Source organism: Onychostruthus taczanowskii, unplaced genomic scaffold (genome assembly GCF_017590055.1).
Source record: "Onychostruthus taczanowskii isolate IOZ18803 unplaced genomic scaffold, ASM1759005v1 scaffold13, whole genome shotgun sequence".
Lineage (NCBI taxonomy): Eukaryota > Metazoa > Chordata > Aves > Passeriformes > Passeridae > Onychostruthus > Onychostruthus taczanowskii.
This window is the reverse complement of record NW_024498462.1, coordinates 7,930,333-8,074,511: the sequence shown is the minus strand read 5'-3', so window position 1 is coordinate 8,074,511 and position 144,179 is coordinate 7,930,333. Positions and strand designations below refer to the sequence as shown.

The 144,179-nt window shown below is 41.4% G+C and overlaps 1 protein-coding gene across 4 annotated transcripts; it reads right to left on the bottom strand.

Annotated features, from left to right (window-relative positions):
• Nucleotides 1-76,828: 76,828 nt before the first annotated feature.
• KLHL13 (kelch like family member 13) lies at nt 76,829-142,231 on the bottom strand. Of its 4 annotated transcripts, XM_041396535.1 has the most exons (10): nt 142,165-142,231; nt 140,560-140,636; nt 138,988-139,615; nt 134,850-134,908; nt 95,104-95,245; nt 93,773-93,905; nt 93,313-93,509; nt 86,535-87,330; nt 79,943-80,056; nt 76,829-78,377 (listed from the first exon to the last, which is right to left on the bottom strand). In XM_041396535.1, the coding sequence occupies exons 4-10, from the start codon at nt 134,867-134,869 to the stop codon at nt 77,890-77,892; spliced, it is 1,890 nt and encodes a 629-aa protein (XP_041252469.1). In that variant the 5' UTR covers nt 134,870-134,908; nt 138,988-139,615; nt 140,560-140,636; nt 142,165-142,231; the 3' UTR covers nt 76,829-77,889. The 4 variants fall into 4 exon arrangements, with proteins under 4 accessions (XP_041252469.1, XP_041252470.1, XP_041252471.1 ...); XM_041396536.1 differs by lacking the exon at nt 138,988-139,615 and having other exon boundaries at nt 142,165-142,218; XM_041396537.1 differs by lacking the exons at nt 138,988-139,615; nt 140,560-140,636.
• Between the last annotated feature and the right edge of the window lie 1,948 nt (nt 142,232-144,179).

Below are 144,179 nucleotides of genomic sequence, written 5' to 3'. Positions count from 1 at the left end.
AATCCTTGTGGTCAGCAGTGGGATCTCCTCACAGATTTTTTGCTGCAGGGTTTTTGCTGCAGTGCCCTTCCCTGCAGGAGGTGCAGTGTCCAGTGTGTAGTTGTCCCACTGCAGACCAAAATTACCAGGAAGGAGTGAATTACTGTGCCAACACTTTCAGAGCTGAGAAAATAGATGACTGCAAAGCAGATTTTTTTTTTCTCTTGCAACATTTTGGCAGAGTTTTTAGCACAGAAAAGGCATCATTCCCAAAAGTGATCAGAAGGAGCAACTGCTATCCATCATTTATCCTTCATGGTTAGCACAATATTTTGGGCTTCATCACAGAGTGGCAACCTCTCTTGGCATTGCAGTTGTTGTTTAGATCTTCTCCCTGGGGCATGTAACACATGGAACTGGAGAACCAGCGCTTCAAATTTGTTCACATATTAGAGATGTAATTAGAGGAACAGCAAATGTTAATGTGAGGGACCCCTAAGTGGATCCCCCGTTCCTCTGGGGGAGTTTCCAAAGCCTTTCTGTGCCCTTCAGTGTTTTACCCTGCTGGGTGATGGTGTCTCAGTGAGGTGCCTTGTGCTGTTCTCTAGAGGAAGGAAGCAGCCACTGGTATCAGACAAAGCAGGGAACAGGTTTGCAGCTTCATCTGCTTTAGCAGCTACAAATATCACCAGGAGAAAACATGAAGGGAGAAGTATGCAAGCCTATAAATGGCCAAACAGAGCAGGAAGATTTGTAAGCATTTGTAAGAATTTTTTGCTGCAAGTAGAAAAACCTTGTTAATAACTGAACATACCCATCTGATCACTATTTATAGTTTCAAGACACCATCCTGGTTGTACCCTGCACAATCTGCTCAGCAGCCATCTCAAAGCAGCCAGGAGAAACTGGAACTTGCCAATTCATTTACCAGTGTGCTACAACCTTTGCTGCGTCCAAATTGCATCTACCCATCAGAGCTGCTGGAGTTACAGGAAGCACAAGATAGTGTCAGGGAAGAAATTATGTCCCTAGGAAAAAGTTACAGAAGTGATCTTGCTGGAAACAGCTGAGCAGCATGGATAATAAGAGTTCTAGCCCATGAAATGTCAGCAGGTTTAGCAGTGACTCTTGGATGAATGCTGGGACAGTAAAGCCCCCTCTTGCCATTTGAATGTTATAGCAACAATTCCTGTAAGTTTCTAAATTGAAAAAAAAATAATTAGCAATGCATAGAAATTAATCATAGGCTTGTACTGGGAAAGCAACTAGCCAAAATAAAAAGGACCTTTAAGGTGTCACATTTTTGAGATAGTACTGACTAGTAGGAAGTATTTATGTTTGTCTGCTCTGCCTCCAGCCTAATCAGACTAGCACCACTTATAAAGTGTATTTATCCTAGCTGGCTTCGAGCTGGTAAATGTGTGTGCACCTCAAGTCAGAGCAAAAACAAGAAAACAATTGCTCTCACTCTGATCTTCACAGATTTCTGGACAGGGATGGTACCAAATTTTAGGAGATCTCAGTTCCAATCCTGACTGAGACCCACAGAGCCCTATAAGAGTGGGTGAGCCCATGTTGAGCCCTGTTTCCCCCAGTTTTGCTAAGCTGTGCCTGTGCAGAGAGCAGCTGCTGCAGGGCCCTGCCCAGCTGTGCTTGGGCAGAGTGGCTCTAACCTTGGCATGGTCTTGGAGGAGTGGAGTGTTTGTGTGACCCACCCCTCCTTCCTCACCTGTGCATGAAATTCCCAGCAGAGCTGATCATTTTATATTATTTTATTTTATTTTTATTTTAATTTCTTATAACCACTGCTAAGGCTGGTTTTATCAAATATCTTCTAGTGCAATAAGATGCTGTTGTCACTCATGAAGGAAAGGCAGATGTGCAGCAGATGAAGCTGTCCAGGGAGCTCTGGTCACAGCACTGTGGATGCACTTAGATGCCATCAATTCATGATAACAGTGCTGAGCAAGGCAGCAGATGTGCCACTGCCCCAGCTGAGGTTTGGATACTGTGTCTCCTGAGACCTTTAATCCTCATATTCTCTGCCACTGTTAGCTCTGAGTTTAGCCTGTCACCAGGTTGAGCTATCCAGAACAGCCACAGCCCCAGCTTCCCCACCAAGGACCGGGGAGGGTGAAGAGCAGACAAGTTCCTGCCATGCTCCAACAGTGGAAATATTCCAGTTTTCCTGTTGGCAGCCAGTTTGTATGACTAAAAGGACCAGCTTACTGCAGAAAAAAAAAACAGGTATTGTGATGATTTTATTTAAGTGTTCCTAAGTGGCATTTCATACAAAATATAAATTACCTTGCCCCCTGCTTCCCTGACAAATACCTTTTCTAGCTCTTTTATTGAACAGCATAAATATATCACTTGGTATTGTATGTGTTAAGTGTGCCTAGAGATCTTTCTTCCAGCAGTATTTCATCTTGCAAAAAGCAGAGTACTGACAAAATACATAGTCTTTGAGGTAGAATGTGGTGGCCAGCTGGGTTGAAGTCATCACTTATAAGAGCAGCAGTCCCATAGAAATGTAGGTGTTTCAGAATGATCATGCTGCCTTGGCTCAGTTTTCAAGAATACCTGACTGCCCATGGTGTTCATTGTGCCTGAAGTTTGTAGTGTGATGGACACCAAGGTTATTTGATAGACTGTTTTATGGCAGTGTGTCATGGTGCAACCCTGGCTCACTGCCTTCACTGGAACAGAGGGGAAGATTGGGAAAGGTAAAACTCAGAAAGCTTGTGGATCGAGATAAAGGCAATTTAACAGGCAGAGCAAAAGTTGCACATGCAGGAAAAGGAAGCCAAGGAATTCATCTTTCCCCAGGGCAGGCTGATGGGTGTGCAGCCATCCCCAGAACAGCAGGGCTCTGGCACATGTAACAGTGACCTGGGCAGGCAAACACCATCCCCCTGGACATCCCCACTTCCTTCTTCCTTCCCAGCTTTATGCCAGGAGCACAGTGCCACATAGCCTGGGAATCCCTCGGGTCACTTGGGGTCAGCTCTGTCCTCTCCCAGCTCCTTGTGGCTGCTGGGGGGGGCTGAGGAGCAGAAAAGGCCTTGACTTCACCCAGCCGTACCAAAAATCTGAATTATAAGCACTGTTTCCAGCACGAATCCAAACCACAGCTCTGTACCAGCTGCTGTAGAGAAAGTTAACTCCACACCAGCCAAAAAACAGCACACAGTGACAAAATTTAAACACAATAAATACTGTGCTGGTGAGCTACGGCATGTAGACTCATTGGAGTAAGATCTGTGAAAGGATCTCAGCAGTCACACCACGCCTTTGGAGTTTTGCCTGGTGAGGATTTCTAGCCCCAGGAGCTGCCCCTGCACCCTCCCTGACAGGGCCACCCTCGCTCACTTCTCAGCCATCAGACAGTGCCCCTAAATACCTGAAAAGGATTTTCTCCCAGACAAACTTAACCAGCAATTTAGGCTGTGCTCAGAGGAGTCCCAGGATGCAGGGCACTTGCTGGGATCAAAGCACCAGCAGGATACTGACTCCATCTCCCTTCAGATTTGGTCACTGCTCTGTCACTTGGGATGTCCCAAACAGAGCCCTGGGATGTGGCTCCTCTGCATGTCCCACCTCTTTGTGCACTTGCTGGCCTGGAAAAGCCCTCTGATACAGATTCATTGATCTAAACCACCAGACAGCAACTTAAGCATTCTCCTGAATACAGGGAATCATGAATGCCATGAGGGGATTTCATGTCCTTCATCATCACTTCTCAAGATGAGGGTGAGTTGCCTATTTAGATGAATAACATTATGGGGTGGCACATAGTGTATAAGCCCATGGTAGCCACCCCCTGAAAATGTCACATGCATGAAATCAAAGATTATTTTGCCTTCTGTGTTATCTTACACTAGTCCTAAGAACAGGAAGAAGAAGAATCCTGCTTTGCACATCACTGGCTGTTAGGCTGTGTCTGGTTACATCACATCAGCTGACATAATGTTAACCAATGCAAGCAGATCAAATGTGACACAAGTGTCATGTTGAATCAGATTTTTATGGAGTTGGCAGCTTTTACATCACGGATGAAAATACCAAGTTCAACCATCATACCTGTAGGTATGATGGTTGGATAAAGCAGGTAGGATAAAGCAATGCTAGTCACCAACTCCAAGCCACATTTTCATATTTAACTTATAACATGGCCATTTTTACTCTCTGTTATGTTTCTATTCCCTCCCAGAAGTCATAAAAAACCATGATGAGGACTAACCAGGACAAAGCACGCATCAGCAGGGAATTCATCTACTGAAAAATGGATAAAACTTAGAGCCTGTCTTCAAAAAACCCACCAAAATCAATAACAACCTTTCTATTGATTCAGACAGGAAATGGATCAAGGTGTCCATGTCTCAATAAATATTTTTACTGTACAACTAATTTCCCATGATAAGGAAATTACAGGAGGTTTTTGTAGGCAGGGGGGAAAAAAGAAGAGCAAATTTTGTGTAACAAAGCAGAAGGATTACAAAGGGGAGGCAGCACCTAGGTGGTATATCAGGTGACAACAACATGTTGGGTTTTTCAATGTTTTCTTCATTTTCCACTCATACAGAAATTTCACACTGAGGAAAGAGCAACACTGATGTTTTCACCATGTGTCCATGCCCCTCCAAGTTACAGCTGGCAGAGAAAACATGGCTTTGGGATATCAGAGAGCCTACTGGGCCCTTGTTCCTTCCTTACCCAGCTTCTGGAGCAGAAAACAGCCCCAGGACCTTTGGAGCTCCTTTACCAGTCTTTCCTGGGCAGGAGATGCAGAGAATTGTGCAGGAGATGCAGAGAATCCTGACAGTCCTCTGCAGGGATCCTCCTCAGCCACAGCTGCAGCTCATATCAATTACTCTCAGCATCCTGAGGGTGTTTGTCATGCAGTGCCTCAGTGGGATTCTGCCTTTACAGCAGATTATTGTCAGGAGACTGGAAACTCTTGTGCCACGCTAATAAGGTAATGCTCTGATAACACAGTTGGTTAATAACTTCTATTGCAAACAGAAGACAAGTCAAAACTACAGAATTGCAGCCTGAAGGGAAGAAAAGAGAAAATGTCCAGCATCATCTCTGCCTGCAGCCCTCACACATCACCTGCTCAGCAGCACACTGCCTGCACACTGCAGCAATGATCTGCAGCAGCGTGGGGAGGGCGTGAGCTGGCAGAGGGATTCTGCTCCCCAAAATACATCACCTAGATAGTTTTCTCACATGCTGCTTTTCCTTCTCTCACCATATCATCTACCCATCAGACAAATTTCCCTTCTCTACTCTGCATGTCTTCCAGTGAAAGGAAAAGGACAGATATCCCTGCAGGGACTGGGATGTTGAGCAGCGAGCTGAAAGTGTCTGTCGGGGTAGCAGGAATTAAAAGGACACTGTCCAGACCATGGATATAAACTTTCATAACCTCCTCCTTGGTTTTGTATCCGTCACATAACCATGTGTCAGAAGAGGAATTGTGTTTAGCACCCTTTGCATACCAGATCCTGCTGTGCTCTGCTGCTCCTTTTGCTGTGAACCTTCCCTTTCTACTTGAGGAGAGCAGAGGCTCCTCTCCTGCTTCTTTTTTCTCTAAAAGCTCTAACAGCTCCACTCCTCAGCCCAGTTCTGGGGGAAGCGAGCCTGTGCAGGGAGATGCTGGGGGCAGATGTACCAGCTGGTAATTGTAGAAGAAATGCTCCATTAAGATTTTCAGTATATTAGACAGGTACCTGCACTCTTCCCCAGGCTGCCCACAGTAGCTGCTGTCAAGGCCAGGTGCCACTGAACAGAGACCCCATTGTGTAGGCCAGAGCTGCCCACTGAGGGTTTGCCTTTCATATGGGAACTCTGATAAAGGGCATTTGAACAAATCAGACATTTTCTCTGAAGTGAAAACATTTCCAGCTTACCCACTTGATCCTTCAGATTGCTATTCATCGTGTGCACTGGAAGAGTGCCTGCAGATGGACCCAAGAAAACTATTAATTCAACGAATCCTGCAGTTTACCAGTAGACTAAGACTCAAATTGCAGAACAATTCATCTTCAATCTCGTTCATAAGTGAGAAACAGGTATCTCGAGGCTGGTAACCTTTTAGAAACACCACGGTGACAGATTCTGCCTGGAAGGTCTGATATGAATTTTGCCTGAGCATAAATATTGATGGCCTTAATGCTCAGCATTGCAGACTTAATCTTCTTAGCAGGTACCTTTCCAGATTTGGAGCTGTGCTGGCTGCAGGGTCCCCCTCCTTCCCCAGCACGGCAGAGCTGAGCTCAAGGTGCTATTTAGAGCCATTAGCCCTTGAAAGGGAAAGTTAATTGACAAGCTTTCAGGAAGGAATGGTGTGCACTTGACCGTCTCAGAGGAATGGCTCTCAGCCAAGTGGATCCAAGATCCTGAAGAGCCTCTGACACGTCGAAGAAGGGATGGGGAAGGCACACAAGGGAACAAGGAGGGCGAGGAGCCTGTGGTGGAACTGCTCTTGCCGTGGTGGGGGAAACAAGCCAGGCTGGCACTGCCACTTCACTCATTTCCTGCAGGAAAATTTCCCACAGGAAATCTCTGTGACTGAGATGAGAAGGAAGCAGAGATAAACAGGATTTCAATGTGAGTGTTTGTTTTCAGACCCTGATCTTCCAACGAGCTCTCGAGCAGGTCTGTGTCCATGAGGGCTCAGAGCCCATCTCCAGCAGCCAGGTGTGTCATTTATAACTCACTTTCTTCAATGTCAAAGCCAACGACATAAAGGACATACAATATTGAGAAAGACCTAACTTTACTGACACTATGAAATATTAAGGAAGCAAGATAGGAAAAGAATATTTAAAAAATGCATCAGTTTGCTGGGTTTTGTCTTCTGCACACCTCCCATTTTTTTATTCCAGCTGTATATCTCAGTCCAACTTTAGGTAACTTGGCTGCTGAAAGTTTATTCTCACTTTTAAAATAAAGAAAGTTTTAACCTAATTGTTTAAATTAATGAGCTGCTCTGCAAATTTTCTATTTTCAACTGGAGCCACTCTGTCGGCCCTGCCAAACCAAATTCTTTGACCCAATTTCTAAGAATAAATTTCCTCCTGAAAGCTGAAAACAGCCACACCAATCTGTATTGTCCAGCCTGCTGAAACTGGGACTTTATAATGGAAATATGCAGAGCCCTCAGCAACAGTGATGCAAATTACTGTGGTTTTTATTTTTTTGGAAAGGCTATTCTGAGATTCTGAGGTCAGTACTTACATGGCTTGATGACAAGGGAATTAACTGCACAAAGATCAGGTGATATTAGAATTTAAAAAAAAACCTCACTGGGAAAAAATAGAAACATCCAATATTGTATGAAGCATAGATGTGCCATTGGTTAAAGAGCTGGAATGATTTTTTTTTTTTTTTTTACTTTTACACTGACAGATACAAAGGAAAGGAAAGGATTTTGTGCTATTAACCAATATTTTTTTTTAAATCATAATCAAATCTCTATGATCAAACCTTTAAATAAGTATTCTATAGAATGGAATGGAATATCTGGGTATCATAAATTAACTGCCAGTTACCTGCAGCCATGCAGATCATTTCCCCTTGCCTCTCCTTTCTCTTTAGGCTGCACACCCATGCCAGGGATTGTATCTCACTGTCACCTCTTGCCTGCACCATAAATCAGAGGAAGTTTTGTTGCTGAGCTGCTGTGCTTAAATCAAGCTCTGTGTGTATTAATAAATATAAATTGCATAGCAGCTGAGTGCTGTAATCCTGATGGGGGTCTGAGGAGGCTGCCATCAGTAACCTGGCAGCAATTATACCCTGGCACCCAGGATTTGTATTTCTGCTCCTGCACTGGCTAGAGCAAGACTCCTGTTTGCTTCAGCTAATGTAGATCATGCCCCTTTGATCTCTCCTGGTGGTGTTATCAGACACTGTTTTCCAGGGGGGGTCATGATGGAGGGAGAATACACAGCCAGGAGTTCTGCAAGGGCTTGGTCTGCAAACTCCTCACTCAGTGAGACCCTGGGGCAGAGCAAGCCTGGCTGCACTGAGCCAGCAACAGCAGGAGCATCTCAGGGAAGAGCTTTTGGTGCCACATCCCCAAATCCCTCTGAGCAGAGTGGGAGGTGACAGCAGCACCAGCCCAGGCTGTCAAAGAGCAGCAATCTCTGCTCTCCCAGCCCAGCACTTGCTTAGACACAGCAATAAATGAAATGCCCAAGTCTGGAAGGATGCTGGAGTAATGAGGAATTTTAACAACAGGGGATTTGACCCATAGAGAGAGGAATAGCAGCAGCATCTAAAATATTTGTTGCAGACTCCAGGTTTTCCTGAGAGCCATTTGCCTCTTTCTGAAGTGTGTAAAAACACAAAGCAAATTTTGTTAATGTGAACATCTCATGAGCACAGACAAAGCACCCTCTGCAGCACATCTTCCCACCCACACATGCTGGAATGTGGCAGGATGAGGTGCAGGCAGTGCTCCAGTTACCCTGAGAACTGCCAAGGAGCCCAGCACAGTCACCCAAAAATACCACCCAGAATAATTTACGATGCACTTGTGTTCTGCCTTGTTTCTTAGAGGTGTTTTATTTCTGCTGGAAGCACACAAATTTATTTTGTAAAACTGATGTATCTTAAGACTAGAAATTCTGCCACTCCATCATTTCTGTTTGTTCCAGAGAGAGGACCTATCTCTGAATCAGGGCAGAGCAGGGATTTTATTCCCTTTGATTCAGAAACAGAGATCTGTACATTTCAAAGAGAAATATTTAACCATAGTCAGATGGGCTAAAATGGTGTTAGAAGGTCTTGTTTAGATTTAGCATTATTAGCAAAAATAGTTAAAAGCTCTTCCTTAATAAATCCAACAAAGTAAGACAAATTTGAAGGAAAAATAGAACTATGATTCTATATAGACAGCAGCAAGGATATACTCATAATTTGAAAGAAAGAGAATATCTAATTTATTTGCAGCCTTCCTTTTAAGGGAGAAAAACTTTTTTTTTCTCCAGCTGTAGAGAACAGGGCTATTTCCAGTCCATCAAAGAGAGAAATACAGTGCAGACCTCATCAGCCATGCCATCAATAGCAGCACCAGTGCTTGATGGAAGACTCCAGCAGCAGTCCTGAGGACCTGCATTTCCTTCAGCCACCATTTCCCAGTCAGGATAAAGCTCTCCTGGGACACGTGGGACTGGCATGATGCTACAGCTGAAGCACTGCAGGTGCAGCAGAAGGTCCTGTCAAATCAATATTTGGCTTTCATACAAAGTCTGAGGACACAGTCTGACCACTGCCATCTCCACGGCTTCTCCTTCCTCTTTTGGGAAGAGCAGAACTGGTTTACAACCCTGTGTCATCCCAACCTGAGGAAATATAAATGTGTTTGTGCAGAATGGGCCTGTTAGCTAAACCTCTGCTGCAGGGCATGGCTCAGGTGATCCACTGAATTTTATCTGCATCCCCTCAAAAGCCTCTGGGAAGCCTCAGGAAGCTTAAATAATGTAAGGGCACCAAGCACTGAACCCAGTCCCCTGATGCTTTGAGTTGAACCACTTTGTTTTTAGCCTCATCACCCAGTGAAGAGCAGGGAAGTGGTGCTGGCAAAGTTTGCCTTGCAGTGGGGTGAGAGCAGGGAGAGGCAGGGGAGGGGTGCAGGGGAGCATTCCAGTGCCTGAACACTCCTCAGCCACATCCCTGTTGTTCTTCTGGCTCCTCAGGAGCCTGGAGCCCTGCCAAGTCTGGGAGTGAGGCGAGACTTGTAGAGAAACCCCAGAGAGCAAGAGCTCTGTCAGGGCAAACCACACGAGAGAGCCAGGAGAGGAGAGGATTTGGGGCACCCAGGTGATCTGGGATGTGGCTTTGCTTCCCTACCCTTGCTGGAGTAAAGATACAGTAAAGATGGAGTAACTGCGAGTATCAGTGGAGAAGAAAACCATGGCAACAGAAACTTAGCTCCTATGTTAATTTATTGCTATCAAGATATTTGCCAAGTGCCAACTCCCTGGGAAAAACACATTTTTCATCAGTACCACACAGAAATTAGCATCAGAAGAATTAATGCACTTAATAACTGACAAAGAACACTGAGAAATGTGCATGAGATATGAAGACAACTGTATTTATGTGTCCCTTCAACCTATAGCAAACAGCAGCTAACTGGATAAATGTCACTGCAAGTTTGAATCATGACTTGGTGTCATTTTAAATTCAAGTGGAGCAAGGATTTTCTTTATTTAGCTAACACTGGAAGTGACATAATGAATAAAGGGCACAAGCTCCTTGTTTGTGTTGCAAATCTTTCAGCCTTTAACGTAGAAAAAGGTGAAGGCATTTCCAAAACAGGTCAGGTCATAGGCTAATCTGCTGGTTTGTACCCAGAGGAGATGTGTAGCAGACATGAGACCCATCAGACCCTTCAGGCCCTGGGGGCTTAGGCCATCTCCTCCTCCTCACTTTTCCTGCCCCATCCAAGCCAGGAGACTCTGCAGCCCCTGGCCTTGCTGTGCAAGCACCTCCCAGCCAGGAGAGCCCCCACATTCACCAGACCCCTGCTGTTCCACAAAGCAGCAGCACAGAAAATCTGTGCCTGTCTATAGGAAATCCAGGGGTTTGTGCGCTGGGCTGAGTGCCTCCAAGCCCACTCTAACACTCTGATCCTCGGCTTATCTCCAAGGTTATCTCCTGCTACCCCACACTCCCAACAGCACAACTTCTCCACAAGACTTTGATATCTGCCCTCCTTCCATACCACAGCCTGCTGATCTGAAGTGCTAGACAACAAGCAACCAGCTTGCCAGAGCATCTCTGGGCTCTTCATCCTTCTCTCAAGAGAGTCCACTTCTTGGTTTTGGCCCACAGAAAAAGAGAAGAGCCATTTTCCCCCAGCTCTAATTCATTAAATACAAAACACACAGACTACAAGCAGCATCAGTACATTTCTATGAATATTTTTGAAGGAATATCAATCTCTGCATTGCTTTTTTTTTTTTTTTTTTTTTTTTTTTTTTTTTTTAATATACTGCTTCACCAACAGACAGGACTCTCTATTGTCAGATTTGCACTGCAAAACTAAGTCCTGGGTTTGCTTTCAGGACCTACAGAGACTTTAGGAAACTTGGGTGGTGATGGGCTTGTTTTCTACCTGAAACAACTGCTTGCTCATATGTTTCTAGAAGATGTTTTTTCCAGACCTGCCCCCAGACTTTCCCCTCCCAATGATTAAGCACTGTTTGCTTACACTGAAGGCAGTATAGCTGATATCTATTCTGTCTCTCAGCCTGTAACCTTGTAACAAACTGACCACTTTATTCTCGATTTTAACAGGGAACATTATTTAGTACCACATGCAAATTGACATCTTAACTGGGAGAAAAATAGAGACTGATTCACTGTTCAGCTGATGGGAGGAATTACCTCCATCACTGTGTGATTCATCTTGATTCATCCCACACCAGGAATCACGAAGGAATAATTTAAAGCCAACTCAATATATTGTAAGCTCTAAGTGGGAAAGCCTGTGCTGAGTACACATTGCTGATGGACAAAATCAAAGTGTGGGGCTATCCTGTTGCAGAGGAGCAGTACTGCAAAGATGGAAGCACAGTTAGAGAAATGGGTTCTTTTCCCCCACCCATGGTTCACTGTGGAAAGCTGACTCTCACAGGACAAGGTGGAAAAAGAAACAAGGTAGAGAAAAGGCATAAAAAATTTATTGTAGGCAAAGCAAGATCTGTGCAGGGAAAGAGTGACAAAAATTGAACTGTTACATTTGCTGATGAGACAAATAGGACAGGACATGGTGGAGCATCCTAAAACAGTGCAAAGCCTGGTGCTTGCCTGCTTGCACATGAGACAAACAGAGGACAGGTGACAAAAAGGGAAAGCACACAAGCTGGAAGAAAATGTGGGGGAAGAGGAGTTAGGAAAGCAGCAACACAAAGCAGATACTCCAGGACTCAGTAACACTGCAAGACAGGGATAATGAGAAACACAGCCAGGAAAATAACTCGAAGACCAGAAGGATTCAGGTTCCCTGATGGGGTGGGGTAGTAGGGGTGACCTTGTAGACAAATTGCAGAGTATTTATCTGCCACAAAACACCGTTTCTTTCAGGATCCTGCTATGGCCTAGACAAAGGGCTGCATGAGACAAAAAGACAGTGACTATTGTTCCCATGGCACAGCTTTAGCATGTCCAGAAACAGGGGGGTTTCTAACCCTGACCTAGCACAGACTAGAAAGCCCTGCTGTGGTGTTAGGGGAACACAGGCAGGGCAGCCCTGCAGAGCAGGACCAGGTTATGGATTTACTAAGTGAACACTCTGAAACACTGTAATTGCCATCTGGGCTGCATTATTGCAATATGGGGGTTTTAATGGAGAGTTAAGAGCAGTGCTGACCTTTAAATACCCTAAGTATTTTAAAGCTGTACTAGAAGATTTTACACCAATTATTTATTAGCATTATAAGTAAATGAGTTATTATCATTCATGAATTCTGTAACAGTCAATTTGTTTCTCTGCCCAGAGCCTTGAAGTGCCTATTTCACAATTTCTTAGAGATGTAACCATAGGAACTAAGTGGTTGCCAACATAAACCCTCACAATTAATGACAATAAGCTTTCACCCTATTGAGTGATAGTGAAATGTATACAGAGATGATGAAATGCACCTCAAGGGCCATGGGACCCTGAAGGCAGAGGCACATCAACTGGCTGTGCAACACTCACATGCTGCCTCAGTGAGTGCATTGGCTCAGCTGTGCATTTTTGAAACTCTCACACAGAGAATCATGCTGTGAAATGGAAGACCAAGAAGGCAGATTTTCTGCCCTGGAAAGCAGAGATCCCTCTGAGCTGTGATAGGCAGCAAAGACAGTGCCCTTGACCCACTCTCTGAGCATCACAGAGGAATGGGAAATGGCAAGAGGAGCCACAATTCCCCAGGGACACCAGGAAAGCTGCAGCACTGGAGGGCCATGCTCCTGCAATTTGGGCAGAACCCAGAGCTCCCTGCAGTGCAGCACCCACCCAGGATGAGGGTTCAGCTGTGATGCCTCCTGCACTCAAATCTCTTCTGTGGAGATCCTTCCTGTCCCTTTCACATTGGGATGAATATTTTGCCTCTGTTCCCCTCTGAAGAGGTGGGTTTGTTTTTTTCCCTGACCATCTATTGCTGGAGGATAGACAGCTCCACTGCAAATGATCATCCTTACGTGGGTGTGTGATTTCCAAGCAATAACATGGCTTTTCCCAAGAAAGGTTCACAAATACTCCATCTCTGGAGGTGATAATTTTATATGCTTAAATACCAGGCCAAGGACAAATGCTTTTGCTCTTGCTTGCCTGTGACCAGGAAGGCACAAGACCTTCTTGCAGGGAGAAATGTTCAGTAACACCTGAAAGCAAACTGGTTTCTTGCCAGGGAGAGCATATTCATCTGGAGTTTTTGACATTTATGGTAACAGGCTCAGAGGACATCTTGAAAGACCTCTCCATTTACTGCTTCAAATACCCAGAAATACCCAGATGACTTTTCCCACAGCATGTTATGGTAGAAATTAGAATATGGCAATTAGAGGTATCCTTTCAAATGGTTTTGGGTTTCATGAGGTGGATCTATCAGAAAGAAATACAAGACTTTCCTGTTTCTGAGATTCTTCCCAGAGTGATGCTGTGGAGGAAGATTGTGAGTGTGCTCCAGCTCCAGAGAAGGAAACAGTTCTTTGCCCACAAGGTGGTGGAGAACGCAAGGACAGTCGCCTGGAGCCTGAGCAAAAGGGAACAGAGCCCTTTGGCTGCCAAGGAGATGTTTAAGGAGAGGGTGCAGGGAAATGCCAGCAGCACGTGAGGGGCTGCAGGCACATCTCCAGTCTGGCAGCACGGAGGGAGTGAGAGCCAATGGGATCAACCCTGCAAAGGAACAGAACCGAGAGTTTGTCATTTAAATCTTTGTGACTGAAAACAGCTGAAAAGGGGCACAGCAATACCTTCCTTTTTTCCTTTTTTCCTTGGAGAGTGCTGCTAGAGAAAAGTGAAGTGCTTCAAGAGGGGTAGCACAGGCAGGGCACAGTTCTGCACACACGCTTCCATTTCCATCTGAGCTTTCTGCATACAAATCCTTGCATTAAGTGATGCTGCACTGATTTTTGCCATTTTTTCTTCTATATATTCTCTGTATTCTTTACATAAATGTTTGTAGCTCTGTAGACTATTATTGCATTCAGAGCTAGTTTTCTCAATACTTTTCCCTGCCCTGATAGGCAGAAAGACAAAATATATTCCAAAGCCCCTATCCTAGCTTGGTTCTCCCTGGACCCAAGACCAAAAAACAGTTCTTAGAGACACATTTTCATCAACAGGTTCAGTTTCCGTCTGAGGGGGGAGGATTTAGCAGGGGCTTGAACTGGAGGGGAATTTCATCACCACCAGTGTTCCTAATCAGTGATTTTTGTCAATTATGCTAATTTAATAACCTTATAAAACTGTATGTACCCCCATGAGGGGCGGGCTTTTGTGGACATTTTCTGTATTTGCTCCTGGAGGCCTCCAGTAAAGACCAGGTTTTATATTACCACCTGTACTAATATTATCTCAAAAGTATGTGTTGTTTCATTTCTAGGTTTCTTAAGGCATCATAAGAAGCCCCATTTGACTTCTGCAGTGCAATAATCCTACCAATAAAGAAGCCCGTTTGAATATTTGATGCCATTAAGGAAACTGTACTGAACCCTTAGACAGGTTTTTGGTTATCTCAGTCATCAGAAACACTTAGAATCCTCTGTGTTTAAATGTATCTGTCTTCAGCTCGGTACAGATACACAGTTCCTGGCAGACAACAGTGTCACACCAGATAATAAGCTCCTGCTGTAGGATAAAGCACTTGGAGGAAGATGCACATTTGAATTTCTATTCCCTTGGCTTTAATGAGATGCCATCAGCTCAAGTTTGGCCCCATATTTAAATGTCATTAAGAGAAGTTCTATGCAACCATAACAGCAATAAAAAAAAATATTAGCACTATTTCTACTGGAAATGGGATTTTCTTGCAAACCCACATTTCTTTGCAGTCTTCATGCAGAACTGAGTTGGCAGGTAGGAAATCACCCCCAGCCACGATGGGACTGAGAGATCTCTCGGGGTGACCCAGGGCTTGGTCACCCTGGAGGGGCCAGGTGTCCCCCCTGGCAGGGATGCAGCCTGTGACACGTGGCAGCCCTGTCCCCACCCAGAGCACTGCTGCCAGCATGGCACAACGCTGGGCAGTTTAATTTGACACTGACACACCGGTGTGGCCACAGCCACGCAGGCAGAAGAGCTCTGGAGACTGAGAGGTTCCATTTCCAGAGGTTTGAGCTGCTCCATGCCCCAGCACACAGTCACCATCCGTTGCCCCCCAACAGCAGTTTCTCACACTGAGGCAAAAGGCTCAGACCAGTCAGATTTGGTGTTTTTCCTCTCTTTCTCTGCTTCATATGCTGCTGACTTCCAGTGTGTCCAGTGCCACATCCCAAACCTGATGAAAATCTTGGTGACCTCTGAGGGTTTTAAGATTTCAAAAACTCATTTTCTCCTTCATATTCCAGCAGGAATAACTTGGAAAATAATAATTTGGCCATATATATATTTATATCCCATCGTATTATATTCTAAACAACTGCCTTGGGGCATGAGAAACCACATTAAAATGCATGCAAACTGAGTTAACAAATGTCAGCCAGAGGTCCCAAATACAAACTCTGCTTCTCAGACCCCAGGCTAGAAGTCTGAATAAACAGATGTTCTTTGCACTGTGCCCTGAAGGTTAAACTTAACCTTTGTTAGACAAACAAGGGACACTGATACTCTTTGTTAAATAAGAAAGGTCGATGGCATGTATAATCAATAATATTAGACCATTTGACATATTTTAGGTTAGGGGAAGAGAAGTTTTAATATTTCTAGAAGAGGAGAAGCAGACAGACTGTGCACAATAAATCAAAATATTAAGAGTTCAGAGGCACCCTCTGAGAGGCAGCAGCTCCCTGTTTCCACACCTACTTTATTTGCAGCTTAGGCTCCACCCCAGCTGGAGGGATGGTCTCCAAGCCACCTCCAAGGGATGGCTCCTCTCTGACACCCTGCTCCTGGCAGGTTTTCAGGTCCACTCACAACAAGACCCAGGTTTTACTCCTTCCTACCAGTGAGTTAGGTCTTGAGATCTGGATGTGAGTAATTCCACTGAAGATAAATTTTGTTAGAAGCACTCTTATCCACGACTCCATATCCATGCTCACAAAGAGACTTAAATGAAAAGTCCAGAAAAACCTATACAAAAACTGTGAAACATTTTCCCGTGATCATAAAAACAGAAGATAAAGTAAGGGAAAATCCTAGTCACTGTTTTGTTTTTTCCCTGGAAACACAAAAACTAAATATACTGAAAGACTCTGTTTTCTCAAGTGTTGGTCAGCAGAGTTTTTACTTATTCTTGTGCTCTTTTTTGGCTTTGCAGTTTGAAATCAAGACACGTGCTCCTCTTTGCTTTTTTTGCAATTTCCATTGATTTATATTCTTCTAGGCTGTGCTGATTTTCCTGCCTGTGCTTCTATTCTGCTCTGAGCTACCCTGCATGCCTTAATCTGTGGAATTTTTTATTATCTTCTAACTCAAGTAGATATCCATCTTTCTAGCTCAGCAAAAACTAACAGGAATATGAATGGTCTGTGCTCCAGCTGTATGTGTGGCAGGAGCTGCCTCCCACATCTGATTGCGCTGATTTACCCATCTGATGTCTCTTCACATAACCAAGTGAATCCTTTCTCTGCCCAGGCCATGCTTGCTGACCATGGAGATTATTTTTAATGTGGTTCCCATCCCACCGGAGCAAGGATTGCCAGGGTTGTTCCTCCCTGCTCTGCTGAGTTACACATCACTAACTAGTCTAGAATGACTCTCGAGGACCCGTGGTACTCAACAGAGCACAATCAACAGAATTACTTAATGTTTTCTCACGTTGTTTCAAGAATAATGGGTTCAGGTGAGGTGGCAATGCCTTGTAAACTGTCTGCAATGAGATACGTTCTATTAGGAAGGTACAGGACTACAATTGTTGATCATCTAATTAAATTCCAGGCTAAGTTTGCTGCAATTTGATTTACTCATGTGTTCTGAGTGACTCACAAACATTTTGAAATAAGGGGCTGGTATGACAACTGCGCACAATGATACAGAAAATAAAGGCCTTTTTCATGCCAATTGGAAATAAACCCACATTTATTTAAATAAAGGTATGAATTATTTATGGCACTTCTGTAACACAAAGATGCTGATGCAGACACCATCACAACAGAGAATATAAAAGCAGAAACCAAACATGTGTCTTACCTGCCAATAATCCTGCAAGACATCTAAAGAAATAGTGCCTTGTTTACTGTAGTGGGCTGTTCCTCCCAACACACAGTGGACGTGAGTTTTTCTATATTTCATCTCAAAGTCAACTAGAATACCTTATATACTCATGCTAAATACTTTCACTCCAAAGCTGAATCTTTATTATTGTTATTATACAGAGAAAATCTCTGTTGATTACATCCAGACAGATATGCCCATTTCCATCATAAACTTTACAACAGCTTTATTGCCTCTCACTGAAAAGTCAGCATTTTGCAAGATTTAAAGAAAAAAAAAAAAAAAAGAGAGAAAAAGAAGCAGTTGAAAACTATTAAACAACACAAGTTTCATAGCCATTTTCCATGGGAACAAAGTCTTCTATAGTCAGGGCAATTATTCCTTTTAAAGTATAGCTTCCAATGTTCTGTCGTGAGTTGGATTTAAATAGGGAATGAACACATCATCTCACTGGTTAACCATCTGTAAATAGTCTAAATACAGGACATTAGATCTGGATAAGGAATCTCTGCAAAAATGTTCATTGATATTTAGGGCAGATTAGAGAACTCCATTTTGTAGACGACATCAGAACTCTTTGATCCTCACTGATTATCTGGAAGAGTTGATATTTCTGCCAAATGGTGGCATTTTGGCTGCCTTGAGTGAAAGTTGATGGAGCATGGCTGAGGTAAAGAGTACTTAAATTCTGGCTAAAACAGTAGCTAGGCCTTGGCAGATTCAAACCAGAGTCCATGGGAAAGTGAGCCTCACCGCCCTGCTTCAGGGACCCACTGCTTGGGCTGTATCATTTCAATATAATCTGCCCAGCAGCCATGAATAAAAGAAATAAAATTATATCCTAGAGATGTAGCACTTGCTGCATTTATAGCATTAATGATGATTTTATCACATCTTATCCCATCTGCAGCAGGGCATAATTTCACTAATACCCTTTTAAAACACAACTAGGCTCTACTTTCAAGGGAGGGAATCAGTCCACTGGTGCCTACACGAAGACAGAGCTGTCGTTCAGGAGCACAGCAGCCCAACATCATTTCCAGATGAGCCCTTAATTGACTGCACTTGTGAAAGATGCATCAAAATGTCCCAAAATGAGCACGTTGTCACTTTTATAATTTGCTGACAATTTGCCCCCAGGTAAACCTCCAGCACACTAATAGTTTTTCTTGGCCAGCACAACCAATATAGACTTAATATCTTTCTTTTCTAAATAAGAGGAACATTTACAATAGCTGCTGGGTAGAAAATTAACCAAATGAACTCTTCAATTTGTCTGTCCCTGTCTGTCTCTCTCATTAATTTTTTATGGAAATCAAAGACTAATTCTGTCTCTCTGCTTGTAATCACATTCAAAACATGCTCATGAGTCAGTAATCTGCTTAAGAACATTGCTGTTCTCTGCAGTAACTCTGCAGACACCCACATTTAGGGCGGTCTGAATGTTCACACAGCTTGCAGTTGCCAACACAATTTTTATTCCTTGCTGTTTTTGTCATTTTAGAATCTCCCTTCCATTTTGAAAGCTATCAGGGTGAACAGGAAACTCATCAAGCCAAAGTCAGAAGTCACAAGAAGCTATTCACCACACTGCAAAACCCTGGTAAGCAATTTCTGATGGCTTTAGTAAAAAAAAAAAAAAAAAAAAAAAAAAAAAAAAATTACTGATGATGTTTTTTTTTTTTTTAAACAAGCCCAGCCTGAAAGGCCAGATGTGATATCCCACACTTACTATCCCAATACAAGGGAAGTCTGATCCAAATTTGTACTTTTGGCTTGAGCCAGCGCTATTTGCTCAGTTCCTCTGCTTACAGAACATAATGGGAGCGAGGCTTTATTTCAAATTTCAACTAGTTGCCAAGATGTTAACTTTCCTAGCTGTGTTCAGCATCCTAATTACCTGCTTCAACCAGTAATTGGTTGCCTTCATACAGCAGCAATAATCTAGTTATTATTCCTCATTCTGCCCCAGTCAAAAAGGCTCTGGGGAGGAACAGTGAGCAGGTATCCATGTCACCCTCCCAGCAGCTACTGGAATAAAAAGTGGCCAAGGAGAATTTCCATTTAATGGCAATACCATAATTTATGTGCTCCTCGATGAGGAGAGACAAAAGGCAGTGATGAAGCAAGGACCAGGAGCAGCTCTGTGAGAGCACGAGGGGCACAGCTGGGCTCATCATTGTTATCCTCTCAGCTGCATTTTGATGGCTTAGCAACACAGCTAATTTTACCTAAGAGGGAAATGGTGTAGCAAAGTGATAATACTTCTTTATTAAGCAAATGCACTCTTATTTATAGCCAGATTTTGGATCACAAAAATAAAAGAGATGAACACAGAGCTTCCTTACTATTTTTTTTTTGTGTGCGTGCATAATTAGTACAAATGTTTTTCCACATTCCAATCATGTACCAAAATCAACTATCTTCCAGCATGTAAATGTTTTTCTGACTGTATGGACAACACAAATACAATGTCAGGAGAGTTTGTAGCAAAATGGTTTGAACACTTCTACTTAAAACCCTGTTCTATACACAAAAAACGCATGCATGTATTGCAGAGATCTGGTAATGTATTCAAATGTTCTCTCATGCTTCCTGTGATCAGTCCCCAGAGCATAATATTTTGGAAGAAGCTAATTTGTTACATAATCTAAAGAAAACAATCACAGGCTTCCCAGCTCTGCTCACAGAACAAATATAAAACCAAAAAAGATTTCTTTATTCTTAAAGATTGAGCCATGAGTTGCCTAATAAGCTTTCATAAGCACATGAAAATAAACAGCACAAATATGAGTGAGAGAGAATTCTAAATGAGACATTTCTTAGAGCTGGGATGGGAAAAGAATAATGAAGTAACATGTGAAAACTAATTCTCTTTGATTTGACATGTTGATTTTTGTGTGTTTACAGCTAGGCAGGGATCTGCTGAGAGAGGTGTCCATGAGGACATGCAAGTGGGTCAGAATGACAAGTTTCTTCAAGCTGAATTGCACCATTTTTAAAAAAATTACCTTCTGGAGAAAGTCTAAGGACAAAAACACACCTTTGCTAGCTAAGCAAAACTCTCCTAAAAGTTCCTGTGCAAAATGTACTCTACTTCTGATTATTTGCCATTTCTTTGTTTTGTTTTGCCAGCTACAGTATTTCCATATCAATCTAGAGCATGCTCATTTTAGGCTTTAAAACTGGGTCAACACACCCTGGAAATTCACACCAAACTGCAGTTCCTGAGCACAGATAGGCAGAGTTGTCAAAATATTCTCATCACTGAGTAAATTTGTGCTTAGAGCAAAACCAACAGCCTGGAAAACACAAGTGCCCTGCAAGCTATCAATTAAGCCTTACATCAGGATAAACTTGTGTCAAGAGGAAATTATTTCCATTTTACCTGTAGAGATTCAGCTCTGCTGTGACATACAGAGAAGGACAGCTCAGGAAAGAGTCCCCTTGCCTAAAGAAAGGGCACATCCTTGCTGTGCTGTTTGATAAGGTGCCACAGGGAGCTCCTGCACCCTCACTGGGGTATGATTTAACCTGAGCATTTCCTGAGATTTCAAAGCATTCCCATTCCTCATCAAAATGAAAGAAAAATGCTTTCAGGACGTGCTTTTGCAAAAGCCAGAGGAACCCAACACTTCATGACTGGGGCAGAAATTTGGTGGCTGGACTTTGCACACAAAGCCCTGGAGTCAGGGAGGTGCAGTGGGGAGATAAAGCAGCTCTCCACAACAACCTGGATGTCAGAAAATTCACCTTCCTACAAATCCTCTGGGGAGCCCCCTTTCCCCCAGCTGGTCTCTCCTTGCTTACAGCTTTCTGGGCCCATGAACCCTTTTAGCTCAGAACAACAAGATGAATTTAAAATACCAAGATATAAGTAAAACTGCAGGAAGAATGCAACATATTTTAAATTTTTGAAGTTTCTTTAATTTGCAGTGGCTCAAATCGGACTTTGTGTCTTTTTTTTTAGCTCTTACTGCCTCTAATTAAAGAATTCATTTTGTTTGACTAACACATGTAGAAACATGTTTCATAAAATAGTAACTGAACCACATTTTTTCATTAATTTTATCAAAGTTAACATCTGGTAGTTTTTTTCTGGAACAGATTTAAGACAAGAAACTCTTTAGAGCACTCTTATCCCAGGTTATGCTTACCAACCACTCTTCCTAGCTCCACATCAAACACAGAGCCAGATGGGAAACTCAGGTGGGTTTTCTCTTCCTATGGATATTCACACAGGCCCAAATGGGTAGGAACTGACTCTGCTTGGAGGACAGGATTCTGAGAGTGGGTGGTTCAGAGGCCAAGATTAAACTCTTGAATTAAAGAGAAGGTAGAAATATATTAAAGACTATTTCACCACCTCTGGTTCTGGGAGGTATGTTACTATTCACTGCAAGTTGTGCTCAGATGGAGAAAAGCATCTTGCTCAAGATTCAAAACACGGCACCACCAGCTGAAAAGTGGAAATGTTGGTTCAATAGAATCCAAAAAAAAATTCCCATGAACTTGGGAGATGACAGATCTTCGTCCTGAAACATTGGTCACATCTCTGCCTTCCTGCACTGACATTTTCATGCTCTAGTACCACTGTTTCCTCTGCTTTTGCATGCCATCCTCCTAACTTAATCCTTCCTCCATTAAAGATGTATTTTATGAAGCTGATTTTCAAGGCACCACATTGCCTCACCTGCTGTGTATCTTTATCTGCTGCCCTTTCCTTTCAACTTTTGCATCTTTTTCAAAGCAACTGAAGAAAATTTAACTTTTACTGTGCAGCATCTTGCCAGCCAAATGAGGCAGGAGAAATCAAGATCTACCTCCTTTTTCCCATACAAGTACCTCGTGAATGCTTTGGTCCTAAGAGGAGTCTGAACTAACAGACATGAAATTTGCTCAAATGTATTTTTCCTAGACTGGTCCTAATTCAGTGTTCTTGTACATGGCTTCCACTCCCCAAACAGCACGGCCACACATTTCTGGTTCAAAGTCACACTGCTCTGTCTTAGATTCCAGTGGGATTTAATGAACAGGGAAACATCCCTTTTGAAACACCCCATGGCTTTCAGGCCACTGAATGGGGTAAATGTAAATTGAATCTGAAGATCATATGATTTAAAAAAAAATGGAATAGATGAGCCTAATTTCCAACCAGACACATTTTCTAATGAGACACATCTTTCCCTTCCAGTTCTGGTGCTGCCAATATCATGCTGCATCTTATAGCATGGCAGAACACAGGATGTATGGGTCAGAAGAGTTCAGTCTTAAATTTGTAGGAAAAATGATGCTGTACATATTTTCCCATTCTTGTCCGTGCTAAACTCTCCATCTTGAGACATGCAGCGTTTACCAGCTTACACATTTTACATTTCCCACTTTGAATGCCCATTCACCTTCTGCTTTGAACTGTTTCAGGATCTATTAACAAGGGAAGATAAAGCTGCTCAGAAAAATAAATTACATTTTAAAAAATATAGCAGTAGTGCAGGCATGTTTCTGAGTAACTGGGTTGAGAAAAGGGACAGCAACTGCAAAACATGAACTTGAAAGTACCTGGACAAATTGACTTTGCATTACAAATTTGGCCTGTGCTATTAAAGGCATCAATTGTATTGTGTTAGTAGTCAATTCAAGTAGTAGTTAATAATATTCCATTACAGTTAGTAATTAATTAAATAACAAAATTAGATAAATATTAAATATTATTTATCAACATTATTTTAAATTATTATTATTTAATACAAATATTAAATAATCAAATTCAAAATCAAATTAATTGTTTTGTTAATTCAATTTTTTTTTGAATTAACAAATTGGTTTTGTTAAATCAAATCACCTATTTAATGTCTAAAGGACCTATGTAAAGAGAACTTACTTTCAAGACCGCAGTATGAATGAGTATTAATGAGCTATTGTAGCACCATTTTTTAGCTGCCCAAGGGGTGATTTCAAAAGTTAAAACTAAATTTTTGACCTTACACTGTTACCCAGAGGCAGCCTTCTGTTGCCCACTGACTAACACAGCACTAATCTGATTTCCAGGAAACATTCAGCTTTAATTCCTCTTGTCATCAGTAAAGGAAATGAGCTGGTCCAGGCACTGCCTTTACAGCTGTTAGTGATGAGGCTGGCAGGATAATTCAGGCTGAGTCCTCTGTCCCCAAACCTCAGAGCAGCCTGGTGTGTCTGTGCTGCAGAAATCCCTGCCCTAACCTGCCCTGGAGTGGGGCAGGGGTGTCTCAGGTGATGGGTGACCCTTCCCCACCTCGTCTCCAAACTCCTGTTAGGTGAAACCCACCTCCACAGACTCTCCCCCTGCCCCAAGTGCTCATCAGGCTCCTGTCTCTTGTACATGGCTCTGCAACAAACAAACAGAGAGACAGAAACTGCCTCCTGCCAAAGGAGAAAATTGCAAGAAGGAAGAGATTAATGTGGAACAGCTGTGCTGTGGGTTTTTTGAATAATTTCCTGAAAATAAACTTTAATGGCAAATTAAGATCAGAGATTAGCTCTGCAGTTCTGTGTTATCAGAGGGTAACTTGCTTGCACAAAAGCAAAACCAGAGCTTGGCACCAGGGGCAGCTCAGCTGGCAGTGCCTCCCTGGAGCTGGGCAGGGACGGGAACGTGGCTGGCTGGAGCTGCTCTGCCCACCCTGCTCAGCTCCAGGTTGCTCTGCCCACCCTGCTCAGCTCCGGGCTGCTCTGCCCACCCTGCTCAGCTCCGGGCTGCTCTGCCCACCCTGCTCAGCTCCAGGTTGCTCTGCCCACCCTGCTCATGTCTAGGCTGTTCTCCACACCCTGCTCAGCTCTGGGCTGCTCTCCACACCCTGCTCAGCTCTGGCTCCTGCTTTTGGGAGCTCCACTTGCTGTGAGTTCACTCAGGAGGAAAAAGGAGGTGATGGCCCAGTGGATCAGCTTGGCTGTTCCTGTCCCCTGTACCTGGCTCCTGGGAGGTGACCTGAGAGGTTCTGGGCCATGGTTGAACACATTGCCCATGGCAGGGAAGTCACTGCCTCTGCCAGTTCAGGCTTCCCTCCTGAATGTATCTTTTTTCAGCAGTTCAGAGGCCCAGATGAACCAAAACCAGACCTTTCAGGTCTCCTCAAGTGTTGGTTCCCACCACAGGAGCTGGCAGCAAGCAGGCAGCCTGCACCCCACTGGCCTATTTGAATGTGTTTTCTGAGCTCAGCAAGAACTCAGGTCCTTCAGTTTGCATCTCCCAAATTCTCAGCCACTCTCCCCTCTGTTTTCCACTCCTAGAGCAGCTCTTACCCCCTCTCCCAGCAGCAGGGCACCAGGAAGGTGAGCTCAGTGGTGTGACAGCCCCTTCCAAGCAGTGATGGGATACAAGGCAAGGCACGCTCTGCCTGGCTCGTGGAATGTTGCTGCCTCCAGCAGTGTCTATTTCTAGGGCCATGCCTGGTTCAGCTTGCCCAGAAAACACCTTCCTTATGGAGCCCCCAGTCCTGAACACAGATCTGTCAGTGCAGAGGGTGTCAGCTCCCCCACTGCTACCCCTGAGTGCTGGAGTGGTGCCTCTGCAGGGACTGCCTGGGCTCGGGCTCCTGGCTGGAGGCAGATGGAGGCTCCTCCTGAGGGAGGGAGGGAGGTTTCCCTGCTGTGAGCACTCCTGGGATCTGTGAATTAAACACCCTGGATCCATCATCAGTTTCTCCTGTAATGACTGGGCACTGACAGAGAGGGATGAAAACACCAAGTCATTCCTCCTCCTCTGAAAGGATAAAGGTCAATAAAAGATGGATGTTGGCAGGCTGGCATGAATTACCACGCAGGCTGATGTTCTGAAAAGTCCCAGCTTTGCCAGCATGCCTGACTGCTTCATGGACATTGAATAACATGACCCCAAACATGACAGAAACTACTTGTGTCTGCAGAAATGATGTCAATTCATTTTGAAGTTAATTCATCCAGCTCTGATCACTGCTTTTCCTTCAGCTGAGAAAAGACATTAATCTGTTTAATTTCTCCCTCTGTGTTTCAGATCAGACAATCCATTTACTGAATGTGATTGATAAATGAATTAACTGTGCAACATTCATTTCTTTCACTAGTTCAGAACACACAAACTGAAAATAAGTCACTACAAACCTCTATATATGAAAGATAAACTACAGATCTTTTAGGATATTGTAGAGTTCAGTTCCAGAGGAGGATTGAAAGATTGTTTAACCTTGTCCAGTCCAATTCTTCCTCACCTTGCACCCTCAGCAGCCATAAGAGATCACCAGCACTGCATGGCCAAACACAAAAGTCTGTTTGGATGGATATATTGCATCTGGCAGAATTTTTCCTGCATGCTTTTCTGATTTGTTCTCTTACTCCAACAAGCACAATTCCTGTTTTTGAAAATATTTTTGACACAACCATATCCTACCAAAATGTAAAATGAAAGCATTTTTGGTACTAAATCTTTTCCAGTTTTAATGTTTGCTTCCTTGCTGAAAGAGCAAATGTGAAGGATTGCATGGTATGTGAGAGGAGAGGCCATGGCTTGAAAGGGGCAGTGGTGGAAGGCTCCCAGAAGAAGACCCAGGCTCACAAAAAGTGACACTTGCTCCTTTACCAAGCCACACAGACATGTGGGAAAGGTTGCAGCTGAGATACACCCTGATTAATGGAAAATTGCTTCTTAACACTGATGAACCACTCATCAGGAAACACAAAGCACATCCAGTTCCTTCCAAACGTGAAGACATTTACTGTCTGCTCTATAAGCTTTATTACAATATTTCCTACAAGTTTTATGCATGCAATCAAAGCATCTACATCAAGTTCTGCACATTTTAAACACCTCCATAAAGCAGAGTAATGACCTTCCCCCCCCAACAAAAAAGTTAATAAACTGATAATATTCAAGTTTTACATCAGTGAAGCACAAATATTAAGTATATGCAAATTGCACTGATAAATCTGGAATGAGCATGTAGAATCCAGCACTTTGCATAGTCACTGGAGACTCTGGGACAACAGACAGCATCAGGAGAGGCTGGTGGCCAGTCCTGCCAGACAAGACCTATTGAGTGAGGAAACTAAGGCAAACATGTTCATAGTCTTTGGAAATGAATGGGGTAAAGCAGTAATTCAAATGCCACCTAATATTCACTAGTTCAACAGCAAAACAATAGTCCTTTCCCAGGGTTGATTAAAACCCCTCTAATGGCACATCGTTGGGAAAGGCACTTAATGAGTGCCACCCCTGCCTGCCTTGGGCTGGCTGGCACCTCTGTGCAGGTCCCTGCCAGCTGAGAGCCACGAGGAGCCAGGGGATACAGAAAGGACACCATGGGAAGGAGAGCATGGCACACTCAGCAGGGCTGCCTCTGGCTCACTGCACACTCCCACTGCCAGCCCAAGCCATCTGCCATGGGTGGGAAAGCCACCAGAGTGCTCCTTATTTTTAACTGAGTGATCATATAAAGATGTAGAGGTAATCCCACAGCTCCCCCACAACAGAAAAGTTTGATACATGACTGATATGTGATATATTCACTGTCTGCTTGCCACTACCCAGCAAAGGACCTGTATGCTCATGTCTTCATGGATTTAATGCACTGTGCATCTAACAGCAAATGTTGGCTGCTTTTCTTTGCATTGCACTGCAAGCTCATCAACAGAGCAGCAAGGTCGACTTCTTTGTAAGTACAGAGAAAGCAAAATGGAAAAACCAGTCATTGCATTATCCCCTTGTTCATCCCTGCTCCTTCTCCTACGCTCCAAGGACACACAGCTTTAGGGGTTACCCATGCTGCCAGTTTGGCCCAATAATTACATTTCAAAATAAGGTTACCTGTCAAGATGAAGTCTGCTTTCCAGATGATGCTGATCTTCTCTTCTTTTTGTACTGCAAAATAATACAAACAGAATGAGAGCACTTTCCCCTCCCTATATTTTTTCCCTTTTAGGCTGTATAATTTTAACCTCCAAACTAGGCCAGCTCAGAGAAGGAGCATTTAATATGTTACAGTGATTAAGAAAGCTGTTATATTGTTAAAGATTACATGTGAAGTGTTTACCAAAATACCATCCACTTTGTGCAAATGCTTCCTAAATGTTGCTAAGAAAAAGCATTGCAGAATGCAGAGAAGGACTAAAGAAAAGAGCCTGACTGAAACCCACCAGTCTGAAGCTCTGACATTTTGGGCAGCCCCACTTCCTGGGATATGAAATTATGTTGTCCATCCATTAAGAAAGTCAGAACAATCCGCAGCACACATAAATCAGTAATGGGTCAGGGGTGAGGAAAGCCTTGTAGACTCCAAGATTAAATACAGCATGTCTCATATCTTCTGTTGGTAATTTGTATCTTTTCAAAATTAATCAGGAAATGTAGCATACAGCCCTTTAACATAAATAAAATGGGGAGCAAACCTCTCTTCTCCCTCCATCTTTTCCTGGCATTTGTGCTGCCTGAAGATACAACCCTCATGGCAAGTTTTGGGGGTGTTTGTGAACAAGTCCTGGTATCTTTATTTTGGCTATAGCCTCAAGCCTTCTCCATGGTTGAAGGCATTTAAGCAGGCTTGGGGTCTGGCCAGGGCAGGAGGTTTCCCACCAGAAGAGAACCACCCACCACTGTAATTTTGTTTTTGTATCCCTTCATTTTGGTTTGACAGCCCTTGCTGTGGGCTTTCATACCTTTTTTTAAAAAACATTTTTTTAGCACATTCCCTATCCCAGCTGTGGTCCTGAAGGGCCAGGCACAGCCCCAGAAGTTGGATGTCCCCCCTTCCTGCAGCTCTGCCCCCACCCATTCCCTGCAGCCCAGGGAGCTGCACTGGACCAGAGCACACACCTGCTGGCTGCCTCCTAGATTGAGCCATGCTGATGGAGTAACATTAAATTACCTGTTTATTATCTTTGTTAGGAGTCTCAGCAAGGGAAGTGAACGTTCCCATGAAAACCTCTGCTTTTGTGCCCAAGTCAGGCAAGCACTTGTTTCAGTAGAACCCCACTTGCCCTGCTGCAGTATTTTCTGCCTTGTCTCATTTGCTCTTCTGGATCTCCTCTTTGCTTCAGCACAGCTGATATGCTGGAATAAAAAATAAAAGCATCCTGGGGAGAGCCTGGAGCTCAGCCTGGCTTCCTGTGAAACACACAACGCCATGGGAAAAGGAGTTGACCTTTAAATCTTGTGTTGCACAGGGTTTGGAATAACTCAGAGCCCTTTCTGCATGAAGATTTTCACGAATATTAGTAATATACAACAATTCATGGAGGGTCTGTGTTAGTTCACTGCTTTCTTATTTCCCCAACCCCCCAGCAAATGACCTCTCCCACATCTGGTGGTGTCTGGAGTAGAGATGCTCTTCAGGTGCTGTGCTCATTTCTTGCCAGGGAGTCGGGATATTTTACACCTTGCAGTGAGGAATTTTGTTACCTTTGTAGAGATGTTCTGCAAAAGCTTCAGTTCCTTTTAGGACTAAAATTAAGCCTCTCTCACTGTGTGTTTAATTAACTTTTATTTGCTTGACATTTCATTTTTTATTATTTTTAAGCAGTCTGAGGTTCTTGGCATTAAAATCACATGTAAACTAGTTCAGCTGATAGATTATCTTCACAAAAGACTTTTTTTTTTTTTTTTTCTATCATCACACCACTAGGAATATTTTTCTGAGGAAAGAAAGTGGCTGCAAAAACTCCCCTTGATTACCGGAGTACAATGGTTGCTTTGCAAGGCAATAACAAGGGGAGAAAGTATCTGCTGAGAACATGTTAACACTAAATCAGGCATTTTATGCTTCTGGTTGTGCTCCTCCAGGTACCAGTAAGGGAGAGGAGGGGCTGCAGAATATTTATTTTATTGGGAAAAAAAAAGCATTTATTTCCTCAGTGGTTTAAAACCTGATTTTAACCAGACTGAAGAAGAAAATAATCCCTGCACTCCTCCACCTGGTTACTGCCAGGCTTCTCCTCCCTCCCCTTCTATTTTGGGCATATTTTGGAAAGGCTCTGGTGTCTCTGAGATGTGAAGCCTCTTCTGCCTGAGTGACCATCAGAGGCCTCATGGGAGCAGGGACAGGAGCAATGTAATCAACATGAAGAGTAAAACTAAGGGGAGTACAAAATCCTCTGCTTTGGACAATAATTTTCTGTATGCACACACACACACAAACATGCCTAAGAAGCAGATGAAGATTTTAGAAGAAATGTTGCCTATCCCCCCAAAAAAAATTGAATCAATTAATATCCTGAGCATTACCAAGACACCAGCTTGATGAAGTGCCCTCATGAGAGGCATGAAAAAAAATTCTATTTTTGCATTTACAGAACATCTCAACCCACAATGTTCCACCTATCCTTTTCAAAGCACTCATAATTCACCAAAGAAAGAAAACCTGGCACTTACTGCATACGAGATATGTTTACAGTGGCACAGTTGGTATATTGATTACATTGCTTCCTTTTAAATATTTTAGCACAGTCTTTGGCTAATGGAGTATTTAATTAAAGAGAAATAAACATTAGTTTTCAATTTATGGGTAAGGAATGCCCTTACAGTATGGGCTGCAGGATATGATCCTCCCTGTCTTTGCAGATTTATCACTTTTCCCAGACACAGAGGATATAAATAACATCAGCTTTAGACTGGTGGCTCTCAGTAACTTCAACACTTCATAATATTCTGCTGAAAAATCGGTGTTCTCTGAAATCCTAGTCCTGAATTGCCAGCAATGTCTTCTCAGCAGCAATCAAAAATTGTTGTGAGATATGCAGTGGGGGTACAGTAGTCATTCTTAGGCTTACAGACACCATAGTCTGTTTGGCTGATAATAAAGTCAGCATGTTGGTTTTGAGAATAGAAAATAATGTTAAATAAGCATCATGTTTGCAAAGACCCATTCTACTCCTTTTTTAAAATTAGTTTTTTTTGCTTCCATTTCCTACAATTCAATAGATTCAAAGTCAAAAAATTAATTTTGTTGATTCTACTCCCTTACTGAAAAAACTATTTCAACCTACATGGATGTGGAAAAGAACTATTCAGAGTTTCCTGCAGAAGAATGGGCTTTTTGGAGTTTCTTTAGGCAACATCTCCCTAATTTGTTCCTAATATCTGATCTAAACCTACCATCCTTGAGCTTGAAGCCATTGCCCCTTGTCCTGTCCCTGCATGCCCTTGTGACACCCCCTGTGGCTGTTCAGCAAATGGCAGCAGCAGCAGCCACCTCTCCCAAGGCACCCTCAAACTCTGGGCCTCCTATTTAGCAGTGCCACTGTAACATTTTGAGGGCTGTCACCTGTCCCATGATTTGCAATGTGACATTTCTACTTCTGCATTTTGTGACATGGCTTTTTGTGGTATTTTCTGAGACCCCTGTCGAAGGGAGGAAATGATGAATCTGACTCTATGTTCTTAGAAGGTTAATTTATTATTTTATGATATATTATATTATTATATTTATTATATTATGCTATACTAAAACTATACTAAATTATACTAAAGAATACAGAAAGGTTACGGACAGAAAGCTAGAAAAGATACTAATGCAAAACTTGTGACTCTCCTCAGAGAGTCCGACACAGCCTGACCACGATTGGCCAATAAGTGAAAACAATTCACATGAAACCACCTGTTGGATAAACAATCTCCAAACCACATTCCAAAGCAGCAAAACACAGGAGAAGCAAATGAGATAATATTGTTTTCCTTTTTCTCTGAGGCTTCTCAGCTTCCCAGGAGAAAAATCCTGGAGAAAAATATTCCAGAAAATATGACTGTGACAGCTTTTCATCCAGTCTGCAAGTAACCTGGAGCTCTGTGCCCGCTGCTCTCCTCCTCGTGCAGCACCTTGCAATGGTCACTACTGATTTGCAAAGCTTGCAGTGCAGCATTAACCAGGAGTTGCTCTTTCTAAGAGTTTTCTGCTGGCTGTTTTTCTTCTCCTTCCCTTGATTTTTCTCCCCTCAGACAAGTCTTTGGGAGAGAGTGCCTCAGCACAGAATTACTTTGTTTGGGTGCCAAATCCTCCTCGCAGTGGGGTGTAGTCAGGAGGCTTGCATTCCTCTGCCAGAAAAACTCTGCTTTTCAGTAGCTCTCAACCTCCAGCATCCCTCTGGCAGCCAAGGCAGAAAAGAACAACCTTATTCCCAACCCAAAGCATTTATTTTATTTTCTCCTTCCCCTGCAGGCTTCATCTCCACCAGTCACAGCCGTGCTCTGGTCCAGGTTTCTCCCCACACTGTGTTCACACAACTGACCTCCAATTTGCTGCTCTGGCTCTGAATGGAGCTTTTAAAATCAAAAGGAAAGCCAAGCATGGAGGGAGAAGGAGCAAGCCAGCTCTCAATACCAGCTAGCCCAGCCAACCTGCCCAGTCCTTGGCTCCATATCCACAGACAGGACTCCCCTACCCTGCTGGCTCACAGCCCTGCTTCAGAGCAGAGCAGGGATCCAGAAACAGAAGAGACTTTTTATTTGCTGCTTCTCTGGAGACCTCTTCATCTGCTCTCTGAGCAACTCTCATTAAGAGCTGGCATGGCAGCCATTTGATTTCTTTTTAAGCACTTGGTGGTGGAAGCAATTTTAGAAAAGGAACATAATTCTTGTAAGAGCGACTTCTGCCTGGGCAAATGCTGATGCCAGCAGTGGCACAAATTAAAATGGGAAAAGAAAATTCTGCCTCTTGAGTGGGATGGGAAGAGCAAAGGCTGCAGCACTGCTCCAGGGCTTTGATCTCCCAGGGACCACAGCACTGCTCTCAGGGCAAGTGAGCTACCCTGAGCCATGGAGGTGGCACCTCACCCAACAAACCCCACTGAACGTCCCACAAGGCTTTCCTGTCTCTTAAAGCAAACAGATTATTTGCCTTTCATTTCATCCTTCCTTTCTTGACATTTCTTCCCTGATTTTGTTCCTTCCTCAGATTCATCCCTATCCTATCACCACCTGACAGCTTCTAGTTATTACTAATTTCAGCAGGTAAAAGAGGGCAGATCTCTCCCTCCCCAGTCCAAAAGCCTGACTTTTAAAAATATGTGCAATGAGATGAATAAACCTCAACACAACACATACCTGATCTGGGCCATGGTGGAAGAGACCTCTGCCAATGGCAGCTTCTCCTAATAAACTTTTGTAATGATGCATTTTCAGGAAAAATATATCAAGCCCCAGGAAGGAACTAAAACTGCTTAAGAGTCTCAAACACCCATGTTTACAAGGTTAATAGCTGTGGGAAACAGAGCATGCTGCACCACAGAGCAGAAAAAAATGCCCCCCTCATGAAGCCCAATAACAAAAACAAGTATGCAATTTCCCTTTCCAAAGGGATTTGGAGATCACACTCTGCAGAAAGCTAGGAAAAAAAGATAATTTAAGAGGCTTTCTTTCCCCTTGGAATGCATGGCTCTGGGGAATCTGATGGCACCTGGACCCATCCAGCAACAGCAGCCTCGTGAACCCAACAAAGACACAAGCATGCAGTGATGTGCTCTGGACACTCTTTTGGCATGTTTTGCTTGTGGAGATCTTTCCTCCATCCCCAGGCCCCTGAATTTAGCAGATATACTCCTAAAACCACACTGGAGAATTGGTGTTTGCATAATATTTCCTCTTCCAGATGCCTCTGGGAACAAGGAGTCCTTTGGCAGGGAGTCTGAGAGAGGTTTTCCCTCTGCTTAGTGCCCACATTCAGCTTATCAGTGAGTCCAGGAAAGATCGGGTGTTTGCTTCAATCCCTCCCTCCATGCCTGGAGCCATGGGGTTGGCAACTCACACCAGGTTTGCACCAGGCTCTGCCAAGCTCTACCAGTGGTGGAATTAAAAAAAAATAAAAAATACACTTCTTTCTATCTGCCACATGTCTCTGCTGACAAAATACAGTAGCAGAGATACACAGTGCCAGCATGAATTCCATTTGCTAACTGAGCCTATTCTGCTCACTGAAACAGCTTTGGGACTGTGTGTTTCTGTTTTGCTACAGTGGCCAAATTGCTCAGCACAGACAAAGCTGAATTCCCAGCTCCCAGCACTGCCAGGGATGGGCTCTGCCTCTGCAGCCCCTGGAGCAGCCTGGGAGCCTCTCCTGTCTCTGGCATGATTCCTTTGTTCCCTGGCTTTCCAGAGGGGAGAACTGACCTCAGATGGGTCAATTCAAGAGACGACTTTTTACAGCAAAGACTTCATCTCTCACTTTTTATGAGCTAAGTGTTGCCTTTCTTGTAATTTTGCAAATAATTAAATTATTAATTAAAATATTATCCAGCAAAATCCAAACATGACTCTCTGGTTAATACAACCTAGATGCATTATCTTTTTAAGGAAGGCCCCAAAGTGAAGGTGTATTTTAGTTAGAGCAGCAAGGACAGGTTTAATCAGTGGTGAACAGTTGAGTTTCTCCCCTAGCCCTTGATTAATGAGCATGAAATACCATCTCCCTTATAACTACTCCCAAACACTCAAGTATGTTAAACAGACTTTTGAGTCTCTCCAGATTCTTGAGTGTGTGTGAAGCTGCAGCGGAATCCAATTTGTACCATCAGGAACTGGACTTATTCTGCATTTGTCACTGGCACCACATTTGGCATTACACTTCTCCTAGCCACAATGAGGTGACACTGAGTGATGGAGCTCTTTATGCTGTGTTAATGCTGTGACCATCCAGGTGGTTGGGATCTGTTAGGGCACTTGAGCTATACGTCTGCCAGGACAGAAAGGTAGGAGTGTTTCCAAGGAATTTTGACTGGGCAAATTGAATCAGAATTGAAGCCAGGAGTGGCTCTCCTGCCCCTCCCCTGCCTCCTTTGAGGGACTTGCTAAAACATCTCGGTTCAATCTCATCTATCAGTGGGAGCAAGACAGGCCTGTGGAAAACAGCTTTTGTCCGGAGGCCTAGCTGTCCACTAGGCCTTTCCCCCAGGCCTAGTGAAGCCATGCACCCTGAGGGGGGCTGGAGACATTTGACACCTCATTTGACACCTTCCTGTCAAATGGAGGATCCAGCGGCTTCCTGAAGGTGTGGGAGAAGCCTTGCTAAACCCCACCGATGGATGTCCTCCCCAAAACAGCAACTGCAGGACAGAGGCAGAATGAAACAGTTCACAGGCATGAACGTCTGCAGGAACCTCTGGCCACAAGCACAGCACATGTTGCCTACCAAAGGTGGAAGGGGCTATTTTAAAAATTTCTGCCACAAAGGGAATCTGTGCTGCGCTCGTACTGAGAGGAGAATGTGAATATTCACGATAAAGCCTGAACTGAAAGAACTACTAAATATTTTAACCAGCTCAGTCCTCCTATGGAAAAGAAGTCATTTTTCCCTCTCAGGGCTGCATGGATGGGTGCACACTTGCTGCCTGATGCAGCAGTGATCATTTATTTAGGCTGCTTTAGCTTAACAGCTAAAATTCAGCTCTTTGACTTCCTGTGCTTAGGAAAGAAATTGATATACATTTTTTAAACCTTGAAATAGACAGAAGCTAGTAAAAGCCAAAAAGAGGGGAGGAAAAAGGGAGCATTCAGTACAAATCAACTTAGAGTAATCCAGAACAGGTTTAAGCATGTTTCCCCTCATATTGCCTATTTCCTTCTGGATAGTTTTTACTGTCTTGTTGTGCACCTTTCACCCTGTGGACTTTTTATATGTCCAGCATTCCCCTGCCTACAGGATCAAATACCAGCCTTTTCCACAGCCTTTAACTCACAGCAACTCAGGGAATGCTGCTCCTTGCCACTGCAGGTATTTTCCCCTATAAATAAAAACACTGGAGCTGCTTCCCTAGTTTTTTACAACTCTTATCCAGCTTTCTTTAATCTGTGCATATATTTTCTAAAAATTACCATGTGCACACAGTGTCAGCTCTCCTTTAAAAGCTTTAATCTTTCTTTTAATCTAACTTGAAGTTTTTGGTTCTCATCTGCCTTTCTATTCCCCATCCATTGCCAAAATAAAGGAAAATAGCAAGCAGGAACCTGCCACCAATTAATTAATATCTTGGAAGCAGAGCACCTGAAAACAGTCAGTCCAAATACACACTACAGGACACATCATTTTCATCATCTTCCAGGAAAACCACATTTGATTCCTAATGATAAATCTTTAATATTAAATTTATAAATCTAGTTCAGCAATAAATGAATGAGGGAAAGCAGAGGTAACAGGGGAAAAGATATATTTTCAGATTATAAACATAAAAAGACATAAAATATTCCCAACTTTGGGCTGCTTTCAGAAGTTATGTGTATGGTGAAGCCATTTCAGTCCAGCTACTGCCCTGCTGCCCCACTAACTCCAATGACACCCCATAACATCAGAAATAGTTGGCACCAGTAATCCCACCACTATTCCCCAGATCAAGGGAGGATTAACTGGTTGTTCATCACTGGGAACACCAACATGGAAAATTAGCTGCTTGTCTCAGGAGAAGGGTCTCCCTTTCATCTTAAAGACCCATATCAGACTTTACATTGTACTTGGATGATAAAAAGTTTCACAGCAGAATCACAGCTGCAGACAGCTTGAAATACGCTTAGAGAGCCATGGGCAATGAGCAATGATTCATTGAATGTTCATTACCAGATTCATGATTTGTCATATGATATTTAAAAAAAAAAAAGTATCTCCTTATTAGTGAATTCAAGCACAAAGGAAAAAGAGCAATTAAAAATAAACCCAAAACACCACAAAACCCCTACAACCAACCAAATAAAAAACTCAAACACTGCAGGCTGCATTTAGAATAACCAGAAACTGGAATTTTAGTTCAATTTAGGCAAGTGCTCTGCACAAATATTTGTCTATAGAAAGTGCAGATGAACTTTCATCATCTCACTTTGCTGAGCAGAGGAAAAATGAGGATGCTATGGGATATATTCCAATTACATTCACCCAGAGCTCATATATATCATTCTATTATTACTAATTCAAACTTGTAGTATTGTAATATGGATTCCAATAATAACTTAGACTGGAAGGTGTTTCTGGAATTCTGTAGTCCATCTCCTGCTCAAAGGAGGGCCAAGGTCAGAGATGGACAAAATTCCTGGTGTTGTATGCTCAGGGAGAACATTTCCATTTGAAACCCTGGTGAGAGCTGCATTCAGGAAAGTGTTTACAAGTTCCATGTCTGGCAGATGCATTACCTGTCCCAGCAGATTTTCCACCTCACCACCATATTCTAAGCACATTTCCATACAGGTTGAATAATAAAGCAGGGACAACAACATGACTGTCACCAACCAAGGCTCTTTCCACAGAGGTAAGACTAAAATGCACCTGAAATGGGTCTGGCCTCAGAGACTGTGGGAACCAGTCCAAAGGGGACTGAGAAACCAGCAGGGACCAGTTTAATGCCCATCTCCATACAGATAAATGAACCTGAAGATGTAGATAATTAACTCCCATGCAAATGAGACACAGCAGCAGCCGATTTTGGCTCAGCCTGCCTGCTCCAGAAAACAGTTTGTGCTTTGCCATTGGCTTGGTGGGCAGCAGGACCCAGCTGCCAGCTCAGCGTGAGGCTCGTTGTCATTCCCCAAACACGCTGTGCCCTGTGGCAGCCCCTCACATCTGGACTCTGGCCCCTTGTCCTGGTTCTTACCTGGGCCATTTCTACCTGCTCTCATGAGGGCTGTGTGGGGAATTACTGAGCCTTGAATGGAGGCACTAAATCCCTGCAATCCCCTGCCCAGGAACACACTGGTTTTGGCACCTGCACGGCAAATCCCCAAATACAAATGCTCAAATCAAAACAAAGCCCTCCATTCTTATGGGAGAAAAAATCCAACAACAAAATGCATCACTTTTTGTTTATTTGTTTCTCATTTCCTTTGTATGAGTCTTCTTTGCCAAGGTCTCCAAAGTCAGTTTTCCCCCTCAGATTTTGTACTACTCCCAGTTTCCACCAAGAGCAGCCAGACTGGCAGTCCATGAGGGACTGCTCAGTCCCTGGGACTGAGCAAACTGAGCAAAAAGCTTAAGGGCTGTGTCTATAACTGGAGGTTTCCCTGGCAACATGGAGAGCTTGGTACATCTCATGATTTGCAGTGTGCACAGATTTCCTCACTGTAACTTCAGCCCAGGGAGCTGCAGGGCTGGAGGCAGGAAAGCCTCCAGCTGCCCAAGCACCCAACCACCTCCAGCCCAGCACAAGCCAGGCTCATGGCTATGCACTGAACAGATTTTGGGGGGCACAGCCTCCTGTTACAGCTTGTGTCCCAGAGAATGACCACACAAAAGCCATTAGACTCATAATATCCTCTGTCCCAGCACACAGCAATGCCGTAAAATGAAGAAAACATAGCTTGAAGTACAGCTTAAATTCATTTCTTCTTTTAAAAAAATGTATGTAGCTTTACTTCAAGGGTTTTGAAACCACCTAGCAACTTGGCATTTAGTAATGCAAAGCCTGTGAGAAACACAGACCCAAATCCTAAAACTATATAAATAGAAAACTCAGGCATACCATCACTAGGAAATTAGTCCCAATTCCCATAGCACAGCTGGAAGTGTAACAGCAACTCCTGATCCAAGGCAAATTACACAGAGGCCTTGACCTCTGATAATGAGTCCTGGCTCCCCAAGCTGCCATGTCAGGCAGTGGTGGTAAATGTGTGTTTGGAGTCAGTGCTTGTAGAGGAAAATGCACACCATGCAACCCAAGTAATCAAAAAACACAGAACTGACATGATGATAGGCAAGAAATGAACAAGAAGGAATCCAAACTCATCTCCTTTGCTGCTTCCCACTGAAGGTGTTTTAGCATATTGTTCTTCAATACAATTCAAACTATCAGCTGATAGAACAATTATCTAACTAAAAGATTTAACCGTGATTAAAGTCTAAACAAGCTGCTGAACAAACACCTACTCAGCCTCACTTGAACTTCATTTCAATTCCCTGCACGTTGAGGGCTTCAGCTACTGATTTTTCTGATGATCAGGCTGGCAGGGCTCTAGGCAGCATCTCTTACCTGCTCACATCCCATTTATAGTCTAACCCCCTACCAAGGCAGGGTCACCTGGAGGGGGTGACAGAGAAAAAATTCCAGGTGGATTTGGAAGGTCTCCATGGAGGGAGACTGCATGACCTTCCTGTTCCAGGACCTTCCACCTTTAATCTAAAGTTCTTCCTTGTGTTGAGGTGAAATTTCTTATGTTTTAGTTTATGGGCACTGCTCCTTGCCCAGTCAATGGACATCACTGTAAAGAGTCTGTCCCTATCCCTGTACCTGCCTTTGAGACATTTATGTGCATTAATGAGGTCCCCAATCAGTCTACTCTTCTCCAGATTAAATCCTGTGCTAAGGGGCTGTCAGAATGGTACTTTCCAGCAGTCTGAGGGAAATCTGGAAAACTCCTTGAAGCTCCGATTGTAAACCACACCATCTGAGCTGGATCCAGGCAGTCACTGGTACCTGGACACCAGCAGGTCCCACAGAGCCCATGTGCAGGTGTCCACATATGCCATTTCCAGCCCAATAGCTGACCTTAGAAATCACATTCCTATTTTCATTTAAAATCTCTGGAATGATAAAGCAGAACAGGACACCAGCACAGGTAAGTGCAGGGACACCCCAGGGACTTACATGGGCCAGCTGCAGCTGGGAAGAAAACCTGCATTCAGGTGAGTGCAGCACAGGAGGTTAAGGTAAGACTGGCCATGAGACAAGTCTTTCTTCAAATGCCTTTCCACAGCCATGAGAAGGAATTGAAATGGAAACCTGTTCAGACAGCAACAGAACTGGAATGTGACAGTGGCAGAACAGCTGCACTCCTCAGCAAAGCCACAATGCTGGGAGCCACTCAGTGCTGCCAGTGCCATGCGGGGCACCCAGCTCAGCAATCACAGCTGAAATGGTGAACAGATGTCCCCACAGCCAAAGTGACAATGTTCTCCCCATAGAGAGGCTGCAATGTCCCATCTGTCCCACTTAATGGACCCCATGGCAGAGCCTGTGCTCCAACACCCTTTTCCAGGAGTCCAGCAGAGCTCTGTGGATCCCTTTAGCAGACAATTTCTGCAGAAAAGGCAAGTCAAAGACTTCAGGCCAGCCTGCCCAGGCCTGAAGCAGAAGACAATTTCATAACTTGTGTAATAAACAGCACCCCAGTGAGTGCTGGCAGAAGGAGGAGAGCCAGCGCTCCCCTCACCACACCCCAGCAAGGCAGCCACACCTCCCTGACCTTTCCTTGGACAATGGGAGACCAGACCCAGCAATTTGTCTGTGACAAATGGCAGAATGCTTCAGATGAAGAGTTTTACAGAAGTGAAATGGCAAAATGCCAGCGGGCACTGGTGGGTTTCTGTGTCACCAAAGAGCATGTCCATATCCAGGAAATGTCACTGTCTTGTGCCAAGAACCAGAGGTGGTCATGTAGGGACCACAGCCACGCTCATCATTACCTGCCACCACACATGGCTCAGCCAGGAAACACACCAGCAAAGAGCAGAATCATCCTCTCCTGAAGGAAATAAGAAATACAAACACAACCTGGGCTTACTACACCTCCTGGGCTAACTCTGAGGCATTTGAGAAAATGCTCAAGTGCTCATATCAGCACAGTATTATGCCATGGGTGCATCAGCTGAGAACAGAGGAGATTAAACTGACAGTCTGTACCCTGATTTATGACATAAAAATGGCAGGATCTTTACTCATTAGGCTTGAAAAATAGTTATGCTGCTTGACTTTTTAATTAAATCGTGAAGACTATTTATTATATGACCATAAATTGTTTGTATAAATACTTATGGTTTTGAGGGATCTCTGTGCAAAGGACAAATAAAATAAAAACTAATAAAAATGTATTTTGTACCATTAAATCAATAGTAATTTAAGCATGCCAAGGGTCATAATTCTATTTGAGAAAGATTGATCATCCCACAGGAAGAATTTTTTAACTATTTGGCTGGTTCCTTGCACTTTCCTTGAATCAGCTTCTCTTGGGAAACCAACAGCAAAATGTTAAAACCTGTTGATTTTAAATGGCTGAGCTTTTGAAAATCACCCACATTTGCACGTCTCAGGCAAGTGATGAATAATAGATATCTAAACGAAACTGCCCACAAGCTTGCTAAGAAGAGTGGAACACACCACAGTGGCAATAAAAGTAATCTGTAATACCTATTTCCCCATATATGAATTCCATAACAGGCATTAAAAATGAATGCATCATAGAAGAGGATCTACAGGCACAATTACAGATCTGGATTTGTACCACTGGTATAAAAAAAATCTGTTAACCTATAATAATGTGAAGATTCTTTCAATGCCATTTGGATGACAGAAAACTGTAAGGGAAAACTACAGCTGAAATAAGTTGATTATGGAAAATCCTGTACAACTTATTGCTGAACACAGAAGTGAGTATAGCTCCCACTCTTTTCTGCATTGCAGATGTACAAATTTGTTTAGGTAAATATCCCTGAAGAGTAAAGAGAAATTTGAGCATAAAAATAATAAATTTTGGTGGAGAAAATAAGCAGCAAGCTAACACTGGTTGGGAATTCCTCCCTTTCCTTCAGTGCATCTTCACACACACACCCAGGGGCATCGTCCCCACAAGGACCATGTCTTGGCAGATACAACAGGTTCAATATCTTTGCTTATTCATGTGCACAAGTAAATAGAAAGGGTTGGAGAAAACTTCACATCTTACAAAATATTAGATATGCAAGTCTAGAGAGTGAAGCTTGCAGGGTCTCAGCTCATTTAGTCCCTAACAGGAACACAGAAATCATTGCCACACCTCATGCCTTGGAAGCTGTTATTTATGGGCACTGTGTTTGAAAGCAAACCAGCCCAGAGCACTCACCTTTCCCTGGAACCCATTCTGGGGTTTGTCTAATATTTCCTATTAGAAATTGTGCCTGTCACCTATTTTTGAGAAGGTCTCACACCTCTGCCACTTGCTGCCAAATGCTGAAATTTAGTGGGGAGAGAAGCCCCCAGCTAAATAAGCTCTTTTTCTTCAGTTCATTCTGTTTGGGGCTGCTCATGTTCCTTCTGCTCCTGGTGCCAACAGCAATAATTTTTTGCAGCGTGTCAAAACAGTGATTAAATCCAAGACTGCAATCTAAAGCCAGCCCCAGCAGCCTTAGAGAGCTGCAGCAGAGGCAGAGAGATCCTGCCTGTACCAAAGGTTTCACTGGGCACCTTGCACAGGGAGGGATGGCAGGGATGAGGGGATGGAGCCCAGAAGCACATCCCACCCTTGGGTGGATCACCCTGCAGCAGCAACAAACTCACTTGAGGGTCTCACTTTCCATAAACACTGAAGCAGCAACCCTCAGCCTCACCTCTGCTGCACACCTCTTTATGGATTCCTGCCTGATCCAGACTGCAGCAGAGGAGCCCCAGCCATGCACAAGCAGATTTCCCAGCCATGCACAAGCAGATTTCCCAGCCATGCACAAGCAGATTTCCCAGCTCACCCTCTGCAGGGGGGTGTTTGAGATGTGGAGAGGGGCGGCAGCAAAGGCAGCATCCCCAAGGGGATGAGGGAAGGAATACATCTGCCAGATAAACCTTTTTCAGAGAGAGAGAAGATGCTGTTGGTAGCATGGGGGGCCTGCACAACAAGGCAGTGCAGGAGGAGAAGTTCTCAGAGAAATGCTGATTTACCAGGGGACAGAGGCAAAACCTGCTACTGTGGAGCAATGATTACCTCTGGATGAACAGGAGGGTTTGGAGCTTGTAAATCCTAGAGCACACCTCAGCAGCCTCTCAGGATGTGCCATTCATGGCAGATTATTTGCCAAGAGTCCCAGTGCCTGTTGCAGCCCATCCCTGGGGGCTGAGCACCCCCTGATCCCTTTGAGCTTGTGCATCAGCTCTGCACTGCTGCTCTTGTGCCACGATGCATTTGAAAACAAATCACCTGAAGCAGACCCCTTTCTCAGGCTGAAACACTCCAAAAAACACAGGTCTACTCACTATCCCTCCAAGGTGCCATCACGTTAAAAATTAAGCAATAGTATGGAAAATATTAATATAAATATAATTATGTTAATGCAAATAGAAGGATAATATATAACAAACTATATTAAAACATCAGAAAACATGGACGTCTGCAAAGTTGCAAAACAGAAAAGGGTGCTGTGACTTCCTGAACTTCGCTAATGTTTGTGATTCCTCTTGCAGTACCTGCTGAGAAAGCAAAGATTTTGCATTATGCAGGTCACATTCTTTCACTAATATTTCTATTCAGAGGCAAATTGATGCACTTCTAAATATCATTAAGCTATCTCTATATTCACACTTGTTTTATCTTTCTCCTTCTTTAAAAACTTAATAACGCCAATTAAATTTAAAAAGCTGTGTAGGCTGGATTGGTGAGGCTTAAAAATGCTTTGGCTGATGAAGTTTGGAAAGATGCCTTGCTTTGAAAACATTTTCATTGTCCCTGTGCCTAGAGCCAAAGGTGACTCCACTTTGCAGCAGATTCCAGCTGAACTCCAGAGAAGTGGGCTGATAGCACAAGATACACATCCAGCCATCCTTTATCTCTCTTCCCTTCCAGCCCCCACTTTGCATTCCTTACACTTGCAAAGTCATATTTGTCTATGCACAAAGGCCCACGGGGGGAATTTTCAGCACCAAGTTCACAGAATTTGCCCTTTACCACCTCCTACAGATATCTAAAAGGAAACATGCAAGCCAGGGTTCCAAGGAAAGTGGGTGTAGAAACCCAGGACTCTCAGCATCATGACAACTGGAATAGCAATAAGGAAGTCATATGTCTTGGCCAAAGTTCTGTGAAACCTTTCATTTTCAATGAATTGGCATTTTCAAAGGGAAAAATACATCATTGCAGCATTTATCTTCTGAACTCATACAAAGATACACCACAATAATTTGCTTTGCAACAAATCCCTCTATAAAAAATGCTGAGCTTGCAGAGCTGTCTGCCTGAGAGGTTATATGGAAGACTTGTAGGGGTACAATCAAAGATGAAATGACATGTTAACTTCTGGATTATAACTAATCCCTCTGGAAATAATCATTTATTCAATCAACAAAATAAAATCAGTTATATTAACCTTGAAAGATCTACTAACAGCTACTCTCCAAGCTTCACATACACAGATTATAATGTTTAGCACTGACAGTTCTCACTATCTGATTTTTCACTCTATTTTTGTCATGAAACAGTGAAAGATATCCCCTTTCAGGACTTTTTACTGCTTTACTTATAGAGAATGAAATTATATGGAAGGTAATTTTCTTCTCACATGCCCCAGGCTCTCTAACTGGGCCAGCAGCGTGTCCATCTTCAGAACCATCAGGGATGGGCTCTGCTGGACATGGTGGAAGCTTCCAGCAGCTTCTCACAGAAACCACCTCTGTGACTTCCCCTCCTGCTACCAAAAACCAGGCTGTGCTAAACTATAGAGAATGAAATTATATGGAAGGTAATTTTCTTCTCACATGCCCCAGGCTCTCTAACTGGGCCAGCAGCGTGTCCATCTTCAGAGCCATCAGGGATGGGCTCTGCTGGACATGGTGGAAGCTTCCAGCAGCTTCTCTCAGAAACCACCTCTGTGGCTTCCCCTCCTGCTACCAAAAACCAGGGTGTGCTAAATCAGCACACCCTGTCATGCATGATTTCATTGCACCATCCAGCCTGGTGTATTTTTGTCTCAAAACCAGTTCTGGCTGGAGACAACTTCCTGTGGCAAATGTCACTCTGTGCTGTCCCTTGATTCCTGGTGTGTTGCTGCTCATGCAGATGATGCTGTGCCTTCCCACACTGCACCAAACACCTGCAAAATGAGAGGCTTTGCAGCAATCCCAAGCTCAGCATGGCCATTTCTGGAGTGCAGCCATTCCCAGCACTGGAGCACTCCATGAGGCCTGAAAGGATGAGCCCTGAGATCTTGGATCCAGCCCATCTTCACGGGAGCAGCACACACAGCTCTGTGAGCCAGACAGAGAAAAAGGCAGGAGCATTCCCCCAGGCATCTCCTGTTTCTTGGCTTTTTTCTCAGAAGGGAAATTCAGAACAAATGACACAGAAAAGGTGATTCAGATCCACTGGCAGGCAAACAAACTACAGGAACATCTGAGCTTTTTGCAAAGTCAGGTCTGTGCACTGCTAGAGCTTCACCAGTCCTCCAGAGCAATAGACTGACAACAGAAAGTGCCATGAAAAGGATGGTTCTGGAAGAATCAACAACAAGCTGGAAGGCAGCACGAGGCTGTGGTGTGCTGCAGTCAGCCTTGAGCCACACTCACAAAACTGCAGCACTGCTCAGTTCTGCTGGAAAACAGTGCCATTTAGCTACTGGCTGTGAAGACGCCCCAGGATGGCAATTTCCTGGAGTTACCTGGGGAATGGGCACCAAAGTCCAGATCCACAGCAGGATTTGGGTGGTGAGTGCAATACAAGCTGACATCTGGGGAGAGCAGGTGGCCACAGGATGGTTTCTACAACAGCTGGGTGGTTACACACAGGAGCTGCCTGCAAGAACCTGAAAGAAAAACAGACATCTCCTGTTAGCCAAGACTTGGCCACAGCATTCGCATGTCCAGGTGCAAGCTGTAAATATTGAAAAATGACACACAGCAGCCTGAGCAGGGCTGGATGTCAGCACTGAAGTCCAAGCCTAAAGGCTCAACTCCTGGATGCTCAATCCTGCTCTGACTGAAGCCAGAAGGAAAGCTGGGAGAGCTCTCTGCAATGCACTAAAAAAGCCAAGTTTACTGGTGTTTATGCTTATAAATATATAATTAATGTTTCTGAAAAATTCATTCTGGGAGCCATGGAAAACAGCAACACCAGAAGAAAGCAGACTTGAAAAAAGAAGGGAGAGGTTGAGTTAACAACAGAGCATCTTTATGATCCATATATTTAACAACTGCACCTTTCTGTGCTGTTTTTAAAAATCACCCTTATATGTTATCTGTGCATTTGTGCAACACCTTTACCCTGCAATCCTCCAGGAAAATTTATCAAATTTAATAGAATCCACCCACATTTTAAAGTTGAGATGGAAAGTACTCATATTTAATAAAAAGTACATTTTCTAAATGGTTATGGTATTTAATTTGCATTCTCTTTGCTATTTTAACTGCAGCTTTATTAGAACAGCATTGTTGGCTGCAGTGTTTCTTTTTCACCACCATTGTCATTATAAGAAAAACATGGAAAGCAGATGAAAAACAGGGAAAATATAAAAAACCACAGCATGAGCAGAGTAGGCTGAAATGTGTGTTTTTGGGAAAAATATCTCAGATCTCTGCAAAGCTCAAATCCCCAATCACCCTCCCCATGAGCTTCCAGGAAGAGAAAAGAAAATGTAGGATGTTGCTGGCTTATTTCCATAGCAATTAAACATCCTTTTACTTTGGCAGAGAGGCACAGACAGTCAGCAGGTGAAAACTCAGCCCTCCAGCCAGCTGTGCCCATTGGCACTGGTGGAGGAGGCCTCCCCCTGCCTGCCTCTTTCCTCCATCCTTAGAGGGTGGGACAGAAACTCCCTTTCCTTCCTCTGCTGTCTCCCTCTCAGGACCCACTAAGCTCTGTGGGGTGGATCTGGTGCCAGATGTCTGTGTCTGCCCAGTTCAAATCCCCAAGCAGATTAGACACGTCTGCACCGAGAGGATCATCCCCAGTTCACGTTAATGAAATCACAAAGATCAAGAGGCAAAGTTGGGACTGGCCAGAGCAACTTGCCCTGGCCCAGAGAACCACAGGACCTGGCAGAGGTGAAACATGGAAGGAAGGGAGGAAGGATGGAAGGAAGGAACTGGCAGGAAGGAGACAGGGAATGGGGCAGGTGAGCCAGGTCTGGGTGGGTGCCCAAAGCCCTCCTGAATCCACAGCCCTGCTCCAGCCCCACCAGCCTCAGCCACAGGGATCATCAGAAGAAGGTAAATTGCAGAAGGAGAAAGGTGAGTAGAAACAGCAGCTTGATCATAGGCCCCAGTAATCACTTTCTGATCTGGAATCTAGAGGATATTCACCACTGGGGAGGTAAATAATCACATGGGTGAAAATGATGCAGTGAAATGGTGCTGCAGGCTCAGCATCCACGTTTTACCACATACGTGAAAATAAGGCAGTGAAATGGTGCTGCAGGCTCAGCATCCACATTCCCCATTGTCAGCAGCTCAGTGCCACCCCACAGACCCTATTACAGCAGCCCTGCCAGCTCCCCAGCCTGTTCTCCTGCCCGAGTGCAGATGCACCTCTGCCTGCTTCTGGCAGCATGGCACCAGCCCTGTGCGATGCCCGTGGAGCTGCCAGGGGAGGAGCATGGATCAGATCCCCTTCCTAGAAACCAGCACAACTCAGTGCTGAGGAAAAGGCCATCACTGTCAGCATCCTCCTAGCCTGAGCCAGGCAGAGAGCAAGGAATGAAAGAGGGAAGATGGGAAGACTCCAGAATGCCACAGCACAAGACACTGGGAGCACTTAGCAAGAGCACCCCAATGGCATTGACAGCTCAATTATGCAGGATGATCCATGTGCATGCAGCCAAAAGACGGTCCCTGTCCCAAACCCCAGCAAAAGTGTCCAATTAAAAAAGGAGTGAGACAAGAGGAAGCATTCTGGAATTACTCAGATCTTTGAATCTCAAGGAAATGTGATAGTCCACAATGAAAAAAAAACTCATATAGGAGACTATATCTCTGCTGGTTCTGAAAAATTAGACTTTAAATTCTCCTTTGACTTTGTCCATAGATAGGTATTTGCTTGGATTCATTTAATCATCTTTGCTGAATGGAACAAGGAGCAGCAGCAACTCACCTTTCTATAGATGTCACTGAGTTTATGGCCCCATGTGCTAAAGAGGCAAGGCACACAAAGAAAGTATTATGCCTTCATTTGCTAAGAAATCAGATTCACACTAAAATGTAATAGAAGTATTATGATTTGTTTACTGGTTCTCTTTTTAATAGAAAAAAATTAGTTACTTTAGTGAACTATTTAAGCTGGTTTTGATGTATAACAGAGTTTTTGGGAGAATAGTGTGTCCACTGATTAGATTTTGAGAGAAAGGACATGGGTTTCTATGTTAACTGGTCCTTTTGCTCACTGCTGTCATGAGTTTAGACAGATCCCCACCAAAAATCAAACTTTGATCTGAAATAACACTCACCAAACATGGAGCAGAGCCAAGAATGCCTGCAATTACAGGGCAGCAATATTCATCTGTCCTGAGGTTCCTGTGCTGCAGTACACACAAAACACTTCAGATGGAGTAATTCAGATAATATTTCAGATAGAAATGGAGTAATTCAGGTAATATTTCAGATAGAATAGCTAATAACAATTGTTTTAATTAGCTCTTGTCAAACATCACAGAACAAAGCACTGTAACACCAAGACTGGTGCAGATGTAAGATGTGCTCAAACAGGTTCAATAAACAGCTTTGTCCTGGCAGGAAATTCAAAGAGGAGAGGATAACTAAAACATTTATGCAGAGACATGTGAGCTTGCTGCTATTAAATACAAACCTACCAAAGAGCTTACTCAAAGGGGCGCCACAGATTCATACCAGAGTTATTGCCAACTCAAAACAGCTCTTCAATAGTTTCTCTGTGCCTACTGAATGTCTGTCTTCAGTCCCTCTCTAAATATATTCCATGTCATCCTGGGAGAAATACTAGAAAGGCAAAAAGCTCTTCAGTACTTGTACTCTTTCTTGTGAAAGGGCTGCTACCACCTCCAGCCTCCTTTTTAGATCTGCAACAAAAAGTGGCCCTGCTAAGGGGGTTTGCATAGAAAAACTTCTTAAGATGATGATGCCAGAGCATGAGAGCAGTGGGCTCACCCCTGGCCTTTGCTTGGCAGCAAGAGAAAACAAGGTGCCTTCAGCTTTTGAAGTCTTCTTTTGAGCAGGTTGGTTCATCTGATCAGAGGCAGGCTGGCTACTCAGGAGTAGATTTTACAGGCAACTAAAATGGCAGAGAAATAAAATGTAAATACAACATTTAAGTTTAATTGATGGATTTGCAGCTATGCAGGGTAATTCATGTACAGTTCTGCCAGGATGGCGCAGAGGGTGCCTGGGCAGACCAGAGACATGTGTGACCTCAGGAGTGCCCACGCTGACCCAGTCCTGAAGAACACAAATCTTGAAATGCAGAAGGCTCCAAATCCTGAGTGTGGCTCCTTCCCATCTCAGTCTGACCACAGGCTGCTCACAAGGGCTGTGCTGGGCAGGTTGAATCCTGCAGTCAGCTCTGCTTGAAGCCATGCACCAAACCCCTGCCCTGGCACGGATGGCTGGGCCAGCTCAGGGGGTGCCACCCGTGAAGGTGAAGCCAGGCAGGTCCCTTTGATCCACGAGAGCTGCTGCAGTGCAAAAAGTCCCCATCCCACTGCACGCCCCTGCCCCAGTTCTGGGATCATGGCTGCACCTTCCTGGCTCCTTTGCTCTTTCCCAGCAGTGGCTCACTGCTTTGTGTTCCCTTCAAGGTGAGCTCTTCCTTCAGGTTTAATTGGATGTGTTGGTGTGTTTTTGTGCTCACGTTAAAGTGAAGCTAATTTTACATGGCAAAACGCCAGTTCAGGAAACCAATACGCAAACTCGTAATTATTCATGCATAATTCAGGGATTATTTGCATACAGTAAACAGGCCATCATCCTGATGAAGTGTCAAATGATATAAAGTGCTAATGAAAGAAAAGAGAATAGACAAGAAGAGAGCACGAGATCAAGAGAGACAGAAAGTGGGAGGGGAATATATCCTCTAATGAACTTTCAGAAGTCTCCCTAAGCTGTTTTCATAACAAGAGGCACTAAAACACCTTTAAGCACATCCCCATGAGCCATCTTCTCTCCCACATTTCAGTCCAAAATCTTCCACCAAGCAAAGGCACATTTTCAGTCTGGCCCAGGGTTTATCTGGGTGTAAATCAGATCATTCCAGTCAAACCAGAAATTCGTTCTCCCAAGACCCAGTAATCCAAAAGGCCCATCATTGTCAGAGGTGCAATGTTTCATTATTAAAGGGCTCCTTGGCTGTCCCAGGAGGGTACTTACACTTTCATTATGTATTATGTATGGTGAGATCATTTTAATCATTCCAACATAAGAACAAATATTTCCCAGCCCCATTCAAGTCTCTCTCTCACTCTTATCCTGGGGTCTGTGCGGGAGACAGAGTCCTCACCTCCAGCAACTGCAAAAATACTCTACATTACTAAGAATGCTTGTCAGCAACATGATATTCACTGAGTAAGAAAGGGAGAAATGGATGCACATGCTGACACTCCAGCACTGGATTAATTCCATACTTTTACAGTGAGGGTTGTGTCCACTGGAGAGACACAACTCTTACTGAAAGCATTCTCTTTGCAAGGAAAAACAATCAAAGGTGTTTGCTGAGAGTAAATTCTTTCTTTTTAAAGATGCAGACTTAATTACTATTACCTCGAGCTTTAAAAAGTAAATATTTCAGAAAAGGGTTTCTAGCTTTCAAGATTCACAACAAATGTGGGTTTTAATGAGTTATAAGTAAATAATCTTTCTACCCAACCACAGGTGTTAGTAGTTACTATACACATATTAAAAAAAAACTCTGAAAAAAATTACAAAAGGTGTTGTAAAAATATGATTTTAGAAGTTGTTTCAATATTTGATTTTAAAAACTTGACTTAACTGCTAATGAAAAACTTGAGCATGGAATAGTGCAAGCACAAATAAGAAAGGACTTCTCCTGTCCTGATGTACAGTGTACTAACCTGTTGCTTTGTGCACATTACAACTGGCATAAAATTAAATAAAGTGATGATGGTACACTCCTGGTAGTAGTTCCTGCTAGGCTGAAGCCCAGCCAGACTGGTCCAGGCTCCCTGGGGCTATTGGAGTTTCTAGTACGTTTTGTACACATGTTATTGTGTCGTTTGCCATTGATTAGGTGTCATAAAAGCCCTGACTTTGCTATCTGCTTCCACTGACGTGGAAATCAGTGGGATCTACCCAGACTTGCTATGGATTTATTACACTTTCACTGAACTGCAAACACACCTATTGTTCATGGAGGGGCAGTCACATTCTCACTAAATACAAGTACCAAAAGGTTCATTATTTTGATTATTCTGTGCTTTGCTCATTCCTGCCATCACACCAAGAGCAGCAAGGTGGCTTTCAGAGGACAAAACGAGAGACAGGATTTCTTTGTGTGCTTTCCTGTTTGTCTGCTTGCTTCTTAAGCAGATAATATTGCCTCTCCACAAAATCTATTTATAATCAAGGCTTCAGTCTTGCTTTCCTCTTGGGTTTTTTTTTGGGGGGTGGGGATTGCTGGGTTTTTTCCCCATGAATGGATTGCCAGGGGGAGCTGAGCCTGGGAGATAAATATATCAGCTGCAGTAACCCTTGAGCAGAGCTGAGCCTTGGCACAGTGCTCTCTTTCACGCTGCTGTATGCATGATAAAAAGGATTTTTTTCTGGTGAAGATGCTTTAGGAGAAAATGTTCTAAGCATGGTGCACAGTGGAGAGAAAGGGAGGGAGACAAAGTCTGGAAAAGAAGGCAGGAGCACTTTGTGCCATAAGAAAAGATTTAAGCGTGTCAGAATGAAAGACAAGCATTTTCAAAGTGCATAATATCCCCAGAATTACATGGGATGTGGGTGGCTTCAAGGCTACAGCTCCTGCTCTGCCACATATAGGTTTCAAGGTCAGAGTCTAATTTTATCCTGTGATATATCAGCCTGTGCTGGAAGCTGCTGAGACAAGTCTGAGCCCCGAGTGATTAGTGTCTTGCTTTCCTTGTTTCTCTGAAGCTGAGGACAGGGTGAGAATGGGGCAATTTGGGATCACTCCATGACTTCCACGTCTACAAGTGACACAGGGGCAGCCACAAACGCTGCTCCAAGGCACAGCACAGTTTCCACTGCCAGCTTTTAAGGTGAGCTGAAGGTGCTGGAGGGGAACAAGTGAAAGCAGAAATTCCTGCAGTGGGCACAAGCTGTGGAAGATACTGGTTTCTTTTTCCATTTAACCTACAGAAGCCTCAGCTTGAAAATTAACGACTTCAGGGCAGGAACCAGAAGGGCAAAGCAAGGAGGGAACATGGCAAGGCAAGGCAGCAGTGATGGCAAGGCAAAGCAAGCAGCTCATGAATTCAAGGGTTCATCTCAGAGAAAAGCACTGGGATGAAATCTGACTTCAAGCAAACAACCAAGAAAAGGAAAGGATGGAAAATGCAAATTAAAAGTCAGTGAGACAGACCTTGAGAAACCTGATAAGGATTAACACTTCTGATGCCTGTTCCTCACAGAGGAAAGGAGGGTTTGACAGGATCACAGGGCTAAATACTTGTGACCTCTGGAAATTGGTCCCTCAGAGCTCCTGGGATGGGCTCCTGAGATGAGGGCAGACAGAAATCTATGCCTAAGTGGTTCCTGCCTTGGAGCAAGCACAGGACAAAATGACTTTGTGCATTACCTGCCAGTCCTGCTATTCAATCATTTCACAAATTCTCCCTAATGCATCTATTGGCATCTGCAATGCATCCCAGAGAGAGAGGGAGGGAAGGAAAGCAGGAAGGAAGGAAGGATTTTTCCTTTGTTACTTTTCCTATAAACAACAGCCACCTGTTAAAAATGAACACAATTTTGTGGGTTTGGGGCTTTTCTCACCCACAAATATATGCCAACAGATCACAGAAAATGTTAGAGAGCCAAACACATCTCTACAGCCGAGGGCCACTGCTCTGCCATTATCATACAGAAAATGTCAGGTTTTGCTGTCACCACAATGTTCCAGGGCTGGCTCAAATAAATCATGGATGAAGACAAAGGCAAATTCTGGCCAGTGGTTCCCTCCCAATGAAGTGCAGCCCCTCAGGAGAGGTCTGCTGTGAGCAGCCACAGCTGCTGCTCAGTCTCGTGCTTGCAGCCCCCAGGCTCACACAGGGTTTTTCATACAGTGCAAGCCCTTTCTCTCCTGTGAGCTCACCTGTAGCACTGTTTAAGCTGTCTCCTAATGACAGTCTCAGAGACAGATTTTTCCTTGCCTAAGCAAGAGCACTGCCAATTCCACCCATTAGAAGTATTGACTGCCACAGGGTGATGTGTGGAGCAGTGAGAACACAAAGCTGCAAATTGTAAAAGACAAATTAAGTCCCCACTGACAGTTCTGAGCACCAGCACAGAAGAGAGCTATTCCTGCCAGCAGAAGGATTTTTAAGACTTTGCTCGATTGAAAACAAAAACAACACATGGTGACAGTGACCTTTGGGCTGAGGAAGAGCCAAGGATGAAGTTCTTGCATCTGTAAGGGCCAGAGGAGGTGCAGGATGATGCTGTGGGAGTACCAGTGGTGCCAGAAGCTGTTCAGCCACCTCTCACTTCTGCAGCACAGATGACAGAGAGCAATTCAGTGTTTTGGCTCTCACTGAGCAGACACCAGACCCCCAAGTTAGACACCCAGGGCCATTGCAAACACTAAAGCATCTGGTAACTGTAAATCATAAATTTTCCTCTGAAGCATTCTGTTAAAGCAACAAATTCACTATCTTTCCCACACAGCCTACATTTATTTTGCCTTGCACTTTGCTTTGTATTTAGCTGCATTAAAATCAGTTTATTCTACACCAGTCCAGGGCTGACTACAAAGCATACCGCTGATGATTATAAATTCTTCATGATGTTATTTTCAAAGTAGGAAAGATCTGCAAGGCTCAGAGAGACTCTCCTTCAATCCTTTTACCTTAATCAATCACGTTTGCTATAAACCTGTTACAAACTTGTTATGAAGTAAACAATCAGAAAATCAGTATCAAATTTGTCTGACAAGGTCATCTTGCCCTTCTTCAATACTTTACTCATTATGAAGTAGGATTTGAAATAATGATGCCCTCAAGGTACCTTCACCCCTAGCAGATGGCAGAAGTCACAAGGCAAGAGCTGTAATTAGAAAATCAATGGTGGTCTCATCATTTATTGCATTCTACATCAGTGCTGGAGGGAAAGAGAGGGGGTCTGTTTGTTGGTGCTGAGGGTACCCATTTTCCTGTCATGCTCCTTGTCCCTGGCCTCCAGAGAATGGTAACATCCCACCTGAGTTGTTTTGGAAGTCTCCAAAGTGCTCAGTTGTTTCCAGCACCAAGGACAGGGGAAGATGTGTCACTTCCCCTCCTAATAAGTCCCCAGTTGCTTTTCTTTAGTGCCTTAGGAGCTGATTCATGAAGATTGGCAGGGAAAGGGCACTAACAGTGGGATTGTGCCTTTTGCACTCCCCTGATGAGTTATCAGGCTCAGCCCAGAATTTCCCTAACACCAAGAGCAGTGTGTGCAGAGACCCTGCCCTCCAACAAATGATCTATGTGCATATGGGTCAGACCAATTTTAATTACTTTTTTTTTTTCCTCTCAGATTCCCAGACTTATGCAGGACATGCTGCAGAGCTGGTTCATGACTTACACACTTAGAAGGAGCTCTAGTCATAAATCGTAAGGATAAGGTTTATGCTCCAGGCCTACTTCCTAGATTATCCAATCTTTAATAGCAACACAGAGAGCTCAGGAATAGCAGCACCTTGCCAAGCTTTTCAGCAAGGGCTGAGACCAGCTGGCCTGGCTCAAAAAGCATGCAGAACCCCCAGAGCAGCAGCTGCACTCTGGCTGCAGCTGCCCCCGCCACAGGCTCCAGCATCTCCTCTTTTTGCCACCTGTGGGCACCTCAGTGCACTGTGGGCTGGAGGGGTAGGAAACCATCCCAGAAAAGGGGCACCAGCTAGCAAAGAGAGCATCCTGTAAGTAACAAGGCAAATGGTGCAGGGATACAGGCAGCATTCATTCAGGAGCAATTCTGGAAACATCCCACAGAGTAGATAATGCCAGGGAAGAGCATTTTCCTTTAATGGCCCCTTCATTTCTCTTTTATTGCATCTGAAGTGTGCAGTAAAAGGATAAACATTTGAAGCCATAAACAACCACAAAGAAACAGCCTGGCATCTCCTGAAATACACTGCAGGATTGAACACAGGCAATTTTAGGAAGGAGCAGGGTGGTGGCACAAAGGAAGAGTATTGATGGTCCTGTGCTGGGGGGAAATCTCATCCTCCTGTGGGATGTCTGAATGAAAAATCCCACACTGCACTCCTTATCCCTTGTTCTGCTCTGGGAGACTTCCCTGCTGGCTACATGGGCACCAGGCCCAGGGATCATGGTGTTCCCGGGGAAGCAGAGGTGGTGCATGGACACAGGGACAGTCCTCCACGTGTTGCAGGTCCTGGAGATGTGCTGAGGAGATAAGCCAGGACAAGGTTTGTGCCACTGCACTGCAGCATAAGGAATCCAACCAGCAGAATTCCACCCCCATGGACAGTAACAATGCAGTAATGTCAGAGCATCTCTAACTGAGCTGCGCCTCACTGGCAAAATTTTGGCCCTGTAACTGAAATACCAAGGAAAATTCTCTTTTTTTTAGGAACTAATAAGGCACCAAGCCCCCACAGTGTGCAGGATGATACAGAGTCCATCTAGTGAGCAGAACCTCACTCACAGTAGAAGAAGAGAGAACCCCATGGTGGTGATGGTGAATTCCCCCCACAGCCTGTCTCCCCTCCCCTCAACAGGGAGAGAGATAGGAACTGCACCCAGCCCCTTCCCCAGCCCAGTTCCTGTGGAACCTCTGCCCCACCAAGAGAAACCCCTCAGCGAGAGTAGCCAGGAACACCTCCCCCCTGAACCGTAGCAACTTTTTGGGTCTCTCTTAAGCACCAGCCATTATTGTCTCTTAGCAACAGATGCGAGAAAATTCCCTGAGAGAAAGAAGAAAGGAGCAATCCTGACCTCCAAGACAGATACACATATGCAAACAATGCTGCTTTCCTACAAAGTTTGTAGAAAGGTGTTAAACACCTAATGCTGGTTTTAATTTATCTGGATGCTGAAAAATAATGCCAAAATAGGAAAAACCCACAAAATCCCAAACAATCCAAAATACCTATTTCCAGTGCCCAAGAGTCAGCAACCAAGGACATGAAACAGGTTAATTACAACATTTAGTGTAGCATTACACCACTGATTGTCCAGCCAGCAACACCTAATTGAACTCAAATTATTCACTCTGCATATCTAATTAGAAGGCACAGTCTCAAGGCTGTGATACAATCAGTCACTCAGCATTAGGCTTTTACCTGAGACATAGCTGATGACACTCACTCGTGCAGGGCCCGGAGCAAATGCCGGTGCTGGACCTGCAGCTCTGGTTTGCAGCAGATATTACTGTTTATGATGGCCTTGATCTTTTTTTTTGTATATTTACAGACCCTACTGCTGTGCACAGACATCCCACACTAAATCTACCAGAAAACATTACCCACTATAGCTCTTGGCAACACCAACTCCGCTGTGTCAACCAGCCAAAACAGGGCTCTAAACGAGGAGAACAACTCAGATCATATGTTTTGCTAATTATGCATAAGAAGAAGATGTAAACAAGCTCCATTAAGATTATTATGCATGAGTTCATGTTTTTGCACAATTCACAAATTACCTATAACTACTTTTCTCAGATAAATAAGGTTGGAACGATACAGCTGACATTTTTTTGCCAAAGTCTATGACTTCACTGCAGCTTTCAGAGAAATTACTCTGAGATTTACAGTCTTATTAACCCATGACCCTGATATTGTCTGATGAGACTTGATTATCATCCCAGTCTGGTGGCTGAAAAGAGTCCTTTTCTTGATCCAGAAGATTCAGAGCAGAAGCAATATGTCTCTGAACTAAATCTGAGTCTGAAAGAAACTGTCCCAGCTGTGTATGAGCATGGATAGCCCTGCTCTGACTAGGAGGAAAGCTGAGTCAAGAGGCTGAACATATAGGATGTTTTTATTTTCTGATTCAAGTTATTCTTACACAAACTGGGAATGTAAAATAGACAAAATTAATAAAAGGCATTGATACATAATTCCCTGATCATGCCAAGCTCACGATGCCCCTGCAGAGAGATTAACGGAGAGTCTGGGGGATGAGGACAAAAAAAAATGGGCATCAGGACAAAAAAAATGTTTCCTGCAGGCATCATGATCTCCACATCCTGAACAAACAGAGCTCCAAATGCATAAAGCCATTACCTCTCCCTAGGTCTTCGATCACAATGAACATGTTGCTTGGCAATACCATTCCCTTTTTAAAGCTCTCCATTCCCCAGCACTTCTGGCTTCACTCCTAACTGCATGCCCACTTGAGATTTCCTGTTGAAAAATGTTGCACTGGCACACTGTCCAGCACTGGAAAGAACAGATTTGTTATGAAGATATTGCCTATTTTTCCATAGTATCTCCTGGCAGAGATAGAATGAAAATACTTCCCTGAGATGAGTAACGTGGGACAAGTCCATTGTTTCAGCCAGTGCTGCAGACAGGAAGTCTTACCCAACATTTCTTAGATTTGTAAATCCCTGAATGACCTCCGTGGATCTCTTCAAAATAGTTTTGAAGCACTGACAGATTCACTAACCTTGCATAATTTCCAAAATGATGCTGAGAGCCTTTGCTTAAGTCGGTGGTGGGGTAAGAGCACCTTGTCTCTTTCCACCTGAAGGGCTTTAAAAAGGTAATTTAGGGATTTCTGCAGAAATCTCATCCATCTTCCAAAAGTGGCCATTATGAAGGACACAACTCCTGTAACACTGAGGGTCCAGTGGACTGGAGGGCAGAGCAAAAGTCTAGAGGAACCCAACAAGACCTGGGTTTTAACCCAAAATTGACCCACATGTCCATGAGCTGCTGCTACCATTGAGTCAGAACAGGTGTGTCCTTTCCTATGGATGTATTCAGGCATTCACCTTCCAAATCCAGCTTGCTCAGGGGCTCCTGCTTGTGCAAAACTGTGCCCAGACCACAAATTAAGGTTTGTTGCCAGTGGCATCGTGTTCTCCTTGACTGTGACATTCATAGCTTTAACTACAGGTATTTAGAATTATATTAATGTCTCCTATATTATGTAAGGAAGATTAGAGCTCTGTTCCATTTAATCTTGCTCATCCATCATTTATTTAACTTTGCATATTGTCATTCAAGGCAAGTATTTTGAAATCAAAGCTCCATTAAACCTATTCAATTATCTGTTGTTCTGGGTAACTGTTATCACTGGGTGCAATAGCTTTTATTAACTGAAACAGAACATTAAGAAAATGAAAAATATGTGATTGTTAACCTTGGAGCATCCCCAGGTCCTCATTTTAAAGCAGCTCAGGCATTAATCCTACAACTTATAAATAAATGATTACTAAAAACGACTAGGAAAAGTTGTAGAAACAGACAACTAAGCAATGTCTTCCATCACTGATTCTGTTTCTTTAAGCAGGTAGATCTTTTTTTCCGTGCAGCACACAGAAAGGCTTTGATGTTTTATGTAATGCTGTTGCTCAGAAAGGCAACTTGAAGTTCAGTATAAAATTCAGACTGCACAAAGAGCCCAACTTCACAACTTCACAGCTCTTGTTCTCCTATTTGTGATATGCTTTATATTTAAGAGTATTTATACTGCTTCAAAACTATGTTCAGGAGACACATATTGTGGTGGCTCTGTCTTAATCACTTTGTAATTAGATGTACATTTAGTAACTTCAAAGTAAGAGGAAATATTGGTCTACTTCTGTACTATTCTTACTCTATGTCATGCTTGTAAAAACTTCAAAGTGTGCAAAAACCAGTCTGATTTCATGCATAATTAGGTATGGAACTGATACTTCCAACAGACAATAGCAACCCACTTTCCAGTCCTTGGCAAGAAACAAATTGAGACAGAGACAACAGCAAGAATAGCTGATACCTGAAATCACCTCCCTGCTTTCTGTGGTCTGTGTATCATCAAACTTCTCATTTGTGCCAGGCAGTTATCTAGGAAATCTTACAGACTGAAAAGTATGGATTGGTCAGAGGGAGGTGGCTACATCCGGAAACTTGCTTGAAACAGGGAGTAGCAGAAGAGTAACAGGCTCTAAGGGAAGATGCCCAGCTCTCCAGAGGCCAAAGATACCTGGCACAGGATCACATAAATAGCCAGTAACAATGCAAAACTGCACTGTGAAATTCCACTATGCTTAGATACAGTTGTTAGCTTTATCCTGGGGAAAGTTTAATCCAGGCTTCCTTGTAATCCTCCTCCTATTGCTGACCAACACCCCCTCCCCCAAATAGCCCAAACCACTCTTCATGGACAGCCTGCCATCCCCTCAGCAGTTCTCTGGTGCAGGAATCAATGCAAACTCCTATTAAAGCATAACTTTTTCTGTTGTTCCTCTGCCACAGTGCAGAGAACCAAAAAATACCCTTGAAGAGATGCACATATGAGATGAGATGAGATGACTTACAGCCAGCATGAACAACAGATGTGTGTGGGTATTGACTACCTTTCTTGCTCCAAGTAATTACTGCAGGTTACAGAGAAGCTGCAGTCTCCCAAACACCTTCAGTCACATCTCATTGGTCTCCAGCCAGATCATCCCACAAGAATCTTTTCAATCACACAATCCTATAAAAACCAATTTGGTTTCATGGTGGTGATGAATCTGCCCTCTGACTAACCTGATTATTTGCCTGCTTGCTTTGTGAAGAGCCAGATCAGACAGCTTCAGATATATCCATACATTTTCAGTGTTTTGTTAATCACCCTATTGCTTTATCGATGTTCCCATATTGGACAATCACCTTCATCTGCAGAACACTTGCTAATTGTCAGTCCTGGGGAGGCTGGACATTTGAGAGCAGTCTGGTTAGCAGAACAGAGTTTCTGCTGTTCTGTCAGAATGCAATGTTCAGTCATAAAGCAACAGGATAAAAACAAGTGGGAAACAAAATAAAATGCTATGTGTTTTTATCCATGGGAAATCATGCCTGACCAACAGCACATAAATCCTTATAAGAGAGCTTCCTTGTTGGACTGAGGAAACACACTTGTCCTCCCCTGTCCGGAGTGTGGCAGTCAGTGAAATCTCCTTAAGTGAGTTACTGCTTGAAGACAGAGAGGCTGGGAATTCAGAGCAGGAACCAGCTCCATTGGGATTACCAGCAGGCTGAAATGAGTGCTGAAATGAGACTTCTCAGAGCAAGGGCATTATTAGTGATGACAATCCAGTCCATGGTTGTCATTAAGGATCCTGGTCCATGAAGCAGCTGTGGTGCTCAAGGAACATGCCAGACTCATGTTCAAGGCAGGAGCTGCCTTACAGAGGGAGACATAACATCAAACCTGTGTAAAACTGCCCTGTATTACCAGGCTTTTCTTTTTCTAGAACCTTGAAAGGGTCAGGCTGAGAGTCAGAGGAAAGGTGACAGCAGAGGGACTGGTACAGATAAAACAGAGAATGCCTTGTAAAGAGGCACAGCTTGACTGAGCTCTGCTCTACATCGAGCAGGTGATCACTGACACAGGTCCATGTGAGGAATAAAAAATGTACTTCAGCTCCTGAAGACTCAAGATCTGAGGGAAAAAGAAAAGCAATCAACAGTGCAGTTTGTTTCTAATTCCCAAACATTTGAAGTCTGCTGCAGTGAAACAGTTCATAATGGAGCAATTTCTACCACCACACTGAAGAGGAGAGATGTACAGGCCAGGAACAAATCAACAGCCACTCTACCAGAACCATTGCTCTTGAAGAGCCATCAGAATTGCTGCTGAAGTGTCTTCAGTGCATGTGACTTAGCATTCAGTCACTGCCCAGGCTGATGCCTGGCTAAGCAGCCCTGTACAGGGCAGTGCATTGCTGCTGCTGGGGCTGAGCCTGGGGTAACTTCTGAGCTTCTCTGTGCAGGACAAGGAGTACGGGATACTCTCATTTTCCTCCCAGAAGCACTTCACCTCTAAACAATCAAGGAGTGGAGGAAAAAGGGGTTTTATAATGCCAGAGTAGGATTAGTGCCTGGCTGAGGGGAGGGGGTGGTTATGCCTCCAAAACCATCCCAATCCCTCTGCAACTTCAAGGCGAGCTGAGGGACCTCAGCAGGATCCCAAATGGCAGCAACCTGAGACACAGAGACTCCTGAGCTCTTCCAAGGGCAGCCAGAGCCCCCCAGCCCCTCTCATCTGGTAGAGAACATTTGCTCCTCAGAAACTGCAGTTTTCACAGAGAAAAACAAGAAAAATAGGCGGCATTTTTCACTCTTTCCCATTGAATTTTTAATTGAAAATGCCACCATTTTCAAAGAAGGCCAAAAAGAAGAAAAAATTACAAGACAGGGCATAAACAGAAATTAATAGAAGTATTTCCACAGGCTTTTTTAAGCATGAAAACCTTTTTATAAGTATCTGTGGAAAGATTACTGCTATTTTGGATCAGCTGTGGAGTCAGCATCGAGCAACAGATTTTGCTGAGCATCCGCTCCTCTGGAAACATTTCCCAGGATAGAAAGCAAAACACCCAGAACTTCTCAGCACACTCAATTTGCTAATTTTGTCCAAGAAAATCTACCCTCCAAACTGATCCCTTCATGTCTTAGAGCAGTCCCAAGGAGGACCAGCAGCACTGCACACACTTGGTCACCCATCAGCCCTTTGTCCAACACACTGCACACACACCCCAGAGGCTTTCCCCTGCCAAATACACATTCTTATTATCCATTTTAATGCTGATCCTCCCTGCAGGCCCTAAGCAGTAATGAGTGGCTGAAACTCAGGCAGGGAGGCAGCAACAAAGCCACTCTAAGTTTTTGGGGAGGACTGAACTTCCCTGAGGACACTGGTGGAACATGAGCTCCTCCTTGGAAGAAGAGTGGAGACAAATTCAGGGAACTTCTTCCTGCTGCCCAGATGTGTTCAGCATAGCAGGCAGCTGTGCTGAACTGGAGAGATCCTGAAAGAAAATCCATCAGACAGCATGGAGAACACGACCCTGGAGAGAGGGTGGAACAGACTGTACAGCAATGGATGCTGACTAATGAACACAGATTCATTATCATACTAATGTTCAACAGTGTTAAAGCACAGGACCTGTCCCATTCCACAAGCCAGAGGCAGCAGCATTTCCCTTCAGACCCTGCAGCACCCAGGTGCACAAGTAAAGGCTTTTCTTCAAGGGAATTACTAACAAAGCCAGCAATTTCTGCCATGCAGATAAAATAATAATTTTAAATAATAATTTAAATAGTGAAACTAATGAGATTTAACCACAGGTTTGGGTTTTTCCCCCTCTCTGGATAAAGCCCTTGTACTATAATTTATTTGTTAACATAGGCCCTTATTGCAATTGGGAACCTCCTGTTTGCACTGCTGGGAGCTGAACAGGCACAGGGGATGTGGGTCCAGCACAGGGGATCCATGCCCAAGGAATCCAGGGTTTTGTGTGAGCTGTGGGGAGTGGAAGTGTTACCAAAATGGCACTGCTGGTCACAAGGAGGAAAACAGCATCCATGGTGTCCATGGATGCAGCTGCAATTTCATCCCAGGTGGGTGCAGCAAGTTCTGGATGAAGACAAGATGCTCCCCTGAGCAGGGCATTTGTCCCAGGAACCTCCCAGGCTCACCTCCACTCACACATTCACCCACATTTTTAGCCTGTACCATGACTAAGAACAACTGCACTATTAAGACACATCATCACATTATCCACATTCAGATGTGAACACAGGGGAGAGAGCAACTTACAAAACCTTTGCAGATTTTGGACATAAAAATGTTTTTGGGGACAGAGAAAATCAGTATACAGAGAAAAATCTCCCCATCAATAATAGATTTATTTTCTGACAACATGCATATAGCAGAGCAGCACTCACTCCTAGTAATTCCAGTTAAATGAATGGAATCACCCAGAAAATAATTCAGTCTCAGGAGCTGGTTCATATTCAGCCTGACAGGATGAGTGACACTGTGGTTCCACCCTTGGTTGGTTGGTTGGATTTTAACAAATAAATTGTCTGAGTTGAGCAATCATCCACCACCTGGACTCTTAGCAGAGTATTGATGGATTTTTGGTCCAGCTCTAAATCTGCTCGGGACAGAAGTACCATTTTTACTGATTTTGGAAGGTGTTGGCCAGGGCTTATCTTCCAGAGGCTGTGCTGCCCCAGGCACAGGCCCAGGGAATGGGATTTGGAGCTGATCCATTCACCAGCCTGGGTGAAAGCACCCACCAGTCTCAGGTATCACTCTGCAGAGCCGGAACTCCACTTAAAAACCCAACTGATTAAGGCTTATAAAAGCATACTTTTATTTTTTTGTATTTTTGCCAAAATTAACTCTGTAACGTGTCAGTGCTACAGCAGAGCTCTGCAAATCAGGGTATTTGTAAGGCTGTTTAAAAGATTTTAAAAATTGGGAAAGTGAGTTAAAAAAGGGAGCTTCAGATGAAAATTTTAAAGCCAGTTTGCCAGCTAAATAGTACAAAGAGAAAAAGCATAATTAAAAATAAAGTTATCAGGCTTTTAATACTACATTTACCAGACAAGCTAAATATAGCAACATTAGACTAAAGCATAGTCTTTTGCAGGCTTAAGTTTCAACAATTCATTTGCTGATTAGCATCGACATGAAATCACTCAGCACCTTGATTTTTGGAAAAAAAGACAAATAGTGAATTTTTACCTGTTTAAAGAAACCCAAACCACAGTGGGCTAAACATAGAAGAGGAGAGTGATAACGGAGAATGATGCAAAACCTAATTAAAGACCTTTGGCTGCCGCAGAACTGAAAACCAATTAAAAACCTCTTTTTGCCTGGGAAGGTCCCAGAAGAAATTCCTAAATCTTAATTTGCTGCTGTCCTTATCTGCGCTGTGACAGGCCTCTGAAGGCTCCTGAGCCAGGCAGGAATTGGAGAGGGCAGCGAGCAGAGGCGCCCGGGCTCTGCCTGCCCTCCCCAGGCACAGCCCCGGGCCGCATCTCTAATTACCGACTGCCATCGGCTGCCCCATTAGAGAGAGGACTTTTAAAGCCCCGTTTAGGACTTGATAGCCAGCCTCAATGCCTCGCTGCCAAGCACAGCCCCTGTGGAGGATTAAGGATGATGCTCAGCCCAGGGCGTACCTTGAGCCCACGTGCCAGCACTTCTGATGCTCCCAGCTCAGGCTGCCTCCTGTCCTGCTGCAGGGGAGTGCCTTGACATTTTGCCAGACACTTGACACCATTTTGTTTTATTGCTGTAGGGAATTATCAGTGACAGGAGCGGGGAACACTCAGAAAGACTTTTTACAGGTTTATACTTAATTTAAAAATCTAATTTAAATCCCTAGTAGCCTTTCCTTTTTATAAAATTAACAATTCCTTCCTTGCTACTTGAATGAATTCATATCTGCGGTCAGCCAGAGAAGATGAAATTGGCAATTACAATTCTGGGGTGTCATACTGCATATGAGTAATTAGAACCATGGATTTTGACATTGATTTCTTTTCTTTATTACCACTTTTTGTTGCCTATGTCAATATCACTGTGACCTGTGGTATGAGATCCACAACCACGGCAAATGCAGGGACCAGAGGGAACGAGAGGGCTCAGCTCTGCTCCCCGTTCCAGCACTGGGAAGGTGCAGCCTGCTCACTGTGTGCCCACAGTGGTTGTCCTCCCCAGAGGACAGCACAACACAGATCAGCAATCCCAGGCCACTGAGACTCAGCACAGCATGGTTTGGGAACTGGTGGCTTGCCAGAGCGGGAGCATCCGAGGGCAGAGAGCACGCTGCCTGATGTGTCCATCACCTGAGACGTTCCTGGAAAGATATCAAAGAACCTTTTCTCCTGCACATCGTTCCCTTTTGCTGAATGCTCCCTTTATCCTGTTACTGCTCTCCTTTTCCCTTCGCTTTTTTAGATTCCTAACACGCTGTTTTTTCCCTCCCACCAAGGCAGACTCAGTCTTGCCTTCACTGCAGAGCTGCACGGCTGGGTCAGCTCTCCCTGCTGGAGGCAGCAGGTGACCCTGCTCACACCATCCCTCTCACGAGCTCTGGTCTTCTCACCTGAAGAAGGAGAATTAAAATTATCTTAGCAAAACCCTACACAACGATGGATGACTGATCGTGGCACTTTCCCCCCACAGATCCCACAGTCATTGCTTGTGCTGGCAGCTTGCATGAAAGCTTTTCATGATTTAATGTTTACCCATGAGCTACCTGAAGAGCATCTTGGGCAGTGCAGGCCCTTTCATCATTTTTCCTGCTGAAGTCCCAGGCTCCATTCAAGTCAGCATCTGCAGAGGAGCAGCCTATGCCTGTGCAGACACAAAAAATTATCATAGTACTGATATTTACCAATTGATTAGCAATGACAAGTGCATCCACCTTAAGCAAAAGGACCAGCGGAGCCCCAGAGCAATTACATAAAGCAAACTCTCACCTTGAGAACATGCTGACATTATGTAAAACTCATGCTCCCAGTGACTTTTCTCCCTTTGCTTGTGCCCCTCTGGATGGCAGGTGTGGTGGATTGCTGCCTTGAGTCTGCCATGCCTGGGATCTCCACATTCCACTCTCTCCCAGAGCTGGGACTCTTGCTTTCCATGGACAGGGATGGGTGCTTCCACTGCAGCCTCTGCCCCAGGACTGGGGCTCCAGAGGAACAGAGCTGTTCCTCCTAGGGACAGCTGGGATCCTGAGGCCTCACCCTCTGGAATGCCAGGCCGTGGAGCTCCAGAGCTCTGGTGGTCCTCCTGCTGTGGGCAGATGCTCTCATCGCTGCCGAGCATTTGCAGGCAGCCCTCAAGGATCGTTTCCATGGCCGAGGGCCATTGGTCATCTGATCAGCTTGCTCACCACACCAGCAAGTTCTGCTGCTGCACTCCTTACCTGGAAAAAGGCAGCTCTAATTTGGGGGAGGCAGCTTTAAGCCTGCTGGGGGGGGAAAAGCCATCAGAAGTTCATGTAGGGCAGTTTGATGGGAGCTCTGTGTGTCGGCTCTCACGCCATCAGAGACTCAGTGAGAAGCAACTCCAGTTGGGAATTAACCCATTTTGCAGTTACTGCTAAACCTCTGGGTTTAATTATTCTTAAGAAAGTATTTTAATCCCCATTCCTAGGGGTTTTTTTTTCCCCCCATTGATCTCTTGCCCTTAAAGCAGGCTAATTTCTACAATGGCAGCTTCAGAACCTTGTCTGAGACAGGTTGGATGCTGAGCTCAGGAGGCTCCAGGCCATCAGACACATCCAAGTATTCCAAAACCATCAGCCTCAAGGGATCTTCTACACACAAAAATAGCCTTTAATTTTGCTCCTCCCTCCTGCACTGGAACAGCTAAATTTTATTTTCCTTTATGCCAAGCCTTTATTCCTGAACAACAGACTGCCCAGAGAGAAGGATAAAGAGGAACTGTCTAGAGGTTTGTGTATTGTAAGGTCACAGCAGGCCTTTCCTGACGTAAGCCACTAATAGCATGGCTAGACACACTAAATGACATAAAAGTCAAGAGTGGACAATTAAATATAATTTCAAAGTGATAAGGGAAGGCCACTGGATTTACAATGTCTAATCCTTTGCAAAATGTCTGTATATTAAATAGAAATAGTTAATTCAACCATGTATCCTCTCAGTGACCTCATTAGTCTATCCCCTTGCTAAAAATACTCTTGGTTTGTCCCTGGGAATACAGTGATTCTCATTAGCAAATCATGGTTACTCTCACTTAATACAACAGCACAGACTACTATACATCAAAGAAATTAAACAATGTATTTCTGCCTTTCTGAGGGGTAAAAACAGTCAGAACAATCAGTTATTTTCTTGCGAGAATACAAAAGAACCACCAGACCACTCCATGCAAAACCCAGCAATAATCTTGTGCAAGTATAAATTAGCCCCTACCCCTCCCTGTGCTCAGACCATGCATCACACCCACAGCTACACTCTTTTATTTCCTTTATGGCACATCTTGGAGGTCCTTGACAGGAGCTGCACTGACCTGTCAAGGCTGTGCTACCTGTGTCAGCCTCAGTTCTTGTACAAGTCACAGCTTTCCAAAGTCTCTTCATCACAAGATGCTGGCCTTGAATCACAGGCAGTGTCTTGCTGAATTTTTCCATGCTGTCACATCACTCCTGCCTGTGAGATGCAGCATGAGCCTGCATTGCCCATGCACACAAAGGCTAAATTTGGTAAAAAAATGTTTACAGAAGTGTTAAAGCAAGCAACTTGAAATTCTTACAACTGTACAAAGCATTTCCTGTGAAATTCCCTGCTGGTCACAGGGCTGGTCAGGATCTCCCTTTCTCCCTCTGTCCATCACCCAAGCCAAAAGCACAGCCCAGTGAGGAGCAGCTGGTAACACCAGAGGCAACCCAAAACTGGTGAACCCAGCCCCTGTCACAGCTGGAACAGAGCCTGCAGGTGAGATGCTCTCCTGCTGGAGGGAGCTGTGCCCCAGAGGGGGATGGAGCTCTCAGGTACCAGCAGCTTTGCCAAAGGGCATTGAAAGCCCTGAGTGCTTCCCTGGCCTTCACCATCCTTAAGCAGCAAAAGCCTAAGATCCTTCCAAACAGTATTTTTTCCTAACATGTCTTTAAAAATCACTGTGGCTTTCATAAAACTCATTTTACCTGTAAATTTATCAAATTGTTTTGGTGAAAACTGTTCATTCCCTACTTGGTGATGGCCACAACCAAAACTTGTTCATATGCCTACAGTAATACTGGGAACATGCTCCAGATTTGTTTTCTAAGCCTAAAATTATTTGAAATAACTTTCCATCAAGACCTATAAATCTGATCTGTGAACCACACACAAACATTTCACCCAGCTCCACATCATTCACTGGAGCTGGAAGGAAAATGGACCTTAAATGAACATAAACCATAGCTTCTGAGCATTTACCACTGCATCTTCAGCTGAGAAAAAACAGTTCTTCTCTTACATCTTCCCTGTTCATCGCTTTTTTCAGCTGAGAACACACAATTATTGGTGATAGAAATTCTAAAAAGTAAATAAAATTAGTTCTAATTAGTAACCAAAGTACTTTTACTGAATAAGTAAACTGCAAATCTTTCCTCTGTGCCTACAGGACATATTCTCTCTTATTTTGTCTGTGAACATATTACCAGAGTCCTGCTACTGGGCAAACCTGGTAAATGAAGCACAGAAATATCAGACATTCTGCAGGGTGTGAACAGGCAAATGCTGCTGGTGTTGGTTGGTGGGATTGTACTGTTTGCAAGAAGAAGTTGCTACTAAACTGCTGCAGCCCTTTCCAGTGTCTTAATGGTGGAAAAATGGTAAAGCACCTGCTACAGGCCATGAGAAGGAGAAGGCAAGAAACTGCTTGAGATTTGCTACTGTGGTGCACATTTTACAACCAAATGTTCTGTATAAACCATCATCCATTAACTATGATAAAACACGCACTAAAAATAATTTTCAAAGGAGCAATCTGCAGCTATTTACCCATTATTTTTTTTAGCCATTCAAGATGGTTTGGTTTTTTGGTCCCTTTTTTAAAACAATTCCCACTCCACCTTGACATCTTGTTTAGAATTTGTTTCTAGGCACAGAGAGCTGACAGATGTGATGTGATTAGCAAGACAAGACAGCACAGCAGACAACACGCACGGGGCCGCGAGCTCCTCTGCACGCTCCATCATCCCCAGCAGCCCTGGAAGCTTCATCTGACAGTGGAGATGGGCATTAACCCCTGCAAGTCCACACTAGGGTTGGTTTCAAAACAGGCTGCACTCAGGAGCAAACCCAGTTTCTGCTGAATTATAGAGAAAAAGGTGTCTTTCTGCAGCCCAGCTCTTTCAGACAGGAACCTTTCCAGCTCAGTTCCACTATCGTTAGCAGAGTTACTAAACGTGTTTTTGAAGATCAGCTTGTGTGCTGTGACCTTGTCCTTGAGGCCACCTCAGCAGTACTGTGGGAACAAGAACAGAGTCCCACAGCTGCAGGAGCAGAGCTGCCTGTGGGGAAACCCTCCCCTCAGTATTCAGAGCTGTCAGACATGGAGTCATCTGTGTGTTTTCCAAGCAAAAGGGTCAGGACTGGGAGGGCAAAGAGAAACTGAGGAACTGTCTAACAAACCCAAATGAGCATTTCTGGTGTTGGCAAATTCAGATACCTGGGGTCACTTGCCAGGGTCTTTACATTACAGTGTTTTGGCTTCTCAAACCCCCCCAGCTCAAGCAATAGGTAACACATCCAGAGAAGAAGCTACTTTAGTCATTTGATGTGAGCTTTCCAAAATATTACTCCTCTGTTTTGAAAGGCACAGGAGGCCATCTAATATCCACCCCTCAGTATCACACATCTGAGGACGTGCTGCCCAGGATCTGCAGACAAGGGGGTCACAAACCTCAGCAGATGGCTTTACTTACTGCTCTGGTGAAGTGTTTTCACTGGAGGCTGTCAGATCACATGGATAAGGTCCACAGAAAGAAAGTAGAAACAAGAAGTTGAACAAAAGGCATCCCACCTTCAGCAAGAACGGCACAGGTCTGTTCAGGGGCTGGTGGTTCCCATCACAGCAGCCATGTACAGCATTTTGCAGAGGAATTAACCAAGAGAGATGAGATCAGAGCCAGGAAGGGCAGCCTGCACTAGATACTTGATCCCAGCAGACTTTCACTCAGTCTTGTGATGAACCCAGTTACTTGTGGCAATGCAAGAGCTGTTTCCATAAAATAACCAGTGGTCATGAGGTTCTCCTGTGCCTTCTGTGGGTGGCCAATAAAGACTCTTGACAGCACAGTCTTTGCTGTTGACATCAAAAATGTCACCTGACTCCCCATCATCCTTCAGGTAGGTCACAAGATATTAGAGTTTGAAAAAAACCAAAAAGTAATACCAATAAACAGTTGGAGAAAACAAGTCTTTCAAACTCTAGCTGATAACCAGCTTCAGAAGGGTGTAATAAATCTTTGTTCCCATTTTATGGGAAGGGAATACAGGCTTCCCAGGTGGCTTAGAAAAGAAACAGGAAAGAGAAAGGTCTTCCTCCAGCAAATGGAAAATAGAGATGCATCACACCCTCTGACCAAGCCCCAGCCTCTGGGCAGGCCAAGGGTGCCCCTCTCAGATTCTGGCCCTGCTCTCCCCTCATCCCCATCCAGAACAGAACAAATGGCAGTGCTGGTTACTGGGAAGCTGAGGAGCCACTCTGCAGGACACCACCTCTCCCTGGAGGTTCAGGGCATCCTCTCTCAGGGCACTGTTTTGCCCAGCAGCTACAACATTCAGGGCTTGTCCCAGCAGGTCCCTCCCTCCCTCCCTCCCTCCCTCCCTGCACTGCCAGCACTGTGCCCAGGAGATTCAGCAGTACAGAGTTTCACTTGCCTCTTCGCTTTCATATTTGCATCATACACACTGAGATTCTTCTGCTTCATCCTGACCCATTTCCAGTGCCAAAGCAGTGACAATGAACACAGGGTGCAATAGTTTGGTGCTGCAAAGTCAGCTCTACGTGGGGCGTAGGGAGAAGCCTCAGAGCAGAGGCTTCTGTAAAAAGAAACTCCAGTAATTTTTAGTTTGTTTGCTAAATGACAAGCTGATTTTAGACTGCACAAAAGACTAATTGCTATTCCTTTCAGCCAGTGAACTGTTAATGAAGCTGGAATTTGTCCTAAAGACCATATGGCACATGTCATCTCTATCAAGCTATCTAAATTCCAGAAAGTCCACATTTATAAGTGTATAAATATGGGAGAGGAAAATGAAATGTGATTCTTTAAGAAGCATAGTTTCTGCTGTAACCCTAAGTTCCAAGCTGCAGCTGTTTATTGAATGGCATTGGTCTCTCATGCCACATGATGTTAAGACAAAAAAAATTCATCTTAATTTCTAAAAGACAGCAAAAATGAAGAGTGAGATGAAGAATGTGAGACATCTTTTAAAATTCTCAATCTGATGTCTGGTCTAATGAAAATGCTGGTTTACAATGAGGATGGGTTTTCTTTGGGGAGGAAGTAAGGACAGGGAGAGCAAACCAGGTCACAGCTTTGTTCCTATCAGCATCCCTGAGTACAGGACACATGCTTGGTGACATGTAGAGGTCTCAGTCATGTCCCTAACTGCTTAACCTCTAAATGGCCCAGCCTGCCTGGAATCAGACTCACAAAATGTCTGAGAAATATTTAGGGCCTCGGCAGAAAATTGGCCGAGGGGAGACATCTCCACTCTCCAAAATCAGTGGCTGATGAGTGTTAGAGCTAGAGGAGATCACTCAGAGATGCTCTTAGTGACCTCTGTGTGCAATGACTGCAGCTCAGCTTTGTCCTATGCTTTGGAGAGCCAAGATTCAAAGTATTCTGATGCACAACCAAAGATAAAAGAGAAAATCCTTCCTCCATGCATGGATGAAGATATTTTAATGGCTCTGCTGTCCACAGTGGAGCCCTGCTGGTCCCTGCTCAGAGGGCTTTCCCAAGCCACACTCCATCCCCTCAGCCTGCCAGAGGCATGGGTTGGAGCCCAGCTGGGGCAGAGGTGGCCACAGGTGGCCCCTGGCTCTGGCCCCATCCCCTGACAGGGGAGGGATGGGATTTGAGGCCGCAGTGCCTCGGTGCAGGTGAGTACAGCCTGTCATTCCATGGGGCAACACAGAAGGCACAGAGCAGGAATAGTGCAAAGGTGTTTGTTTTTTCCTTTCCCAGCACTGTGTCACTGCAGGCCAGATGGAAACCTCCTGGGTTATTACACAAGATAAGCTTGACAGGATTGTAAATCATAACTGCCCCAAATGGCAGAGCTGCTGACAGCAGACACTACCATTCAGTTGCACCTGATATTTCCTTTTCTTTGTTTCTTCTTGTCATCCCCTCCTTAAAACTCCATAAAGTGAAAAGAAAAAGCAGAAACTCAAAAAAGACCTGAATGATGAACCAAAACCTGACATTTCATGTTTCCTGGGCTTGGCTAAATGCAGTAATGCTGAAATAACGAGATACATAAAATCTCTTTTAAAAAGGCTTAGGAAATAAAACCAGAGAAGTGTATCCTCTAATATTCCATGTAATTTAAAAACATTATTCAGAATTGACTAGATAGAAAACACTGTGACTAATGGGAACTAGGGCATCACTTATGTGATATGAGCACTTGAGACATCCCATATACACACAAAGTCAAATATTAATAGTGTGGTATATCAACAGAAGCAATCTCTCTGTTTTGGGGACAGATGTAGGGATTTATTTTACTGTCTTTATTTACAGCAACAATCCTTTCATTGCTAATATCCTCAGCTCCTGACAAAACATGCCTAAGGGACAGCAGCTCTGTCTCCCCTTTCTGGAAACTTGGGCTGTGCTTTAACTGCAGTTAGGAAGCTGCTTTGACTTTCCTTCCAAGTTCAGTGCTCCTGGCCCTGGTAGAGGTTCTTTAGTCACACAGGGCTGTTCCCCTGAAGATGGAAGAACATCACTCCCAATGAGTCTTCCTGGCCTCAGCACCCAGTGCCTCACCCACCACAAGCAGGGAACACACACTCTATAAACAGTGTACTGTAAGCACTCGATGCAATTACATATCTGAAAGAGACAAATACTCAAAACTAAAGTTAACAAGCTCAGGCCAAAACAATCTGCATTTAAATGTATTAAACAGGGCAGGCCTGTTCTTCAAAGCAATTTTTTTTCCAGAAGTGATTAAGAAAAGAGATGATCCCTCTTTACCCCAATTAACAATGCAGCACCCATCAGCAGGAATTTTATGACTTTCTGGTGGTATTTATTGACAGCTGTCAAACATTTGGGTAAAAAATATGGAAAGAATACACTGGCACTGAGTAAGAAACATGGGGAGGGGACTCAGGTGATCAGTGGTGTGTTTATTTTGGTGCATAAAACATGTAAGGAAAATTATTTCCACATTTCTAAGGAAAGGTTACAAGCAATGAAAAACAAATGGAAAAGAAACCAAGCAATTTTTTTACAGTAATGTTGAACAAGGGAGGTAAAGGCAAAGTTGTTAATTCAACAGAAGCCAAGTATTTGGGAACAATCCTGGTTATGAGGACCACAGGTTAAAACAGACTAATTTTTCCTTTATTAATGAATACTGTGCTGTGAAACAACGTTCAAAATCTGAAATGTTCCTACAGTTCTTTGTCCTGCAGTGTTGTACAGACAGAGGAGAATAAACAAACTTGCTCTCTACTGAGAGCTGGAAAGTGTGACCCAGCCCTGACCTTCCCTCCCACCATCTCCATCTGGGCACAGAAGAAAGAGCAGAACCAAAGGCCAACAAGAAGTGTGGTTACCCAAGGAGCTCCTGTGCCTGCCCCCTCCCTGAGCCCTCAGCAGCTCATGTGCACAACTCCCCTCAGAGGGGACGAGGACACTCTGGTGGTCTTTAGATGCCCAGGTTACTAAAATTTGCAGCCTGAATTTGCCTCCTGCACTCAGATTTCAGCTGGGTTTGAGAACATCTTGCAAAGCAGTGAGAGGCTGGTGGGGAATTAAATGTCAAAGCCATGGCCCTCAATCCACAGCTCCACATGGTCTTTAGCTCCACAGGTACTTTGGATGTAAGAACCAAGATTGGTTTTGGAACTCAATCATCAGGCAGCAGGGAAGACAAGAGGTGCTCTTACACAAGGAAACAGATGCCAGACAGCACAGAATGCTGTGGTCTGAGGGAGAATACAGCAACAGGCCAGCCAAGAGTGCAAGCAGGTACAAATAACTGAGCTTTGACTCACTTAAACTATAAGTTATTAAAAAAAATACATATATATATCACTCCCTATTCAGTCTGTGAGAGCTGAAAGTCCAAACTAACCTCTAAACCATGACAAAAAATCTAAAACAATATGCATTTTTTTTCCAGTCCCAAACATTTTCCTGTGAGATCTTGTCACATTGCAAAATTATTTCTCCTAAACACTTAGGAAACAGAACTCCAAATAGAAAGGGTTTAATAACTATGTGGACAGCCTGACAGCATGCAGCTCTGAAAGAGCCACCTGAACTTTTTGCTCCCACTGCAGACTCACAGAGGCATTACTCATTTAATGAATAAAAAATTAAAAACTCAAACAGCAGCAATAAATACCCCCAAAGATGGGGGAAAAAACAGCACTCGAGCCAAAGTAATACTATAGTAGGAGACCATCCCCTCAGGAATGTCAGCCACTTGTGGCTCCTGCTGTAGCACCACTCCCAGGTTCCCTGGGCTGCATTTCTATACAAATCACCAAGTCACCAAAGAGCTCTGGAGGACTCCAGTGTGTCACTGATGGTGGAATTCCTGAAGAAAACAAGCCAGGTTGTGAAAACGCATCCCACCATGTCCTTCCCAGAGTGGGAAATCAGCAAGTCCAACAGAGCTGGACACCAAATTTGGAGCCTACTGATGGAGAAAAGAGCTTCACTTCATGACCTGTGAAAGACTGGCAACAAGAACGTGTGACCTGGGGACAGGCAGGAAAGCCATCCGGATTTCCTAGCTGGCTCTCAAACTGCAATCACCTTTTCACAGCTGAACGGGTCCTGCAATACTCAGGGCACTAAAAACTTTATCAACTAAGCAATGTATAACTCTGCCCTTTAAGACTTTTTTTTCTGACCACATTTGCACACAAAGAATCATAATTCACATTTAAAATATAAAAGAAAAAATACCCCATAAGCTACATATGGTGTGCAAGTAAAGAACACTTTCACAGAGCATGGAAAGCATAAAGTGCCATGTGAGAGCCTGACTCTCCCTCCAATCTCTGGGTCACCACACCACATAAGGTGCAAGCCAGGAGGAAAGGGGACACACATTACTCCTGCAACATGCACATACCTTCCACTAGCTTAAAATAGCTTATATGTTTCCAAGAATGCACAAGCTGAATTACAAATACATTTATCAACAATGGGCAATTCTCTCTTGATGTAAGTGCCACTAAAAAGCCTCTGCTTTATCTGTTCTGATCAGGAGCAGAGGAAGTAACAGAGATGTCAGCTACCAAGGGCATCAAGTCAAACCAAAGATTAAAGAATCAGTGACCAGTAGAGTCAGACATCAGTGTAAAGGTGAGGTAATCACCAGCTGGAGGGCAAATTAAGAAGGAACAATAATTCTGGTGGGAGAATAAACTTTGCAAAGAAAAGTGCTATGATCTTTTCGGATCAGTTCATCCTCAACTCTTTGGTTAGAAACTTCTCCAGATATTTGTACTGCACTTGTTGCTGTGGCATCAAATTATTTTTTGATGTCCAACCAGCCCATCAGATTAAGACTGTAAGCCTTTAGGTAGAACTTTATTTATCTGCATGCAAACTGCTCTAATCCATGATTGCCATTATTCCACTAAAGGACCAACTACTGGTTTGAGCTTCTGGCTGTCACTAAAATGCTACTCCTTGGAGATCCCTCAGAAACAGAATAGGAAATTTAAAAATAGCACTGTTTATAAGAAAACACTGAATATTCCACCCAAGGGGCCTGTTGAGCCACAGCCAGGCTGTCAGCCACGTTCTGCTGCACCAGTGCTCATCCCTTCAGCACAGCTCCTTTATCCCAAGAAGCCACAAGACTGGCTGGATCCTTGCAGGAATTGCTTTCCCTGGACCAGGTTCTTGGACTTTGCAACTTTCTAAGGGGAGGGGTATCACAGAAAAATGGATATCTGCAGATGATGAACCCTCTGATGTTAACAAGGCAAAGGAACTTTACATAACCTGGATTTTCCCAGGTCGTCTTCCCCACTGTTCTTGTCCTATCTCAAAACACAGAACAAGGGAAATGTCACCTTGGATGTCTGGAGTCAGAGTGCCGAGTTTTGCAGGGATATCAGATGAGCCTTTGGGCACAGTGTACATGGAAGTGAGCCCTTTTGGCATTTGCTGCTAATTGGGCACCAAAAAAGCAAAGCCTGAATGAATTTTGCAGTGTGTGCCTGCATCACTGGGAGAGGGCAGACAGCTCCCGTGGCTCTCCCAGCTGGCACACCATGCAACCCTAATTTCATTCAAGTCAAATAGCTATAATTGCTTTTTACCCAGATGCTTTTCTGATTCAGGTACTACAACTGCAACATGATAGAGTCCAAGATATATGAAGAGGCAGCCTGACTGGAAATGGAGATGGGTATTTGCTGAATCCATGTGTATGCCTACAGCTGTGGGTTCAGAGATGGAAAGGGGTTCTTATGCTATGGTTAAGAAACACTCAATGAGCATCATGGCATTTTATATTACATTACAGAAGAAACCAGTTTGCAGTTTTGGGCAAGTCTTTGATGTTTGCTTTTCAATCCTGGTGAGTAAATGTTAACAAATGTAATTATAAACACTTTAATCCAGAGGGAGATTAAAAAAAAAATCACAACAAAAAACCCCAAAGATTAATTTGATTGAAGCACTACATTTAATCCACTGATGACAAAACGTTCAAAAATAAGTCTTCCATTTTACGTATAACAAATAATGAGTCAAAAAAACCAAAACAAAAACAAAAAACCAAAACAAAACACAAACAAAAAACCTCACCATTGTGGCCATATACCAGCTCCTGGCTATACAAGGCTCAGACACAAAACTGATATTCTGGCTGGCTTTAAACCACCTCAGAATGATCAGAACCCATGTGAAGCTTCTTCCAAACAGAGAACACCAGTGAAGATTCCCACTTTTAAACACTGTGTCCCTCATCCCCAGCATACAAAGAGCAGGATATATTTACATTATCCTAAAGGAATTGCAACTCCTTCAAGTACTTTTCAGTTTAATTAACAAAAGAGACACTGAATATGGATTTCAGAGGATTTAAACTCAAGAAGGGTCTAAAATCGGGTCTTTGAGCTGGAAAAAAATTAGTAGCATGTGACACTTAAATGATTGAAAAATCCTTAAGCAACAGAGCAACATTTTTCTATCCAGTGCTTTGCACAGCATAAGAATAGTATTCTTAGGGTGGTGAATCAATTTGTTTTCATTGGCCAGTTTCCAGGAGTATCCACTGGTGTCACTATTCCACCTGCAACAAACTTGGCACAGCCACATGGAATTGAGACTTCAATTTTTTAAAGAGGAAGAACTGATTTTGGTTTTAACCAAAACAATTATGAAACCTAAAGCTTACATGTAGATTTTGGTAGTGACCATTACTAGTAAACTGCACAAAGAATAAATATCAGTACTTCCAAAACTGACACCACAGTAAATCCTGCTGCTTGATTGCATCAAGCAGGGACAAAACACAAATAGCAAAATCCCAACAAAAGTCTATTAAGCTTTACTTGGTTATTATTAATAGGTAACACAATAAGCTGTTTTAAACAGTTTTCCCCAGAGGATGCCCCTGTGACTGTGTTCATTAGCAAAATGACTTGTAACATGATGGGAAGTCCAGAACAACCACAATGGCATAATCAGAGCTGCAGTTTGTCAGCAGGGCACAGTATTTTGGAGCAAGTAAAGATTCCTGTGAATTTGCAGGGCTGCACACATAAGCAGTTCTCCAAGGAAAAACATTAAGACTGGTTTTTCATCAGTCCATAACAATAAAATGAACACATCAGACCAAAATAGTTTCTTAAAAGTAGGTCAAAAACACCCATTCATGATCACTTCTGCATTGGTTTCCTAGCAGATTCACCTACCCGCGTGGATATACGTTGTGTATCCTGGAGACACTGAGGCAGAGGAAGAAAACCAAATACATTAATGAGGTAGCTTAGACTGGGTAACTGCAGTTAAAAGTTTTATTGAACAAAAAAAGGTAAAATGTGGTAGTCCAGGTTCACTGAGCAAAAGCAGCTCTCTCACTGAAGCTGCACTTTGTGCTAAATAACCTTATTAACTGAGACTATACAGAGGACACATTATGCAAGTTATCTCAACAGTAAAGGAGAAAAGGTAGATTAAATTTGATCGGATGGAACCATTTGGTCAAATTCGGTGGCTTAAGTTACTGATTCTAGCCCTTAACTACCCATATTCAGTACAGCCATAGCACAGAATACTCTGCTGCACTGAATTCCCATTTGTTAATAGTGTGTGCTCCCATGCAAGTGGAAGCCAATTCCTGAAAAGAAAACCAAATTAAAAAACACAAATATGTTTAGAATGTTTTGTTTGAAGCATCATTCAACTGACTCAGGAAAAACACTCGATATATGTTATAAAAAACTCCTGGCCTCTACAAGGTCCGCTCCTGTACAGTGCTAATATTTTAAAATTATTTTATTTCTTCCCTCTGCCTAAGAAACTTCATATGCTCTGAAAGCACCCACAAAGTCAGGTGGGTAAACAGATATGTCAAAAATACTCTGTGTAAAGAGGGAGGTAGCTCAGGCCCCTTGGCAACCTTCAGAGAGAGTTCACATTGATGTGGTCTACCTACCCTTGTGATCTGCAGTCAAAAATGAAAGGAAAACCGATTTCAACATGAAATTCAGTGACATGTTCAATACAAATTTGACTCACTGGGCTCCCAAATGTAAGCTACAAGGTACCTCACCACCCAACATACAACATGAATAACGTACCTAGCTCATACATTTTACAGACAATACCCTCTCATTTGTTAAACATTTGGCTCGGGCGAGTACATTTCTTTTGTTAACCACTTGAGAGACACTCTAGGCCAAACAAACAGCACAAATAATGTCAAAGTCTTTTTTTTTTTTTTTCCAGTAATTGTATGAAATGCTGTAGGCTAAGCCTAACAGAAACTACTGAAGAAAAATAAGAGACCCCATGGTGCAGTGCAGAGGTGTTACTACAACATCGTGAGCCAAGGGAGGGTTCTAAGGTGCTGAAAGAGGAGACTCTCTGGACGGTGACCCTGTGTTGTCCTCCGGAGGGAAAACAGTGAGAGTGCAGGCTCGAATGCCACCAAGGGATTCTGGAAGGTCAAATACTTTATGCCACTCATCTTTTTCTGGATCATACTTCTGAACTATTTCCACCATACACCGGTTATTCCAAGAATATCCTCCGACAACATAGATTTTATTTTCAAAGACAGCAACCCCAACATCGCTTTGCCCACGTAACATGGCAGCAATTGGAGTCCACTGGTCTAGAGTTGGTGAGTAATATTCACAGCTTAGAACATCATCATAATCACTTGTTCCTCTAAAGTGGTTTCCACCAATAACATACAGCTTGTCTCCTACAGTACACATGCAATGCAGACCTCTGACTGTTGTCATCGGAGCTTTCTGAGTCCATTTGTCTGTGTCAGGGTCAAAGCACATGAGTTCCTTTTGGAAAGTATCGTGGGTAATTCCCCCTAAAGAAACAAGACACATGTTAGAGGAGTGCTCACCCCAATAAGCATTAAATAACAAAACAATACATTTTACTGAAAGAATTTCATTTTCCTTAAAACTTCTTCACTCTAGCTTAGATTACTATCATAGAAGTACTCCATTTCAAATGACATTTGTTCCTTTAAATGAGAATATGGAGAGAAGCCATGCCTCACACTGCGCCTCATCACACAATTGATACTGGCAGATTAAAAGAACAAAAAACTGTTACCTATGCTTCTACTCTGCAAATTTATTTCTTTGCTTGTGTTCATTCAGTTTGCTAGTTATGTTTCTCACCATCAAGAATCCATTTCCCTTTCAAATTCTGATACTATGCCACTGTGTTTTAAATACCACATAGTAGCATTTTCATAAAAAATCTTTTTTCATCAACTTCAAGTGAATAGAGAGAGGACACACATTTCAAATATTCTTCAGTTAATAGTTACCTATGGTTCCCTCTACATTTACCTTCTCCATAGCTCCCTGCAAGAGCATTTGGAGAGGCTCCAGGACAAAAGGAAAAGAAAAATCTGTGGGATCTACATGAAAAAAACACAGCAGACAGCATATGCATGTGCCACCTGCAGCAAAACAAGCAAAATGGGCAAAACACAACTGACAGCAGCACAGCAATTAGGAGCTCAATGGACTTGCTCACAGAAAAATAAGCACCTGTACCTCACAGTAAATTCTAAAGCAAATTCCTCCTAGCCTTCTGGCACAAGAGCCCCTAAACGAAGCTGCTCCAGCACATCCCCCACCAGTTCTTGTCAGCTAAGCAACCTCCTGCCACGAATTTCAGCTTAGTTCTTAAGAAGACATCCTTTAAAATTTCAGTAGGAGAATATAGGCCCTGCAATGATCACTGACAGATAGATTGAATCTTCTTTAAAAATTAAGCTAACAGCACATTTTCAGACAACCCACTTGGAAAAAAAATGTAATGAAACTACAATCTCAGTTACACACAGGATGAGCATATTTCAAATTAAAAACCAGTGCAAGTACAGATATCACTTATATGCTATGATTAACATGAGAACTTAGCCGTTTCCATTATTTCAAGGAAGGCAAACGTTGTTTAAAGTTATAAAATTTTCAAGGCATTCCAAAGTTTATAGTTTATGTGTTTAATTGCTATATTATATCATAATACATGTTATAATTATATAATACTCATACACAATTATAATTATATATTATAACAATGTTATGTCTAATTATATTGCTATATATAATGTATAAATTATATATTATAATTTATATATATGGCTACAGAAAACTTTATTTCAATTTGTAAAGTGATAATTGCTTTGGAATCCAGAGCTAATCAATTAGTAAGCATAATATTATCTGCAGTAATTTTGTCAGAGCCAGAAGTGTATGTGCTGTTTGACTGTCTTCATATGAAACTGCATCACTACTGATACCATGGCAAGCCTACTGCAACCACAGACTGATTTGTACTGTCTGCTGCTGCGACAGAAAAAGTTAGACAAGGAATTGTTTCAAGAGATGATGACAGGCATGATTTATTTACCTGAAATATACATTAACCCCCCATAGACGGTTCCAGCGTGACCATAGTGGGGCTCGTTCATTTTTGCCACGTAGCTCCACTCGTTCATTCTGGGGTTGTAACATTCCACAGTGGCTGTTGGAGACAAATGAGAGCACAGAAGTGTTGAAAGCAGCATGGCAGCTTGGTGCTGAGCTCAGTGCAGTGGCACAAACATCCACAGAGGAAGTGCCAACAAGTAACACTGTGCAGCTGAGGGAGTCTCAAGGGAATTATTGAGCACTATCACAGAAACAGAGCAGATGGGGTTGGAAAGGGCCTCTGGAAATCATCTTCTCCACCTCATCCAACTCTGCTAAAGCAGGGTCACCAAGAACAGGCTGCATAGGATTGTGTCCAGCTGGGCTGTACCATCAGCAAACTTGCTCAGAGAACACTCTGTGTTCTAATTTCCTATTCTGTGTGTTAATTTTCTATTGTACTGCAGTGTTTTATTAAGGATTTGCACAGCAACATACAGCACAGAATGTGCAAGTCACTACATCAGTTTACAAAAGCCAAGCTTAAAAGAAAAAACAAGAAACATCCCTGAATCTGGCAAGGACATAAGCAGTGCCTGTGTTGAGGCACAACTCCATTTGTGCAGTTTTCTCTGTGAGCTGGAATGTTAAAATGATCAAGGCTTTTATCAGATCAGAGATCACAGAGGACAGTACCCAGGAGTCAGTGCAGAATGGATTCCTGAGGAGGAAACCTCTCTCCAGTGTAAGATGGGAGAGATGCAGGCTGCCAGGAAAGGGCTGCAATAATCACAGGGAATACAAATAGAAGACATTCAATAATGAAGAAAGCTCTAGTTTTGGCAGGTTAAATACTACAGTATGATCAGAGGGGCACAAGGTCCTCAAAACCCCCACAATATAGTGACTTTATGATGCACAGAGAAATTGTCAATAATTAAGTTACCTTAAAGACAAATTAGATCTCATTTTAAATAATTAAAGACTGCTTAATCACTTGGATGTTTATGAACTATACATAGAAAAATTGGATCTGTCTTTAAAAGTGGCATTTTACTTCCTCTAAAACAAGGTTTTTATTGAATCATGAGTAGAAAATCTGAGTCAGCTCTATGGAATCGGTGATGACTTAACAGTGCAGGATTACACATCAACCAAGAGAGAAAATACCCTTAGAATCTGAGAAACTTGTCATTATAAAGGCAGAATCTAGTTAGTTTTAGTTTAAGCCTAATTATAGAATTATAGAGCCAGTAAAGAACACCAGACAGTAACACATAGTGAATATAAAGCACCTCACCCTAACTCCAAAGCTGTTTTAAAAAGATCCTCTGGATCACTTTAGTAGACTATAGCTATGATCTCAAACTCCAAAAAAAACCCCAAGCCATGAAAAAATTAGGACAGAGCACATTAGAGTGACCTTCTGAATTCTCTTGTAGTTGCTGCATCACCGCTTTATTGTTGTAAAACGGGATGATAATACATAATTCCATGCAATTAGTGTCTCAAGTACATGCACTGAAAATAGAAGCTTCCAGTTCCAATGTCAGAAATACTGTTTGACATCCAGTTCAGCAGCATCTAAGGCTAGAAGTGAAAAATAAAAAATCTATTTTGCACGTAAGAATTGTTAAATTGTTACAGCACACTGGATTTGCTTCAGCTTTTCCCCACCCAGCAACTGAACTTTAAATTTATGAAATGCAGAAAAGCGCCAGTCCAGAACATTAAGTTCATTATGCAAGGCAAAACACATTAAATTTCTGGGTTTTTTCTAAACAAATTATATACGTTGATTTGCATGTATGAAATTATTAATTTCATATTCTTGAAACTGTTTCAAAATAGTAATGAAACCTTGAAATGCATCTGGTTCTGTGTGAGTGGCTCGCACAAGGACTTCCAGTTCTGCCAGCTCAGGGATGTGTAAGATGGACAAAAAAACAACAAACCAATACAAAGGAACTGAAGTCTGGTGTGTCTGCAGTACTGCTGATGTACCAAATTTTTCATTTAAAATTCTGCCCAATACATGGGCAAGTTCCCAAGTTTACTCTAAGAGATCTGCCTTGGTCATTTGAGAGATCTGCCTTGGTCATTTGGGTTTTCTTAATAAAGACAGAAATCTCCTTTTTAAAAAAAACCTATTATTTTCCATGCTGCAGTATTTCAGTAACCCATCACAGACTTAGCCACAAATCCAGGGAATGCTGGAGACACTTTCTTGCCTAAAGAAGAGTATAGGCACAAAGACCTGATTACACAAATGACAACTAAAATTAAATCTGTGAGTTGTGTTTCTGTGCAGTTCCACCTTGATATCACCTGTAGTTTTTGCCCAATCCCCAAATAAACCCATGCTTGCTCTTGTAAACACATTCATGCATTCCAATATTCTTTTTTTAAAAGGAAATCTCCTTTTCACTCTGCTCTACTTAGCAATCAGAAGCAAAGATGTGCAGAAATTTCAAAACCAGAAGGAAACAGATTTGATGTGCAAGTAATTACAGCTGTCCCAGTTCCACCCCTGGGGCAGCCCCTTCAACCCTTTGAGCTCCTCGGTGCTGAAACATCACTCTGCTGCTTCCACAAAAACTGCATCCCCTATCCAAAGTGCTCCCACTCTGCACTGAGGTGAGGAGCTTGGGTTTCTAACACACTCCAAGGACAGGGAGAGCAGAGGATGTGCAAAGGAAGAGCAGAGCCAGCAGCACACAGGTGAATATGACATTCAGTGCTGGACAGTTTTATCTCACTCTGCACTACAAACTGCATTTAAAAGAGAAGCCATAGCCAAAATGTCCCTTTAGAAAGAGAAGACAAAACGTGCAGAATTGGTACCCGTTACCACCATCACTGTCACCACGTTGTAAAGACATTATTTATCTGAGAAAGGATGGTGCTGAGTCCAAGACCCATCTCTCTGATGTGCCTTCAAAACTGTCTCTAATATTCCTAGCACAGCCAAAGTACTGTCTGACACTATTTCAGACAAACTATTCCAACCCAAATCCACTGTGTTCTAAAACAAAGCTAATCATTTTCCAGCTGAAAAACCCTACTCTTCTGTTAGATTGATCTGTGTAATTGTTTCCCTGTTACCTTGCAAGATCATTCAACTTCTGTCTTTTAGCAAGATATTCCTCTGCACTGAAAAGAAAAAATATTCAAAATTCCAGCTATTAAAGGTGCTCATAATTTAAGAGAGACAAATTCTTCTTCAGAAAATCTCCAGACAGAGCAGAGTTCACAAAACACTCTAAAACTGCTACTTTAATGCACTTAAGTGAGAGTGATGGATTTATTCTTCCAACACCATGAATGATTCAGACCAGCCTTTATTTATGTTTAACAGTAGAACTTCTGATGTGCTCATTACCATAATCCAGGGAAGACAGGCCTCATTTTAATAGAATTAAGCAATCTCAAAATGACACCAAGTTTTGACAGTCCCAAGGGATGTTCAGCCTGTACCCATTTTATAGTGCCATCTGTGATGCTATTTGAGGAGTATACAGATATTTAACACTTCTCTGTCAGTAGCTTCTAAAGCATCTTGAGGTCTGTTACAGCAGCACTTAGCAACTCTGTGATGTCCCAAAACCCAGGCTCTTAACTTTGTTTTACTATTTCTATAATACAGCTTATTCATGTACAACTCTAAGCTGACTTCATTAAATAGTCCTGACTAATTTTGTCCTAGCACAGCAAAGAGCCACTCCAAAATAAGCCTCTGCACAAGAGGTCCTCTAGTTCACACTCTGGTCTGATATTCACAATCCTACTCTGACAGTGAACAGCCCAGCTGGATACTGATGCATATCAATCAGCAACACTTAAGATATATTAACTATATATACACACGTACATATATATGTACACACACTCACAGGGGAAGCTTTTACATAAACAAGGAGTGTTCAACATCATAGAGGGCATCTGGAAAAAAAATATCTTCCAACTTGATGGGCAGAGGGTCAAAATAACAGGTAACTAGCCTGGCAGTTTTCTCTGTCTTTATTGCAGCGTGATGAATTCATGAATGAAACTGTGGTTTAGTCACAACCTCACTCCCTCTAAAGTGCTGAGGAAAAGCCCATAGATAAAAACCCCAAACTCTACTCCAGCCTATCAACAGCAGAGCTTGAACTATCTGAACAATACCTAAATGCATAAGTTTTCTAGTATTTACACACACAGCTTCTGCCATCATCAAGCACAACTGAACTCTTACAATGAGATACAAAAATCTTCTTGTCAGAAGAGAAAACAGTCTCCAGTGTTCAGCTGGAATCTGCCAGTCTGCTGTGCTTCACAACTATCTTTGTGACCCACACCTGCTTTTCCCTTTGACTCTTTTTCCAAAAAGTCTTGTTCTTTGCACACCTGTCTTCTCCAGGCTGGGCTCCTCCCGTGCCCAAGGGCTGCTCTGCCTTCTGGGAATACCTCTGGCAGGTGTCTGCCTTGACATTTAAAGGGAATTATCTACAATCCTTTCAGGAGGGGTGCTTAATTCGGCACAGCCCTAAGCTGTCACAGGGTTGAAAAATCTCAATTATCATGTCATCATTCAGGCCATTTAAAGGATACATTTACCACATTCCAACACATGTACCACATAAATGGAAATTCATTCATCCTGTCCAGTGAACCACACCTTTCTCAGTGGCATGCACTGGTAAAACAGCAGCTCATTATTACACTAATGCAAGTACCACAAATGTAGAAAGTAGCATTTACAAAGTTCTCAGAAGAAGAAACATCTGAAAACTGTTTTGAGAAGGTTTGATAGAAAGCCTCTTAAAAAAGTAAAACTTTTATTCCTGTGAATGTCAGGAAAAAAAAAAAAAAAGTTTTAGTAACTTTAATCCCTTGGTCCTTTTCCATAAGAGCCAATTTTCCAGAAAGCTCAATTCAGGTTTTGGGAATTTTTCCTCTCCAACAACAGACTGAAATTAGTTTGAACCCAAGGGCAGCTTCTTTAATATCTGTCCAACACACATTTGACCTTCTCTTCTTTGAAAAGCCTGAGAGTTTTTCTCTTCTGAACAGAATGGGAAGTTTAAGCTGGATTGCATCTTCCAGTTGTCAAGGTTTATGAAAGAAACATGAAAATGAAAAGTGACTCACCTCACAATTAACAAGGAAAGAACCTGAAGCCCCAAATCAAAGCATCAGACAGCTACAATATTTAGCATTTAGAGTGCTCTTCCCACAGAATGATCCAGTGGCATTTTTCAGGTCTGTGTGGAAATTGCTACAGCATTTTAATGATATCTTTACAAAAGAATTTTAGATAGGTGATAAATTTTGTATTTTAATTAAAGAAAGCAGAAGAGTTGAGGTCAGCAGAATGATACTGCTTGATCTAATTTAAGCTAAAACTGCACTCAAAGCCTCCTTCACACATAGGTTGCACTGGCTTAGTGACAATATTATTTCATATTGATTTTGTCAGGCTTGCAACTTTTTCAGTGACATTTTTATAACCCTCCTCTGTTCAGATTGTACAGTGCACAAGGTCAGTAATCTGATAATTTGCTATTAATTCATACTGTTAGAAAATAGCTCACTGAAGCTATATATCAGGTTTTCTGATACTCAAAGATCAATAAATGTTATTTTGTACATTTAGTCTTCCAGAGGATATTGAGATTGTTTAGGATGTATTTTCAGGTAAATAGTGATAACAGTAAAAAATTCTGAAAACTCCAGGATCTGCATCAGAAAATGACTAGGGAAAACAAGTTATTGCTAAGCATTTCCCATCTTTTTGGAACAGGAGGCATTTTTAAATATCCCATTTCATCAAACACTGGAATGGAATTAAAATTTAAACTTACCCCTGATATGGGTTTTTTCTTCTGTTTTTGTTTGTTTCTTTTCTTGGTGTTTTTGTTTTGTTGAGTTTGGTTTGTTTTGGGGTTTTTGGTCAAGCTGAATTAAATATCATTTGCAAGGGGGGAAAAGAAGAGGCACCAGGACCAAGTCATTCAGTCATTTGTACAAATAAGGTCATAGGTGAAATATAACATTTTTAATAATTAAAAAGGCCAGAACATCAGAATATCTGAATCTCACTAATCTGTGAGTGAAATAAATCACAGTCATAAGACTAAAACAAAACAAAAAAAAAACACATAAAAAACCTTGGCATTTCAAATACTATTCCAGAAAATTTTTGTCTTTTAAAATGCAATGCTCATTCAAGAGTGAGTTTCAGCTAGAGCTGTGTATCCCTTATGAATGGATTTTGTTTCTCAGCTAAAGTAATGATTAATTTTTTCTTTTTAAAACTGCCCCCACACTTACACAGGCAGACACAGATGCTTACTTCATGTTTCCTGGTAAAGGCCAAGACACTGGATAATATGCATCAATACACAAGACATAGGTACTTGGAATTTTTTTGTGGGATTCCTTCTAAAATTAACTTCTAAGAGTATCCAGAAAAAAAATCTGTATTTGCAGTATTTCCAGAAAGCAGCAGCACTCCAGTGACTTCAACTTGTTTCTCTCCACCCACTCCCTGGGCAGAGGGCACTTCCAGGCCCAGCAAAAGACAAGGGGCTGGCTGCAGGAGGACTCACCTAGCTCACCCGCTGCATTCCGACCTCCGACTGCATACAAATGTCCTTTGAGGGCACTTAGGTGGAAGAAGGTCCGTTTCTCGTTCAAAGATGCCACTTGCATCCACTTGTTGTAGCGAGGATCGAACCTGAAGACCGTGTCGACCGCCGTCTTTCCCTTGGTGTCGTAATTGCTCTGGCCTCCCACCACGTAGAGGAAGTTGCCGATGACGGCGATGCCGTGCTGGTACCGCGGCGCGTCCATGGGCGCCAGGGATTTCCACTCGTGGGCCTTCTCGTCGTACATCCGCAGCTCCTTGCTGACCACCAGCTGCTGCCTGAGCACCCCTCCCAGCGTCACCAGGTGCGTGCTGTCCGAGCGGATCGCCGTCCGCTCCGACTGCATCACCGGCTGCATGTACGGCATCATCTGGTAATTGCTGGCCTCCAGAAGCAGGTTGACACAGGTGTTGTCAGTTCTCATGAAGTCCACTGTCTGGACGTAGTTGATAAGATCCTGGGGGGTCATCAGGGGAAACCTGATGTTCTTCATGAGCTTTGCAGCGTACTCCATGCGAGGCTCCTCGTAGCGCAGCCAGCGACAGGCCGCCTTGAAGAGCTCCAGTTCAGTGCAGTGCTTAAGGCTATTACTTGAAAGCACAAAGGCAAGACGTTCAAAGGGGAGTTTCACAAATTCACCAGTACTTAATAATGCAGGGAAGTTCTTCAGGATGAAATTATTAACATATTTATCCACTTCTGTGAGATTGTATGTGTTGGCAATTCGCCCAACCTCAACACAGTTTTCCAATGAAACCTATTAAGTAAACAGAAAAAGGAATCAAAACACTTTCTTAATTTGGTGTCTAAATGATACTGTAAAATTTAATGAATACTGTAAAATCAGCAATATTTCAGCATTTTGCAGTGCTCAAGGTGATTTACACATGAGCAAATAGTGCAGTGTATATATTCATGACTGCAAAGGGAGACCCAATTTTTTCCTTATTTTGAAGAAAGAACTGAGACAAGTAGCAAGCAGATGGCATATATTATGTCAAATACCTTACACAATGATGAGGCATAACAGCTAGATAGCGCCTCATCTTTGAAAAGCTCTGAAAACATCTAAGACAGACATGTGGAAAATAAAATTAAGGGACAGGTGATCAGCCCAAGGTTACAGAGAGCAAAACAAAAGTGTCATCCTCAGATATTTTTTGACACTATGGAAATTGTGTTGGCATAATACAACCAAAGAGAATGGCACAGCTAACCCCTGAATGCCACATATTTCGGACAACTAATATTTACAGTGTTGAATCTCATGAATACATTCCTTCAAAACAAACAAAAATGGTTCTTTAATAAATCAAGGCAGTGTTCTCACAGTCCCTGTTCAAAATTAAAAACATGTCAAAAATAAGACAAAGGTAGTGATTTTAGTTTATACATAATTTTTTAAAAAGAATGAACCTAGGAGGATTTCCCCTAAAAATACCCAGCTCATTAAAGTACAGATCACACACCCAAATTTAACTCAGTACTCGACTGACTTGGTAATCATATGTTTTACACTGTAGCTGCATCTATCTTTTTATATCTTTGGCTCCTGAATTTCTAAGGTCACTTGGGATCCAAGGCACAGGAAGGAAGAAACATGCCAGGAATGGGGCAAACTTCTAGTGGGTTTTCAGTGAACCCAGCCAGTTCCTTTCAGGAAGCTCTCTGGTACATGTGCTCAGCAAGTCAATCAAATGCTTCTTGCTCAGAATTGCAGCTTTTTTGCATTCAAACCTTATTCCAGACCAAGGTTCATTTACACATGTTCTAGTCTCTGTGCATGTCAGTCCTACTCGGTGTCAACCATTTCCACAACTTTGTGATTCTCATTACATTCCTAATGCCAGAAGAACTTAAGCTTACAAATCTCACAGTTATTTTAAAAAAGATTATAAAGATTGAGGACTATGGCCCAACTGGAGCCTAAGAATTCAAAAACCTTCAAATGACTTCTGGTCATGACAGCGATTAGATGATTTTAATACTGTATAATTTAATCTGATCATTGTCCTTTAATACCAGACAATTCCAATGTCTAATGAGTACAGGAAGAGGAGATTTTTTAAATTCACTAGAAACTGATCCAACTTGCCCTAGAGTTAAGATCTACTGTCATCCAAAGTCTTCATTCATGCATCTTGAAATGCCTACTAATCCTGTAATCAGGTCCCATCTATAAAATGAATGTGCAGCAGACTGTCAGGAGTTCTAGTATGAAAATATTTGTGCTTTATATACATAGAAATAATTTTTGTATTACAAAGACAGACCACATTGTTTATATCAAAATATAATCACACCAACTAGCAACAGCCTATAAAATATTCTCTGACTGGCTTTGAGGATCAACATCAAACAGGTTGCCCAGAGAAGCTGTGGCTGCTCCATTGCTGAAGTGTCCAAGGCCAGGCTGGATGGGGTTCTGAGCAACCTGGTCGAGTGGAATTTCTTCCAAAATTTCTTCCAAGTTGTATTACAAAATAAAGCAATGGAAAAATCATCCCTTAACAAACAGCTGACTTGCAGTATACGATAAATCTTAACTCTTGCTATATAGTTACTGTATTTAAAAATCACTTTGGAATACATTGTCTGGCACCAAACTAGAGATATGCAGCACTTCCACCACATCAAAGTAAGCAGGCAGAAATTATTGCATACAGGAAAGGCATGCTTGAACTTAAAAGATCAAAGCAAAACCTGCACAGGTTCTGTACCACTGGCACATGCTCAGGATGCAGTGAAGTATTTGGAGCTATTGCTGACTGGCTGCCACTTATCAAGTGCCCAGAGTGCACTGGGTTCTGTATTGCCATAATTATGTTACACTGTAAATCCATGCAGCTGAGCATATTCCTGGACTTCTTACATTTGAGAAATTTATTGACACATTACACATTGCTAATGACTGATTAACATGATATCAGCAGCTTCCAGTCAACCCCTGATTCTCGGAAAATTCACTTTATACTGCCTTTAGTAATCCACTGGGACTGTACCGCACTCAGGGTTGGTTGGTTTTTTTTAATATATGATTGCAAGTACTTCCCATTAGGCTTATGAAATTGTGCATTATGTTTGACTCACCAACAAATTCCTCCACTCACCTCAAATCAGGGTGCCATACTAAATATTGTCTTAAAGGTTACTTTTCTCACAAAATTACTGTTACCCTCTTTACTCTGCTCTAAGACAATAACCAATGTACCAGGCTAAATTATATTGCAAAGACTTAAAAGTCATAAAAATATATATTCTAGAGATTCTTAAATCCTGAGCCTAAAAATAATCCTTCAACAGAAAGAAAGGCTATAGCTACTTCTACTTGAATATTCAAAACTGGACAGAGTTCAGTACAATGTTATTTAAATAAATACTTCAGTTACTCAAACACTGGGGTTTTTTGGTTTTTTTAAAAGTTTGACTTATGCTATGGTTCTGTGTGGAAGTCAGTCAATCAGGAGCTTTTCAACAAAGAGAAGGAACTGCTAACTCTGGAAATCCCACTGAAGTGAACAGGAGGAATGGAAATATCAGGTGAAAATACATACACTGTACAGTGTATCCAATAACAAGTAAAACTGCTCACAAGGAAAGAGCTAAAAGACAAACATTCAAGCAGCTAAGCAGCTCCACAAGGAGTTGAGAATTTCACTTAAATAAATCCCATTTTACATGGACTTGACTACTGAGCAGAGCTGCTCACTCACATTACTCATTGTAATAGCTCATTACAAAACAGAAGTTGCAGAAAATACTAAAAAGCTTTTCAAAAAAGAAAGGTCAAGCACAGCACCATGTTACAACAGCCTGAAAAACCCAGAGCAAAAGCCAAAGTACTTCTTTGAGAAAGCAGTTCACTTCATTTTTTGAAATTTTGTAGCAACCACTTCCCAAGCTCTCATAAAAACTTAACTGAAATAAAATACTACAAAACTGGACACAGCAAAATGATTGCAAGTATGAGAGCCTTGGAGAACAGCTCAGGAAAAGCAGCATGCACAAAAAAATCCAGCCCTCAAACCCAGCAGCACAAAACAATCAGGTATCTAACTTTGTTTTGTGTCAATGGCTGTCAGACACTGAAGCACTTAATGCAGTGCTCCAAGGGGCCCAAGTTTAAAAGAGCAAACACACCCCTGAAACCTTCAATTTTCTTATGGGCTCCCATTGATAGAAGCCCAGAAAAAAACTGCACAGAAATTTGACCAGCTCAGAAAACAGAATCCACTGCACCCCTACAGTAGAAAGTCAAATTTCTGGTGGCTGTCAGAACTGGTCCCAGGGTTAAATCCCACACTCCCACAAAACAGATTAACTTTGCTCCATCCTCAGATAACTAATTTTTTTTGTCAAGGCACAACTTCCAAGTACTAAGCCATAAATATTTGACTATATCCTAGTAGTTACGAAAGTGTACAGCACCAAATTATAAAAGGAACAAATTCTTTTGCAGGTACATCCAAGATATTAATTTTCAATGTTTGGGAATGTTTTCTTTAATTACAGTGTAACAACCCTTTCCCCATTACCCTGTAATTTTCCTGAGTGCTGTAATTCATTTGGGTAAGTTTCTCATCTTTCTCCATTTTATACATTGCTGCTAGTTTTGCAAAATCAGTGTTGTGTCTAGAGCTCACTACTCATGGAAAACATTTCCATGGCATTTTTATGAATTTTATTTACATTACAGCTCAGTTAGATGTGAGTATGAGAGTAATCCTAGTCTATTGTACAGGTATAATTATTGAAAACCAATAGTAACAGTAAGACTGAAAACATTTTAGGAAGTACTCCACTGTTTCTCTGAGAGTCTGTTTTGCTGCTGAGCAAAGATAATCAGAGCAATGGGGTACTTGACAGGAGGGGTGTTAATGCAGAGCAAATAAAAAAACCACTTTCAAGTCAGCTACAACAGATACTGTTCTTTGAAGGTCTCATTAGTTTTGCTACACAAATTAAGCTGTTACCTTAAGCTTTGGTTTTTCTTTGAAAATATTTCCAATACCCTCTTATGAAGTACACAATTACATTATGCCTTACATAAACTGACTTCTATAATCTCTTTAATAATGGACTCCCCAGACAATTCAAAGACAATTAAGCATTTGTCTGGGAATGGTTACCTCAGCTCTCAAGCCAGCTAACTTCAATAGAAATAAGCTCAATACTTGCTCAGAATATTTAAATTACAGAAATGATCCTTCAAAAAGAAACTCTTTTGCTCACCAACTCTTGTTTCAAAAAGTTTAGAAGTAAGGTCATCCAAAAATTCTTTATATAAGGATGCTAAGAACATAACTAGGCTAACAGAACAACTTCAGTTTTGTACTTCCTCTACAGCTATGCCATGAATGAAATTATGTCCCCTTAGATATCAGTCTAAATTAAAGTATTTCCCCCCCAAAAAACCCCAATAAAATTAAGAGAATTAAGAAAGTCTTCCCCATTCTTTGAAAATGGAGTATCAAACAAGATCATTCTAATTTGAATGAAAACAGTGACTGAATCAACATAACAAGTGAACATACTTTCAGAGAATGAGCATTTAAAACAATAACATGATTTAATATGAAAAAAGTTCTTTCCTTAACAAAGCAAAATAAACAAGGAGCTGCCCTACCCAGAAAGGGGAAAGGCCACCACAGCATCCCCAGGGCTCAGCTCCCATCAGAAGGAGCCCTTTTCAAATACCTCATTCAAAACACCACCAAGACCTTTTTCCAAGCTGGTATTTATAGTATGTCAAACCTGGAGAGGCATCATTTTGGAGGTAAAAAAAAAAACAAACTGAGCAAGATAAAATAGGTGGGATGGGATTGAAGAGTATTAAGCTTAATGAAACATTATCACAACATTATCAGATAGGTCATTTAAAAAACATCTCTAAATTAAAAGCAAAATGGCATTATCAAGCCTGAATATCTCTAACACATCATACGAAACAAATTGCTGTTATTACCAGCTTAGAGTCCTCTGGTTTGCATAAATCCTGGTACATATTTTCAGTCAGGGAGGTCAAATTTCTAAGCCTGTACTCTGCAGAACAACAGGAATACCTGCTTCTTTATTTCTCATTACAGAGCTGAAAAGCTGATTTCCAAATAATTCTGTAATTTGTGTGGAACACACCTGTTAAAGTCGGAGTTCTAGTGAGATATGGAGGCATTTAACATCAACACTAGAAAACCTCCAGTGAACATTAAAAGTAACTGCAGAGTGTCTCGCCAGGCAGAACTGCTCTTGCACCACTGCTGTTCTACAGCCCCACAGAGCAGGACAGGAAAGGTACTGAGGGATCCTGCCTGGGTATTGCTTTTATCCTGTGTTAGGGTCAGAAAACAGGTAACTGCACACCAGTGAGATGGAAGGGCTGTAAATACAGGAATGAAGTGACTGAAACTGAAGCACACCTAATGAATGCAGCAAGCAGACAAATGCTAGAGTGCAGTCATGCAGGGAGACCCTGAAGCATCTCAAATCAGCCATGTAAGGGAAGAATTTCAATGTGGTAAAACAACTGTAGCAAACTCATGCTGTACGTAATACTCAGAAGAAAACCAAATTTTTCAAGAAAACTATAAAGCAAATTTGTTCTCTGTAAATCTAAGCTGTGAATAATGGCAGGTTTTAGACATAACTTTGATTATTACATAAATCAGTGTCATTACAGAAGAAAAAACAAAACTACATACCAAGGCTTTAAACATTGTAAATGGGAAACAATTAGTCTTACCCCAGAGATAAGAAATACTTTACAGAAGTCCAAAACAGGTAAAATCTGCAAAAAACTGGCAGCTTCCAGAGTGTCCTGAAGGTTGTCCATGTTAAGGGAAAGTTTTGCAGTATAGATGAAATCAATGATCTTCTTTAGGCCTATTTTGTTCACACCATGAAGCTTAATGCACATTAAATCTTGTTCCTTCATTCCTCCTGAAACAGACATGCAGGTAACTGTAAATGATCATTTTGGTGGGGTTGAAATTATTTCATAAATTTAGAGATAATTAAAATATGATTTTAAAATTTAATTTTAAAACCCCATATGCAACAGCAGAGAGAGATGTTTAGTCCACAGCGATGTTTGCAGTCCTGGACTGATTCACACACAGCACTGAACTTGTGTCTGAGTGTTTCAATGAGAGCAATTTGGAGCAGCAATTTGGAGACAGACATGGCTTTAATGAAAACACCACCTGTGAACATGGCCTTGAAGTAATCACTTGCAGAAGCCATCATTGCTCTGTGGACAGGGAACACCTCATCACCATCTCCAGGAACGAGCGTCACATCACAGAGCAAACCTTCCACTCGCAGCTGGTCAAAGCCCTGCAGGAAAAGCACAATGCAAAGCATCCTTGGATTTGGGAGGAGAGTAGAAATCTCTTATTTCCCTTATGCTAATATGTATTTACTTTTATGTACATGTGTAGTGTAGGTCCAAAAAAGTGACAAAGAAATAATTTGTTATCTTAAAACCATTATCTGTAATATATTCAATGATTAGTATTCATTGAAAACAAGCAGAATAATCATTACTTTCTAGATATAGCTGATGAATGCCAAGTACACTAGGCCTTACAAAGTAGTTTTATTAAAATAATTAAGTTATTTTCAGGAAGGAGTTTGTTTTGTAAGCCTTCACAATAGCAGTTGTTTCAGGTAGGGACTGATTTTTTTTTGGACTGTCCCTTCTGGTCACATATGCATTCTAGATATAATTCTGTTCCACAGCAATTTAAGGGGTTTGCAACCTAACAGGCTGCAAAAGTCTGTGACCTGAAAGGAAAACTGTTACCTGGTCCTATGATTATCAAATTTGTTACCACAGCAACATGCTAAAAACCCCAAAATAAGCTCCCGTTATACATCTGATCTCTGAATTACTTATAACATCTAACTGCAATAAAAAATAAAATCATCTACAGCGGCATCCTAGAGCAAGATTTCTTCCAAAGATGTGCCTGGTTGTGTATACTGGAGGATGGACGAAATACTCTCCTCCTTCATTCTGTGGAACAGGAACTCAAACATAAAACATTTTCCTTTGAACTGGTATTTTTCTAATACTAGCAAGAATGTGAATATTGTCTCTATAGATGTTCCAGCACACAGCAGTGCCATAGTCAGACCCAGCACAGGGCATTACACCAAACCTGGCAGGGCTCTGTCATCTTAGGCACATGCCTAATGTAATTAAATAATGATATTTAAGTGAGCTTCTTTGATAGAGCTGTCACATCAGAGTTTAAATATTGTTACCTCTAAGAACTTGAGAGTGGACTGGGATATGAGCCTAGAAATGGCCAGGTTTGTTTTCGAAGCTGCTGCTAAAAGTTGAACTTCTTTCACAGGAAAGCAAATCCCAAGCAATGCTTGCTTGTGGGCATTGACAGCACAAGAACATGAGAGCTTTTGAGGCTTTATAGGAATAACTGGACTAATAAAATCGATTTAGTGGACACACTGTGCAGAGCAGCCAAAATTCTTAGCACAGCTCAATACAGGCATGAAAATATTTAATTACCTGTAATACCACAGAACTGTGAGTATTGCTGGTGAAAAATCTGGTGGTTCCTGTCTTCGAAGACTGCAGATGGGCAGAGACGCCCATATCGCTGCTCCCAAGAGACACTTTCATATGAGGATCCTCCTCTTCCACCAGGGATCTAAGGAAATTGGGACAGAGAAACATTATGACCAAAGTAATTTTCATTCACTGATCTTTTGTTTTAAACCCACAGTCTTCTGGGATGAAATGTAACAGCACAGAGGCTACAGAGGAAAAAAAAAAAAATCAGCAGGCAACAGAATCAGTCCTTAGTGGTTCCCTTCAGCTAATTCAGGTAAGTGAAGTGTTAACAGTCTCTAAAAAGGCATAACTGCTTTTTTGATTGTAAGTTTTTCTTTTTCCTTCCATATCCAGCTCCCTGATTTAGACACTTGCACACTGTTATTTCTACAGTCCAGTACTGTAGGATGTTTAGAGAGGTTTCGTCTGGTTTCCAAAATTAAGCAGCTTAGTTTTCCTTGCCAAACTGGTGAAACATTGAAACTCTAAGAGTAATATTAAAAAAAAAGTATTTTCATTCTTACAGCTTGCATTACATCATCCATGCATGACTATTCATCATAGAAAATATACATCATGGAGTTTCAAGCTGCAGTTGGAGTTTTTAACCTGCTTTTAGAAACACAATCAGAACTCCTTTAGGATATGATATTCAGTATTCTGTATTCTGCTACCATCCAGGCAAACACTTCATAATTTTATTTTAAGATTTTATCCCAAGCAATTACTGTCCAAATCTAGACAGGACAAGCTAATTTTAGGTAGAATTGTTAAAGAATTACTGCAGTATTATTAGCCTGCTATTTTAATCTTCAGATATAAATTAGGTCACATCTGAGAGCCTAACTATGCTAACCTGTAATTATTATACAATGCTAATAAAATTCTTCTACAGAAATATTAACAACTAGTTTCTGTAATTTCTGTGATCTAATGTTCTACCTATGAGCCTGTATAGAGGTCTAATGAATATGTACACAATTTTAATTAGCAAACATAAGCTATTAATCCTCAGAAGAGGGCATCTCCATTTTTAATCAAGAATTTCCATATCTCAAAGATTTATAGCTGTTTGACATAATTGCTGCAAATTTCAGATGCAGAAAGTTTTCCAGATTTTAAACGTGCAGGTTAAAACATTGGCCTTCAAACTAGTTTCAGAAATTACTTGAGGCAACAAGAATGTGCTTAAATCCCTTCCTTTTTGCCAGTTTTCATTATGATCACTATCTAAGGACAAATTTGGAATTTGTGGAAGAAAAATAATTTTCATAATTTCCTTTTTTTAAAAAAACATTTACCTCCACCTTCTTCAGGTACAAAGACCATGCAGAGCACTTTCTGAAACTCACATATTACCCCCACGGCATTGACATGCCTTGTTCAAAGCCATGAGTACAAAAGGTCAGCTACAAAAACATATTCAAAACAAATTCACCATTCAACAGTGTACATGGGCTTGAAACAGTGAGATTTTATGCACACAGACATAACATTGTAGGAACAAGGGTACATCTGAACAGCTGTGACTTCTAATGTACTCAGCTGAATAAACTAATGTGGATGAACTGCAGCATGCAAGATTTGTGCTATTTTTGAAACACAATTACCTCTATTTAATAAAACAAATCCAGAATAATTTAAACAAAGTTTACAGGGTGTACCTTAGAAAAGGGCTCTCCAGACTATCTCTGCATCCAACAAATATAACTAAGCAACAGAGCAGCAAGCAGTTGCTGCCTCACGACCCAAAATATTTTTGTTCACTCTGTTCTAGGGTGTTTTGGGTTTGGTGAGTTCTGTTTATTTCAGTTTTCATACAATAGCATGGAGGCAGGAGTCTTACATAATTTCAAAGGACATCCAGTCTCTAAATTTGTACATGTCTTCCTGAGAAGAAATACAAAATAATGTGGGGAGACTTGCAAGCGTAGGCGTGAAGAACAACAGATTCAACAAGCATGAATCTGACTCTTTGCTCTTGAAGCATCTTCCCAAAATGTCAGATCAGATAGATGTTATGTGAAGGAGTATTTATAATACTTTCTCTGAACTCAGAAGAAAATAGAAAGCAAACACAATTTAAAATCATTATGAAAAGAAACAGACAAGTAAACCAATCTCCTTGGCTGTTTGGAGTGGGCATTTTACCATGTTTGCCACATCACTCCTTGACTTTCTGACAGACAGCATAACTTATAAGTTTTACAAATGAAGGCAAAGACCTTGAGCATGATTCATTTATTCCAAGAACGGCTGGGATAATGGAAGCATTTTTCTGAACGTGACACACAACTTCCCATAGCTCTGTTCTCCACAGGTCATCCTCTATAGAACACAATGCCTCGTTAAAACTGCACAGTCAACAGAGAGGATATAATAAATATTAAAATACTTGCAATACCTAAAAGTAGACATTTGACATGCCTGGTGTGGCCATAAGCAGTTCTCTACCTGATTTTCAATATATAATGAGCAGTTCTCTATCACACACAAGCTCAGCAGCTCACCACCTGAAGCTCTTCTGCAGAAAAGATTTTCACTATTTCTCTTCCCCATTTGCTGTTATGTATGGACAGACACTTGCACATGCGAATGTGGCATTAAAAACTGAAAATTCCACACCATAAAAATTCACCAGAGTATGACCATTACAGTTCTAGTCCTAAACACTAATGTGGCTGATTCCATGTGAATAAAGACAAGCAGATCATATTAATCCTATATGGATTTTGGCTTATATCTAAACAATTATGACAAAAAAAAAATTGTGATGTGGGTTTTTTGTTTGTTTGTGGGGACCTGGGGATTTTTGTTTGATTTGTTGTTGTGAAATACACCACCTATCTAACCTACAGCTTGACAGTTCTGGAGGGCTGAGCACTCTCTCCCTTCTGCAGAAAGTGACATTCAGGAGCTGGGTTTGGCAGAAGTTCCAAAGCAAGTCAGCAATAACACCTGGCAATAAGACACTGATCCCCTGAATTCTAGACCTGTGGCATTCACCAAGAGGGAAAGAGCACTCCCAGGGCAACCACAAATTCTGCCTTTGTCACTGGCTTGGTAGCAGCTCAGCATTTATCTCCACACACCACCAAGAACCTGTGTTTGTAAGACAAAGTGAAACTGCAACGGCGCTTAAGCTCTGTGTTGACTGCAATACACAAAGAGCAAAACCCTGCAACAAAATCTTAAAGTATTCAGGACGTAGCTTCTGCTGCAGGGGCTGTAACATTAAGATTCAGAAATAACTCTGCCATTTACACCCAGAACAGATGGGAAATCCCTGAATGTCCAACTGACTTCCCAACAAAACCACAGTAAGCACATCTGCCTTGTTTGGACACTTACCAAAGGCATTATTTACATTTATTAACACAGGTCTACTAAGCACTATCATTAACTCAATAGTAATGAAGGTAAATATATTGATTATTTTTTTTTTTTTTACTTTAAGTACAGTATATCACAATTAAGCATACTACCAAAGGAGAGAGTTAATTCACTTTCTAATTAATTCTATTGTTCTGATCAATAGAAATCATTAAACAAGAAGTGCAGCAGTACCATTTTTAACCAGAATTTTAAAAAGTTAGGAAACAAAAGGTAAAAGAAGTTAAAACCACAGTAGCATGTAGTGAGAATTCACAACAAGCTGCTCTAAATGTGGATGTTAAAATCACCTTCAACACACACAGTTGCTCTGGAGAGAATTGAACATCATAGTAGTTAGCCAAGGGAATGTTGGAGTCGAATGTGAAATGAATATTAACACTGCAAGAGGAAGGCAGAGGAGCTGCCTGACTTCCTGCAACCTCTGGGAAGCAGTGGCTTGCAGCTCAGAGAAAGGTGCCAAGGTTAATTAGTTGCTATCACAGAGTAGGTTGAATCAGAATTTTCTTTCTAACCACATGTTGATTCTTTCAAGTACAGCACAGTTTTTTCCTAGAGGCTACAACCAAATGTGCTTTTCTCATGACTCCAAGTTAATCCTCCAAGTACTTCCAACTGATATTTTTATAGTGATGAAATAGAGAGTATTCATTATATGGATATTAACATGCTTTAACTATCCAGCAAATACTGACAGATTTCACTGGCTGGAGTTACAGCATGATTCACAGCAGCAAATTGCTTTCTAAACCACTTAGCAAGTATTAACCTGTTAAAACAGTTCAGAGGCATCCAGGTGATGATGATCAGCAAAGATCCTTGAAAATTGTGACAGATTTTATTCTCAACTAGAATATTCAAATGATGCAGTTGCCATTTTGTAGAACTTAGTGGCACAAATTAAATTAAATATTCTGTTATGACATTTTCTTCAGAAATAGTCGAGTTTATTCTGATGCAACAGAAACAAGGCGGCTAAGAATATTATTAAGGTGCTCATTTCCATCAGTAATCCATTCATCTATTTCTCAAACCATTGTAGAAACTCTTTGAAAACAAAGTAAGGAGATCAGCCTACAGCTACAGATATTTTAGAGTGCATGTTCTCCAATTTATGTAAAACCCAGTCTTTACATAACTCAGTAAAAGCTTTGCCAAAGCCAGATCGGCCAGAGAGTGAGTTCTTAATTTGGGGAAGCTCAATAGCTCATTTTTCAAAGGACTATAACCTTATTTTCTCTGTCAAATTACTGTTCAATGAACCATGACCACAAGTGTTCTGGTCACTGGTAAAATGGCTTCTGGTGCAATCACCCCTGGCATGTGCCAGGACTCTGGTTATTTATCAGGTAACACAGACAGATATTTCAATTTCATATTAGGTTATTCTTATTGCAGGCCAAATCTTTATGATTTTATGACCTATCAAAAAACCGCCCCTGGTACATCCCAAGGCTATCCTATGCATGCACCTATGCATGTAATTTGCTAAGGAATCTATTAATTAAAAGGCCAGTAAAATACAACAAAACTTTCATTTGCTATTAAAAATACAATAATTTTTACTTTGTATGCATAATCATGCCAAAGAGTATTTAAGTAAGCTTAGTCTCAAAAAAAAAAATTACTATATTGCTGTCTTCCCATTATGAACAGATGTTCCAACTTTCTGAGGAATGAATTTAGGACTTCCCTAACAAAGTACCTGGCCACCTTGGAGCTCAGTAAGCAGAACTGATAGAGCAGCATTGTATTAAAGAAAATCTCATAATATTTTTAAAGAAATTCAAGTATTAACATAATGTAGACCAAAAAATTATGCAATCATGGTATTTCACATTTCCATTCCATATCTTCTACTCATACAATTTCAAGAAATCCTTTATTCAGCAAAGAAGTTACTTTTATACTTGTCCTCTCCTAAAATAACATCTCTTCCTTTTATTACTACTTTTTATCAAGAATTTCTAATTTAATTCTTTTATGGTATCAGTAACCCAGTAAAACTAACCAGCTTTTATCAACTGCTAATGATTTCTTATTACAAAAAAGTTTCTATAGGAAATGCAAGTTCACATTTTAAAACAGACACATGACTCCAGCTAGGAGAGAAAAGGAAAAGGTCATTTTTGTGCCAATGGGTTGACATAGCAAGTTGACTCCTCTCCACAGACCAAGGAGCAGGTTCAAACTTCAGTTCTGGCTTTGGGGCACACAGGAACTGACACTGCTGCTGCTCAAGAGCCAAATGGAGCACGAACATGAGAACAACACTGGAAGACAGGACCTAAATTGCTTTGCATGGGTCATCTCTGTGACACACACAGTGCATGAGGAGTGAGAATCATGCCTTTTTTTCCTTTGTCACTATGACCAGTTGTCCTACATTACTGGTTTCAGATGTCACTGTTTTTACTGGATGGAGACATTTTTAGACCACATTTTTATTAGATGAACTTGAGGCTGCTGCTGAAACTGAAAACACCTTGTATTTGTCAGGCTACTGACTTTCTTTAAAATGCTATTTAATCCTGTTCATTTGAAAGGGGCCACCACAGCCAGAAGTTTACAGACCTTCTGCCTCAAGTGAATTATCATTGCTCTGTAACTACTGTGAATGCAATCTCCTAAAACAGCTAATGGCAGCTAGTGCCGAACGCTGCTGACTTTGGCAATGCTCTGATGTTTATATTTTAATATTTCACTTTTTGCCCCTGATCTTTTTCATACATTAGATGGGCAGCATAACAGCTAAACATTCAAAAATATTTGCTTAGTAACTTCATACTGAGGTCTTTTAAATTTCCACTCCAGGAGAACGGCACAAAGTAAAACTTACTTTTTCTTAAATTAAAAAGCAAATAAATGTCCCATTTTCCACCTTTCCTCTAAACTGAGGGTGTTCTGTAAAGGAGAACATAAAAACAGGCTCTATACAATAGACCAAAGCAGTGAGAAGTGGGTTTTTACTTTGATAAGGCTCTGGCCAAGGGAAGCAGGAGATGAGGATACAGGACCTGCAAACCCCCCAAAACCAGCAGAGGAGGACGAAGGTCGATTGTGGGCGCACGCTGACAGGCAGGGGCAGGCAGGGCCCCAGCTTCACCTGCTGCTCTGACACACTCACAGCACAAGATGCTCGTTGCAGTGACCAGCTGAAGAAGGTGAAGGCAAAGTCAGTACAGAAGCAATGTAGCCTGAGCAGCTCTGCCAGCAGCAGAGGCAGCAAGGCTACAAGGGGAACAACCACCACAACCTCACTCAGAGGACAGGGACAATGACATGTGCTTAACCACAGTCAGGCTCCAGGTGAAGCTATTTCTGGAAGCAAAATGGAGACTAGTACTTAAATGTCAAGCCTTAACCTTTCCTTTCTTTTTTCTCTTTATGTTTTTAGTACAGTCAAGTCTCTGGACTTCAACATACAATCACCATATTGTGTCCAAGCACACAAGCCCACATCAACAGAAATTATGACAGCTACTATAAACACTCAGGTGATTGAAGACAGTCTCACTGTTCCCAGCACCAGTGGATCTCAATGGCAAGTAGGAGAACACAGAAACAAAGATACTCCCAAAGTCACTTACTAAGGCCACACTGTGACCAAAGCCAGCAGATCAGTTGCCACAAAGTCGGCAGAAGAGGACTGAGCAACATGAACTGTTTTGGTATGATTTCCCAAGAACATGCACACAGAACATATTCTCTTCAAAACTCCTTCTTAAACAACTAAAACAATCACAGGTCTCAAGCTGTTTGCAGCATAATTACAGCCTGCTGGTTAATTCAAATTTGTTTTCCACAGAAACAAAGCAATATTTGGCTCAGTCACTGCTATAAAGCTTTTGTTCCTAACAGCATTTAATCTCTCTGGGAGCCTTAGCACCACATCCACATTTATCTGTTTGACAAAGGGTTTGCATTCATTGAGCCATTCGTAGCTTAAATCTGCGGACTTGCATTGTTTAATGATGCTAAATTAGAAACAGTTCACTAATGACCTTTTGCCAAAGTTGGAGTTTGTCTGTTGATTCCTGCTATTAGAAACAGAAAAAGCAAGGGAATACACATTTTGTGGGTTTTTTTTTTACTTAAGGAGAACTATTTTATTCCCTTAATGTTGAAAAAGGTAAAATAGAAGAGTCAGAGATTTCACAGTTTAGGCTGGACTAACACTGCACACATTTTCTGCTCTTTATATTTGGTCTTAAGTACTCAAGAGTTAAACAAGAATTTTGACTAGGTATCTTAATACTTCCTGTGTATTACAAAACACAAAAACCACTCTGCACGCACCAGCAGATTACAGTTGTACCTCATGTGTCCTTAGTTTCCACACACAGAAATTAGGAAGTTAACAGAATGGCTCCTTAGAGACAAATTTAAGTCTAAGGAGGCACCTGCACATTGAATATTTGGTCACAGAACACACATCCCACTGTATTCCTGTAACCAAATTAGGAACTACTCCTTCCAAGAGTGTTAGAGGTTTTCTCCCTAAATAGTGGTCAGAATAATTCTGATACCTTAAAAGTCAGTAAGATTCTGATTTTAGGGTTTGGGTCCTTATCTACCATTCCTCCTGCTCTGTCACTTCTCACAGATGTTTCAGCATTCTGTTATTGCAGTCTGCCAGAGAGGATGTAGAGGGGCATTAATTACTTTCAGCTGTCAAATATTTTTCCTCTATGTATTAGAGCATTTAGATCTATCCTTGCCAGATAAGAGGGGAATGTGATGTGTTCATCCCATGAAAAACCACAATTGCAATTTAGACATTGATACAATCTTTGTCAATGCCGGACAAAATATTATGGCAGTAATATAGATGCACACTTCCACTTCAGTGTGATAGCTACACATTATTACACTACAATTCCCATTATTACCATTTAGAACAAGCAGCTACTATTTTAAAACCCCAATATTCACCAAGCACTTTTTGAAAATCCATAGGTAGCCCCATCCAAATGTCAACAGAAAATACCACTTAACACTAGAAAAGTCAATGAGTAGAATGTGACTGGGGAGCAAGATTTTTTCACCTTAACAAAGAAATAATGGCAAAAATAAACTGGCAGAACTGACATGCTGGCAGAAGAGGTTAAGTAACATTCTAGATAATTCAATAAAGATGCTTTACCATTGTGTTGTGTCTCAACACAATGTCAATATTGCAACATCCTGTTGTATAAAGAGAAGTGTGTAATTTTGGGGACATGTAGGCCACATCATCCCCTATAAAGTCTCTACAGAAAAAACAGTAGCCCTGGGAGGCTTCATGACAAACAAGTTGGAGGTTTTTTCTCATTTTTATTGGTTTATTACAGCAATGAAATTTGCTGTATGGACAAAATTTCAAACTTAGAATAATCTATTGAAAAACCTATTATATAAAGAGCAGAAGGAATATCAACAGGCACAAAGGAGAACTCTATACACAAAATTTCTGGGATTAAAAGCAATCTCCTACTAATATGATGCAAACCCCTTCTACTCCTCACTCATCCAATTCATATTTTTGCATGTATTGTCAGACCTGTTTAAAACATATTTGAGGTGAGCTGCATATTGACTTTCAACATGTTGAAATTTGAAATATCTAGGAAGCAATGGCATAAAATGGAAATGTTGCCAAAGACAGGAGCGTGTGAATATCGTGTAACCTGTCAAATGCTCAGGAGCCCAACTAAAGGGTTCATTTCCAAAAAATTACCATTGAAGGCAGCAGACACACATAGGGTGGTCTCACCAAAGAGAACTAATACAGGTGGTCTGATGAATTACACACACACCTTTTCCCATTTAAATATATATCACTGTATAGGATAAATTCAAAGAGCTCATTGTAGAGCAAAGCAGATCGTTAGAAGAAGGCACAAAAGCATTAACCTGTATAACCAACATAAGCAGCTAAAACTAATGCTGCTTACTCCAGAGTATTAAGAATTTATTCTACCTTTCTGCACAGCAACTGATTTCCATTAAAGCATTTCCTATCAGACAAATTTCATAACCACATGACTCAGGATAGACTGTGTTGTAAACTCTTTGATAGCAATATATTTGGAATACCACATCTGTTTATTTCTCCTAATATTAGTCAGTTATTTATGAAAACACATGCAAAGGATAGTTTCCATTTAATATTACTCCATGAGAAAGGATAGAAGGCACTAAGACTACAAGTGGATTATTCTGAAATAAGAATTCTTTTATTTTACTTATCCTAAAAATTGGTATGTAGGTGAATAAAACTATTTAATTGAACATTTAATTTTCTAAAAACCAGCTAAGAATATTCTTGTATGACATATCCTTAACAGAACAATCCTCTGTAAAGTGTTTTTGCAAATAGTGTTTTTGCATTATTGAATTCTTTGTAGATGTTTATCATAGCACTTCAATCTCCTGAGTTTTCAAAAACATCTCTTCCATTTGTATTAATGGAAGATGTGCACAGCTAAAAAAAAAACAAACCAAACATTCCTGGTGTGAATATGGATGTGCACAGCTAAAAAAAAAAAACAAAAACCAAACATTCCTGGTGTGAATACAAAAGAATTCTCTTAGTTCTTAATGCATAAGATGCTGTGCCCCCTGAACAATTAGTGGGACTCATGTTCCTTTATGCCTCAAAGCTGTTAAATACAATTCAGAAATGTTCCTCATCCTCACTGTAGTAGTGCTTTAATTCTTAACCTCTGCTTATGTCAGTCACTTTTGCTTTTTAAACGTTTGGCAGTCATGTTAAAAAACAGCCGTGATGCCATGGGGCACCGCTTTTTCAAGTGTTATTCACTTTCTTCTTTTCTCTTATTCCCTTGCTGAAACTGTCCACCTAATATATGAAGTCATGTAGGTCTCTCCACATAGTCAACACAACCACAAATATGAATATGATTTGACTAGTGGTGCATAAACTTGCTGTAACAGCTTTCACAATGTTTGACAAACAGCATCTATATTCTAAACCCCAGCAAAGTAAGTGCCACGAAAGAAAATGCAGCCTGACAAAGGCGTGTGCATGTAGCCACAGCTGCATTCCTAACTCATGCACTCAGCCAGCTGCACTACACCTACAGATATTGGCACATGCCAGTCTTCCAAGTGTAATAGTGCCTGATTTTCCCTAAGCAATGCCACTGGATCTCTCTAGCTTGGGGGAAATTTCAAGCGACTCTGGATCAGTTTCACTGAAAGTCAGGAAATGTGTGCCTTCCTCATCCCTTTGCCCTCCGTGTAATGTGAAGAGTTTGCAGTCAGGATGTCCTGAAAATATCCCTAATAAATGACTGGTGGTATAGAAATCCACCACTCAAGAGGCAGCAAGCCCCTGCTGCTCCTTCCCATTGCCAGGACAGGGGAACCAGATCCTGCAAACCAAGCGGACCTCCCAGTGACAGAACCACATCTTCACCTACAAACTCATCACACCTCAGCTCCTGCAGGTCCTTCGTGCCAGGTACTGCTCAGCCACAAGTTCCCCATGGCACAGAACTCTGCGAGACGAGCTCCTCACACTCATCTTCCCCCATCAGCAACCACCACAAACTTCCCAAGCAGAGACTGAGCTAAGCCTGCACAGCTGCAGGACAGCCAATATTTGGCAGTGGCACTTTATATATAGGTGCTTCATCCAAGAAGCCAAACCTGCTCACAGCCACCAGTCTCAGCATTTTGAGACAGGGAAAACAAGGCAGCGTTCAGCTATCGGGTACACAGACCAAAAAAACTCTAATAAAATCTATGCATCCTGATCATTAGTTTAATCTCTACATACGTTGGTTGTAAATCATAAGCAGGATGAAGCATTTACAGATAATTTACAGATAAGGTCAACTTTATTAGAGGAACCTGAAAAACTGGAATTTCACTTCAAATACAAGGGAAAAAAACCCACAAACTACTTTTAAAACCTTCCTCCTTTGCATTCCAAACTACACTGTTTTGTAAGACTTAGATGTCAAGTATCAAAGGGATTAAAAGCTCCATCATACCTTTGCATACCCTAGATCCAAAATATTTAGTAACAAAGTGTTCATCTGTGAATTCTAGAGTTTTGTGATCATTTATTTTACATCAATACATGTTCCATTGCACACACCACTTATTCCTCAACCCTTTACTCAAAACATAAGCTCTTTGCCAGTGTGCAGAGTACTTGCAACAGAAAAGTTATAAATATGAATATGAAAAAATCCGATTATATAAAACAGTACCAAATTTACTGTTATCTCTACAATGAAGGTAATTAATCCAATCACCTATTTTACTGGCCAACCTGAATTACAAGAGACTTTTTAATTAGTTGATTTATATTGCCTAATCAAATAGGTTCCATTTTGTAATGTTTCTCATTCTTTATAATAAAATATATGAACAATTTCTGCATTAGCTATACGAGTCCTCCTAAAGCCAGGTCTGTGTGCCAATAAAGAAATGTCTCCATAAACATTGAGATACATTGACTCATTATCAAGAGATGATTTAGGCTGCTGATCACATATTTCTCATGCTCCAGATAAGCTCAGCATCATATAGTTTAAACATGATCACTAAACCTGCTCATGCTTTCACCACACTGAGATAATCAGGCACACGATCCCCATCACAAAGGCTGGAGCGTTCTCAGGGCTAAGATTAGCACTTTAAAGGCGACGCACAAAAGAAATGCTCCCTTTCAGCAGCAGAGACATCAGACTGGGCTAGTTGTGATTTTTCTTGCATTTAAGATTACTACAGTTTAAAAACAACAGCATAAGATAAAACACTAATGACACTCTTTCCCTGAAATAGGTTCAAATGTCTCACAACTCTTATCATGACACTTGCCTTATATTTAAATAATATTTTTTAACAACTCAGAATAGGTAGCAATTTATAGGAAATAGCTTCCCTTTTGGCAGCCTTAAGTATATTTGATGCTTCCCATCAAAAGACTGAAGCACATCCACATCTTGTCATAAGATGAATTAATCTTAAAAGCCAGTGTGCCCGGCTCAGGTTTTGTACAGGCAGGTTTGCTCCCCAGCCCTTCTGCCTGAGAACAATAGTGACCCTGCACACGAGAACAATAGTGACCCTGCACAAGAGAACAATAGTGACCCTGCACATGGCGCTGGATCCTCTCAGCCCCACCATAACAATGCCATGCTCAGCAACAACAAAAAAAAAGACATTTAAAAGGACCCGTGCACCTCTCTCTTACAGCATGTACCTCCTGTAGCTGAAGCAAAAGCCTATCTGTAAGCAGACAATACAAGCTTAAAAGTACTAATATTGTAGGTATTTGGCTGGAAGTCTTTTGCAAAGTAGTAGCCTTTACAGCAATTTCCAGATAGAAAAGTCACCTACACTGCTACCTGTGCATTTTAAAGCAACTCTTCCTCCTTTTGGAAGAACTGCTTCCTTAAATAAAGGCAGAAGGAATTCAGTACCCTGAGCTTAGTAGTTTAATTTCAGAGAAGGAAAAAAAAAGCCACCTGTATATGCTAACACAGAACTCACAGCAACAAAAGGTGAACAAAAGCTGCATCAGGATTTGGCAAGACAAAGGCACATTGTGAAGCTACTTTGCGCTGACAACCTGTATAGCTACGTAAGTATTCAGATATGAATGATTCAAATTTATGTTATAAGCTTGTATTATAACTTTTTATGAAGACATTCAATTTGTATTACAGCTGAGACTTTAAAGAATAAAACAATACCAAAGCAGGATGATTTCACCTTTACAAGAACTCACACAAACAAAAGTGCAATACAATACAGCAGGTGATTTCAAGCTCAATTTCCAAATGAAATAGTCAGGAGAAGGAAACGTTCACATATACACTATATAGAAAGCCTGCCAGCCTCAAAGCTTAACTTGTCATTTAAAGATCAGCTCTACAAATTAACACCACCACAAACTTTTCAAATTAACATACACAGTATCATTATGAATAGGGCTTAATCTGCACAATTTCTCTACGTTTCAACAAAAAGGGAAAGACTTGACACGACATCCATCATGAAACATCCAGGATAAAATCGGGAGGGGGGTCTACATAGCAAACAAGATAAAATTCTGAGTGCCAATGTCATTTAATATGTATCAGGGTATTTTGCCACAGGTTAGTCTCACAAATAGAATTCCCACCTTATTATCCTCATTTCTCTCACTTACATGTATGCTGGAGAAAGTGGCGATGACCTGGATGTTTTAAGCACAGGAACTGGGAATTTCCAGATAGCAGGAGAGCTCGTTTTCCATTTCAATGGCATGTTGTCACCACGGTACTACAATAACAGTAAACAGCGTTTCCATAACAGACTACCAACTAGGACTTCCATTCCACACTCTACTGACACAGCAGTGGCTGCTGCTAAGAACAAGGAAACGATTCTGCCAATGCCCTTAAACCGATGCTTCCAATCTGTAAAACAGGGCTGTAAGGCATCTCCTTTTAAATCCTGCTGTCCCCTAAAGCAATATGATGATTTTATCCTTCTAACTCAACAATAGTGCCACCTCGTTAGGGAAGCACTGACTGCAGTATATGTTAAGAAAAAAAAGAAAAGACTGCACTCTGCACACCAGCATAATGCAGCTTTATTAAATAAAAGCAGCTAATTTTTAAAGTACTGTTTCTGATGCTATTGTTCTACCTTAACAGGGACACTGCAGCACTGTACTATATACTCTTCCTATTAACCTCATTTCTGACCAATGGAAGCAGAAAAAAAAATGGGTTTCATATGAAAATGAAACAACATACCTACTCAGAATACACTTGTCATCCTCTGAACATTCTTCTTTTGAGCTGCAACAATACAAATGGGATATAAATCTCAGCATAGCCTTAGGCCACGGCTAATAGAGATCAGTGACTAAATTCAGCAGCCTGTTTTCCTCCTGTGCAAGCTCTGACCAAACAATACAAGAATGCCATTATGGAAAAAGCCCATTGCAAAAATCAGTCCTTCTAATCCATAGCTAGGAAGACAAAATAAAGCAGAAATCGCTGCAGGTTTCTGCATGCTCTTCTAATAGCTTCTGGTTCAGGATGCTCTCATTTTCCTATTCTCATTTCCAAGGAGGAAGAGCAAAATCTCATGCATTTTACAACACGATATGGGAACACAAATATCACTCTGTCTTCTGCAGCAGAGAAGCAGAGACTAGCAGGCTGTTAATAGCAGTCTTTGTAGGAACGCTATCAACAATCTAATTCTCAACGCCCCCCCAGCAGCTCCCAAATTGCCTCCAGAGCTGACGAAGCAGATGGGGCCACGCAGGTCCCCATCAGGGACCACTCTGCAGCTCAGGGCTCTGCTTGGTGACCTCCCGGGGCTGACGACAGCGCCGAGCAGGGAAGGCAAGCTATTAAAAAGAGAATGGGGAATTTAATAGCATCTTATGCAGAAGCAGAGCATGTTTCTAGGGAAAAGAAGGCAGAGATTCCGCTATACTGATTACCTTGCAGGAAAAAAATACAGCACCTCTAATGTATTGCCACAGCAGACCAAATCAACAGTAAGATATTTAGTCTACAGATTTCAGAATAGTCTCTGCACACCATGACAATTTTTCTATTCATCAGGACAGCTTAATCCTCTCATTAAAAAGCCAACACCCTGTCACGCTACTTAGCAATAAAGAATTGAACCAGGAGCTATTTCTGTAAATGTCTATAAATGTATTCATTCTAGTAACATTTAACAACACTCTGATAGGGTTCTGTAACAGTGAAACATTAAGTTTCACTGTTACAAAATGTTTTTCACAATGTACATTCAATTTTGGGATGAAATCACCAGGGAATAATTGCTGCTTGTGATCACCATTATTGAAAATGTATTGAAAATAGTTTTGGGCAAGCAGTTGCCAAATCCAAAAACAAGGAATTAAAACAACACAGGACAACCTCTCTCAAAACCAGATACACCCCTTCGACAAACAATTGAGGGCCTCTCTCCCACTTCTCTGAAGTTCTAATTTAGAATTGAGCAGCATTAAAACAGGCAACAAATTTCACAGGATGCTGCTGCTGGGATGCTGAAGAGACACCACTGTGTATGACAATAGTGTTTATATGCCGTGACTATTAAGAAACACAAGTCCTGCAAAAACATCTATGCAGTTTTAGCACAGTCATACTTTTAGCAAAAGAATTCAAGTATTTACATGCCAACAGGCAGGCTTGGCTACACACTTGGTCAACACTGTGTCCAGCCTCTCACACACACACAACACCAGACTACCACATCGTGCCAGCTCTGCACTGAAGGTCTGGAAATCAGGTTGAAAGATTTTACACAGCAGCTATTATAATCACAAAGTTAAATAAAACCAATCATTAATTTGCATTCACACACTCAGCTTTGCTTTTACATTCACCATTATACAGAAAGTGTCTTAAAATACAAAAAGCAAACACAGATTTGCTCACACTGAGTGCAGCCAGTGCAACCAACTGGTAACTGCCTGTAAAGCCTCTGTCTCACTGCTCTACCACCCCCAATAAGATCTTCACATTTTATTTATTAAGAGCAGCATGACTAAGAATGAGGTTAAAGACAATCAATGGACCCCTTTTACAGAAGTAACTCCTGAAATACCCTTTTGATCAGTAAAATAAAATCCAACTCAAGCCATAAAGTCATTCCCAAGCATTGACTGACATTGAAGTCAATCCACACAGGCACAGAAATCAGAGTTACTTCTCACTTTTGACCTCAACAAGATCATTCACCCTAGAGGGCAACATGAGTCCTCAAATACCTGCTCTCCTTTGTGCGCTCCTGGTCCTACTTACTTTTCCACTTACTCTACAAACAACATAAATAAAACCTTAGCAGAAAAAACAATAAACATTTTTTTTAAAGTACAGGAATTCAAGAATTGCCAACCAAATCCCCTCCCAAAATCCAGCACCAGCTACTCCATCAAACAGCCCATGTACAAAATCCAGAATTGAAGAAAGTAGCAGCGCCAGGTATTCTAAAAATAGGGGAATGCTTGTCACTTGCTAAAGAACAACCATGTGAGAAATGAATCACCTATCCACACATGAGAAAAAAAAATAAATCAAATCCCATTTTCTTCCTGACAGTCACAGATTGGTTGCATATTCACAAGGAAAATACTATTATGTATTTTATGCTTTGCATCAACTATTCCCAAGACAACAGAACATCTCAGTATATAATTCTGATATTTTAAGTAAGACTTCAAACTAACATTTTAGCTGCACATTTAAATATATGGGAAAAGTAATCTGATCTCCTGGAGTGTGCTGCACCACTGAATATACATTTTTCTGTTCTCATATTACATAGCTTTGCCACTCATCCTCAATTGAAGGATTCTGAGGGCAAAAAGCAGCATTACACCTCTGTGCAGAATACTCCTCGCTGAGAAAATATTTTCCCAGTGAGTGCTCTGAAAACATCGCAACTTGGCGCACAAAGTGGAGATGTGCTTTAAGTTTAAAACTCCTAAGTGCTGAAAATCCCATGATAACTGCACAGATTAAACATAATTTTGGGACCATTCGAGGGGCTTTTCTGTAATTTTCTCACAAGCACATTCACATTCAAAATTAAAAGCATCCACTATTTATAACTTGCTTGAAGTTGCATTCTACTTATTATCCAAGTCTGCCACATAGCCTTAATTCTGTGTAAAAAAGATGAGAAAGTGTTTGGGTTTTAAGCAACTATTTCCGTGTTCATGTTTCCACAGCTGCACTGAGCACAGACAAGGTAACTGACAGAGTATCACAAAATTCTGCACAAAACTCAGCCATAAAGGAAAGGAACAGGTGGCATAAGGAGAACAAAAGTAAATAAAATTAAAGGCAGGATCCCCAAGGTGCCACTTTATGGACCTGAGATGTTAAAGCCAGAAGCTACTGACTGGGGCTGAACAGCAGTGCAGCTCTGATCCCACAGAGAGAAGACTGAAAAGTGCTTGTGATTAGAGAGGAGAGCATTTCCTAACCCTCTCCCTCCATCCCTGCACCTACATCCTGCTTCACTATTGACCAACAAGCAAAATTTGGCCCCAAATGAGAAGAGCAGGCACACAGCATCACACTGAACAAGCATGACCAAATCACACACAGAGTTCCCTTGCCAGGACACTGATCACAGCATCTGACCACACTGATCACAGCATCTTTTCTTCTGAAAGCTCTCCCTGATTTTCAGAGCAAGAACACAGCTGAAACCACGTCCCTTGTGACTCTCTTCCTTTTCTGGGGATATCCTCTTCCTTCCTTTGAATGCTAAGCTGCTGCCACGTTGTGTCACACATAGCAACTGTCAACACATTGTCCTCTTACAGCCCCCACTGTGTTCACAGTTCTGGGGCATCTGTGCATCCAACAAGACTTGTAAACCATCTCTGCATTTCCCATAAGACTTCCCTTCAAAGTTGTTCAAAAAGTAGAAAAAGGTACAAGGCAGAAATCTGTACCAGAGCCCGGGCAATATAAAACTGTTCTAGTCTGAAAGTGTTTATTCTTAGCCTTTGAATGCCACCTGACTTTTTGTACAAAAAACAAGCAGAATAAAAGTCATCTTCTAGAGATGTTGCTGGATTTTCATCAGTTTGCACAGATAATGAGTTTAACCTTTTTTCCTCAGTTCTTAAACTGTTAAAAACAAAACTGAAAAAAATACTTGCTCAGTCAAGTGATTTGCTGTGGTTAAAAAATTGCTGTTCCACTTTAACAGGTTACTAACCTCTCTCCTTTTATTCATCCCTTAAGTGTCAGAGGAACTGAAAGCACTAGGTGAAAAGTAGGGTTATGCTACATCACAACTTTCTCAAGTCTTCCAAACCCTTTCTAGCATGACATGAAAAGTCTTCTCACTTCCAGAACCTCAGACTTCTTAAGCTTTCCAGAAAGAAAAACAGTCAAAGCTACATGACAGTATGATGTACATCTCCCATTTTCATCTAGAAATGTAGACAACAGAAAGGTCTTAATATTTATGTCACAAACTATTTCCTACTGATATAGAGTTTATATAAGAGAAAATGCCAGACTCAACAACAAGAAAAATACCTTAAAATGTCAGTGGTTAGACCAGTAAACATTTTCAAACTTCTTAGATTCTTTTCCCCCACACCTGTGTTCTAAAAACTCATTGATACAAAAGCATGTTTCCATTTTAAAATGCTCATTTGTTATATGATAAAATCACTGGTTTATGATATTAGCAGTAGCAGAGCTCTCACTCCAAACTGAAGGCAGAAAATCAGTTTCACATAGGGAGGAATTGCTCTCATCTTTTCTAATCTCCAAACCACCAGCCTGCTGAGCTGATGCATCCTACACCACACAAGAGCATTTTGATACAGAAGAAAATAAAGCAGAACCCCCAAAATCCAGCAATATATTCCCAAAGGCATGGAGCTGAAATGCAGTAATCATTTCAATATTCAAATAATTTCAGTAATTTAAATATGGCTGCAAAGGCACAAGACTAGAAACTGAAGAGGAACAAATAATGATGTGTAATATTTCTCTACAGGTTCCCAAAAAACTGACTGTGTGATAATTTAATTGGCTTCCTTACTCAGCTCTCTCCACTTCACATGGGTGCTTCTCCTATCTCTACCTCTGGCTTTTCAATGTATTAAACTGCAGCTGTTCCAATTACTGGAAGAGAATAATTAAAAGATGGAGTTGACAGTACTGCCCTATATATGAGTCAGTTAATTAATACAATTTCTTTGACCATATATCATCAAAATATTCATACCAAAATTCATGTGAAGGGAAAACAAATCTTTGCCTAAGGAGGAATCCAAAGGAAACCACTGCAGTCACATCTGCAGTCCCTTCAGAGCAGCACTGAAACATTCCCCAAATACTGAAGTACAGAAAAATACTGGCAATACGCACCTGGCAATGCTTTTACTGAAATGGCAACTTTTCTAGAAACATCAAAAATCTTACTAAGAAACAGTCTTTGAATTAATTTTTTAAAATTTCATTAAGAAATTAGCTTTAAAACTGCTAAAGACAGTTCTGACAATTATGTCTGTACTTTAACTTGCTACCTGCTATGCTGTCTCAAATTGTTTTTAAATTCAAATTTTTTTAATAACTGGGGATAAAAAGACCCCCAGACATCAGATATAAGTTACAGCAGTTTTTAGAAGCAGTTGTACTGTAGACATCAAGGTGCATGTGATGGATAATACATGGATCCATCCATAATCTCATCTCATAAATGGATCAGAGATGCTTACAAAGTAGTTGACAAAGTAGTTAGTATCAAATAAATTTAATTATTTTAAACTGGGATGGCTGCTCATGGAACAAGGAAAAATCATAAAGCATAAAGAAGTGAGATAAACTGGGTTTGCAGCCAACCCCTCCTGCTGTCAAAATGCTGTAAGCAGTGCAGGTTCCTGTCTCTACAGTAATATGTGGGGCCCTTTCTCAAATAGGAAAAAAAATCCCCAAATCTTTAATTATTAATTTAAGCAGTCAGGGCATGTCCAATGTGTTTAATAAGAAGTGCTACAATTTTCTATTCATTCACTCAGCATTTTTTCCTGTATAAATGAGGAAATTGCTGCAGTAACATTTTAGGGTGTGTCATTTCAGTGAAAATTATTATACCTAAATATATATATGCATACTATATATATGGGATTGTGTATATAGCATGTGTGTGCATATATATACACACACAATGCATAGATATACATTATTTCTATATATATTTGACAAATACACATTACCCTGCATCTGACACAGCCACTTCCCCTTCACTTCCATGCACTTCAGATAGGAGAGATTCAAATTCTCACATGAGTTTCAGACTACCAAAGTTCTTCAACAAACCAAAGATGCTGAGAAAGAATCATGTTGAAAAAGTAGTTTCTCCATTTCACACATTCTTCAAATAACCCTGGTCTTTGCAGCATTTATAAATGAAAAAAAAAAATCTTATAGTCTAAGTTTGAAACTTCTGAAATTATTCAGCAACAGCAAACATTCAAAAACACCCATGCCGTTTCCTATAAGGCCACAATCAACTATTCTTAAAACTATTTAAGTAAAATAATTTTGCTCAAATCTTAAGTCAGGTTCCCAAAAACTTGCAGGAAAAGGGAGACAAATGCACAAATTCAGTCCCTGCAGTATTCACACTTTAAATATTTGAAGGTATTAATTTATTAAAATATTAAAGCCTGTCTCAGATATATTTGGTAACCATACAAAGTTTCAGAAATATTTTGAATATTCTGAAGTGTGTGCTTCTTACCATGAAAGTGGGTTTTATTTTATGCCACTTATGGATGTCTTGCATTTTCTTGTGTGTATTCTTGAAGAGAGATTTTTCTAAAATTGAGGTAATATTTGTCAAGATGCACTGTTAACTTAATTACAAGACACAGGTTATAATATTAAAAAAAAAATCAGCTTTGCTTGGGTAAATTACTGTTATGTAAAATTTATTAGGTAAAATAAGGTCTTTAAACACTTAGTAGGGGGTAAAACCAAAGTGAGCTAATGAAGGTTTCCAATTTTTGATCTAAGTCCATGTACTCTACTGACAGCACACCACTAAGAAGAAATGCTTTTGAATTAGTACCAATTTATTCAGAGAACTTGGCTCATCTTCCCCAGGTGATTATATTAAATAAATCAACACAGAAAACTGAATGCACAGTCACAGCAGCCAGACTGACCCTGCTGAAGATAATTGTCTGAAGAAAGTTATTTTTATTAGGTCAAACTGTGAACTACAAAGAATTTATTTCTAAACAACTTCTCCACAGCTGTTATAGTCTGCTGGCTGCTCAATTTATTTTAGTGAAGTATGCCTAAACACATTTACACATCAGGCTCAAATGCTGCAAATATATTAAACAATTTAGTAATGGAACAGAAGCCAGGACTGAGCACCAGCCATGAACAACTTCAGTATTTCCTGCACCACAGACAGCAAACTGCAAGCTACAGGTGTCATGTGTTGGGTAATGTTTTTTGGAAATATTCTTAAGGTGGAAGTTTGTAGGCTTTTTCTTTTCTTCTTGCATTATTTATATGAAATCTGTTAGTCCTCTTGCATTCTCTAAATCCTACCATCTTTATCCACTGAAGTGTGTTTCTCCACACCCTGATGAAAAGAGAAGAGCAGGTGTGGGGAGGCAAGAACAAAGCCTTGATCACTGCTCTTGTGTGCTCCTGTAATGACTGAGTTTTATTAAAAGCCAAAAAAACCAAACCTTTCCTGAACACAGGGACCCCTAATGCATTGTCACCTCTGACATCTCCAATCCACAAAATCTCCACTGTGGTCACTCCTGACACCTCTATCCAAAGGGAAGAATCCCTCAGGAAGACTGACAGAGAATGAGACTGAGAAGGTTTCAAGAAAGGTGCTGATGCTTCAAGTCCAGGTTGTCAGAAATCATTGTGTTCAACCTGGGAGCCATAAAAACTGCAGGCATGCATCTTCCAGGATCCCATGGCCACTGCACTGCAGCTGGCTGCATTCCTTCAAGGACTCACAAAAGGGACACCCAGGTGCAATCAATTTATCACCTGCCTTCAGATACTCTGAAGCATATTAGATACAAATTTTTACTAAATAGCAATTTGATCTTAATGTTCAGCTTGCCTTCAAAGGGACATGTCAAAGTCTTCAGCAGCAAAAATTCAATTTCAAATTTGTCACTTATGTTAATTGTTTATGGCTAGTGTTAATTTCTCTCATTCAGTGAGAGAAAAAATAGTATAATTTCTCTACACTAGAAAAGGAGCTTCAGGACCACAGATCATTTCAAATAAATGCCATGAGAACAGGTGAAATTAGTACCAAAACCAGAACAGCTAACAGGCAGTGTGGGAAAAAAAGAGTCTTGTACTAAATTTTCATTGTACAATCAATTAGTGCATTCATGACACAGAATTAGCCCCATCTTAGTGGACACCAACATTTCAAAACACTTGCAACTTTCAAAATGCATACCTTGCCTATATTTAGATTTTTCCAGAAGACAAAAGGATCACAAAAACAATTCTTATGAACTCGTTCCATTTCTCTGAAATACACCACTATGTTCTACTTCTAAATCACTAAATGCTGAAGCTCCTGTGTAATAATTAAATTATAGATGGAAAATTACAAACTGCCTTCATCTTTGGCAGCTCTGAGAACATAAATTTAAGGAAAATTCCATGTTTCCTAGGCAAAATTTTGAAAAATGCCAGTTAGTTATTTCAAATATGTTATGGTGGGCAAATATACAAGCTATTAATTAATTTCCAACAGCAGATTTAAAGTTTTAAATATTCACTTCGCAGAATGGAAGAACTCTGCAATTGCAATACCCCTATTTAGTGGCAATCTGGATAATTTAGGATCAAATGAGGACACACTGCTTTGCATAAAATAATTGTACATAGCAAGAAAAGTACAAGCTGATTTTAGAAAGGCCCATGGAATAATGGCAATTTTACTTGCATTTTTAAAAACTAAGAACTACTTAAATCAAATACTTTCAAGTCTTATGGCTATAAACCTTTTGTCATAAAACTTCAGATGTCTGACTCCTATTCAAAAATGCAGTTCAGTGCTTTCACCAATGTCCATGTAGGAGTTTTTACAGGTCATTTTACCAGCACTCCACACACTCCTGACATCTTTATTGAGATATGTGGCCATATCCCTTTACCTGGCAAAGCCCCCTTCAGAAACACAGAACTGAAAATAAATCAGTGAAGCTCAGAGGAGGAGAAGACTGCAGAGAGGTGGGTGGGAGGCTCAGCCCAGTGAAAGCCACCACCAGCACAGCTGCACCAATTCATTCCACCCACATCATCTGGTCAGGAATAAAGGGTCTAAATTCTGCAAATAACTCCAGGCTCCTATGCAAAACAGTCACATCCTTCTCATCTGTGCTGCTCTAGTGAATCACAGCAGGCTCAGGAGAGATCACATTAGAGACAAAAAAAAAAAAGAATCAATAGATGTGCATGGTGTAGAGGTCCTTGGGGTGAAATAGCATTGCACAGCTGTGCATGAAGACACAGTGCAAGAGTCAGCTAAACCAAGAAATATCTGTATTTCAGCACCTTCTGCAGCTGCAGTAGTGTACTTTTCTACAGCTGAAGATGTCTTTTTGAAGCATACATACAGAACACCAAGCAGCTTTGATAACTTTGAGCTGGGACAAGCCCTTCTCTGAAATAGTTCTAAGTAAAGTAGTTGTAATTCAGGGCTTTGTCTGCCAGAGGGAGCTGAAGGAAAGTGAAAAAAAAATCCCATGCATCTCATTCCTTCAAAAGTTTCAGAGTCGTTCTACACGTTACAATTAAGTATTCTAACAAAAAGATGGTTTAATGTAAAATCCACCCCAGATGTGTCTGGCACAAGGCACTCCTGCACTGACATCCCACTACCAAAACCCTGCCCAGTGCCCTCACTCTAGGAGTGAGTCTCTCTACATTGAATGGAAACAATACCTCCACTTAAAGTTTAACTACTTTCTGATCAACAGCATAGTGGAGATAACTCCTCCAGAGACAGACTAATAAGGAAAGCATCAAATGAGATGGTATCCAACACCTTCTTCCACCAGCTTGTCAATAAATGCAAGGCAACACTGCACAAAGACTAAGCTTCCAGTTAGAGCAAGACACATTATCTGAAAACAGATTGTCATTAAAAGACTCGTTGGTCTTTTTTGCATACTCTTTTCACATACTGCTTCTAACACCTAATGCTGGTACACCTAAAAATCTGCTTGTGGTTAGAGCAGACTCGTTGGTCTTTTTTGCATACTCTTTTCACATACTGCTTCTAACACCTAATGTTCGTACACCTAAAAAGGTGCTACCACACCAAACTATCATTTATGTTACATACCAATATTTTTTTTTTTTGTATAGCACTTTTTAAAGAGCTTAAAAGAAACAGAAATTGGTCTAATTTCACAAATTGATAAAGTAAGCTTTTTAAACAATGTGTTCATGGGAAACTGGGATTCTGTAAAACAGCTCAGGAAAGAATTTCACTGCACACATACTGGATAATCCCTTTCTTCCCCCCTGCATTTTCAGGAAAGCTACTTCCACCTTCAAAAACTTTACCTATAAAAACTTGCACAAAAGGATTTTGCAGTTTGGAAAAAAAAAGGCAGATGGGTATACCTTTAAATAACTATTTTAAATGCTAAGGTCTAAGCTGATCCAGCTTCCCTTAGATCAAAATTTCACCAACATCTTTAAAATCAGCGCAGTAGCATCGTGTGCATTTCTTGCAATCAGAATACTTTTAGGAAAACCAGTTGTGCCACCTTCTGGTATTCACAAGAACTACACAGCAAGATAAATATTTTAGTACATTCCCATTTTAAATGGAAAAATAAAAAAAAAAGTACAAACAGAAAACTCACTTTATCTATGAAAGCAATGAAAAATACAAAGCTTTTTTTAAGCTTTGGTTGATCTGTGCAACATTATAGCTAGGACTAGCTAGATTGGACTAGTTTGTACCCAGCCTTGAAGTTCCTGAGGCTGTACGACCCAGGAGATGGATATGATGATCCTTAGGGGTCACTTCCAACTGAGGATATTCTATGACACCTGCTGACAAACACAGCACCCTTCCCACACTCACCTGGTCTGAGACATCAGCTACTCTGCTCTTTGCCCCATCTTACCACTGCAGCAAAGAGCTGGGAAAGGCAGAGAGTGAAAAGGACGAGAAAACTTGTGGAATGACTTCTATACAAGAATCAACTTTCAGATTTGACTTAACAGCATGGAAAGTAGAGAGTACACGGTGTCACAAAAAGCATGGTAAATGTGGGGTCCTTATTCACAGAGCTCTCCAACACAATAAAGTTTTACATGAAACTAGCAGTTGTTTGGTGGGAAAAAAATGAAACAGAGGAAATGTCTTCAAGTAACATGCTGCAGCTATCCCACCAGCAGCAGCTCTTCAATATCTGTTTTTTACAACACAGATTCACTGAAGCAAAGTGAGAAAAACAGTTCAAAACAGAAGTGGTTGCAGCCAGTGCCCTGTAGGTGACTCCAGCACTCACACACAAGGCCAGCAAACATCTCCACCTTATCTCCCACTACCAAAGCATCCCTAATACATAACCATACGTGGTTATGTAAAAACAACAATAAACACCCTTCCTCCTGTATTATACCTGGATCTATGCAATTAGCTCTGTACTGATAAAAACACAAGGGATGGTGAATTTAAGCTATGACTTCAAGAAATTTGTGATCATTTCCAATCTGTGCCTTCACTATAAAATTGTTTCTAGGTGTCAAATTCCCACCAATTTCTGAAGCAGAAAAAGCTTCAGTGAAAGAAGAATGAAGGCATAGAATTAGGTATGAAATAACATTAACAAATTAAGTGAAGAACTGACTCCAAAGTGCGTCAACTGCTACCTTACAGCCCCTCCCAAGACAAACATTTAGTGATTCTCCAATCTTAGACAACCTCTGACACAGAAAGTAGGTATTTCTGAGTATACCTTTCCACTGTAACTTGGAACTACAAAATTTAACTATATGAATTTAAAATAGAATTCGGAAGTTTGATGTAAGAATCAAGCCCAAGACCATGCTCAGTCACTAATGTACAAACAGCAGAAACATGGTAAGACAGCTAAAACACAAGGACATCTATGTCCTTATCAAGCATGCTGACTTGCTCATCACACCTTCCCAAACAGCAGAAACATGGTAAGACAGCTAAAACACAAGGACATCTATTTGCATGCTGACTTGCTCATCACACCTTATACAAACCTCTGCATATTCTTTCAATCACATTTACTCAGCTCTCCGCAGTACGTGTCCCATGGTATAATCATTTTCTGGATCTCTAAACAAAGCAAAACTTACATTAATCAAAGCTTTGCTTTGACGTGTTCTTCCAAGTGCAGTACTTTTACTCATTCTGAAGTTCGGCAGTTTCATTTTCGGGACACGCTGAAATTACAATTTTGCCCAAATAAGACAGAATGATAATATCCAGGAGGGTATAGAGCACCATGAGAAATACAAAACATGATTTTCATCATAAGCAACACCATAAATCATGCTGCAAATACGATTTTATAAGAACCTCTGAAATAACTAATGTAACAGAAAAGTTGCCCAATAACACTTCAGGAGAATCATGAGAGTAACCTCAGACCAGGCAGAATGTGACTGCAACCACCTGAACAAAGTCTTGCTGTATATTGCACAAAGTGTTGCCAGGAAAATGCAATGCCATAATCCCACACAACTAACTAGTAATTTTTTTTTAAAACCATGCACTAACATCAGTCATGCCTGAGCTGCTCCTGCCTCCCCACGTATCTACAGACATTTAGAACTGGAACTGAGTAGATTCCTGCAATTTACCAAAGCATTTCTTCACTCACTTGGAACATTGATTCTAAATTTCAAACCCTATACTGAAAGCAGCATTAGTGTCAGAGATTCGAAGGCAATCTCAAAGGAGCTCAGTATTTTCATGACAGTAAAATCCTTGAGAGCTGAAGCTTTGGAGGCCTTTGAACAGCCTATACTGAAAACATGAAAAGAAGACAAGATTAATTCTGGGGACATTTGGGAAATCTCTGCTGAGACAAACATACATTACTGCAAAAGCACAGGATACAGCAGCCAGATTAGGAAGGCAGGAAGGCAGGGTGGCAGGGCAGTAAACCAGATATTTATTCAGTAGGGTCAGTACTCAAAGCAAAATGCAGTGGGTAGCTTAAGATAAGATGAACATTTGCCACAAGAGTTTCTGTAAACACTGAAATAAAAACTGTTCAGTGAATAATAAACCTCTGCAGGGAAACCAAGAGTTACAGCAACTACGAGCCCAGGAGTTTTACATAAACACTGTTACAGAAGACTGTTCTTTAGTGCTTCTCATCAAATTTCTGTGAACTTATGTTCTGGCTCATATCCTGAATCAAGCAACAACATGCACAAACATACCTTCTTCTGCTTGAGTCTTTCACTAAAGCAGAAATATAAGCAAACTACCAACACCTTGCTGTCAAAAAAGCAGCTGCTGGGGAGAAATCTCTAAAACATGAAATAAATGTCCATTCAGGGACATTTTTTTGCTGTGGGAGAGGGGGTGTGCAGATGGCACTAATCAAAGACTGATTTATTTAAAGGAAAAGGCCTATTTGAAGACTAGCAAGTATTTTAAATAATTACATTCAATAAATAGCTAAGAAGATTTTCAGAAATTTCAGTCGTTGTGTCAGGCACCTGTGTATAAACAACTAAATACAGGATTTGTAGATAAGCAGCCCATTTATAATTGTCTTTTATCAACATCCTAGAACAACACACAAGGCCCAGCGTGACTAAGCTTTTACTTCAGGGCTCTAATCTGATGAAAGTCTACAAAAATCCAAAGGGCAAGAGTAAAATTAACTAAAATTATTGAGCCTTAGCCTTCTGGTGTTGAATGTACAAATTCTTTTTCACAGCAAATTCTAGCAATGTGATTCAGTTCATTTACCCTCCTCCCCCCCTCTGCTCCTGAGTTCTGCATCAGTCTCTAACCCAGTTAACTGGCTGGAGAACAAGGCCATGCCTGTTCTCCAGCAGAGCTGCTCATTACTCCTGAAGCATGTACAGCAGAGGGATGGCTGCTCCCACTGCACAGCAAGCCAGCAGCATCACATAATTACTCCTCATCAGCCCAAGTCTCTGCCACACCCCACTGCAGGGCAGCAATGAAAAGGATTTCCGGATGCCAATGACAGACCAGCGATGTCCTGGCCAAGGCCCTGAGCAAAGCCCAGCACAGACAACCATGTACTTTGCTGTGTGGGCCAAGCTCTAATTATCTGAAAACAGAACTGAACAGAGTCACATTGGCGCTCTAATTACTGGGAGACTGAACGAGAGAGGAGAAAACCTGGCTGTGAGAGCAAAGAGGAACCCAGACAAAGGCAAAGATGCTGCTCCATCAGAGAGAGCAGCTTGACAAAGCCTGCAAACTCCTCTGCTGCATCTCTTCACTCCCACACATCTCTTCACTCACTCAAGTCACATCAATTTAAGCAACAGCAAACACGGCTTTGCTCCTTGTCCAGCTGGGCTTCTGAGGGACTTGCTGGCTTGTTGACACCGTGACCTCTGTGCTCTTTGGGACAACAGAAGCAAAATGAGATCTAATACATTCTCCTTAAATTAAGTTTTCTCCTGGATCCTTGGTTGATCCACCTCCACCTACCTGGCTGTCAGCTTAGATTCAGCCACCCTGTAACAGGTGAGCTGGAGCAGAAGAATGAAAGCAGAATTCAGGAATTTGGAACAGGGTGTTTGCATGCTGAAAATGTTTGGAATCCAACAAGATGGAGCTGGATGTGAAAACATAGCTTGGGAAAATGGAAGGAGATTAGCAAGATGCTCAAGTTTCAGCAATGCCATAGGAAGGTCAGGCATAAATATACACACAATGTTGTGACAAGGCAGAACAGCATAGTTATAGCTGAAGGTTTTCCATGACAGACATGGACATTTAAACAGTGCAGTGTTATGTTCCATTGTTAAAATTGCTATTATCAGCAGGAATCATACTGATGTCTGGATTTCAGAGTGTTTATTTATGGGATTGGAAGTCACCAGGCTGCAGAACACACTGTGTGAAAAACTGAGCTGTTACCCTGAACAGCCTTCTCTGGTCCTGCAGGATACCTGTATAATACCTCAGAAGATCACATGAAAACTTAATAGTTGCTTCAACTTTCATTCTCCAGGACAGGACATTAACGCAAATATAACCCAACACTTCTCATTATTACAAGATGTCCTTAACAACATTAGTAAGCTCAAAGTGCAGCTCATTAAAACAGATCAGTTTCAGATGCAAAACTGATCTCCCCATACAACAAACACAAGCAAGACCGTTTTTCCAGCACAGTCTCCACCACTGTGTGATTATTTTCCAAGATATGACTGATTTTGCATCCAAGTGAACTGCAGCCTGAATCAGAGGCATCCCAGATGTGCAATGACAATGGAATAATGGGAAATGTATTACCAAGCTGCACACAGGAACATACACAGGCAGAAGATCTCTAGCATAAAAAAAAGAGTGGAATGTACACATAGGAGCTTTTTGATGGGCTGGGTTTTATAGTGCAAGGAAGGTTTTGTGTTCAGGTGTGGAGAGTTTTTCTGTTCAAATAAGGCAAAAATATACATATCCTTCAGTTGTTTTGGGGTGGGGTGTGGTTTCTTTCATTTGTTTTAAATGTAAGAAGCACCAAACTTTGGTAACCATGAAGAAAGGGACACTTCTCTTTTCAAAATTAGGTCACTTCTGTTAATAGCAAAATTAAATAAAACAGATCAGACACACTCAAAGAAAAGTTCTCCTTTTCCCCTCTTCCCTTTATAATTAGCAAATCAGGTATTTCTTCCATTTGACTAAACAGAGGGACATTGATTAGAGCTAAACTTTAGCACCAAAAGAATTTTCTGGGAGTAAGCAATTTAGACAGCATTGTTGCTTTTCAAGATTACAACTTTTATTTCAAAAGTGTTCATTTGTATGATCAGCTGCTAGCTAAGGTAGATTAAACTGTGTGTTAAAATTACTAATTTTTGAAACAACAAGGGTAATTTTTGAATGTTTTGTACATTAGCAATTTAAGAACTATGCCAATCTGTATCCAAAAGTGATAAACACAGTTTCAGTATAAGGTCACAATCAAATTACATGCAGACAAACAAATACCATACTCTCTCTCAAAGGGACAATGCTATACACACTGTGGGAGTAGATTATTTTAGATTTAGGACTTTAAAGCACCTTACCATAAGCATAAAGTTGCTTTGGTTAAAGCCCTTCTTTTTAACTTGATGCATTCAAATAAACAGCAAACAGAGCAAGAAAACAATTACTCATAACCTACAACCACCACCCATCAGGAGAACAGCTATAGCCAGCAGACACCCACCTTCCCAAGTGACAGAAGAAAGAGAGGAAACAAAAGGGAAAGTGACAATCAGCATGACATTACCCTACACTGCTAACAGGTGTCATCAGATGGAGAACTTTCCAGAAAAAACCTGCTTACAGTTTGTTGAGCATCCTACAAGCCAGCCAGACCTTCCAAGCAGCCAGGGCAGTTTGGGAGCTCACCTATCCCAGTAAAAGCAGCAGCTGACCTCCTTTGAATGAAATATGAACTATTTCAGATCCACACCTCTCTGCCTCCCACATGAAGTTCAAGTTGCAAGCAGTTCATGTGCAAAAGGACTGGCACACGAAGCATACACTAAAGCTGCACTGGGACAGATGGCAGGACCCACAGCCATGTCTACAGGAAACTGAACTGCATTTAACCCAGAAGCACACCCAAACCAAAACTCAGCTTTTAAATAGGAAAGAGAATGTTTCTGCTTTCAACCACTGTTCTTTCTTCATTAAAAAAAATTAAAAATTAACAGGAATACACCCGTGTCATGTTTCAATAAATTCATTAAGCCTGGATGTTAATTTCCAGTCACAGAAGAGGAACTTTGGCTTTTTTATCAAATATTCCATCACAAAGAAAACATTACCTTTACCTAGCCAATCTTCAAAAAAAAAAGTACAGATATTTTCTTTCAATGCAAGTCAACACTAAAGCTGTGAGTATTCACTCTACTAATCTTTAGGTTATTTTAGTGGTTGGTTGAAAACAAAGATTATTTGGAGAGCTAAAAGCATATACTGGAGAAAAACTTTTTACTGAAGAGGTTAATTCTTCCACTGAGATTAAGAAACCTGCACTCCTTAACAAGCATAAACACTGTCACAGACATCATACTGAAACCAGGTGTAACAAGTGTCCAATAAATAAGGTAAGAAGTTTGTCATCTCCTTAAAAAAATTCACTGAATCTTTCTAGATCTTCATCTTCTAATTTTAATTCTGATATGAATATATTAAAAAGGCTTCATATGGCAATGCCAACATTCACATTTTGAATGGTAATGAACTTCAAAAATATTCAAGTGCACATGCCTGGGAACAAAGAACAAAATCATGAACCTAGTGAGGACTGAAAGTACTTGTAACATCACTGCTATGAACACAGAGATGTGTTCATCTGCTAAATAAAATATAAAAGAAAACCTTGAAAGAAATAGGATGAGTAGGTACTGGTTGGGATTACTAGAGACTGGAAGCTTTCAGAGATGGAGAGAACACATACAGAAGAACTCTGCTCTCTAAGGAAAGCTTTTATAACTTTTTTCTTCAGAGTTTCACAGAATTATTCATTAAAGAGCCCTTTTTCACACTAAGCAGAAACGTGACTGATCAAAACACTGCTAATAGATTGTGTGCTCTCAGAGTGCAAGTCTGAAAAGTGAAACTTGAGACTGAATATGCTCAAATCACCATAAATGCATCCAGCAGACAAAAGGCATTTGTGTGCCTGTTTTGGGGGAAAAAAAAAAAAAAGAAAAAAAAAGGAGAAAGGCAGAAAATCCATTGCCTCTAGTCCAAGATCAAACCTTTAAGGAAAAATCGCCCCAGCAGCAGGGAGCAGCATACCAATGAGTTTGATCATTCTTCAAAACTGATTCAGCTGCTGCCAAAACATAACTTTAGTAATTTAAACTGTTGTCCTATGAATTATCTGTTTAGACTGAGACAAAAGCACACAAAATCAGTCAGTGAAACTACAGAAACTATTAAGATTTCTTCAGTCTAAACTTGCTAAAAGAAGGTTGTTTAACGTCAATACACGACTTGGAACAGAAATAACTGAGCATTTATTCTTAAGATGAATGCTCAAAAGTTTTATTAATCTAGTTAAATGGAAGGTTTAAAATGCCATTAGCAATCCAAAGAAAAAAAAGTGGAAGTCTTAAATGGCTTTAACAGAAAATCCTAGTCATGAATGATGCCTCTTGCTGCAGCAATATTTTCAATCACCTGTAAGGGAAAATAAATCCTACCAACATACTGAAACACTCGTAGCCAGGCTGTTACATTTCACACAGTGGTGAGGAAAGGAACAGGATGGATCCCTGCCACTTTCTCAGACAAACACTAAATCAAAAGGATGATTCCTGACAGGATGCAAAGTTCTTTAACAAAGTAGTGTCAGAAACTGTTGTGCCAGCAGCACATTTCATCATAAACTCATGGCCCCTTATCTTACCTTTTCCATGTAAGTATGATGTCCCTATTCAGTTGCAAAATGCATGAAAACTAATAAAGTTACTTATATTTGAGCATGCAGCTCAAAAATTTCCTACAGAAACATACTGCACTACAAAAATAATTATTTTTCTTGTTTCTTTGAAAGAATGAACCCAGTTACTCCAACATAAATTAACCACATCAGCCAAACCACCATGATGGGCATGCAAAATACAGCACAAGATAATATAAACAATGCTATGGCTTCTGTGTCTATATTATAAAGGAACAATTATGTTTTAAGTGAGGATTTAATTTCCAGAAATAAGGCTGCTGGAATTTCTGTTGGGTTAAGGTGATCAATTATGCATTAAATGACTGGTGAAGATCTGTCGAGTCCATCTCCTGTTTACTATAAGAAATTAAGTCTTGTGGTTTCAAAAAAACCTACATCACAGAAAGCCACAAAACAGACAAGACATTCTAAACCATAGAATCACAAATTTCCAATATCTAAAATGTACTTGTAGAGAAGATGGGAATTGTTCCCTTCATAAGGATACACTTGATCTCATTTTTCCATCAAGAATCTCTCTTGAAAACATGTTAAGAACCAAATTACTTTCCAATTAAAATCAATATTAAGTCATTTTTGTCACCACAAAGCATTCCGACAATGAAAATGTTGTGTATTACAAAAAAATGGGGAAAAAACTACTGAACTTTACTAGTTTTTGTCTTTGCCAACAAAGCATCAAGAACCAAATGAAATTCGAAAGTTGAACCAGGCTTTCAGACATTTTAATATTATAAAGCCTTGGGTGAAAGTGACAGTATTTATATCAAAATAATCTTCTCATTTCTTCTCTTCTGCCCACATGCTACCTCGAGTTTTAGACAGATCTTTATTTCTGCCTTTTATCTTGCCTGCAGCAGTACATCACTAGGGACATGCAGTTTTGCCTGACTGGTAAGTTGTTTGCTGGGAGCACTAAAGAAAGAGTGTTTTGTTTGCAGGATCCTGTCCCTTGGCACGAAAGTGAAGACATAGGAAACATGAGGAATGCTGTTTCTCTAAAAAACTTACATATTCAGAACAGCAAGGCATTAAATAAATGCAGTTACATTGCTAAATTGTTTTTATCAATTTATGTCATCATTTAGGATAAGCCCTCTTCTTATATGCAGGTATAAAGAGTTACTGGCAAATAGACAACCATTTTCCAAAACTTTTTCTAGAACATCTTCAAGATGCAGCCTTGTCATCTAGTCAGGTAAAACCCATCTTTCACAAAACTGAATTGTTCTGGCTTCTGACAAGCCCCACATTTCCTAATCTTTGAAACTACTCAAGTGTCTTCCTGCCTTGTCTCTTCAGCCACATTAATTTACTACAGCACGTCCATCCAATACTCCTGCTTCTCTCACCACATCCAGCATATAAAACTGCTTTCTGATGCCCTTCAGGGCTCAGCTTTGTTTTGCAACACTTTTCCCCCTCAATTAGATCAACCTTTAGCAAAGCATCCAACAAACACTTCTGTGTTCTCTTCCACTGGACCGCTAACACATAAAGGCATCAGAAAAGAACAACAGTAATTTCTCCCTCAAAACACCAAGCTGGCAATGGCACATGGCACTCAACAGTCAGAGTGACGATATATGGCAACTATGACTTCTTAGGCACTGGAGTAGACTTTGCACAGATGCCCAGACAATCCACAAGCTCTTACAGGAAGAATTGGAGCTCCAGGCTGGCACAGCACAGGCACGGCTTTAGAAGCGCAATTAAGCGGCAGTTGTTAAGGTAACACTTTGCATCTTGCAATCCCATTACAAAAACTTGGTCATCTCTGATCAAAAGCCACCAAAACTATGACAAGGGGTGCAAGCTGACTGCAGAGCACTCTGCTAGCACAGCAACAGCAGAGACTCAGCCCTTCCCATCAGAGGCTATTCTGATCCAGCTGCAAACACCCACATGCAACATCTGTTGAGTTAGGGCTGCTTAGGAGCAAAGATTAAAGAGGGCATCAGACAACATTCTGAAAAATATTCCCCATGGATTTTTCTCTTTAACTGAAAATACTATGACATCATTCCTTATTACAAAAAGCAAAAAAAATTAACAACAAAACTAAAATCCATTTGGCTCCTTGAAGTGAAAGCAATTTTTAGTAAGTTGTGCAAAACTGTCCAAAGATTAAATTTAAAGGAAGCTTTGTTAATAACAAACAACAACACACTTCATATTGCACTGAAGAGTTCATCAAAATCCAGCTGTAGGCAAAGTCAGCATGTGTTGGATCAGTTCAGACTTCCTGAAATGCCATTTACAAGCAGTGAATTTCAGGTAAACCACACACTAAAAAGGAAGTGACACTAATGGAACAGGATTCACTACAATGAACTCCATAATACAAAACCATATTTAAAATCAGTGCAAGCAATTCTTGTTTTATGTAAACTATTCTACTGCAAAATTAGCTCATACGGCACACAGAACACTGCTAAAGCAGCATAAACACCTGGCTTGTGAAAAATACACTCTGGCAAGCAGGAGGCAACCCAGCAAAGGACACATTACCAATGTGCAGAGAGAAAGCTCCAGAAGATCTATTGCTTTGCCCTCACCATCCTAAAACACTTCCCAAAACAACTCAAGACACCTGTACCAAATCAGAATACAAACTGCTTCACTGCATAGCCACTGCAACCTTTAATAAGACATTGTATAGCAGCAAAATAAACCTCTTGTGCTGTTACTTGGAGAAAGGAAAATCCTTCTGCAGTCTTAATGAAATTTAATCCATAATCTCAAAACCATTGAGCAATTTCAACCTCTGCATAACATTTGCAGGAACACAACTATGCCTCTGTGCTCCCAAACTATACAGGATTATTTCACTACCTAAGTACACTGGCATCTTGGCTCTCAAGTCAATCCCTGTCTTGGCAGTTAAGGGCCAATTCCTAAATTGAACTCCAAGAGGGACAAGTCTGACCATATCAGAGTCATTGTAAAATTTCAGCACAAACAGGGTTGCATTTTACAGAAAGATTTATGTACCTGAAGTTTAAAAGCAGATCTGCCTGTTAATACATTGAGGGAGATATAGGACAACACAGATGGAACACACTTTTAAAGAAATTTTAATCCACTATCTCATGTCTGCCACAAGTCATCTGAGGCCCCTCCTCTCTTTGTATATTAATTCTAAAGTTTATCTGTTCCAAATGAGCTTTTCTGTCCATTTTCATGGCCTAGAAGATGACACTGCTTCCATCCTCTGCTTTGTGTCTAAGCGAACAGCTCAGCCTGCTGCAGCCTCAGAGCAGGGACAGGAGCTCTTCCCACCAACACCTCACCTCAAACGGGGCAGGCACCTGAGACTCCCCCGTTTCTACAGGCAGCACATGGCCTCAGGTCAGGGCTCTGTGCAAGGACAGCCTTAAACCACTGCACTGAACATAAAGCAGCAGAAAGCAGAATTTTTACAATGCTGAGGTATGTGTATTAAAATACTGTCTTAAATGAAATATTCCTCTGAATTTTAAGTCATATGATCAACTTTTTAATGCCAGGATTTGCATAATGAACCAAATTTAAACTTACATGTCTATGGTGAAATTAATTCAATTATCATTAGCTGGCCCAAAAGCATCTAATGAATTCATAACTGCTCTTAAAATGTAAACTTAAGAGATTTTCCATCTCTTCAGTATTCTCTTCCTGTAAAGGACTTTCATCTGCACTTTCCAACCCTCATAAAGCCTTTCCCTGATATAAGTCACCTGTGGCTACAACATATTAAAGCTCATTCATCATCACCTACACTTAATAAACCCACAGTGATGAAATAAACTCTGCTGATAAAAGGTTGATTAGATAAGCATTGCACGTAAGAATAAAACTGTAGATAAGAAATCCAGCAAAGTGAAAGAAAAACCTGAATTGTCTCCACAAAGACAACAGGACCATGACATTTGGATCCAACCTTTTCCTCACTACCAAGTGAAAAAAGTCCTGCTGTGAAACCAGCTGCTGACTGTCAATTATTTTAAGAGCATAAAGCTTTACGTGGTTAGAGAGGAAAGGCCAACAGAACATATTAATCAGTCCATTCATGAGGAAACTGAATAGCTTAGATACAGCATGTCCCTTCAGTGTCCAGCTTGTCACACACAGTCCCTGATCTACTGGCTACCAAGGGCACAGCTCAAGCACCTTCTACTATTGCACAAATTAGACTCAGACATGGGCAGAAGTCAAGCAGAACAAGGCACCCTCATTCAGCCTGTCCAGAAATAATCAGCATTGGGAATGCTGTGCATCTCTGCATTTTGGTTAAACTTCATGTTAAATATTATCCACTTAAGAATTAATATTTCTAAAGTTTATTAATTTAGGAGTCAATACTACATTGAAAATGAAAAAGCTTTTATAGGACATTGGTTCTTCATTAGCTAAGTTACTTTTTAACTTAATGGACTAAGTTGCAGTGTATATTTCAAGCACTTAAAAACCTTTGAGCATTCAAAAGGTGAAATGTTTTTCAATTTTCAGCAGAAATTCTACACATCAAGTACACAGTAATAACCACAAAAAGAACAATAGTAACAGACAAAAAGCAATTTCCTTTATATAGTCCACAATACTTCTCAAGATATTACAGCATAAAGGTTAAAGCCAAGGTTATGATCATACAGAACTGCCAAAGGAACCAGTTCCTTCAGCTCCACCCTGCACCAAAAATTAAATTAAATTCTCAACTTATCCCATTCTATTTCACACACGTTCACCCTTGCAATAATGCCTAAGACCTAATGGAACTGTCCACAAAGATATTACCTGTTATTGCAGCTACTAATGCTGACACAGAGGAGTACTAATGCAGGGAAATCCCAAAACACTCTTCATGGTGGGTGCCATTGGCTGTGAGCCTCATCCACTCAAGCATCAGAGCACAACCTGACCCAGCCCAGTGCTGCAGACCATGAAAAGCTGACTGCTGTGCAACTGAAAGGTCTTTAACAGCAACCACCTGTACAAATCAAATGCTAGCCCCACAAAATAACTGCTGCCTATTTTATAGAAAGTCTTTTCTGAAAATGACCTCACTAAAATATAGTCAACATATGTAAATAAGCTCCAGGAAAAATTTATGTATTATCAAATAAATGTAGCATCACCATAAGAACACCTCAAGGTATAAAGACTGACGCTTGGAACACGTATACCTAAATTTCTTTAAAATTTAAATTTTAATAAAAAACCAAATTTATCAGGTTCCAATTTTATTAAGCAGATAATATTAAAGAGATTTAAAAATATTTAAATTCGTGAGATTATTTAATTAAATTACTTAGATTATTTAAATTATTATTTAATTAAATAGATTTTTCATTTTTAAAAAATAATAAAATAATGAAGAATATTGCATATTATCATTGCTACTCAGCCAACTGCAGCTAAAACTTCACAGACTTTGTCCACAAGAGATCTCAACATAACAGAGTAAATCAAATCAACACTATCTCCTGGGTAAGTCAGCTGGATCAGGACAAAGATTTATCCTGCTGCTTCATAAAGAATTCAGCATCTGGCCAGGAGATTGTTATAAAAAAATCCTCACACAGCCTTCCTGAACCAGCAAGCAGAGCCTGGAAGAAGCCAAGGGAAAGATGACTACAAGCCAACATTATCTTTAAGCTGATTTTCTCTTGAGTGAAAGCAAGACAGGCTTTCAAATCAGGCACTATTTGCAGATGCCAAACCAGGATGAGAACATTAAGCAATAGTGACTTTTTTTAATTAGTTACTAAACAAATTACAAAACCCTATCTAAGAAAATATCCAAAAGTCTCCAGGAAGAGGGAAGTCTAAAAACCATTTAACCTTTCTCTTAGATCCACGTAACAAGAAAAGCAAGTCACGTGTAGGAACCCAAACTGGTTCCTACCTAGGAGTTGAAGCAATTACTAGTCTGTTGTAATAAAAGGATTTTTCTTCAATTTAAGAAAAGAACAAAGAAAAATTTTTCACTGTGTAGCTTTAATGTTACAAACATAGGAAAACTTAGAAATCAAGGTGCCTGAGGTAAGAGCAGTTCTTCTAACTTGAGCTCTTCCTTGCCAAGAGACTGAAGTTGTCCACAAAGGCACTGTTCTCCTAGATAATTACCATTAGAACAAAGCAGCACCTCCAGTGTATCAAAGTTTATGGTTTAAAAGAAAGCACTCAAGAACACATTACTCATATTATACTTATACACACAAAAAAAAGAAGAACAAAGACTATAATGGAAAATCCTAAAATAACATGCTGCTTTAATTCACAACTGTTACTGGAAATCTGGCAAAAAAAGGAAACACTGGGACTAATTACTCCAAAGGAATGAGCTGGCTGAGGAGCCTATAGCACTAAAAGCACAGCATTTTTATGGAATCCATCTGAAAAATAAGACATTGCATCACCTAATTGTGCTCTCTAAAAATTACCTTGTCTCCACAAAAGCAAATCCTTTAAGTACTTATTTAGGTACAGTTATATTTCATCATGGAGGTTCTTTCTTTCCTGTAACATTTTAGGAGTGTGGTTTAGCTGCTTGATCCCAGAATATTGTTGTTTATTCCAGCAGAAAAGAACTGAAAACTTTCAGGAAAGCTTCTATTGCCTGCTACTATTCCCATCATCTTTACAGCAGATATAGCAGACATGCAATCCAAAACTGGACATGGACAATAGAATGTCAAGAACCTGACATGCAGAATAAGTTTCTATAAGTAACAAGTTAACCCTGCTAAAGGTTCCCCATGCCCACCATGCCAGGGGTTTTACTGCTGTCTAGAACACTTTCAGCAGCCAACAGTAAAAGCCTTTGGTAGACTGATCACTACAGACAAGTAAAGCATTGTGGTTAATCCCTTATGAAACCACACATTGCTCTGTCCTCCAGCTCTGTCCTTCAACAATGAGCTTTGCCTATGATTCCCATGAAGGGCTCTACACTCACAGCTTCCCAGACCCAAATGAAACAGTTAGACAAATTGTACAGTTACTCTAAATTAGAGAATAAAAAAAATAATAATTCCCACATTAGCATTTCGGGCTTTATAGAAAACACACGTCAGTTACTCACAAAGAGTCTCTCCACATCATCTCTGATAAGCGGAAAAATCTCCTCTGTTCTTCATGCACCTGTAGTCAAACAGAAAAGAACTGAAGCAGAGTCACAGACAGACATCCCCAAATAGCACCTGGCTCTCTGATCCCAAGGATTTTCACAAAACAAACCAAGATTTGTTCCAAACATTCACACATAATCCGTTTCCCCATTTCACTTACTTTCTCTGCTAAAATTACAGAGATGAAGGGGCACAAAAGCAAGAGAAGTGCTCCCTGTTTGCATGCATTAGGCTGCTCTTTGCTGTGGAAACAAGGATGAATTATGAAAACTAATCAAGTGAACAGAGAGCACATGCCCTAGATTTTTCAAATAATCTCTTGGTTTAACCCAGTTGTTCCTGAGCCTGCCTATCCCATGAACAATTTACTAAAATGGAAGCTGTGACTCATTAAAGGCACCTTTTAAGGGAGAAACAGCTCAAATTATTTATAAGCAAGACGTAATCACATTAATTTGTACAGAAGAGGCCAAAATCTTAATGACTTCCATTTCTAAGATCTAATACAGTTGATAAACTCCTAATTCATTTTTTCTTATGTCTCAGAAGTATGGTATCTTACAGCCTTTAACCAAAATGAAAGACTACAGACTATGTTCTGGCTTGTGAAATCATACTTCCATTTGAAGGGACAGTGAAAAAGTTGTAACATTTCTATTTGCTGACATTTATTTATTAGCAAACATTGCAAAATATAAACTATGCAATACCCCTGAAAAGAGCCACACTTCAGATTTTTGGTCTTTTATACATTTTACATTTATAAACATAATTGAATGATAAAAACTTAGAAGCTATATGCATTTGGTATTTCTTTAAAGCAATTTGCTATTAATTCACAGCCCAAAGAAGAAATTCCTTTTTCTTAGTCAATACTTCAAAGATACAGAAGCAAATTTTTAGATAAAGTCACAGGGGCAGTTTATATATAACAGAAAATAAAAGCGTCTGCAAATCATCCTCTCCCCTTCAAGTGCTCTGTACCATGACATAAAATTTTGACTTCAGAGAGTAGACATAAGCTCTCCTAATTTAAGAGCCTGTCTAAAATCTTATTTTGCTAAAGCAGACTGAGACAATTTAGTGGAAAGAAATAGCACACAGTATTTGTAAGCATGAATTATAAATTCAGTGTATGCTTTGCAATACTTTAAACATGCCACAACTGAGACAGCATCAAACAGAATTGTTTAATAGCACCTAACTTGCCCACTCCCTCCCACTGATACTACAGCAGCTGGCAGAATAAAGTGGTTGTTAACTCTTGGTGTTGCTTACACCTCAGGACATCCTCTTGTTTCAAATAAACTTAAGGTTCTCCTCTGTTAAAGAAATTTGCTGAGTGAATGGGATGGGTTTTATCCATCCTCTATTACCAAACTAGCATTCAGAAAGTGCCACATCACCTGAGCTGTTCTGCTACCATCATTTATGAAGTCCTGTGTGATATGTAGTGTGGTGACTGCAATCAGGATGGGTCTTTAAATCTCAGTCCTTGTTTTACCAACCTGTGGACATTACACAGGCTTTTCTAACGAGACCAACACATTACACAACAGGACCAAGGGATCCAAAAATTCTATGCTAAAACAGAACTTTCCATACTCAGAAAAATTTTAGTTAATTTTCATCTTTAACAATAGAGCTTCTCTCATCCTCAGTGTTGATTCTACATTCCCAGCATACAAATATCAGAAATTCACATCTCTGCTTATACCTTTGCCACAGAAAGGACAAATCTGATCACCAGTACAAACTTGCAACCCCCTGCCAAGAGCTGAATTTCTCACTACCGTGCAAGGTCCTGAGGTTTGCAGGGTTTGCTCTTGCAGCTGCTGTTATATTTTGCCATTACTCTTTCAGAAATGCCAAAAGAAGTACGTAAATTAATGAATAAGGATTCATTTCCTATGTAAACCATTACATTTGTTCTAACCATCTTCAGCCTGAATTCAGGAAAACAATTTAAAAGAGGAGTGGTTGGGACCCATGCAAAATTGTTCAGCATTCCTGAGAGCTACTTCTAATTCCAACTCCATAAAGCAAACACACTACATGCATTGTCATATGCCACTGAATGCAACTCGTGTGGTGGATACCCTGTGAAGCTTTTTTTATGCCTGTAATTCATCTGTCAGGAAGCTCTAGACTATTCAGGGTTGATAGTGCACGCTGCTTTTGTAGGTTACTTGTATCAGTTACAGCCAACCCTTCAGAAACAACAGCAAATGAGTGACACAAGTCATGCCAAGGAGTGACAAAGTGTGCAGGGCACAGCCCAGGAAGCCATTAAATGCACAAGCCCACACATCCTCAGGGGCAAACGTGAGCACACAGGCACTATGAGAAACACTCATCAGGTCAGAGGCCAGACCTCAGCAAACATCACTCCGACAGCAGGCAAGCTGGGTTTAAATGATTGTCAGAAATCACAAAGCAGATGCTGGGACTTAGCCTGACCTACAGTGGTAACACAGTCCTTCCTGCAGCACAGCAGACAACCTGAATCAAAAACTAACAAAACACAGCTGCCGAAAACCAGAGCGCTCGTGAAACGCACGGGAACAAGAGGCTGAGCTCTCGCTTGGGAACACCACTGAGGGCCACAGCCTCATGCTGCTTAGTTTCACCCAACCACCCCTTGCCTACCTTGTGCTGGACCAAACCACCAGCTGCACAAGCCACCAGCAAACAGCTGTGAGGGGACAAGCAGAGCCAGCACGGCCAGTGCTGCCTCCCTCCAGAGGGACAGGGAGATGCTGCTCTCCAGGCAGCAGCAAATCCCCAGCATCCACTGGGCAAAGAGAGAAGGAAGCAGCACTGTCCCTTCCAGCAGCAACTGATTAAATCTGACATTGAACTGCACTCTTAAAGGAATGGCTCTAATCTGTAAATAAGTAATAAGATAATCTCTCTCTAAATACAGAGAACATACACCTAAAAAAGTATTATCATCTTAGAAGTCGAATGCAGACTAGCCTGATGCAGGCAGTTTTCAGCATGGACTTCGTACACGTTTCTGGAGAATAGCACAGCCTCCCAGTTTTTATAACAGGCATCAGAGTTGCATTACTCAAGAGCACCATTACCCTATATCAACTATCACCTGATAATCATTACCAAGTAAAATAATTTTCTAACTTCCACCCATAAGCCAGCAGTATATAAGTATTTAAACATTTTCTGTAAAAACTGAGTCCAGACACAAAAGAAACCCTATATTATAGACTACAGAAAATACAACTTAAGCTACCAATTAGCTTCAGTCAGAGTGCTGCATTTTGAAAAACTCAGTGTCATAAAGGAAGCCAACAATCAAAATACAACTTTAGGTGGCAGAACACATCTTATCCTAATGGAAATTTTGCAGTTGTGAAGAAGTCTTACCCACCAAAAGCAGTACTAACATGTTTGTCAACTGCAGTTACAGGATGGCCTTCATTAATGTACTTTAAAAATGTGTTTGATAAAAATTTTATTCAACATATTCTAGAAACTCAAAATAAAACAAGCTTCAGCACGTTCACACAAGCTTAGAAGTCTGCAGTAATATTTCAAGTATTAAAAAACCCCAAGCTTCTTGGTATAGCATTTCACTCACACAGAAAGAGAAAACAGTTCCCTGAAGCAGATGGAGTCATTAATACACCACGTATAAATCACACCTAAGTAAAACACCTGCAGATTAAAATGGTACCAAAGGCAAGAAGAAAATGCTGTGTTGTATTGAATAGCTGTGCTAAGCCTAACAGACCTCGGTTGGATGCCCTTATATTATACTCTTAACACTGGGAGCTTCAGCAATTACAGCATAGTGCAACCCAGTCCCAAGGAATGAATGGATTTCTCTCCCATTCCCTTGAGCATTAACGAGATCATCTTCCCACACTGCAATCCCAGCCTGGGACCAAAGAGAGGGGAAAAAGGAATAGGCTACAGACAACACACCACAGTGACAGTGAGTCTAAGATGCCAGCACAGGGAGGGGACAAGGATGCAGCAGGGACCAGTGCCCCAAAACACAAGAAAGCAAGTGTGAGACAAGCCAGCTCCCTGCGAGAGCCACAATGACCTGACAGGTTAGCGACTCACCCGGGTTCACATCAGCTCTGGTCCTGGACAGCTGCACTGCTCTGTCTCTTCTGCCCTTGGCTCAAACATCTGCATCCTCTTGTCATCCCCAGCTGCAGACCCAAGCATTGTTCAGAGCTGTGCACAGCACCCAGATTGTCTGTCAGTGGCAGCTGCCCAAAATGCTGTTGTCCTCCTACGGTTGCTCCTATGGCCACAATGCAGAGCAGGCCCCTACCAGTGACAATGCCCACAACTCCTGTTGTTTGCTGTGGGCAGACCACAAAGCAACTTCCATGCCACCCCTCTCCCAAAGGTAATGTGAGCTTCTGCCTCTATGCTTATGACTGGAGGAAGGTTTTTAATCATTATCTCCCAAGAGGGCTAGCAGTACAAAGTTAGGAGTTCCATTCTCCAGGAACTCTGTTCTGGACAGTCTGTGTCACAGACTCAGAGGCACCAACTGCTGCTCTGGAAGCGTTAATGAAAAGGCCAGTTCACATCAGATGGGAAACAAGTGATAAAAACAGGAAGTAAAAGTCTGAGAAGCCTCCTAGTAAAACAATGCACACACACTTCAGCAGACTTCACAAGATTCAGAAATCTTCCAGCCTTCACAAGCGACTCCTGGATAGCCAGTGTACATTACCTGGCAATAAAAGCAAAAAAAGTTCACAACATTAAAGCCCATTTCCCCATCTTCTGCTGTAAACCTTTTGGCACCCTCTCCTACATCACATACCAGAGTATCAGAACCACCTGCATCACTGAGAAATTGAATCCTTGGTATTTCCATATTGCTACTATTCAAGTATCCTTATGACAAGGCACCTTGGAATCACTTTCCACTGAACTCCAAGCATTCCCACCTGTTGTTATTTCCATCAACAATGTCCTTTACCTGGAGGCTTCTCCTAATCCATATATGCAAATAAAGGCCTGAGAAAAATGCTCCTAGATGAAGTTAGTCAGTATGATTTCCAACAGCAATCACTGTTAGCAAGCTTCCTAATTTTGCAGCGCTGTTATGGGCAAAGGTGGAAGCTAAGAGAACACCAGGCTGCAGATAAACTTAGAAGCATTAGTTTTCCTTTATTTTCTTTCTAAAGCTATTCTGAGCAGACCTTGAAATGGCACAAACACTGAACTGACAATTCAGGACACACTAGGTCAGAAATGCAGCCAGAGCACAACAGAGCACACACCACTCACTGTCTTATCATAAGGCTCACAAATGACATGAGAGCTGAGCAGGATGCACTTCACATGTTGGTCATTCAGCTTTAATTAGTGGCATATGGATGTTTTCTAACACAAGAGCTTTAAAAGCAAAATGAGGTTTGGATTTCTGATCCTTGTGCTAGAAATGGACATTAAGGACTTCCCAAACACAAGGATCTTGAACACCAGTACAACAGTCCAGCTTTTTTGGTTCAAATAACCACCTTGAAGGAAAGACCAGAAGAGAAGCCATGCAACATTTAGATAACTGATTAGCAGGGAGCAAAAAAACTCAGGATCATTCTAGATGTCCCAACCTCTCAGGCAGTGAATTTGCTAAATAAGACAGTTCAAAATGAAGCAATATTTTACCTCTGAGCAGCGCAGCTTAAATTGTGAGCTCAGTCAATCCACGATCAGAAAAAGTAAATTGAAGCTTTAGCTGCATTCTGGAAAAAATTCAAAGCTATTTAATATTCTACAAATATATACATTTACCTTTCTCAGGCAAGCTGAACAAACGTCTCAGAAAGCCAAAAGTAATCAGTCTTAGCAGAATCTGCTTGGAGTTACATACCCTACTTTGTACAAAGCACTAAGCTTCCTGTGTCTTTATCAGCTCTCCTAATAAAGAACACATCAGCTCTGTGATTTGATCTACAAGAATTTAACAAATATAGTTTGTTCATCAAAAGAGTCCAGATATTTTCAAGATATTCACAGTGTCTAACATCTCAAGTATATAAACCAGCTTTTGAAAGACCTTGGAAAAAAACTGTTCCCACAGAAGAATTAAACAATATATGGTCAGAGTCCTACAAAAGAAAATAAAATATTTTTTCATTTGAACATTTGCATGTTAAGTATTTACACTCCTGTGAAGAGTTGAGATTACAGGAGTTTTCAGGAGATGTACATTTCCAATGGACTAGTCCAAATTATTTTATGTAACAATACAAAAGCCTTCTAATTTCTGTCCCAGTGAAGGCTGACAAATTGTGGAAGTTTTCCACAGACACTGTTGACACTTTACAAACATATTACTCACCCACACAGTCTCTCAAGTAATCTATTTTGTACCAGGAAAATTAATCAGAATAATTTTCAATGTGTTAATTTAAGGATGTCTACTGCAACATCTGGAAAAGGCTATGTAAAGAGTACAGAGCATGTACATACATGAATATTTAAGCATCCTTCAAACTAGGAAGTCTCAGGCTACCAACAACAGAAAAATATCTGAATATTTGGATCAACACTCAAGAATATCTTCAAAGCTATCTTGCTTTCTTGGCTACACAAACTGCTTGATCAACCTCTGTTACACACTAAGTTTCATATAAGAAAAGCACCACACAAAATTCAGCCAGGAAAGCTCAGACTGAAGACCTAATCAGCCAGGCTACCTGTCTAACAGCAGGCAATTCAAGAGCAGTGGCAGTGAAAGGACACTGCCTTCTGCAGCTTCCCTCTGTCAGGGTTTTAGGGACTTCCTCCCACAAAGAGTGTCTGGAATTCAGCCTTGAGCACTTCAAAATTCACTTTTTTCTTCCACTAATTTGTCTAATCACATTTCAATCTAATTTGCACTCAAGATATCCCATTACAATGGAGTCTTGATATAATTATACACTGGGTAACAACGGAGTCTCACAATATAATTACACATTACAGGAAAGCATCCTTCAGCTACCACCTCAATAATTTCCTAGTGCACCACCCATAGCAGCTTCCCACCTCCAATGTCATACTGACTGCAGAGGCTTCCCCACTACAGTTTCCCAGAGAATGCTCCCCTGCTGGTCCTCCCCTCTGACCTACTGTTCTGCCTCTTTACTGCCTGCAAAGCTGGGAGCACCTCCACACCCAGCTACACAATGTGTGCCTGGTTGTGTTAATGGAACAGGAATGGTTTCACTGGGGTTTAGTCACTAAAAGAAAATTATTTGCATACACAAAGTATCTCAACTTTCTTACTGTTCATGGCAGGATCCCAGGGCTATGTTTCGCCATTCCCAAGCAGTCCAGGTTAATTTTGACATCTAGAACAAGGTTTGGGAAGAGAAAAAAATTGTCACACACGTTTGCACACTATTATCCGCTGTAGATGTTATTTTAAAGAACTGCAGGGCACAGCATCTCCAACAGAGTTAACTATTGGCTTCTGCAGCCCTTTGAGCTCTGTCTCTAGTGTGAGTGGAAAATTGGATAGCTCCACTTCTTGCCTGAAGGGAAAGTTCACATAACTCACTAAAAATCTGTGGCATCCTGCTCTTTTCCATGTGTATGGAATATTTCATACAGCATCCCACAAGATCACAGCTCCATATAAAAATCTATTTCAACAGTAGCACTGAAGAAAAAAAGTCAGATCTAATTTTTGGTTTGAAGCTACTCAGGCAGACACTGTTTCAGAATCACAGCCACCACTTCATGTCAATCACTAAGTGCATACAAGCCACAGGAGGTACACAAGTCCTAACAGAAGTAAAACCTTGCAGCATGATCCCAAGCCAAGCCCCCTTCTCAGAAATTCCCCCCAGCAGCTGTTACCACAGCAGGAAGCTCTGGCTGGGCTTGCACAGAGAGCACCAGTCACAGCAGAGCTGAAACAGCACAAAGTTCCAGTGAAAAGTCATCTTACAGCCATGAACATTGGCATAGAGGGATTTAGGAGACACTGCACTTCTTTTTAATGCTGAAAATATAGCACAATCAATTTGAAAGGAAAACAGCAAGCAGTTACCCCAAAACACAAGGAGCAATCAGCAGTTCTGTTATTTGCACTGGCATTAATTTTTTTAAAATTCATTCTAACGTAAAGCAGAGTGAAGAAATGCTGGCAATAACGCTGCTGGCTTTCATTTCCTCTGCATTTCCTCTCAGAAAAGAAGAAACCAAAAACATTGCACTTGGTAAACCACATTCTCACACCGTCAGCACCAGAAAGTGAGGGTCACTCCTATAATTCAATGAATGAACAGTATTTTTTTCAATTACAAGCCCTTGCCAATCAAATAATTCATCCAGTTAAAACACTAAAGCAATATTAACAACAAAATCACATAGGAAAGCGCAGGTTAACCAATAATAATGGATCAGAAGCACTATGGACATTTAAACTTCTTAACCAAAACAAAGGGTTTGCCTGAAGATAAGGGGCTACGGAAGTCTTATTTTATGAAGCTTTTAGTACTCCTTCTTAAAATGTGTCAAATTATTTTGCTTTTATATATGCACAGCTATGGATGGCAGCCATCAGAATGATTGATGTTCCAGAACTAAAATACCATTGTGTCAGAAATGACACACAATCCACCAGGAAGCCTCTCACACAGTTTGTTTTTTGCTTTGGTGAAGAAGGCCAGAAAGACACAAAGTTAGAAAGTAGTTTCTGATGGTTTCTTACTCCCCTTAAAACCAGCAGTAAGATCCAGCTGCCCCCCCATGCCCTATGAGCACATTTTGCCCAACCTGCAGGGTGGCAGAGCCGTGTCAGGCTGCTCCAGTGACACACGAGCATTACACTGCAGGGCCTTGTGAAAGGCTCTGAGTAACAAAAAACTCAAACAACGTCAGACTTGTTAGACACATCTGGGATGGCACTGAAACAATAAAGTCAATACAAATACAGCATTTTCTCCTCTGACCCATTCATTTTTTCCTCCTCCCATTTCTTTTTCTGCCATTATTTATTCCTGACTCTTTGTTTAGGACCGTGAAGTGCTGTCATGCAATCTCTTACCTTCACATTCATGTTTTCCAGCCCAACTCCCTCCTACCATTAATTTTACTAATGAATAAACAATCTGAACTAGTAGTGGGAACTGGTTACAACCAAAACGTGGACTCTTCTGTACACACGTGGGGAAGACACGGCACTGCTGCAGAGCAGCCCCTCACCACATGCCCTGGCACCAGGCAGCACCACCACAAGGGTGCCAGCACCCGGCTTCCACATGAAATATATCTAAATTTAGTCACTTCTTTCA

Bases quoted from the DNA above. Each gene is read 5' to 3' on its own strand.
- KLHL13 (XM_041396534.1), bottom strand. From the start codon at position 108,813: ATGCCATTGAAATGGAAAACGAGCTCTCCTGCTATCTGGAAATTCCCA. The intron at 93,510-93,772 runs GTGGTGTTTTCA...TGTCTGTTTCAG, and splicing joins CTTCAAGGCCATGTTCACAG to GAGGAATGAAGGAACAAGAT. The intron at 87,331-93,312 runs GTAAGACTAATT...TTTACTTAATAG, and splicing joins AAGTATTTCTTATCTCTGGG to GTTTCATTGGAAAACTGTGT.